A 121,896-nucleotide genomic window follows, 5' to 3' on the forward strand; every position below is an offset into this window, starting at 1 on the left:
CAGGTTCCAGACCGGGCAGTTCTGTAACAGAGTGACGTCTGTTGTAAAAGCGTCCACACACTCTTTTAGCCTTTCCCTCCAACCTGGCCACTCCCTCCATGTCTGCCCACTTTGGAGATAGGTTCTTTTCCAAAGTTGGAAAGGTAGTTCTGAGTTGTGTTCCCACAGCGAGCTATGCTGGGCTATAGCCAGTACCTGCTATTGGTGTTGATCTGTAACTCAGAGGAGCAAGGGATGGATCTTCCTGCTGTAGGATTTTCTTGGCTGTGTGGACAGCTCTCTGAGCCTCTCCATTCGCTTGTGAGTAATGTGGGCTGTTAGTAATATGATCACAATCATATTTTGTTCAGAGGGACTTAAATTCTGCTGCAGTGAATTGTGGTCCGTTGTCTGTCGCTGTTTGTTCTGGAATGCTGAAGTGAGCAAAAGTGCACTTGAGTTTCTTGATAACACTGCAACAGGTCATGTCTTTCAAGTATATTATTTCTATATATCTGGAAAAATAGTCCATGACAACCAGGTAATGGCTGTAACAATGCTGCCTTTGGCAGGATATTTCTGAGAGTATCAATTCAGGACAAATTGCTTAGAGCAGGGCAGTTACAGCCCAAGGCTGGGGTTCCTTTACTTTTAAGGCACACCAAACCAGCCAAACAGAGAGGACTTGGGTCTCACCCCACAGGCTAACCACAAGTCACAGAAGCAATTCCCTCAGACACTCCAGTTTCCCAGTATCACCACCAGGGCCACTCGTTATGGGGATGAATGGTTATGAAAATCAATACCCCAGTAGAAGAAAAAGGTTCTCTCGATCCCAAAGCCCCAGACCCAGGTTAAAATACAAATCAGATCTTACCCACAAATCACGCTGTTGCCAGTCCTTTCGAATCTAAAATCTAAAGGTTTCTTCATAAAAGGAAAAAGATACAGACGAGAGCTAGAATCGGTGAAATGGAATCAATGACATACAGTCATGGCCAAGTTCTTGGTTCAGGCTTGTAGCAGTGATGGAATAAACGGCAGGTTCAAATCCAGTCTCTGGAGAACATCCCCAGCTGGGAGGGGTCATTCAGTCCTTGGTTCAGAGCTTCAGTTTGTAGCCAGGTTCCTCCAGAGATCAGAAGCAGGACTGAAGACAAAATGGAGGGGTTTCCAGGGCCTTTCCTATCCTCTGCCATGTGGAAGGATACCCCTTTGTTCTTACTGTGGAAATCATAGCAGCAAGATGGAGCCTGGAGTCACATGGGCAAGTCACATGTCTGTGCATGACTCAGTTCTTTACAGACCGACACCAGTGTTTACATGTTAGTTTGAATGTTTCCAGGAAAGCTCAGATGTGGATTGGCGTCTCCCAAAGTCCATTGTCAGTTAAGTGTTTCTTGACTGGGCACTTACTGAGAATTGTCCTTTCTCAAGAAGCTGACCAAATGCTTCACTGAGGCTACTTAGAATCAAACACATTGAGATACAAGTACCTAGCCAAGATTCCTAACTTCAACTACAAAGATGATACACACATACAGACAGCATAATCATAACCAGCAAATCATAACCTTTCCATAGACACCTTACTGGATCTCCTTTGTACAAGATTTGGTGCAACTGTAGGACCTTGGTTGCAACAATGGTCTATATGGTCACAGTTCATGGCAATAACATCACAATGGCATTCTCTGAATTTGCATAAATCTGCAGCTAGTCTCTTTCAAGTTCTGTCAGGTAGAGGTGTCATTATTGAAGGTTCTTTGTGCTGTGTTAGTCTGTTAGTTCTGCAATGTTCATGTGTAGATATTTTATTCTTTATGTCCATGCTGATGCCCAGCCAGCACTCTGATTGGCTGGGCCTGTAACGCTGGCAGACCAGGTGCCAGCTCATGCCAACACCCCTAGATCTCAACTGAACACTGAGAAATACAGAGCTGGAACCAATCTGGCTCGCCTGTGTGTTAGTGCTCTTCTAATCGGTATTAGAGTTATAAAAATGTGATTAGACTTTATGAAATGCTTGTAAGTTGTACTGTACTTTAATCTCACTTATAATACTTGGATCCCTTGTTATAAGGGAATATTTGAGTGTTTGCTCTGTAACTGTAAATCACCAGACAGGAGAGGAGCATTACCGAGGGTGAAATACTCCCCCCAACGCAACTGCTGAATTTTCAACTTGAAGCAGAAGGGGGAAAGTTATAAAAAGCCCTAAACAGGAGACACTGTGCCCTGGTCTACACTACAGCATGACTTCAGTTTAACTACATCTCTCAGGGGTGTTAATCTACTGTGACGAAGTGGGACTGTTCTTAAATGTTTCCTCTGAATAGTGTGGGGGTGCCTCAGTTTCCCCTAGGCAGTTCTTAAGTATCTAGGTGGTGGGATAAGGGTGTATGATCATTGCAGAGCCCTAGAGGGCAGGTGTGTGCAGGGGTCTGGGCACAGAGAATGGCCAACACCCTGTTTCCTGGCAACTGGTGGCCTGGGCCCTTCCCCTCTGCAAGGTGAGAGCTGAAGGGTTGGAGAACACAGGAATCAGGTGACCTCCTGGCCCCGGAAAGGGACAAAGCCCAGGGGAGGAGGGGCTGGGGGAGTTTCAGTTTGGGGCTGGCCGGGACATGGAGTGAAGTGCAGACGTGGTTGTCTAGCTCACTGCCCCCAAAATGGACCCAGCTGAGGGGTCCTGTTCTCTGCACCTGCAAGCTCTGTGTTAGACCATGTTCCCGTCATCTAATAAACCTCTGTTTTACTGGCTGGCTGAGAGTCCTGTCTGACTGCGAAGTTGGGGGGCAGGACCCTCTGGCTTCCCCAGGAGCCCCGCCTGAGCGGACTCGCTGGAGGAAGCGCACGGAGGGGCAGAGGATGCTGAATGCTCCGAGGTCAGACCCAGGAAGGTGGAAGCTGGGTGAGCTGTGTGTCCTGCAGACAGGCTGCTCCCAGAAAGGAGACTTCCCCAGAGTCCTGACTGGCTTCATGGGGAGCAGTTCCAGAGCATCGCCCAGGGACTCTGTGACATCTACACCCTTGAGCAATGTCGTTATGCCAGCCTAAGCGCTGGTGTAGACAGTGCTATGTCGGCAGGAGAGTGTCTCTCACCGACGTACCTACCGCCTCTCACAGAGGTGGAGTTGTTAAGCTGATGGGAGAGCTCTCTCCTGTTGGCTTAGAGTGTCTGCACCAGAAGCGCTATGGTGCTGATGCAAGTTTCTAGTGTAGACAAGTCCTGTATCTTTTATGCTGCTTGTACTCCGAGAGTCAAGGATTAGTAAGCATCAGCAAAGATCCCCAGTACTTGGCCTGCGGTAGCCCTAAAGGACACCGAGAGCTTGCTTATGTAACTCTTCTGCCAGTCACAGTTGGCAGCAACCAGGGCCGGGTTCAGTACCTAGGGGTTCCTTTTCAACAATACAACACAGAACCGGCTCGAGCCCCCACCCTGTGACCTGGGACAATTACACACCACCCCTGGGTGCCCCTAAGAGGCCATACGTCCCCTCTCACACGCACAGAGTCTGAGTGTAGCAAAACACTTTTAATAAAAAGAGGGAAGTAACTCAGCATTAATTTGGGAAAACACCTTGTCACGGAGTCCCCGGGCGATGCTCTGGAACTGCTCCCCATGAAGCCAAGCAGGACTCTGGGGAAGTCTCCTTTCTGGGAGCAGCCTGTCTGCAGGACACACAGCTCCCCCGGCTTCCACCTCCCTGGGTCTGACCTCGGAGCATTCAGCGTCCTCTGCCCCTCCGTGTGCTTCCCACAGCGAGTCCACCCAGGTGGGGTCCTGGGGAAGCCAGAGGGTCCTGCCCCCCAACTTCGCAGTCAGACGGGACTCTCAGCCAGCCAGTAAAACAGAAGGTTTATTAGACGACAGGAACATGGTCTAACATAGAGCTTGTAGGTACAGAGAACAGGACCCCTCAGCTGGGTCCATTTTGGGGGACAGTGAGCTAGACAACCACGTCTGCACTTCACTCCATGTCCCCAGGCAGGCCCAAACTGAAACTCCCTCCAGCCCCTCCTCCTCTGGGCTTTGTCCCTTTCCGGGGCCAGGAGGTCACCTGATTCCTTTGTTCTCCAACCCTTTAGCTCTCACCTGGCAGGGGGGAAGGGCCCAGGCCATCAGTGGCCAGGAAACAGGGTGTTGGCCATTCTCTGTGTCCAGACCCCTGCACACCCCTGCCCTCTAGGGCTCTGCAATGATCATACACCCTTACCCCACCCCCTAGATACTTAAGACCTGCCTAGGGGAAACTGAGGCACCCCCACACTATTGAGAGGAAACATTAAGAACAGTCCCGCTTCGTCACACACCTAGGGTTCATAAACACAAACCATGAGCAAAAGACCCACCCCCAAGTAAGATAGGCAGTGTCCTTTTCCCCTCTGGGTCTTAAGTCCAGCAAACCAAAAGTCCCTTTAATGTGCCTGCCCCTTCTGTGCACCCCACTCACAGTTGCTGTGCCCTGGACCCTTTAAATCACTGCCAGAGCCCCGTGGCAGCTTCCCCTTTTCATAGAATCATAGACTATCAGGGTGGGAAGAGACCTCAGGAGGTCATCTAGTCCCACCCCCTGCTCAAAGCAGGACCAACCCCAACTAAACCATCCCAGCCAGGGCTTTGTCAAGCCTGACCTTAAAAACCTCTAAGGAAGGAGATTCCACCACCTCCCTAGGTAACGCATTCCAGTGTTTCACCACCCTCCTAGTGAAATAGTGTTTCCCAATATCCAATCTAGACCTCCTCCACTGCAAATTGAGACCTTTACTCCTTGTTCTGTCATCTGCCACCACTGAGAACAGCTGAGCTCAATGGAACCCCACCTCAGGTAGTTGAAAGCAGCTATCAAATCCCCCCTCATTCTTCTCTTCTGCAGACTAAACAATCCCACTTCCCTCAGCCTCTCCTCATAAGTCATGTGTTCCAGCCCCCTAATCATTTTTGTTGCCCTCCCCTGGATGCTTTCCAAGTTTTCCACATCCTTCTTGTAGTGTGGGGCCCAAAACTGGACACAATACTCCAGATAAGGCCTCACCAATGTCGAATAGAGGGGAACGATCACGTCCCTCGATCTGCTGGCAATGCCCCTACTTATACAGCCCAAAATGCCATTGACCTTCTTAGCAACAAGGGCACACTGCTGACTCATATCCAGCTTCTTGTCCACTGTAACCCCTAGGTCCTTTTCTGCAGAACTGCTGCCGAGCCACTTGTCCCTAGTCTGTAGCGGTGCATGGGATTCTTCCGTCCTAAGTGCAGGACTCTGCACTTGTCTTTGTTGAACCTCATCAGGTTTCTTTTGGCCCAGCCCTCAAATTTGTCTAGGGCCCTCTGTATCCTATCCCTACCCTCCAGCGTATCTACCTCTCCTCCCAGTTTAGTGTCATCTGCAAACTTGCTGAGGGTGCAATCCACACCATCCTCCAGATCATTAATGAAGATATTGAACAAAACCGGCCCCAGAACCGACCCTTGGGGCACTCCACTTGATACCAGCTGCCAACTAGACATGGAGCCATTGATTACTACCCGCTGAGCCGGACGATCTAGCCAGCTTTCTATCCACCTTAGAGTCCATTCATCCAGCCCAAACTTCTTTAACTTGCTGGCAAGAATACTGTGGGAGACCGTGTCAAAAGCTTTGCTAAAGTCAAGGAATAACACGTCCACCGCTTTCCCCTCATCCACAGAGCCAGTTATCTCATCATAGAAGGCAATGAGATTAGTCAGGCATGACTTGCCCTTGGTGAATCCATGCTGACTGTTCCTGATCTCTTTCCCCTCCTCTAAGTGCTTCAGAATTGATTCCTTGAGGACCTGCTCCATGATTTTTCCAGGAACTGAGGTGAGGCTGACTGGCCTGTAGTTCCCAGGATCCTCCTTCTTCCCTTTTTTAAAGATGGGCACTACATTAGCCTTTTTCCAGTCGTCCGGGACCTCCCCCGATCACCATGAGTTTTCAAAGATAATGGCCAATGGCTCTGCAATCACATCCGCCAGCTCCTTTAGCACTCTCGGACGCCATGCATCTGGCCCCATGGACTTGTGCTCGTCCAGCTTTTCTAAATAGTCCCGAACCACTTCGTTCTCCACAGAGGGCTGATCACCTCCTCCCCATGCTGTCCTGCCCAGTGCAGTAGTCTGGGAGCTGACCTTGTTGGTGAAGACAGAGGCAAAAAAAGCATTGAGTACATTAGCTTTTTCCACATCCTCTGTCACTAGGTTGCCTCCCTCATTCAGTAAGGGGCCCACACTTTCCTTGACTTTCTTCTTGTTGCTAACATACCTGAAGAAACCCTTCTTGTTACTCTTAACATCTGTTGCTAGTTGCAACTCCAAGTGTGATTTGGCCTTCCTGATTTCACTCTGGCATGCCTTTTGCCCTGCCCCCCATCAGTGGCCCTGCCGGTAGGCGGGCTGTGTACCGGTGGTCATTTTCTTACCAGGACACCATACTGAACCGAGCCCTCTGCTCTGGGTTCCCAGTCTCTAAAACCTACCTCACTCCTTGAGGGAGGGAGTGTCTCTTTAACTGGTCTTGGATCCCTTCTCTGCACAGGGACTGTGTCCTTCCTGGGGAAACTGGTCTGGTAGGGCTGAGATAGGGCCTCAAAGTGAATGGTGTGTGCATTGTCCCTGGCAGTGTCGGCTGAGAAGTGTGTATCGGGTTCCACCTCCCCTTTCCTGCTATTGAATAACTTAATCCCTGCACACAGTGATCGGGAACAGTGTTCACGAACCATGATGGGCAGCTCCGGAATTGTCACATGCTCATTGCTCACGTAACCCCTCACATCCGCGGGGCAGTCTGTTCTGGCACACGCGGTCAGAGCAGTGTGGGCAGGAGACAGGCCCCTGGGATAGAGGGGTCACTGCTCTGCTCTGGATGGCAAATCTGACTTTCCCGTCTGAAGTCCAGGCAGTTCCAGGGGTGAGGGCTTCACGGCCCAAGAGGCACCAATTCAGGCAGCACTGAAGGTGTTTTCTGTGAGAAAGAAGAACCACCACCAGCCGCAGCGGGGCGTCCAGAGGCCCCAGGGGTCTGAGGACCAAAACCTGATGTGGAGGAGGAGAGAGGTGACCAAATGAGAGCATGGCGCCTGTCCAGGCAGCATGGGAGAGCCAAAGCCAGCAAGGCAGCGGAATGAGCTGCTCTGTACAACTCCTGGGCCAGATCCCCGGCCGGTGTCAGGCAGTGACACGCCACTGCAGTAAACCTGCAGAGCTCCCCGGCCACCAGCTGAGGACCTGGCCACTGAGCTGCCCATCCTCTCCTCTGAGCCGCTGCGGCACACACTAGCCTGGACAATACGCCATCGTGTTACAGTGCGACAGGAAGGGCTGCTCCCCCCCGAAACCAAGAACACAGGTGCATCCACCCCGAATGCACATCACCCCCTCCAGCCTCCCCCCACCCCTCCCTAAAGCCAGGGAATGGGCAGTCAGCTTTCAGCCTGGAAACGGTGAACAGCGGGTGAGCCCCTCACTCTGTGCCAGGGCTGGCCAGGAACGAAGGGAAGGCAATAGCCTCTTCCACCGTCCAACTTGCATCCGAGTATCTCTGCAGTGCTGAAATTAGCATCTTCTCTAAAATCCACAAGCCTAGTCAGAATGGCTTGAAATTTGGTAGGCCAGGTCAGGGCCTGGTGTGGACTCACGGCTCAGTCACGTGGGTAGCCGCTTGGGAGTATGTCAATTCTATGGGCTTGGCTGTCCCACCTGGAAGCACTGCCCTAGCAACTCGCCCACACTCCCTTCCCAGAGCCGGGTGTGAAACCAGGAGTCCTGGCTCCCAGCATCCTACTGCTCGCGAGCTAACAGCGGGATGGCTGGCACAAGTGGCAGGGGGCTGTGATGCGGAGCTGAGGGTCCCTCATCCAGACCCTGCTCTGTGAGGGTACCTACGGTTCCACACAACCTCTGTCCTGTCAGGGGTGGCACTAGGAACTGGGAGCTTCCCATCACGCATCCCACGGGGCCCGCAGCGCGGCCCCTGCAGATCATCCATCCAGGGACAGAGCACGCCGGGCACTGCGAGTGGCCCTCTCACAGATCCAAGCAGACACCCCTTGCTGGCCACCCATGAGGAAGCTGTGAGGGGAAGCCAGGCCCCCGTGCTCAGCACCCCCCCAGCTGTGTTACGCTCCTGGAGCTTCAGCAGGCTGCAGCACAAACTCCTCCCTTGGTCTCTGGCACACTCCTGGGCACCAACTCTCCACCTGTTGCCCCGTCTCAGAAACGGGGCTTTTCAGCCATGCCCACACTTGGCCCGGTCAGACACCTTTGTGATCTTTTACACTTAATCAAGTAAAGCACAGAAGAGTACAGAGCATCCCAAACAAGTGAAGTGTACATCCTTGCCTCTGGCTCCTCACCACTCAGGGCAGGGGCCCGACTCCCCTAGGTTGTCCAGAGCCCTTGGAGTGATCTGGGCTCAGGAAAGCAAGCAGCTCCCTCTTCCCCTGGAAGCTGCTACATACTGGGTGACCTGTCCCTCCTGGAGCCCCTCATCTTGCTTCGGTGTCCTTGCCATCTCCTGCCCATGCTTCCGTCCTCTTTCTGTCCAGCCCCTTTTCTTGTGGGTTTAAACCAGCACAAACCCCAGACTGGCAGTGAGTTCTGTCATAGAGTTCGCCAAGTGTGAACTCCTCAGGCACTTTAACAGCCTTAACACACACTCACCGACAGTCCCTGTGGGTACTCCGATCCGTCATGCCACCCAGGGGAGCCTGCCTTGTGATAGATGGTCCCTCACACCAAAACTCACAGCAATATTCATGTTGCTCCCAGTCCCAAAGGACCAGTCCTTTACTCCAGGTCAATTGCACTTTAGACCTCACACCGAAGACAAGGCTTGTAGCCAATCCTATAATAAACTATCCACTGATTTATGAATCGGAAAAGGGAACAAGAGAGCTAGTCAGAAGATTAAAGCAGGTGAGCCAGGCTGACTACAACCATGTATTTGTCAGTGTTCAATTGATGCATGGGGACTTTGGCGTGAGCTGGCACCTGGCCTGCCAGCATCACCCCTACCCACTCCCGAGCACGTGGCCTCTTTTGTTCTCCTCCAGGTAACGTTCCACTGCTCCTACCTGCCCTGCCCTCCAGCGCAATCAGCTGAACGGGGTTTTCTAAGGCTGCAACTGCTTGTTATAGCCTAGCCTTTTGTGAGCTTTAAGCACCATTATTAATCTTAAGCATTTCCCTGTGCGCCTGTGCGAGGTGTACGTGCTACCGGCCCTGTCGATTCACATACACGGTGGAACTCAGGATACAGCCGTCTTTCATAATACCACTTCCCAAGAGCAATCGGAATGCATGTGTTATTCAGAGGTAGCCCCACTTCATCACAGCCCCCTCTAGCCCTTGCCCCCATTTGCAGACACACAATCCCAGTTATGGAGGCTAACAATGCATTAGGGAATTTCTTACGATTACTTTCCCTTGGACCTGCCTCTGGCCTTGCAGGCATTTGTAAATGTTCACACAGCCTCCCTGAGAGGGCTGGAGGGATGCCAGCTCTGGCTCTGGGGAGTACACGGCATAATCCCAGCAAGCAGCTGACATGGGTGACTGGGAAAGAATTTCTAACAGCATGGAAAGAGCAAATATTTGTGCAGAAAGAGAGTGAAGAGCCCTTGGGGCAGCAGGATATCTGGGACAGGAACCTTCATCCTGGTGGCCCTTAGGGACCAGCCATGCTCTGAGCTGCTTGTGACCCATGGGCGACCAAAAGGGTCGAGCTAAACTACCTCCACCTGGACAGGCCCAGGCCCCGGCGAATTGGGCTCCCTGGCTCCAGTGTGATGGGCAGGGGCACACTTGGCTGGAGACCCCTCAGATACAGGCTCGTGGGAGTCCACAGGCCTCCTGATGGCGCCCCATCTCAGGGGCATAGAGCACCTGTTAGCAGAGACCCCGTGCTCCAGCTCACAATGTGCAATGCAAGTCAGCCATGACAAGTGTGTTTCTGCTCGCTGTGGGAGGGAGACAGGCGGGGAGCAGCTCCCCGGTGAGTAGGCGCCGGAGGAGGGGGCGGCTCCCTGGCAGAGACTGGCCCTTTGTTCGCTCAGCACCTCCAGCTGGCACTGGTGCAGCGGCCGTGCGGAGCGGGCGGGGAGGCGGAGCAGCCTAACTAGCTGCGTTGAAGGACGGTTGCTCCTGGATCAGGCCGAGGGCAGGGTTGGTCTGGGAGTAGCCAGGGGATGCAGCCGGCCCCGTTACATCTAGACTCCCTGCCCAGCTGACCGAGCGCGGCCCAGCTGCTCCCAGAGGTCGCCAAGGCTCAGTGCTGTGCGCACCCTGAGGGCCCTCGGGGCAGGCTGGTCACGTCCCAGGCGGCTCCGCACACACAGTGCCCCCCCCGAGCCTGGCGACGGAGGGCGCAGAGCTAATCTCCTGCCAGCGTCAGACCGTCTCCTCCTGTGGGCTGGGGCGCGGCTGCGGGAGGGTGTCACACCAGCCTGGGAGCACCAGCCCTCACCTGGGTGGGAGCACAGGCTGCCACTGAGTGAGGGGATTAGCCGGGCCTCTGCTAACTCCTTCTGAGGGGACCCGGAAGGGGGCATGTTGATTTGCCTCTTGCAGCTGCACAATGTCACGTAGCGAGGCTGCCGCTGGCCTCACCCGCCCTGCGGAGTCACAAGTGCGAAGCTCTGCTGAGCTCTGCTCTGCCGCCCTGGAGGGGCCGTGGGCTGCCCTGGGATCCCTTTGGCTCTGGGTCTCACTCCCGCCCGGCCGGTGGTGGCGTGTCGCCTGGTCGAGACTGGGGCCTAGTTTATACCGGAGAAGGTTTGCCGGGGTGACGGTACAGGCGCAGACGAACCTGCAAACCCCCTAGTGTAGCTGCAGCCGCAGCTTAGACCAGCAAAATGTTCGTCTCCTGATATAGTTTATACCGATTCCTGGACGGAAATACAGGCTACCAGCTCCCTGCTCTGCTGGAATAACTGTGTCCGCACTGGGGCTTTGGCTGGAGTTAAAGTGCCATAAAAACCACCCTGACCACTGTTGCTAATGGCAAAAGTTTTAAGTGTAGATTTGGCCTCAGGCGGTGCCAGGTTTGACCCGTCCAGGTGAGGGCTCCCACCCTTCCCGTGGGGGATGGTGCCTCAGCCCCACAGATCCTCCTGATTGTCAGCCTCGGTTCCCTTTGCCCTCAATCCCCCCGTGGCTCCCCATGTCCGTCCCTGCACCCCACAATTATTGTCCCCCCCTGCGGCCTACGCAGCCCCTCAAAGGCCCTGCCCAGAGGCACCTGGCTGCAGCAGCCTCTTGTGTCCGGGTGCAGCATGGGCTCCCCCCAGTACAGGGCAGTGCTGGCGGCCAGGGAGCAGTGGGGAGCTAAGCCAAGACCAGACCCCTTGATGCATGAGACTTGCCTGGTGCCTGCTCCCCCTGGGCCCCAGGGCTGGGACTGCCCGACCCACCAGCAGAGTGTGGGGAGCAGCCGAGGGTGATAACGCCTCTCCAGCTGCCCCCTCCCCTCAGCCCTGCACCTCCCCCTTTTCCCCCCCAGCGGAGCAGATGGATGGGGAAATGTCCTTAATCTCTGTTTTTGCTGGGCTTGGATTACCTGGTTTGGCAGGTAGTTCAGTTTCCCTGTTCAGCCCCCTCCCTGCCCCCTTCCTCCTCCTGGGCTATAAACCCATCGAGACCAGCGCCCAGCACAGGCTGAATTCCAGTTCCCAGCTCTACGGGCCAGCTGCCCAGACAGACAGACAGAAGGACAGGTGAATCCCTGCCTCTCCCGTCCCTTCTCCCTGGGTGCTGGGCACTGGGTGGCAGCCAAGCCCTGTGACGGGGCCTCATGGCCGGACTTGCCCTGTGTGAGTCCCTGGGGCCGTCTCTGCCCCACCCCTTCCCCCACAGCGCGGCCCCCACACCCTGTCCCCTGGGTCGTGCTGAGCATCCTCTCCCTGGGGCTCCGCTCCCACGCCCCTGCCATGCCCTGCCCTGCTGGAGAGGAGGGGCAGGGGGAGCCACAGGCCGCTGGACCCATGGGAACCAGCCCAGGGAGACGGGCCCCACACAGCTCCCTGCCCCATGGGGGGCTGTGAGCCTGGATCCCTGGGGCTGGGATCCCTCAGGACCCTTCCAGCCCGGCCAGGCCTCTTAGCAAACAGCCCAGCTCTGAAGCACCTCCCCCCAGGAAATGCCCCATAGTGGGGTGGGGTCACTCCCAGGGTGTCTCAGGCTCTCGTGGCCCCATCTCCCTGGTGTGTTTTCCCCCCAGGAGAAGCGAGAAGATGGGGCCAGTCACCTACTTCAGCCTCTGCCTCCTCAGCTGCCTGATCTTTAGCCCCTCGCTGGCAGGTGAGTCCCTGCCCGGCCCCTGGTGCTGGAAGCCCTGGGGGCTGGTTGCCGTGGTGGGAAGTGAATTTACATCACTGCCCTGCCCCCAGAGCCCCTTCCCCACTGAGTCCATAAACCAGGAGCCCAGCCAGTGGCTCAGCACCCACCCTGGGAGACACGCTGCCTCCTGCTACCCTGGAGCTGGGTGAGAACTGAGATGCTCGTTCCTCGCTGGGATTGCCTCTGTCCAAGGGATGCAGCAGGGTGGGGGACCCTGGGGTCTGGGGTCTGTATCTCCCCCTCAGCTGGGAATCCAGGAGCTCTTTCGGGCAGGTGCAGGGAGGGGTTCTCAATCCCCCCTCCCCACCCCACCAATGCACTGGCTCCTTCCCTGCCCCAGTGAGCCAGGGGGAAAGGAGCCCATGCCCCATTCAAACCCAGAGGCCCTGCCCTGCTGGGATCCCTGCTCAGGGCTGGGTTCCACGGGCCCCGTTCTGCCGATGTGGGGTCTGGGCAAACCCAGCTTCTTCCTGCAGCCCCAGAGCCAGGAGGGTCCTGCCCGCCAGACACAGCCCCAAACGGGCTCCCGATGTTATTCATGCTTATGGGAAAGCCACAGCTGTGCCTCTGAAACAGCCTCTAATCGCGGTGTCCTGTCCGCACCACTGCCCTCCCCTGCCCCCCCGGGCCCTCTCTCAGCAGGGGCACGAGCTCCATCCTGTCCCAGGGGCTGGCTGCACTTCCAAGACAACTGCTATGGATACTTCCCCAAGGAGGCAACCTGGAGAAGGGCTGAGGTGAGGGTCTGGGGACCCAGCTGGGGTGCAGGAGGGCTCAGCGTTAGGGCCCTAGGTCTTAGGGCTGCTCAGTGCTAGAGCACACCACGCCCTGGGGCTCCAGTCCTGTGCCCGGTGTGCCACGACTCAGAGGCTAGCACTGAAGGCATGTCAGCTCTAGGCCTGTAGCGGGATCCCCGGTGGGGCCCGACACAGGCCCAGGACAGGGCAGGTCCTGGGGCTGGCAGGAACGGGAAGGTGGCAGATACCCCCTAGCTACAGAGGCTTAATCACTTACAGTTCAAAGTGGGCAACCGCGGTTCTTGTTTGGCCTCTGGGCCAGGCCAGTCGCGAGTCAGGGCTCTGCAGGCCAGTGCCGGGGAGAGGGGAGCAGCGGGAGGAAGCGCTCCAGTCCAGTCTCTAGCCCAGCAAAGAGGCTGGTTTCCAGGACAGGATCAATTAGTGTCTCTCCCTGGGGCCCTGCCCAGCTGCTGCTGCTTCCCCATATGCCCCACACATCCCTGCCCCTGGCTGCAGTGTCCAACAGTCACAGCCGGTCCCACACGTGGCTCTGTCCACGACTCCTGGGCGCTCTGCTTTGAATCCAGCTTCCCTGCAGCTCCTGGATCCCCAGGCCATGGCTGCTTTCCCCATCACTCGTGGGAAGGGGGCTGCTGGGGAACGTAGCCCCTGCTTTCCTCTGGCCACCACACGCTTGGCATACGCTGTGTCTAACAGGGATACCCAGGATGACCTGGGCGCGGGTGGGGTCATGTCTCCCTCTAGCAGGCGGCTCAGGACGGGCCTGCTCCTTACTCGGTGTTACCAGAGCAGCTCCCTCAGCTCCGTCGGCGGGGCTGTGCTAAGGTCTCCGGTTCGATCCCCATTGCTGGCTGGTTTCGGGGCAGGTGGCCAGGGAGTCGTTCCCCAGGAGGTGTTTGAAAGGCAGCCGCCTTCCCCGTGGCGGGGAGATAGAGTCTGCAGAGCATACCGCTGTCGCTGGGCTAGTGTCAGAGAGAAAGGCAAACTGACCCGGGCTGGGGAAGCTCAGACAGGAATGGAGCTAAGCAGCAGCTCTGCGGGTGTTTATACTCCAGAAAGGGTCTAGAAGGGGCTTTTCTGGGCCCCACGGGTATCGTCTCTGGCCGGTTTCCAGACCAAATGTGCTTGCAGCTCTGGTGACGTGATGGCTTTCTACTTGCCAGACGCAGACACAGCCTGGCAGCTGAGAGTCACGCTGGGCTCTGCCTGGTGACTTCAGCCTGGCCATAACGGCGGTGCAGGGTGCTTTGTGGTGTGTGGGGGCAGTCGGGGTTGATGGGCAGCTGGGTGCTCTGTGTCCTTGCTCTGTGGTCTGGGGGGGTGATGGGGGCTGGGTGCTCTGTGTCTCTGCTCTGTGGTCTGGGGGGACTGTGGGGGGCAATGGGGGGGCTGGGTGCTCTGTGTCTCTGCTCTGTGGTGTGTGTGTGGGGCAGTGGGGGGCGATGGGGGACTGGGTGCTCTATGTCTCTGCTCTGTGGTGGGGGGGCAATGGGGGGGGGCTGGGTGCTCTGTGTCTCTGATCTATGGTGTGAGGGCCATAGGCTGGGGGTGCGGGCTCTGGTGGGGCCGGGGATGAGGGGTTTGAGATGTTGGAGGGGGTTCAGGGCTGGGGCAGAGGGTTGGGGTGCGGGAGGGGTGCAGGGTGTGGACTCTGGGAGGGAGTTTGGGTGCGGGAGGAGGTTCCAACCTGGGGCAGGGGGTTGGGGTGTGGGAGGGGGTTCAGGGTGTGGGCTGTGGGCGGAGTTTACCTCAGGCGGCTCCCAGAAGCAGCAACATGTCCTCTGGCTCCTAGGCACAGGGGTGGCCAGGGAGGCTCCGTACGCTGCCCTCGCCTGCAGTGCCAGCCCCACAGCTCCCATTGGCTGTGGTTCTGGGCCAATGGGAGCTGTGGGGGCGGTGCTCGGGATGGGGACAGCACGAGGAGCCTCCCTGGCTGCCCCTGCGCTTAGGGATGCAGGGACATGCCGGCTGCTTCCAGGAGCCGCACAGAGCCAGGGCATGCAGGGAGCCTGCCTTAGCCCCGGTGCACCACTGACCGGACTTTTAATGACCTGGTCAGCACACGCCAGGGTCCCTCTTCGACCGGGCGTTCCCGTTGAAAACCGGACGCCTGGCCACCCTACCACAGCCGTTGGGCAGGGGCACTGATCAGCTGTTTGGCGGATGGCTGGAGGCGCTCGGGGGAGGCTGGAGAGCAGAAAGCAGCGAGCAGCGGGCAGGCAGGGAGGCTGGGGAGAGGGGGCGGAGCGGGGGTGGGAAGAGGTGGAGGGAGGGCGGGGCCTTGGGGGAGGGGGTGGAGAGGGGGCGGGGCCTTGTGGCACAGCCGGGGCTGAGCCGCGACCGGGAAAAATAGAAGTCAGCACCCGTGTCTCGTTGGGATTCTTTTCCTTCTGTGGTTTTCAGTCAGTACGTTCCCAGCCCAGGGCATGGGTCGCACAGAGCATTTTCCACGGTGCCAAGCAGGCGGAGGTCTCTGGGGACAGATCCCCGGACCATGTGTAGCACTGATTCATGTTGGACAGTGACTGGGTCATGTGAAAACCTTTATCCCATATATTCCACCTGAATTACTACAGCAGGCCCCCTCTGAGGGCAGGGCGTGGTGCTCAGCATCTGGGCAGCTGGGGTCAGGAAGGGTTTGGCTCTGGGGTATTTCTGCAGAGTGGGGTGCAAGGAGGGATGTGCACAGGAGCAGGCCATGGCTAGGGGCTGGGGAGAGGCACTGGGGGCTCTCTCCCCTCACAGCCCTTCTGCTCGGGATGCTGCCTGGGGGAGGCAGGGCCACAGGTTCCTGCCAGGCGCTCTCCAGCTGCCGTCAGCAGTGGGAGCAATGGAGGGCACTGGCCTCGTCCTTGTCACAGGCTTGGTGTCAGATCTATGTCAGCGGGGCCCATCTCGCCTCCATTCACAGCGAGGAGGAGCACAACGCAGTCGCTGGTTTCGTTGCCCGCTCTCAGCACCATGACGACGATGACGGTGACAATGTCTGGATCGGACTCTCTACCTACGGCAGGGTGAGTGCCTGGTGCCTGCCCTGGCAGTGACTCCCCTGTATCTCTGCGGATTGTTTCCTTGCTGTGCAGTTAGCAGGGTAGTTATCACAGTTAGTAAATGTCGGCTCTATCGGAGTCTCTGGTGCCCGTGACCCTCTGCCAGCCTCTGCCTTGACCACTTCCCATGGCCCTGCCATGCCTGGCCCTGGCTCTTCTCTAACTAATCTTAGTTTCCACTCACAAAGGAATCCTACAAAAAGTGGGAACATGGACAAATAGCTAAAGATGAATACAAAAGAATAGCAGAAGCACGTAGGGACAAAATCAGAGAGTTTAGGTAAAAATGAGTTACACCTTGCAAGGGACAGAAAAGGCAGTAAGAAGAGGGTCTATAAATACATTAAGAGCAAGAGCAAGACAAAGGAAGGTGTAGGTCCATTACATAGCAGGGAAGGAGAGCTAACAACCGACAGCACCAAGAGGGCTGAGGTGTTTCATGCCTCTTTTGCTTCAGTCTTCTTTGAAAAGGTTAATTTTGAACAGCTGCTTACCCCAATTAATATAAACAATAAGGGGAAAGAACACGAGCCAGAACAGAGCATGAACAGATTAGAAAATATTTAGATAAATTAGATGTATTCAGGTCAGCAGGGCATGGTGAAATTCACCCTAGGGTACTTAAGGAACTAGCTGAAGCAATCTCGGAACCATTAAGATTTATCTCCAGGAACTCGTGGAACATGGGTGAGATCTCAGAGACCTGGAGAAAAGCAAACATAGCACCTGCCTTTAGAAAGGGGAACAGAGGACCTGGGGAATTAGAGGCTACTCAGTATAACTTCAATACCTAGGAAGCTGCTGGAACAAATAATTAAACCCTCAATTTGTAAGCACCTAGGTTATGTCTACTGAGCACTGTGAACCTAGGGTTAGTGGGACTGGAGTCAGCTGACCTGCGTTAGGGAACCCTGGGCTTGAGTGTCTATGTTGCACCTTGCTCACTTTGCCAGCCACCCACTTCTCTCTACCAGGATGTCTCCAAGTCCCACCACCTAACCCAGCTCTCAGTAATTTCAGCTGTTAGTGGGGGAAGCCTCCCTGCTAATGCACACCAGGCATTCTCTTGCATTAAAGACACTAGCATAAAACAGGTCCGATACTTAGCCTTAGGTAGTAGTGAATTAATCTCACTGGTGTGTAACACAACTTTCACTTGAGTCTTAATCAGCTTTGTTATTACATAGCAGAGAGAGAGGGAAAAAACCAAACAGCATCTAGGACTATTAGGCAGGAGAGAGACAGACACCCACACTCTTCCTGTTACAAGTATCTTTCCCCTCCCCATCCTTCCTCAGAACTCATTGAGCTTTGGCACCCCTGTCCCCTGGCTAGTGAGTGCCATTTAGTTGTGGGTGAGTCCCTCAATCAGGGTTTGCCAAGTACAGTTCTGCTGCCCTTGATTCACACAACGAGGATTACAACACTTTATTACTCCTGCCCCAATAACAAAGAGACTGGGGATCCAACACCAGCCCCAAGTGACCATTTGGGCAAGCAGTCCCATCCTGCTGAGCACCTAGGCAGAGTGGGTGTCCATGCAAACAAGATCAGCTCCTGAAGTCCTCTTCCCCAGCTTGTCACTAGATGTCAGGGGAAAGCTCATTCAGCCCTGCTTACACTTATAATATTTGTAGATGACACCAAGCTGGGTGGGGTTGCAAGCTTTTTGGAGGACAGGATTAAAATTCAAAATGACTTTGCCAATTTGGAGAATTGGTCTGAAATCAACAAGATGAAAGTCAATAAAGATAAGTGTGAAGTATTTCACTTAGGAAGGAAAAATCTAATGCACTATGAACTGGGGAATAACCAGCTAGGCAGCAGTGCTTCTGAAAAGGATCTGGGGGTTCCAGTGGATCACAAATGGAATATGAACCAACAATGTGAAGTAGCTGTGAAAAAGGCTAATATCATTCTGGGGTGTGTTAACAGGAGTGTCGTATGTCAGACATGGGAGCTAATTGCCCTGTTCTGCTCAGCACCGGTGAGACCTCAGCTGGAGTATAGTGTCCAGTTCTGGGTGCCGCATTTTGGGCAAGATGTGGACAAATTGGAGAGAGTCCAGAAGAGAGCAACAAAACTGATCAAAGGTTTAGAAATCCTGACCTGTGAGGAAAGGTTAAAAACCTGAGCAAATTCAGTCTTGAGAAAAGAAGACTGCAGGGGGCACCTGATAACAGCCTTCAGATATGTCAAGGGCTGTTCTAAGGAGGATGGTGATCAGTTGTTCTCCATGTCCACTGAAGGTAGGACAAGAAGCAAAGGGCTTAATCTGTAGCAGGGGTGGTTTGATAGTAGGAGAAACTTTCTAACTTCCAGGGCAGTGAAGCTCTGGAACAGGTTCTCAAGGGAGGTTGTGGATTCCCCGTCACTGGAGGGTTTTAAGAACTGTCTGGACAAACCCCTGTCAGGGATGGTCTAGGGTTACATGGCCCTGCCTCTGTGCAGGGGACTGGACTAGACAACCTCTCAAGATCCCTGCTGGCCAGACGCTCGGCTGGTTCTGTGATCGAGAAGGTGCGTCACTGTGGTCTCCTCTCACCCATGTGACTGCAGAGGCGAAGATGGTCATGGACAGATGACTCAGAAGTGGACTTCGATGCTTGGGATAGCCACAGAAGCTACTCTTTCCCTTCCCTGAAGGCCGAGCGCTGTCTGGCACTGGAGGAAGGCACAGGTAAGGAAGAGGATCAGAGCCAGGTGTGTCAGTGAGGGAGCCCAGGTAGCTGTCTGGCCACACGGCCTCTGAGATGCTGACCGGGTGCTGGTCCCAGTCCCCAGTGTGTGGGTGTGGCACGTACACAGGCTCTGGCCCCTGCTGAGGGACTCTGCTGATGTGTTTAGGGCAATGGCCAGGAGCAGCTATTGTGTCCCTACTCCACCAAGTGGTGCTCCTGGGGGATGGTGGGGGGGGGGGGGTGTTGCTCACGAGTGCTCGCTGTGTCGCTCCTGGGGGGGTGTTGCTCCTGGGGGGCTGCGTCGCGCCCGGGGAGGGGGCAGGTCACTCATGCATTGACACAGACGCAGGCTGCTCAGGAAAATGCCCCGAAGTCTCAGCGTGGTCAGGAATTGAGCATGAATGAGGGCTCCCATGAAACTCACAAGGGGCTCGTCCCAGTCGCTTGCTTAACGTCTCCGTCACCCAGCCAGGGAGCAGAGACCGGGCGTGTGATGCTGGTGAGCGGCCATGCCCCGAGCCTGCCGTCGGAGTTCAGAACCCACGAGCGATCTGAACCGGGAGAGCGGTTGGCCCAGCTGCCTGGTGAAGCTGAATGAATAATGGGGCGTGTGGCATGGGAGCCCTGGCCGATCAAGGGGGCACAATGTGTCTGGGTGTATCCCAGAGCTCAGTGCCCCCAGGCCACATCCCCAGACCAGGACCTGAGAGGCCTTGCTCTGCAGCTTGTGCACAAGTAGCAGTTCCAGGAGGCCTGGCCCGTCAGACCAGGTGCTGGCAGATGGGCGCAGCCAGGGCTGCCGTCACTGGACGGGGATTGGGAATGGGCGACAGGGGACGGATCACTTCGTTCCCTGCTCTATTCATTCCCCCTGGGGCACCCAGCACTGGCCACTGTCGGCAGACAGGAGACTGGGTTAGATGGGCCTTTGATCTGACCCAGTCTGGCCGCTCTTCTGTTCTTATAGAGTCAAACAGCAGCAGAAACCCACACCCAAGGGAACAGGGCCCTGAGAGTGGCCTGTTCCCCCCGCGGAGCTCCCTGCTGGGCCTGGGGTGCTGCTGAGGGGCTGAGCCCACCCAGCCCAACCCCAGGACTGTCCTCCCCTAAAAAAAGGAGGACTTGTGGCACCTTAGAGACTAACACATTTATTTGAGCATGAGCTTTTGTGAGCTACAGCTCACCTCATCGGATGCATTGTGTGGAAAATACAGTGGGGAGATTTATATACCCAGAGAATATGAAACAAGGGCTGTTACCATACACACTGTAAGGAGAGCGATCAGGTAAGGTGAGCTATTACCCGCAGGAGAGGGGGTGTGGGGTGTGGGGGGGGAGAAACTTTTGTGGTGATAATCAAGGTGGGCCATTTCCAGCAGTTGACAAGAATGTCTGAGGAACAGCGAGAGGGGGGTGGGGGGGATAAACATGGGGAAATGGTAACACCCCTTGTTTCATGTTCTCTGTGTATATAAATCTCCCCACTGTATTTTCCACTGGATGCATCTGATGCAGTGAACTGTAGCCCACGGAAGCTTATGCTCAAATAAATGGGTTAGTCTCTAAGGTGCCACAAGTCCTCCTGTTCTTTTTGCGGATACAGACTAACACGGCCGTTACTCTGAAACCTGTCCTCCCCTAGGCGCTCTCTGGCCCGACTCAGCAGGAATACGACTGCCAGGGCAGCAGTGAGCGGGGTGGACTGACCCGGGGATGGCGTCTAGTTCTGCTGGGACTGTCTGCACGGGGGATGGGAGAGCAGGGGGTGACTCCACTGGGGTGAGGAGACCTGAGCCTGTCACCTGAGCCAGGAGGGGGTTGGACCCAGGTGACACCTTTGCCTGGGAATCTGGACAAAGGCTGGAGGAGGAGCAGGAGGAGGAAGAGTGAGACGGGGGAAGGGGGTGTCACGGAGACCCCCGGACAATGCTCTGGAACTGCTCCCTACGAAGCCAGTCGGGACTTGGGTGAAGTCTCCTCTCTGTGAGCAGCCTGTCTGCGGGACACACAGCTCACACAGCTTCCACCTTCCTGGGTCTGACCTCGGAGCATTCAGCATCCTCTGCCCTGCCGTGCACTTCCCACAGCGAGTCCGCTCAGGCAGGGCTCCTGGGGAAGCCAGAGGGTCCTGCCCCCCAACTTCACAGTCAGACGTGACTCTCAGCCAGCCAGTAAAACAGAAAGTTTATTAGACGACAGGGACATGGTCTAACACAGAGCTCGTAGGTGCAGAGAACAGGACCCCTCAGCTGGGTCCATTTTTGGGGGCAGTGAGCCAGACAACCACGTCTGCCCTTCACTCCGTGTCTCCAGCCAGCCCCAAACTGAAACTCCCTCCAGACCCCCCTCCTCTGGGCTTTGTCCCTTTCCCGGGCCAGGAGGTCACCGGATTCCTGTGTTCTCCAACCCTTTTGCTCTCACCTTGCAGGGGGTAAGGGCCCAGGCCATCAGTGGCCAGGAAACCGGGTGTCAGCCATTCTCTGTGTCCAGACCCCTGCACACACCTGCCCTCTAGGGCTCTGCAACAATCATTGTCATGGAGTGTGGGGGAGTCCAGGCCCTGCACCCCTCTTCCTGGGATTCGCCGTGACTCTCAGCCAGCCAGTAAAATGGGAGGTTTATTGGACAACAGGAACACAGTCTAAAACAGAGCTTGTGGGTACAACCAGGACCCCTCAGTCAAGTCCTTCTGGGGGAGCAGGGAGCTTAGACCCCAGCCCTGGGGTTCCCTGCGTTCCTCCACCCAGCACCAAACTGAAACCAACCCCCCCCAGCAGGCTCCCTCCTGCAGCCTGTCTTCACATTCCCTGGCAGAGGTATGCATCCGATGAAGTGAGCAGTAGCTCACGAAAGCTTATGCTCAAATAAATTGGTTAGTCTCTAAGGTGCCACAAGTCCTCCTTTTCTTTTTGCAAAGACAGACTAACACGGCTGTTACTCTGAAACCTGGCAGAGGTGTTACCTCCCCCTCCCCCTCCTGGCTCGGGTGACAGGCTCTCAGGTCTCCCATCCCCAGTGAAACTCCCCTGCCACATTCCCAGGTCAACACTCTCCTCTCCCTGCTGCGTCACATCGTCACAATCATACACCCTTATCCCACCACCTAGATACTTAAGAACTGCATAGGGGAAACTGAGGCACCCCCACAATATTCAGAAGAAACATTAAGAACAGTCCCGCTTCGTCACGGGGGTTTTGGTTTCAGTTTTGGGCTGGGTGGAGGAACACAGGGAACCCCAGGGCTGGGGTCTAAGCTCCCTGCTCCCCCAGAAGGACTTGACTGAGGGGTCCTGGGTGCACCCACAGGCTCTGTTTTGGACTGTGTTCCTATTGTCCAATAAACCTTCCATTTTACTGGCTGGCGGAGAGTCTCAGTGAATCCCAGGAAGAGGGGTGCAGGGCCCGGACTCCCCCACACTCCGTGATAGCCAGGGCAGGGCACAGACACGCCCAGAGCAGAGGGGTCACGGTGTCTGAGGGGGGAACGTGCTGCTCTGCGCACAGCAGCCGGGAACACTGGGCAGGGACACATCCCCTCTGCATGGTGGCTGAGCCCTGCCTGGGACAGATGTTCCCATGGGTGTAGCCAGACCCAGGCGGGCAGGGCAGGGAGGGGGCCTGGCTGTGGGGCAGCTCGCTCAGCAGGGAGGAGGCAGCAGCCCGGTTCCTGAGTTGGTGCCCCCAGTCCCGGGGCAGGGCTCTCGCTCTCTCCTCTGCCCTTTGCTGGGGTGGGGGGCACGTGGGGTGGGGGAGGTAGGAGGAGTAGCACATGGACCAGGTGTCTCCCCTTTCACGCTGAGCCTCGGCATCTCTTTGTGGGATGGGGCTGCCCCAATCTGGGGTGCTCAGGGCTCCATCCCACCTTCCTCTTCCTCAGGCCATGCACAGCAGCTGGGATCTTCTCCAAGGGGCACGGAATGGGCAGGATTGGGGTCACTGTACAAGCAGGAACAGCCCAGCCTGCCCCACCCCACGGGTCATTTCTGTTTTTCTTTCTAGGTTTCATGACCTGGGTCAGCGAATTCTGTAAAAATAGAAACACATTTGTCTGCAAGTACAGGCCTTAGGGGAGGCAGCTCGCCTGCACCTGGGGGCTCCCAGCACCTGGGCTGTGAGTGAATTGGGTCCCTCCGTCTCCCCGGGGACACCAGATCCCGTGTCCCTGGCTGCAAAGTCCCTTCGGCAAAGCATCGCTGTGTTACTCTGTGTCACTCCCGCTCTGCTCTGCCCCCTTTTTGGGGGAGGAGGGCGTCGACTGGGTAGTTTTACCCTGGGCTCCCCCTCTTGTCTTTGCCCAAACCCTGCTACCACCCACACCCCGAGCCCTCCCGCATGTCCTGCATTGCACTCTGAACCCCTGCTGGCTCGCAGGGCTGCGACGGCGGGGTGAAGCCCAAGTGGTGCCTCAGCTTGGGCTCCCACCCGCACCCTTTGCAGTGAAGGCGCAGGCCGGGTGCTGACCATCCCGCAGTGCCCTTCCCACAGCTCCCCCTGACTGACACAAATGGCTGGGAATGAACCCTGGAGCATCTCAGCCCAACCCCCTGGGACATGCCCCAAGGCACACGAGGGCAGGAACAAGGAGCACACGGTCGAGCTTTGCAGTGGGGATGCTCAGACCTGTGCTAGGCTAGCCCGAGCACTCAGAGCCGGGTGCCGTCCCCCCCGAAGTAACTGAACCATGGCTGTCCCGCTGGCTCTCTCGTCTCCACCTCTTCAACACAGCGAAGCAAGAATAAACGTTCCCTTCAGCATTCAGTCCTGTGTGCGTCTCCTGGTCTCTGGAATGGACAGTTCCATGTGCCCCCGCCTCCCTCCTGAGCACCCCAGAGCCAGCCCCCGGGGGCGGACAGGGGATGAACAGGAGGGAGCATGGCCCTGGCCTTTTCGCTACAGCGCAGGACACTGGCATCCTCCTCTGCGTGCATTAGCCCCTGAGTCACAGCCCCTCCATCCCACCCCCTCTGCCCCTCCCTGGGCACTCAGCCCTCCTGGCCTCATCTCAGCGCTCTCCGGGGAGGGGCCTGTCTAGCCTGCCTTCAATGCACCACGCACATCTTACAGAGCAGGGATGACTGACTGAGCCAGGACTCCCGTGTTCCCTTCCCTGTGTGACCTGGAGAACAGCCCTTCCCCTCTCTGATATCACAGTCGTTGGTAGTCACATGTCTCAGGCTGGTGGGTTTGGCACCAGCCTCACTGGGCACCATGTGCCCGACCAGATTCCAGGCCGTGGCCCTGGCTGGCGTCTCTTGGCGCCCTGTAAACGAGCCCTGCAGCAAAAGCACAAGCTGACCCTGCGGCGCACAGGCAGAAACTTCTGGGGGTCAGAGGAAGAGGCCTTGAGTTGTGTTGACGTTGCAGCCCAAAGAAGGGGTCACAGGCAAGCAAGGGGGCTGGTTGGGGCGTTACACGTGTTGATGACGGGGCTCAATGAGTCTGGAGCATTTTTGTAAACTTGTAAAATGTTATCCATAAGTAAATAACGGGAGGCTTTTGTTTTGAGGAACTAACAATAGTTGGAAGATTCCTTATCAACAGTGTTGCCAACTCTTGTGAACTGATTGTGAGTCCCTGGCTTTTGGCACCTGCAGGAGTGACACGAGATGCTCCTCTGACCCCGTGGTTTTCAGGGCCGGGCAGGGCTCTGTGTGAGAGCCTCAAGCCTGAGGCCACTGGCTTGCTATTGTGCCCCTGCTCCACAAAGTGGTGCTCCAGGGTGGGGGGGCATCTTGCCGCATCTTTCCCTCGCTTGCCCCGCTCCCTCCTCATCCTTCAGCCTCTTCCTCTCTGGCTGCCCTGGCACCCAGCTGACCCCTCCAGTTCTCCCAGAGCTCAGCTGCTCAGATCCTCAGCCTCACCCGAGGGCCTGACTGCATCCACTGGCTCCTGTTTCCCACCACAAACAATAGTTTGAATAGTTCAGAACCAGCCCGTTCCACACAGCGCAGTTCATGTCACGTTATCGGGGTCCCCCCCGGTTTGTCACACTCGCTCCTCGTATCTAGTGTGGAAGGAGATTTGGGCTCGTCCACACTCCGCACATCGCCCGGGGCTCAGCACGGCTGGTGGAGGGGGTGTCATGTCGGCGTAATGGGGCACTGGCGCTGGTGGGAGATCAATGTAAGTGTAGACACTAGGCTGATACAAGGCAGTTTCCATCAGTATCACTTTGGAGTGCAGACCAGGCCGCGAAAGCTAATGTGGATGAAGACAGGGTGTGGATTTAAGGCATAGTAGATATTCCTGCACAGGCGCACCTGTCCGAGGTGACTCTGAATCCTCTCACAGGTACCCTGGTTCTCCCACAAGCCGTGGGGAAGGGGCTCCTTGGTGTGTGAGGGCTCCCTGGGGAAGCCCACCCTGCAGAATGCTCTCAAAAGGGTACCAGCCACTCGGGCTGCCAGCCCCAGGAGAGACAGCCACTGCCAGGGGTGGGCAGGCAGTGGGGTCTGGCTGTCTGTCCTGCCCAGGTCGTTCTGCTGAGGGGTCCCACGATATCCGTAGCCACCCTCAGTGGTGGTGGCATCACGGTGGCTGCTCATGTCTCTCCAGCTCCCCCCACAACATTTTTCCAGTCGTTTTTAACGTGTCCAAATCATCCTCATGCATCCTCTCCATGGGTGGGTGTTTGTGCCCCCTGAAATCCTCCCCTTCCCCCCACTTCAGATAGATCCGTGCTCTGGGTACCGGTAACGGGGATTTCCCTAACTGGGGGCCAAATTGTATCTGGGTCTGCTACATCGGTCCGAGCAAGAGTCACCTGAGCACCCAGAACCTGCCAGAACCTGCCAGCCTGGACCAGCGCTGGACCCCGTCAGGGTCTGACCTCACCTCGGTAACCTGCTGTACCGGGCTGGCAGCATCTGGGGCTGTGTATACGCCAGGCATTATTGTCCCTGCCTCCCTCTGGGATTTCACTGTCCTTGGGATCTCGCAGCCCGCTGATCTGTTGTGGCCTCTGCCGGCCCCGCAGCTGAGCTGGGTCCTGCTCCTGAGTCCTCCCCAGGCTCTGGATGATGCTGTCTTGTCTTTTTTTTTCAATTATTTTTATTTATTTGCAGTTCCAATAAACCATTAGAGAAACATTCTCCCAGCACTAACTGGCCAGTCCCCCCAAGAACAGGCTGGTCACCTGCACGGTCCACGACAGAAACTTGTCTTCAGCCTCTGCGAAGTGAGGCCAGTGGGCAGCAAGCCAGGGAGCAATGTCGCGCTTTCACCCACCCTTGGTACAAGTCCTCAGGCTTGGTGGGGGGATGAGTCTGGCCAGCAAATTCCACCAGGCTGTTGGGTAAGAATCATTTTCCTTGTTCCCTGTAGAACTCTGTCCGGATGGGGCAGCTTGTCGAATGCTAGGATTGCTCATGTGTTTAGGAACTAGGCATTAGATACAGAGGAAGCCCCTTTCTTCCACCACCTTGACTTCTCTAGCAGAGGGTTAATTGGCTTCTGGTGGCTTTTATACAGTGCAGAATATTTGGGGAAATTCAGCACCCTCCCCCCGGGGGATTACCTGGCAGTAAAGTCCTAATCTTTGGACAGGTCCACCATGTGTGACGAAATCCACCCATCTTCAGCATTTACCTGCCCAGCACCATAGAAGTATTTAAAGTGAAGGGAGGTTCGGTACTGTTGGGTGAGTGGCCCTTTAAGAGAGACATGGCCAGTGCATCTGTGAATATCAGCTGCATCCTAGCTGGGCTTAGGAGAAGGCACCTGGGCCATAGAAAGAGGCAGGAGAGGTGGGTGGGAGCTGATGAGGAGGAAAGAGGAGCCCTGGAGAGAGCAAGCAGCAGGGGAGAGCTGCTGGAGACAGGAGCAGTGGAGAGCTGGGAAGGGTTCGGGGACAGAGCTCCAGGACAGAGCTAATGGTGACCAGAGCCGGAGCTGGTGGAAGCTGGCCACAGCCAGGGGAGTCCTGCCAAGCTCCAGGAGAGCTTGTGCAGAGGCCTCTGGGCAAAGACCCAGCCTTGTCCGGGGAAGCCGAGCTTGGGAACAAGAGATGCTGGAGGGGGGGATCTCTGGGCAGGGCTCACAAGCAGGGAGGGCTGGGGAGTGGAACCCCACAGGGACCCCTCTCGGGGGAGCAGGGGACCTGGCTTGAGAGCTATGGTAGCAGAGTCATGGGAGAGGAGCGACTTGGGTAACTCCACTGCCTGGGTGGGAGTGTGGGGCCCTGAAACAGGAGCTAAGAAACTGTGTCCAGAGGGGAGCCTGGCTCTCGGCTGGCTGCCCCCGAAATGCCATCCCTGCAGGGAGGCTGGAGAAGGGCTGGATGGCTTCGGTTGTACTTTGCGGGTGGAGGAGCAGATTTATCACAAGCCCTCTCGTACATGGACAGGAATAACTGTGCCCAGAAGTGAACTGGGCTTGGAGGGACTATCTTCCTTTTGTGCCCAAACAAAGGGGACACAGAGTCAGGTATGGGTTGTGCCCCGGGCCTGGCGCCGGGGAGGGGCTTGAGGAGGTGCTGCCGTCTTACACCCTGGTAAAGGATTTCAGTGGCGTTTCTTTTATGAGCGGGCACGTGGGGGCCACAACTCCAGATCCTGTCTCACCCTTTGGACTTGATTTAATTCCCAGGCCTGCCTTCCCCCGCCTCATGACCGTGCTTTTCCCCTTGACATAACAATTTAAACTGACGCTAGGGAAGGCGGCAAGCAGCCCCTCGTGGGGCGCCGCGTTTTTCTGGCGGTTTTCTGCTCAGCTTTGCCTTTCTGTGCTGGTGGAGATGAACATTTCTCAGCCGCAGGTGTCGGGACGGTGGGTGGAGCTTTAGTAGCTTTTTCAAGCTGTTGAATCTTTTCAAGCAATCTGAACACAGCTGTGCTGACGCGGCAATGGGTTTTGTAATATTTTTATGAGTCCCATTTGTGCCTCAGTTTCCCCGACATGCTGCATTGTTCCCCTGTGGGTGGAAAGGGGATTGTTTTCTCTCCAGGCAGGCTCATACCCACAGGTGTGGGTAGCACCTGGCTGTCTGGGCCTTAGTCCCCATATCAATGGAGCATCTGAGAAGACAACGGCAAATCCAGTCACCAAGACATTGACGCCTAGCAACCAACGGAGGTGGACTTCCCCACTTCACTAGCCAAGGCGGCCAACTGCGTGTGGGGGCCCCGGAGGGAGAGGGGAGCGATGTGTTAAAGGGCCATTTGTTCAGCAGATGTTCCTCTCATTCATCTCTAGCAATCCCTGAACAGAAACAAGAACTCTCAGCTGGGTCCAACCTACTCTGTCTTTACACACAGGAGAAGGGGAATCAAATGCTGTCTAGGGCTCTGTATGCAGAGTCCACACCCCACGGTGGGAACACCTCTCCCCACCCCTCTCCTCTTCACTAGGATTTGGCTTCGCAAGCCAGCTTCAGTTTCTAAGGTGAACCCCCCCATCCGGGCTAACTATCATTCTGCTGCCCTGGATGCATCCAATAAGGATAAAAAAGTTTCATCACGCTGGCATTAAAAGTGGTTTGTAGCCCAACACCAGCCAAATCTGATCGCTTTGGTAATTCAGCGCCATCTGCTGAACACCTCGGCAGAGGGTGTGTGTCTGTTTCTGAAGTCTTCTCCCAGCTTGGCTTTAGCTGCCAGGAGAGAGCTCCTTCAGAGCATGCTTACAACCCTATTCTCCGCAAAGTTTGCCATCTCACTCTTCACCCCCTTTTCCACATCATTTTGAGTATGTTGAAAAAGCACTGGTCCCTGCTACAGACCCTTGGAGGACACTGCTATTTAGCTCTCTCCATTTTGAAAACTAACCATTTGTTTCCTTTTGACCAGTTACTGATCCAGGAGAGGACCTTCCCTCTTATCCCATGAGCGCTTACTTTGCTTAAGAGCCTTTGGTGAGGGACCCTGTCAAATGCTTGCTGAAAATCCAGGTACACTATATCCACTGAAGCACCCTTGTGTGCATGTTTTTTTGACCCCTGTAATAGATTGGTGAGGCATGATTTCCCTTTACAAAAGCTGGGTTGATTCTTCCCCAACATATTGTGCCCATCTGTGTCTGCTAATTGTGTTCTTTACTAGAGTTTCAACCAGTTTGCCCAATAAAGAAGTTAGGCTTACCGGCCTGTCATTCCAGAGGTGATCCCGGCAATCAATTTTAATCAATTGGTGTCTCTTTAGCTATCTCCCAGTCATCTGGTGCAGAGGCTGATTTAAATGATAAGTTTCATACCACAGTTAGTAGTTCTGCAATTTCACATTTGAGTTTGTTACGAATTATACCTGGTAGGACACACAAATGCTGCGAATTATACCTGATTGCCTAGATTCGAACTGTGCATGTCCTGAGGCACATAAACAAAGTCCACAACTGCAGAGTTCCCAAAAGACACTAAATTTATTACGCTCGAGCGTGGTGCCCCCCTGCTAGCCAGGAGTGGACCCCAAATACAGATTATACAAAGGTTATATACTTTTTAGCAAAGCATGTTGCCCTCGTGCATCGGAAACCTTAGCCAGTAAACAAACCCTTTTCTTATCTACCACCTATCCCTGCTTGGTGTATTCCTCGTGCTAAACTAGCATGTTAATTACACAGCATGGTCCTAAAGCCATGCATCAATAACTTTTATCATCAGGATGGGAGGCCCCACATCAAAGGCCAGGAGATAGGGAGTTTAGGGACTGACAAAGAACAGATACTGGGAGTCAAGGCAGGCTGGAGACAAGGAGGAGGATTTTCACAGGAATGCAGTAGCTAAGGAACACGCCTCCTGGTGCATGATGTGCTTGCTTTTAGACAATCATGGGCCCCAAACCAAAATGGAGTCACATGTGCTAACTTTTCCTTAACAAGTTCCTTCAGAACTCTTTGGGGAATACCATCTGGTTCTGGTGACTTATTGCTGTTTAGTTTATCAATTTGTTTCAAAACCTCCTCTCTCAGCCCCTCAGTTTGGGACAGTTCTTCAAATCGATCAGCTAAAAAGAATGGCTCAGACGTGGGAATCTCCCTCACATCCTCTGCCGTGAAGATGGATGGATGCAAAAGAAGATGGATGCAAAGAATTCATTTAGCTTCTCCGCAACAGCCTTGTCTTCCTCGAGTGGTCCATTAGCACTTCAATCATCCAGCAGCCCCACGGGTGGTCTGTCAGACTTCCTGCTTCTGACATAATTAAAAAAAGTCGTGGTTAGTTTGAGTCTTTTGCTAATTGCTTTTCAACTTCTTTTTTGGCCTGCCTAATTATGTTTTTATATTTGCTCCTTTCTATTTTCCCTCAGTAGGATTTGACTTCCAGTTTTTAAAGGATGCCTTTTTGCCTTGAACCTCCTCTTTTACCCTGTTTAGCCATGGTGCCACTTTTTTGATCCTCTTACCCCCAAATTAAAAACAAAATAGTATACATTTAATTCCAGCCTCTATTAGGGTGTTTTTAAAAAAGCTTCCATGCAGTTTGCAGGCATTTCACCCTTCGGACTGGTCCTTTTATTTTCCATTTAACTAACTTCCCCATTTTTGTGTACTTCCCTTTTCTGAAGTAAAATGCTGCTGTGGTGGGTTTCTTTGGTATCCTGTGGTGACGGGCAAGAATGTTAAATTTAATTATATTAGGGTTGCTATTACCGAGGAATGCAGCTATATTCGCCTCTTGGACCAGATCCTGGGCTTCACTAAATCAAGAACCGCCTCTCCCCCTTGTGGGTTCCAGGATTAGCTGCTCCAAGCATCAGTCAACAGTGTGTCCTAGGCCCCATCCAGTGCCCCCAGGGTGTATTCCAGACCCATTTAGTGCTCTATAGATTTCATGAATATCCACATCAAAAGTGGGGGGAGGTATTGCAGAAATTATTTTAAAGAAGTTGAAAAAAAGATGGTCACACATGGCTGATTACAGGGGACAAAGCTACGGCCCCGCAGTAACATGGCTGCGGCATAAAGTGGTGTTACAAGTCAGATTCAGCCTGTTCCCGTGCAGCCTCAGGAAGGAATTAGGGGGGTTCTAAGGATGAAGCTAAGGGGGGGCCGACCCACCCTAATGCGGAGAAACAACTGGGGAAGGTGAGGGAAACGCCTCATGTCCCCTGAAGAGCCCTGCTTCCCTCCTGACTTGGGCTGGGGGCTCTGGCCCCACAGGGGGACAGAGACACAAGGAGGATCAGACCTCTTGGTTCAATCCCTGAGCTCAGAACCTTCCCCCTTGCTGAGGAGGAACAGGCTTCTCCTGCTCGGAGTGAGGGGGGCATTCCAGGCCCAGGTGACGGATGAATATTTACCCTGAAATGCCTGACTCATGCCAGGTAATTCCTAAGAAAGCCGTGCCTGCCAGGAGGAAGGGCCAGAGGCATGAACATTGCTGAGAAGGAGCTCACGCCTGGGGACGGGGAAGTGAAATGTAGTTGACTTCGGTAACAGGAACTCTGCTCCCCTTAGCTTCAGCATTTGCATGTCGCCCCAACAACCATGAGAAACTCAATCCTTCCTTGTGTGCCAATGCAAAAAGTGCTGTTTAACCCTGCCACACCTGACGAAAATGGCCAGTTATTTCCCCTCAGCTCACGCCTGTGTTACAAACACTAAAGCACGTGCACTGGGCTGCTCCCCAGCCAGCGTGAGCAGGCGAGTGCTCTGGGCTGATGGTGGGTTTACACCTGCTGAGGATCTGGCCCTCTACACTAGTTTTCAGATTTAAGTGTGGGCCATTCAGTTTGCCCAGGAGGGGTATGCAGGGGTGCACCAGGCCTCTGCTGCCCCTGTTGGAGGCCCTGTTGCCCAAAGAAGATGTTCTTTCCAGGGCAAACAGTGAGTTCAGACATCCAAGAATGGCCTAGAGCGCTGGGGCACCATTTCAGATTTTGCTGGGGGCCGGGGGTGGGGGGAGGGAGGGGGAGAAAGAAGACTTTAACCGTGATTGCAGGGGCTACTTAGGCACCTGAAAACTCTAGGGTTTTCCCCCCCCCCTCCCGATAATAACTTAGAAATTAGCTGACAGGAGCACTGTATCTAATTCAGGAGTGGACAAACTTTTTGGCCCGAGGGCCACATCTGGGTGGGGAAATTGCATGCAGGGCCATGATTGTAGGGCTGGGGCATGGGAGGGGGTGTGGTGTGCAGGAAGGGGCTCAGGGCAAGGGGTTGGGGTGCAGGAGGTGTGTGGGGTGTGGCAGGGGTGCACGGTGCAGGAGGGGCTCAGGGTGCACAGTGCAGGAGGGGCTCTGGAGTGGCAGCGGTGTGCAACGGGGCTAAGGCAGGCTCTCTGCCTGCCCTAGCCCCACTCTGCTCCCAGAAGTGGCTGCCACCACATCCCTGCGGCCCCTGAGGGGATGGCGGGGGAGAAGGCTTTACACGCTGCCGTAGCCTGCAGGTACCTCCCCTGAAGCTCCCATTGGCCGCAGTTCCCGGTTCTTGGCCAATGGGAGCTGTGGGGGGCAGTGCCTGCAGGCGATGGCAGTGCGCAGAGCCCTCCGTCCCCTCCTCCCCACAGGGGCCGCAGTGCGGGCTGCTTCCAGTAGCGGTCCGGGGCTGGCAATCCCGTGGGCCGGATCCAAACCACTGATGGGTTGGATCCGGCCCATGGGCCGTAGTTTGCCCACCCCTGATCTAATTCCTATTTAAAAAGAGAAATAAATATTAGACCCACTCCCTTCGAATACTAACATGTTCTCACATCTTGTGAGAAGTCACTTAATGGACACTGGTTAGGTTTAAAATTTTAATGTATATTCTTACTTTGTTACTAACTCTTGAATACAACAATTGGAGCAATTGTAGAAAAGTCTGGAGGACTCTGTCACTTTTTTGCAGTTGACCAAGCATGGACTAGATCATTTAACTTTGGAAACATCCTACTAGGGCAAGGCCCCGTGAGTTTATACTGCACCTGCCTGGGGCTCTAGAGGTGTTATCTCACTACAAATAACAGACTAGAAACTGACCCTGAACAGGAGGGAAACTGACCCTTTCAGGTCACTTCCACAGTGTTGCCAACCCCAAAATGTTCAAAAATCATGAATTAGGGTCCCCAAAAATCATGAGATTGGCTTTAAAATCATGAGATCATGTAAAAAACAACAGATTTAAGGTTCTTTCTATTTGCCTTCTGCTTTTTGAGCCTTTTGGGTGCCCTGGGGTCACATTTCAAAGCTTTCTCCACAGCCACAAGGCCGAGAAACTTTATTTTTCTTTAAGAAGGAAGGCTGAAATCATCACATATCACTTGATACCAGGAGCTGGGGCTTTAAGGAAAAACAATCATCATCATGAGACTCATGACAAAACCATGAGAGTTGGCAACATGCTTTCCCTTCTGTTTAAAGGCTAGTTACTCTCCCGAAGGCTCCGAAACACAACACTCCAGTGACTGAGCTGCAGTTCTCACAGCAGAACACTTAAAACCAAACACCAAGAAGATGCCACGTTTTAAAGTTGAGAAAAAAAGTTAAGCTGCCCGTGGTATCTGAGGGCTGCGGCAGGCAAGAGAGGGAAACGAACAGGCAGAGGAGCTCCGGGCAGCTCTTCCTCTTGAAAGAAAGTTGGAGGGTCAAATCTTCAAGTCCTTAATCCAGTAAAACGTCTGTTGCCATCAGTGCCTCCGCTCATGGATATTAATATGTGCTTAATAACGACACACTTCATACTTAAATATTTGTGCCGTCTTATCCAGGGCTCCACAGGTTAGACACATGGACTTAAGGCCTGGTCTACACTGCGGGGGAGAAATCGACCTAAGAGAACAGCGTGGCTGAAGTCGACATACCTTAGGTAGACTTACCTGGCGTCCTCATGGCGCGGGGTCGACGGCCACCGCTCCCCCGTCGACTCCGCTTCCGCCTTGCGCTGCGGTGGAGTTCAGGAGTCGACGGCAGAGCGATCGATTTATCACGTCTACACTAGATGCGATAAATCGATCCCCAATCGATCACTACCGCCGATCCAGCTGGTAGGGTAGACGTACCCTAGGGGACTGCATTTACTGGCATATTCTGAACAGTGCTCAGCACAGACGATGTCTAGTGAATAATAGAGATCTGGACAATAATCATTGACTTTATGGACTCTGTGGATGCAGTTCCTATTCTTTGTTTGGGAATTGGCCTGGATACAACCAAAACCCTAAGAATTTGAGGCTTAAACACTTCTGATACTTATACAACACTTTCTCGTTCCTTCCTTTCTTCAAGCTCAGAGCAAAAAATGACCAAACACAATAGTTTTCAGTTGAAATGTAAAAATGCTCAGCCGCCATTGCTGTACAACCCAGCCTGGGGCCGAACCTGCCACCCCTTGGGAGTTAAGTGATCTCCTCTCATCTCACCTGCTCCATCCTTCCTGACCTCTGTGCTGCTTTTCATGCTGTCAGCCAGGACCTCCATCCCAGCTTCCTGGGATTGTTTGCTGGAGTCTCAGAACTGGCCACCTTGGTTTTGCTCCCAGCTATCAGAGTCCTCTTTTCACAGCAGGCAGCAGAGAGATAGGTAGGGAGCTAATCCTGAAAGACCCGAGTTTTACTCCTTGCATGGCCTTCTTGTAAGACATCAGGCCAGTGCCTTAAGGATAGAGTTTCAAAACATTTTAGGCACCCAAAGATGCAGCTAGGCATCTAATGGGGTTTACAAAACACCTGACCTTCTAGGCACTTTTGAAGATCCCACTCAGTGACTAAATACCTTTGAAAATCTGGCCTTTAGTCTGTGTGTGCCTCAGTGCCCCACCTGTACAATGGGGATAACAGCACTGCTCTACCTCACCGAGGGGCTGAGAGGAGAAGTCGGTTAGACCTTGTGAGGCGCTCAGATACTATGGTGATGGGGCCACATAAATGCCACAGGTAGAGTGGGAACCTCCGTACCACTGTTGGCCCCTCCCTTGCTTTTGGCCCCTTCTTTTCACCCACACCTCCAAATCTCCCCCTTTTCTGAATGGAACCTTGGCTGCGAGGGCTTGGCTGCATTTATCCTGAGTCCCCTGTGTTCTCTCTAAAACAAACCCTCCCCCCCAGGGATTTCAGTTTTACAGGCTAGACTTCTAGATCATTAATTTAATCACCAGCCCTTTCATATGGTAATCATCCTGCTTCTGTTTGTAAAAGAAACACTGGCTCCCTGCCCCAGGGGCACTGCTCCTCTGCAGAGCCTCCATTCCCATTAACGCTGTGCTGTGGTTAAGAGTCCCACCTGGGAGCTCATCCCCTCCTGTATGACACTCGGAGGGGGGAAACCCCCTTAAATTGCACCCCTGCTAGAGCAGCCACCCAGGATCAGATGTTGAGGGAACCAATGAGGTCTGGTCCTCCAGTGGCTAGAAGGGCTAGGGCCAGGCAGAAGCCAATCAGGGCCCAAAAGGCAAGATAAAAGGGCTTGCTGCTCATTCCAACGCCAGTTCTGGGTGAAGCTGGGGCGGGGGGCTCTTCTCATCTCAACTCAAGAGCCTGGTTGGAAGCTCTTGGGTTGAGTCAGAAAAAGACCATTTCATGTTTTAGAATGTAAAAATCAGGTGGCCTATTGAGTTAAATATTGACTTATTGCTGGGAAATCAGGGCGAGCTTGCTGCAGGAGATGCCCCCGGCTCAGCTGAGCCCAGGGCAACATCACCGAGGGCAAGAACTTAGTAAGATACCAAAAGGGATCGGACTCTGCTGTGAATAGCGAGACTCTCCAGAGTTAGAACAGCCACGGATGGCCTTCAGTGCTGATCTAGCCAGGCTCACTTCAACAGAGACACAGAATTTCACTGAATAGACACCAGACAGCTGCACCTACTCGAACTAATCCCAAAAGGACACCCAGCCCATCCAGACCTCCCAGCGCTACAACCCCGCCCCAGGGGAAGGAGGGAGATGGAGAAGGCACCAGCCTCCCTCTAGTACCTTGGACCCTGAGGTCCCTCAGGCAAACTCCCCTCCCCTTTTCCAGGTGAGGGTGCTCAGAGGTGGAGATAGTGATTTCCAGAGGGGTTGCCGTGGTTTCTAGGGAGTGGAGCTGGTTGGCCAGTCTGGTCTCTCCTTCGCTCAGGTTCGCTGTTCCTGGGTGTGTGGTTTAAGTGTCCAGGGTTCCCAGGATTTGCTGTAGGAGGAGATGCCTTTGGGGCAGGCAGGACAAGGAGAGTGGAGAGCTGCCCACTGCAAGGAGTGGCTCCCGTGGGAGGACAGCGATGCCGCCTGCTTGGGGGTGGTTCCGGGAGGGTTCAGTGCACAGCTTTCCCTTCCGAGAGAAAATACAATGTGACCTTCCCTCTCCCCTTGTCCGGCCTTTACTTCCCATCTCACAGCTCCCGCCTCCTTCTCCCCAGTCAGACGTAGCATGTCTCATCTGCTTTAGACCCCGCTTACCCCAGTGACCCTGATCTCCCTCACACCCACTCTCAGCCCCCCTTACTCTTTTCCTTTCCGTCTCGCTAAGCTCGATGAATGCGCTGTCTACAGTTGCTCTCCGGAGTTCCTCTCCTCCATTTCCGGCCGAGCCCCTCTCCAGTCCAGCCTCTGCCTCTTGCACCCCACCGACACCACTGGCCTGGCACCAGAGTCTCTAGTGACCTCTGCCTAGCTAGAGCTCAGAGCCAGTCCTCCACCCTCCGTGCCCGGTCAGTCACTTTCCACACAGTCAACCATGCCCTTCTTGAAACCTTGGCTTCCCTAACTCCAGCCTCTCCTGGTTCTCCTCCTGCCTTTCTAATGGCTCCTTCCATGTGTCCTTTGAGGGATCCTCCTCATCCGCCCTCCAGCTTTCCATGGGGATTCCACAGGCTCTGTCCTTCGTCCCCTTCTCTTCTCCCTCTGCACCCTATCTCTGGGTAAACTCATCCACAAACCCCAACCCAACCGCCATCTCTGCCAACACCTCACGGATCTACCTTTGTGCCCAGACCGGTCATCTTCTGCTCAAAGGGGAATCTCAGCCTGTCCCGCTGACAGCTCCCCATGAATTCTAGCCATCAGCTCAAGCCCCACTTGACTACACAGATCTCCTACTCTTCCCCCTCCCACCCCGCCCCACTTTCCCCACTACCTCCTTCCTTAACCCCCGGGGCCTCACCCCACCATGCCAGTCATGCTGAGCCATAACCTAAGAGCCATCTTTGACTCAGCCTAGCTGTGAGATCCTAGATGTACCTAGAACCACCCGCAACAATGTTTTTGCCCCATCAGGCACTGGGATTTCTACCCAGAATTCAGGGTGCTGGCAGACGCGGTACTGCATTGCTACACAGCAGCAGCTCATTGCCTTTTGGCAGCGGACAGTGCAGTCTGACTGGTAGCCGTCGTCGACGTAGTCCTGGGTGCTCTTTTAACTGACCTCGGTGAGGTCAGGGGCGCCTGGACAAACATGGGAGTGACTCAGCCAGGTCATTTCCCTTTTAAGTGTCGTCTCATGGCGATTCAGTCCTACCGGCAGTCTACTGCACTGTCTTCTAATGAGCAGCCAGGAGATGACGATGGCCAGCAGTCATACTGCACCATCTTCTGCTGAGCACCCAGGAGATGAGGATGGCTAGCGGTCGTACTGCACAGTCTGCTGCCAGCAAGATGTATAAAGATAGATGAAGTGGATCAAAACAAGAAATAGACCAGATTTGTTTTGTATTCATTTTCTCCTCCCTCCCTCCGTGAAATCAACGGCCTGCTAAACCCAGGGTTTTGAGTTCTATCCTTGAGGGGGCCATTCTGTTTCTCCTTAATGCAAAGCCACCCCCTTTGTTGATTTTAATTCCCTGTAAGCCAACCCTATAAACCATGTTGTCAGTTGCCCCTCCCTCCGTCAGAGCAACGGCAGACAATCGTTTCGCGCCTTTTTTCAGCACAGACGCCATAGGACTGGGAACATGGAGCCCGCTCAGATCACCGCGGCAATTAGAAGCCTATAAACACCGTGCGTGTTATCCAGCAGGATACGCAGAACCATAACCTGCAAGAAAAGCGAAACCAGGTGAGGAGGAGGCGACATCAGCGCGGTGACGAGAGTGATGAGGACATGGATATAGACTTCTCACAAAGTACGGTCCCCTGCAATGTGCACATCATTGTGTCAATTGGGCAAGTCCATGCTGTGGAACACCAATTCTGGACCCAGGAAACAAGCACAGACTGGTGGGACCGCATAGTGTTGCGGGTCTGGGATGATTCCCAGTGGCTGCAAAACTTTCACATGCGTAAGGGCACTTTCATGGAACTTTGTGACTTGCTTTCCCCTGCCCTGAAGAGCAAGAATACCAAGATGAGAGCAGTCCTCACAGTTGAGAAGCGAGTGGCAATAGCCCTGTGGAAGCTTGCAATGCCAGACAGCTACCAGTCAGTTGGGAATCAATTTGGAGTGGGCAAATCTACTGTGGGGGCTGCTGTGATGCAAGTAGCCAATGCTATCACTGAGCTGCTGATATCAAGGGTAGTGACTCTGGGAAATGTGCAGGTCACAGTGGATGGCTTTGCTGCAATGGGATTCCCTAACTGTGGTGGGGTGATAGATGGAACGCATATCCCTATCTTGGCACCGGAGCACCAAGGCAGCGCGTACATAAACCGCAAGGGGTACTTTTCAATGGTGCTGCAAGCACTGGTGGATCACAAGGGACGTTTCACCAACATCAACGTGGGATGGCCGGGAAAGGTGCATGACGCTTGTGTCTTCAGGAACACTGGTCTGTTTTGAAAGCTGCAGCAAAGGACTTACTGTCCAGACCAGAAAATAACCGTTGGGGATGTTGAAGTGCCTATAGTTATCCTTGGGGACCCAGCCTACCCCTTAATGCCATGGCTCATGAAGCCGTACACAGGCAGCCTGGACAGTAGTCAGGAGCTGTTCATCTACAGGCTGAGCAAGTGCAGAATGGTGGTAGAATGTGCATTTGGGCTTTTAAAAGCACGCTGGCGCAGTTTACTGACTCAGTTAGATCTCAGTGAAACCAATATTCCCATTGTAATTACTGCTTGCTGTGTGCTCCACAATATCTGTGAGAGTAAGGGGGAGACGTTTATGGAGGGGTGAGAAGTTGAGGCAAATCACCTGGCTGCTGATTACATGCCCAGAGAACTATAACACAAACTGCCTTTGAGCTACGCAGTGACTAACCCTCTTGCAGTAAACTAACAGGGGAGGTGTGACATTCTATACCTTGGATGAATGTACTGTCACCCCCATATTCCTCATTTTCATATCATCGTGATCTTATATATAAAGCATGCCTTGTAAGGTACCAGGGGAAAGGTTATGTACCAGGCTTGTTATCCCAAGGGGAGTCTCTGACATGCTTCAAACCAAATGCACTGCTTCAGGTAGAATAAAAAAAACAAATTTATTAACTACAAAGATTTTAAGTGAATATAAGTGATGGGGGAAAAAGTCAAAGTGGTTTCCAAAATAAAATATAAGCCCACAGTCTAAACTCTCAACCCTATTAGACTGGGCAACATCTAGATTAAGCAGTTTTTCTCACCGCACTGGATATTGCAGTCCATAGTATACAAGTCTGTTCCTTAAATCTGGGCCAATCTCCTTTGTTGGAGTCTTGTCTTCTTCTGAGTGTCCTGGTTGCTTGCGGCAAAGGTGGGGGCAGGAGAAGGGCCCAGTATGTGTCCACTCTGCCTGTTTTATACCCTCAGTCCATGTGCTTGGGGAGCACAAGTCCAGTCATGTCTGGGGCCATTGCCGAGTCTCTCCAGGCAAGGTTGAGCAATTCGCCTGGCGTGGCCTCATGCAGGTGAGTCATTGCATTGTTACTCCCTGGCTGGACAATGGCTGTTGGTGGTTGTTTCACACCCTGCCCAGGAGTTGGTTACTTTTCTTGCTGTTGCCTCTGGGGAGCTAATATCTGGCTGATTCCCCAACTTACAGCATGTTTTAGTGACCACCGTACAACACAGTTCTCATAACTTCATCTGCATTAATGATAGACATCTGTGGACAGAGATATGACTTTCAGCAGGTCATAACCTTTCCCCTGATATATATAAGGCATGCCTTGTAGGTAAGATCATGATTATATGAAAATGAGGAATATGCGGGTTACAGTACGCTCCCCCAAGATATAGAATGTCACAATTTCTAAGGCATATTTCAATGTCTATACATCTTATACCTCTGAAATCTTCTTCCCCATGTAGGTACTGTTAATGGGGAATCGCTATGTCCTAGTAAAGAGGAGAGGATAGAAGTTCATAAAGTACTGGTAGGAGGTGAAGAGAAACAGTCAAATAAAAAAAAGAGAGAGTCCCATTCAATTACATCACATAATGGCAGACAGCCAAAAAGTGACAAATTTTAGAAGTGCTTGTATACAAATGCTGGAGATCAAAATATTGAGATGTCTGAACTCATGTGCCTCACATTAAATGAGGATACTGTTATACCAGGCATTATAGAAACTTGGTGGAACAAAAATAATCAATGGGACATGATAATACCAGGGTACAAATATATAGGAATGGCAGAGTAGGTCGTGCTGGTGGGGGAGGGGCACTGTATGTGAAAGAAAGCGTAGAGTCAAATGAAGTAAAAATCTTAAATGAACCAAACTGAACCATAGAATCTCTATGGATAGAAATTCCATGCTTCAATAATAAGAATACAGCAGTAGGATTATATATTACTGACCATGATGGTGACCGTGAAATGCTCCAGGAGATTAGAGAGGCTACAAAAATACAGGTTTCAGGGGGGTAGCCATGTTAGTCTGTATCAGCAAAAACAACAAGGAGTCCTTGTGGCACCTTAGAGACTAACAAATTTATTTGGGCACAAGTTTTTGTGGGCTAGAACCCACTTCATCAGATGCATGGAGTGAAAAATACAGTAAGTAGAATATATATAGTATAGCATATGAAAAGATGGGTGTTGCCTTACCAAGTGTGTGTGTGTGTGGGGGGGGTCAGTGCTAAGGAGCCAATTCAATTAAGGTGGAAGTGGCCTATTCTCAACAATTGACAAGAAGGGGTGAATACCAAGGGAGGGAAAATTACCTTTATAGTGCTAACGAGGTCAAGGTAATCAAGGTGGTGTGGCAAATTGCCAGCACTACCGTAATGGGTCTTGCACTTTCTCTTCTGTGCAGGGGGGGGGGGTTCTGGGCACCATTTCTTGCCCCTGAACTGGGGTATTAACTGCCACACTAGTGTCCTAGAGGAGGGGAGTGGAGAGGGAGGGACCCGGGCCCGCCCTCTACTCCAGGTCCCAGCCCAGGGGCCCTAGGGATAGCAGTAAACCACTTGAACTAGCGGTTCCTTCCCCTGGGCTACTTCCCTCTCCTGCCCTTCACCTTGTGGGGCTTCCTGCCCTCCCTCTGCACAAACCAGGTGTCCCTTTACCTAGGGTCTTGGTCTTCTTAGCCCACCACAGCACTTCTCCAAACTCTCCTCTGCTTCCCTCCCCAAACTGCTCTCTGCTCCAGCACCAATCCACTCTGCTTCAACTCCTTCCCCTGGCTGATTGAAACAGGGACTTTTTAACAGGTAGCTGGCTTCAGGTGCTTTAATTGGATTCAGGTGCTTTAATTAATTTATAGCAAACTTTCTTCCCTCTACAGGGAATAAGGGGATTCCCTTCTGACTCTCTCCTGCTGCCCTCTGGCCATGCTGTATCACAGTGGCCCATTTCTAACAGTTGACAAGAAGGTGTGAATATCAGCAGAGGGAAAATTACTTTTTGTAGTGACCCAGCCACTCCCAGTCTTTATTCAGGCTTAATTTGATGGTGTCCAGTTTGCAAATTAATTCCAGTTTTGCAGTTTCTCGTTGGAGTCTGTTTTTTAATTGTTTTTTGTTGAAGAATTGCCACTTTTCAGTCTGTTATTAAGCATCCAGGGAGACTGAAGTGCTCTCCGTCTGGTTTTTGAGTGTTACAATTCTCAATGTCTGATTTGTGTCCATTTATTCTTTTGTGTAGAGACTGTCCGGTTTGGCCAATGTACGTGGCAGAGGGGCATTGCTAGGGTTTTCAACTATCCCCATATTGACTGGGCACATGTCACCTCAGGATGGGATGCAGAGATACATTTTCTAGACACCATAAATGACGGCTTCTTGGAGCTGCTACTCCTGGAACCCACAACAGGAGAGGAAGTTCTTGATTTAGTACTAAGTGGAGCACAAAATCTGGTCCAAGAGGTGAATCAGATGAACACTCTGTAATAGTAACCATAATGTAATTAAATTTAATATCCCAGTTGGGGGGGTGGGAAATATCAAAGAAGCCCACCACAGTTGCATTTAACTTCAAAAATGGGAATTACACAAAAATAGGGAAGCTAGTTAAATGGAAATTAAAAGGTACAGTCACAAAAGTGAAATGCCTGCAAGCTGCATTTAAACTTTCTTAAAAACACGATAGAGGCTCAAATTAAATGTATACCCCAAATAAAATGATCTGGAAAAAGGGGTAACCAGTGAGGTGGCAAAATTTGCAGCTGCAAAGCTACAGGATAGTTAAGTCCCAGGCAGACTGCAAAGAGCTCCAAAAGGATCTCTCAAAACTGGGTAACTGGGCAACAAAATGGCAGGTGAAATTTAATGTTGATAAATGTGAAGTAATGCACGTTGGAAAGCATAATCCCAACTATACATATACAATGATGGGGTCTGAATTAGCTGTTACCACTCAAGAAAGAGATCGTGGTGTCATTGTGGATAGTTCTCTGAAAACATCCACTCAATGTGTAACAGCAGCCAAAAAAGCAAACAGAATGTTGGGGATCATTAAGAAAGGGATAGATAATAAGACAGACAGAAAATATCATGTTGCCTCTGTGACGAAGTGGGACTGTTCTTAATGTTTCCTCTGAATAGTGTGGGGGTGCCTCAGTTTCCCAAGGCAGTTCTTAAGTATCTAGGTGGTGGGGTAAGGGTGTATGATCATGGCAGAGCCCTAGAGGGCAGGTGTGTGCAGGACACAGAGAATGGCCGACACCCTGTTTCCTGGCACCTGGTGGCCTGGGCCCTTCCCCACTGCAAGGTGAGAGCTAAAGGGTTGGAGAACAAAGGAATCCGGTGACCTCCTGGCCCGGGAAAGGGACAAAACCCAGGGGAGGAGGGGCTGGAGAGAGTTTCAGTTTGGGGCTGGCTGGGACATGGAGTGAAGTGCAGACGGGGATGTCTGGCTCACTGCCCCCCAAAATGGACCCAGCGGAGGGGTCCCGTTCTCTGCACCTGCAAGCTCTGTTTTAGGCCATGTTCCTGTCGTCTAATTAACCTCTGTTTTACTGGCTGGCTGAAAGTCATGTCTGACTGCGGAGTTGGGTCACGAGGAGCCCCGCCTGAGCAGACTCGCTGTGGGAAGCGCACAGAGGGGCAGAGGAGGCTGAATGCTCCGAGGTCAGACCCAGGAAGGTGGAAGCTGTGTGAGCTGTGTGTCCTGAAGACAGGCTGCTCCCTGAGAGGAGACTTCCCCAGAGTCCTGCCTGGCTTCATGGGGAGCAGTTTCAGAGCATCGCCCAGGGACTCCGTGACAGCCTCTATATAAATCCATGGGATGCCCACACCTTGAATAGTGCATGCAGATGGTCATCCCATTTCAAAAAAGATACATTGGAACTGGAAAAGGTTCAGAAAAGGGAAACACAAATGATTAGGGGTATGGAATGGCTGCCGTATGAGGACAGATTAATAAGACTGGGACTGTTCAGCTTGGAAAAGAGACTCAGGGAGGATAGGATTGCGGTCTATAAGATCACGACTGGGGTGGAGAAAGTAAGTGTTATTTACTCCTTATAACACAAGAACTAGGGGCCACCCAATTAAATTCATAGGCAGCAGATTTAAAACAAACAAAGGAAGTATTTCTTCACACAACACACTGGGAGCCTGGGGAACTCATTGCCAGGGGATGCTGTGAAAGACAAAACTATAATGGGGTTAAAAAAAGAACTAGATAAATTCATGGAGGACTGGTCCGTCAATAGCTATGAGTAGGGCCCTACCAAATTTATGGCCATGAAAAATGCATCATGGACCATGAAATCTGGTGTCTCCCCATGAAATCCGGTCTTGTGTGTGCTTTTACTCTATACTGTACAGTTTTAACGGGGGAAACCAGTGTTTCTCAAACTGTGGATCCTGACACAAAAGGAGGGTGTGTGTGTGTGTGGGGGGGTGTCGCAAGATAATTTTAGGGGGGTCACAGTATTGCCTCCCTTACTTGTGCACTGCATTCAGAGCTGGGCAGATGTAGCGTGGCCGCGGTTGGCTCTGAAGGCAGCATACCACCAGCAGCAGCGCAGAAGGAAGGGCGGCGATACCAGACCAGGCCAGCCTTCCTTCTGCCTGCAGCTGGCAGCGGCTCTGCTTTCAGAGCTGGGCTCCTGGCCAGCAGCCGCCGCTCTCCGGCTGCCCAGCACTGATGGCCGTGCCGCTGCCAACAGCCGCGCAGAAGGAAGGGCAGGAGTAACACAACCCCACGACAATCACCTTGTGACCCTCCCCTCAACTCCTTTTTGGGTCAGGACCCCGACAATTCCAACACCCGGAAATTTCAGATTTAAATAGCTGAAATCATGAAATTTATGATTTTTAAAATCCTGTGACCATGAAATTGACCAAAATGGACCATGAATTTGGTAGGGCCCTAGCTATTAGCCAGGATGGGCAGGGATGCAAAACCATGCTCTGAAGTGTCCTTAGCCTCTGTTTGCCATAAGCTGGGAGTGGACGACAGGCGATGGATCACTTGATAATTGGCCTGTTCTTTTTATTCCCTCTGAAGCATCTGGCACTGGCCATTGTTGGAAGACAGGACACTGGGCTAGATGGTCTTGCTGCCCTGGATTTGAGCAGTGTGTGTACCCCAAAATGTGAGTAAGCTAATTGCAACTATATCATGTGTACTCAGCCACCATGAATTAATAAAATAGAACACCACATAGCAGAGTGTTCATTTGAAAGCAAACTTTTAGAGGCAAGGTCAAAACTAGCTGGCAATTTCTGCTAATCAGTATGGGAGGAGGGGAAAGAAAAGTCAGCAATTGAGAGTGAAAACCTTGGTGGATGAGAACATTGAATCTGGGTGCCCTTGATATAGAAGTATTATAATTAAGATTGTTAGGAATGTTTGTTGATAAGTAGTTCATTGAAAGTTAGGAAAAGTGATGAGCCAATAGGGGTCATTATGATTGATGTGTCTTGAAGAAATTAGTTATAACAGACTAGCTAATACAATGTACTTTGGAGCAGTCCTCCGAAGCCATCTTGGGAGAGGATTTTCCTGAGACCTTTTCTCCCTGGTGGGTGAGAAACTGGACATTATGTACCCACTGTTAATTACTCAATATTGTGGCAGATTTTAGGTAGATATCTGGGATGTTCTAAACCTATAGCTTATGTCTGTGTGTGCTTAAATCTAAGAAACTGCAGTTTTAGATAGAGCACGCTTACTTTCTTTAATCTTTTATGAGACAGAATTGCTGTGTTCCCATTGATTTATTCTTGACATCGCCTGGAGTGAAACAGTTAAGTAGCCACTACTGTGGGTTCTGAAAACCCTGGGTAACAGGCTGACCCAGTGTGGCCATTCTTATGTACTTACAGACCATAATCATATCATCTCTTAGAATCATAGAATATCAGGGTTGGAAGGGACCTCAGGAGGTCATCTAGTCCAACCCCCTGCTCAAAGCAGGACCAATCCCCAACTAAATCATCCCAGCCAGGGCTTTGTCAAGCCTGACCTTAAAACTTCTATGGAAGGAGATTCCACTACCTCCCTAGGTAACACATTCCAGTGTTTCACCACCCTCTGAGTGAAAAAGTTTTATCCTAATATCCAACCTAGACCTCCCCCACTGCAATTTGAAACCATTACTCCTCGTTCTGTCATCTGCCACCACTGAGAACAGTCTAGAGCCATCCTCTTTGGAACCCCCTTTCGGGTAGTTGAAAGCAGCTATCAAATCCACCCTCATTCTTCTCTTCCGCAGACTAAACAATCCCACTTCCCTCAGCCTCTCCTCATAAGTCATGTGTCCCAGTCCCCTAATAATTTGTTGCCCTCCGCTGGACTCCTTCCAATTTTTCCACATCCTTCTTGTAGTGTGGGGCCCAAAACTGGACACCGTACTCCAGATGAGGCCTCACCAATGTCGACTAGAGGGTAACGATCACGTCCCTCAATCTGCTGGCAATGCCCCTACTTATACATCCCAAAATGCCGTTAGCCTTCTTGGCAACAAGGGCACACTGTTGACTCATATCCAGCTTCTCATCCACTGTAACCCCTAGGTCCTTTTCTGCAGAACTGCTGCCTAGCCATTCGGTCCCTAGTCTGTAGCGGTGCATGGGATTCTTCCGTCCTAAGTGCAGGACTCTGCACTTGTCCTTGTTGAACCTCATCAGATTTCTTTTGGCCCAGTCCTCCGATTTGTCTAGGTCCCTCTGTATCCTATCCCTACCCTCCAGCGTATCTACCTCTCCTCCCAGTTTAGTGTCATCTGCAAACTTGCTGAGGGTGCAATCCACACCATCCTCCAGATCATTTATGCAGATATTGAACAAAACCGGCCCCAGGACAAAACAAAACCCTTGGAGCACTCCACTTGATACCGGCTGCCAACTAGACATGGAGCCATTGATCTCTACCCGTTGAGCCCAATGATCTAGCCAGCTTTCTATCTACCTTATCATCCATTCATCCAGCCCATATTTCTTTAACTTGCTGGCAAGAATACTGTGGGAGACCGTGTCAAAAGCTTTGCTAAAGTCAAGGAACAACACGTCCACTGCTTTCCCCTCATCCACAGAGCCAGTTATCTCATCATAGAAGGCAATTAGATTAGTCAGGCATGACTTGCCCTTGGTGAATCCATGCTGACTGTTCCTGATCTCTTTCCCCTCCTCTAAGTGCTTCAGAATTGATTCCTTGAGGACCTGCTCCATGATTTTTCCAGGAACTGAGGTGAGGCTGACTGGCCTGTAGTTCCCCGGATCCTCCTTCTTCCCTTTTTTAAAGATGGGCACTACATTAGCCTTTTTCCAGTCATCTGGGACTTCCCCCGATCGCCATGAGTTTTCAAAGCTAATGGCCAATGGCTCTGCCATCACACCCGCCAACTCCTTTAGCACCCTCGGATGCAACGCATCCGGCCCCATGGACTTGTGCTCGTCCAGCTTTTCTAAATAGTCCCAAACCTCTTCTTTCTCCACAGAGGGCTGGTCACCTCCTCCCCATGCTGTGCTGCCCAGTGCAGCCGTCTGGGAGCTGACCTTGAAGGGGAAAGGAGTCCAGGAGAGCTGGCTGTATTTCAAGGAATCCCTGTTGAGGTTACAGGGACAAACCATCCCGATGAGTCGAAAGAATAGTAAATGTGGCAGGCGACCAACTTGGCTTAATGGTGAAATCCTAGCGGATCTTAAACATAAAAAAGAAGCTTACAAGAAGTGGAAGGTTGGACATATGACCAGGGAAGAGTATAAAAATATTGCTCGGGCATGTAGGAATGTTATCAGGAGGGCCAAATCGCACCTGGAGCTGCAGCTAGCCAGAGATGTCAAGAGTAACAAGAAGGGTTTCTTCAGGTATGTTGGCAACAAGAAGAAAGCCAAGGAATGTGTGGGCCCCTTACTGAATGAGGGAGGCAACCTAGTGACAGAGGATGTGGAAAAAGCTAATGTACTCAATGCTTTTTTTGCCTCTGTTTTCACTAACAAGGTCAGCTCCCAGACTGCTGCGCTGGGCATCACAAAATGGGGAAGAGATGGCCAGCCCTCTGTGGAGATAGAGGCGGTTAGGGACTATTTAGAAAAGCTGGACGTGCACAAGTCCATGGGGCCGGACGAGTTGCATCCGAGAGTGCTGAAGGAATTGGCGGCTGTGATTGCAGAGCCACTGGCCATTATCTTTGAAAACTCGTGGCGAACCGGGGAAGTCCCGGATGACTGGAAAAAGGCTAATGTAGTGCCAATCTTTAAAAAAGGGAAGAAGGAAGATCCTGGGAACTACAGGCCAGTCAGCCTCACCTCAGTCCCTGGAAAAATCATGGAGCAGGTCCTCAAAGAATCAATCCTGAAGCACTTGCATGAGAGGAAAGTGATCAGGAACAGCCAGCATGGATTCACCAAGGGAAGGTCATGCCTGACTAATCTAATCGCCTTTTATGATGAGATTACTGGTTCTGTGGATGAAGGGAAAGCAGTGGATGTATTGTTTCTTGACTTTAGCAAAGCTTTTGACACGGTCTCCCATAGTATTCTTGTCAGCAAGTTAAGGAAGTATGGGCTGGATGAATGCACTATAAGGTGGGTAGAAAGCTGGCTAAATTGTCGGGCTCAACGGGTAGTGATCAATGGCTCCATGTCTAGTTGGCAGCCGGTATCAAGTGGAGTGCCCCAAGGGTCGGTCCTGGGGCCGGTTTTATTCAATATCTTCATAAATGATCTGGAGGATGGTGTGGATTGCACTCTCAGCAAATTTGCGGATGATACTAAACTGGGAGGAGTGGTAGATACGCTGGAGGGGAGGGATAGGATACAGAAGGACCTAGACCAATTGGAAGATTGGGCCAAAAGGAATCTGATGAGGTTCAATAAGGATAAGTGCAGGGTCCTGCACTTAGGACGGAAGAACCCAATGCACAGCTACAGACTAGGGACCGAATGGCTAGGCAGCAGTTCTGCAGAAAAGGACCTAGGGGTGACAGTGGACGAGAAGCTGGATATGAGTCACCAGTGTGCCCTTGTTGCCAAGAAGGCCAATGGCATTTTGGGATGTATAAGTAGGGGCATAGCGAGCAGATCGAGGGACGTGATCGTTCCCCTCTATTCGACATTGGTGAGGCCTCATCTGGAGTACGGTGTCCAGTTTTGGGCCCCACACTTCAAGAAGGATGTGGATAAATTGGAGAGAGTCCAGCGAAGGGCAACAAAAATGATTAGGGGACTGGAACACATGACTTATGAGGAGAGGCTGAGGGAGCTGGGATTGTTTAGCCTGCAGAAGAGAAGAATGAGGGGGGATTTGATAGCTGCTTTTAACTACCTGAAAGGGGGTTCTAAAGAGGATGGCTCTAGACTGTTCTCAATGGTAGCAGATGACAGAACGAGGAGTAATGGTCTCAAGTTGCAGTGGGGGAGGTTTAGATTGGATATTAGGAAAAACTTTTTCACTAAGAGGGTGGTGAAACACTGGAATGCGTTACCTAGGGAGGTGGTAGAATCTCCTTCCTTAGAGGTTTTTAAGGTCAGGCTTGACAAAGCCCTGGCTGGGATGATTTAACTGGGAATTGGTCCTGCTTTGAGCAGGGGGTTGGACTAGATGACCTTCTGGGGTCCCTTCCAACCCTGATATTCTATGATTCTATGATGATTCTTGTTAGTGAAGACAGAGGCAAAAAAAAGCATTGAGTACATTAGCTTTTTCCACATCCTCTGTCACTAGGTTGTCTCCCTCATTCAGTAAGGGGCCCACACTTTCCTTGACTTTCTTCTTGTTGCTAAGATACCTGAAGAAACCCTTCTTGTTACTCTTAACATCTCTTGCTAGCTGCAACTCCAGGTGTTATTTGGCCTTCTTGATTTCACTCCTGCATGCCCGAGCAATATTTTTATACTCTTCCCTGGTCATTTGTCCAATCTTCCACTTCTTGTAAGCTTCTTTTTTGTGTTTAAGATCAGCAAGGATTTCACTGTTAAGCCAAGCTGGTCGCCTGCCATATTTACTATTCTTTCTACACATCGGGATGGTTTGTCCCTGTAACCTCACTAAGGATTCTTTAAAATACAGCCAACTCTCCTGGTCTCCTTTCCCCCTCATGTTATTCTCCCAGGGGATCCTGCCCATCAGTTCCCTGAGGGAGTCAAAGTCTGCTTTTCTGAAGTCCAGGGACCGTGTTCTGCTGCTCTCCTTTCTTCCCTATGTCAGGATCCTGAACTCGACCGTCTCATGGTCACTGCCTCCCAGGTTCCCATCCGCTTTTGCTTCCCCTACTAATTCTTCCCGGTTTGTGAGCAGCAGGTCAAGAAGAGCTCTGCCCCTAGTCAGTTCCTCCAGCACTTGCACCAGGACATTGTCCCCTACGCTTTCCAAAAACTTCCTGGATTGTCTGTGCACCGCTGTATTGCTCTCCCAGCAGATATCAGGGCGATTGAAGTCTCCCATAAGAACCAGGGCCTGTGATCTAGTAACTTCCATGAGTTGCCCGAAGAAAGCCTCGTCCACCTCATCCCCCTGGTCCGGTGATCTATAGCAGACTCCCACCACGACATCACCCTTGTTGCTCAAGCTTCTAAACTTAATCCAGAGACTCTCAGGTTTTTCTGCAGTTTCATACCGGAGCTCTGAGCAGTCATACTGCTCCCTTACATACAGTGCAACTCCCCCACCTTTTCTGCCCTGCCTGTCCTTCCTGAACAGTTTATATCCATCCATGACAGTACTCCAGTCATGTGAGTTATCCCACCAAGTCTCTGTTATTCCAATCACATCCTAATTCCTTGACTGTGCCAGGACTTCCAGTTCTCCCTGCTTGTTTCCCAGGCTTCTTGCATTTGTGTATAGGCACTTGAGATAACTCGCTGATCGTCCTGCTTTTTCAGTATGAGGCAGGAGCCCATCCCTCTTGCGCTCTCCTGCTGGCGCTTCCTCCTGGTATCCCACTCCTTCTAATACCTCAGGATGGGATGCAGAGATAAAGTTTCTTGACACCCTAAGAGACTGCTTCTTGGAGCAGCTAGTCTTGGAAGCCCAAGAGGAGAGGCAATTCTTGATTTAGTCCTAAGTGGAGCTCAGGATCAGGTCCAAGAAGTGTAATATAGCAGTACGGCTTGGTAATAGTGACCATAATATATTAAATTTAACATCCCTGTGGTGGGGAAAACACCACAGCAGCCCAACATGGTAGCATTTAATTTCAGAAAGGGGAACTACATCAAAATGAGGAGGTTAGTGACACAGAAATTAAAAGGTACAGTCACAAAAGTGAAATCCCTGCAAGCTATGTAGAAACTTTTTAAAAGATACCATAATAGAGGCTCAAACGAAAAAACTTTATAAGAGAACCAAAAAAGTGCCATCACGGCTAAACAACAAAGTAAAAGAAGCAGTGAGAGGCAAAAAGGCATCCTTGAAAAAGTGGAAGTTAAATCCTAGTGAGGAAAATAGGAAGGAGCATAAACACTGGCAAGTGAAATGTAAAAATATAATTAGGAAAACCTAAAATGAATGTGAAGAGCAGCTGACCAAAGATTCCAAAAGTAATAACAACATTTTTGTAAGTAAATCAGAAGCAGGAAGCTGCTAAACAACAAGTGGGGCCCCTGGACGATCGAGATGCTAAAGGAGCACTCAAGGCCTTTGCGGAGAAACTAAATGAATTCTTCGCATCTGTCTTCGTGGCTGAGGATGTGAGGGAGATTCCCAAACCTGAGTCATTCTTTTTAGATGACAAATCTGAGGAACTGTCCCAGATTGAGGTGTCATTAGAGGAGGTTTTGGAACAAATTGATAAATTAAACAGAATAAGTTATTAGGACCAGGTGGGATTCACCCAAGAGTTTTGAAGGAATTTAAATGAGAAATTGCAGAACTGCTAACTGTGTGGTCTGTGACCTATTGCTTAAATCACCCTCTGTACCAGATGACTGGAGGACAGCTAATGTGACGCCAATTTTAAAAAGAAGCTCCAGAGGCGATCCTTACAATTAGAGGCCAGTGAGTCTATATTCAGCACTGGGAAATCTGGTTGAAACTATAGTAAAGAACAAAATTGTCAGACACAGAGATGAACATAATTTGTTGGGAAAGAGTCAACATGGTTTTTATAAAGGGAAATCGTGGCTCATCGATCGACTAGAATTCTTTGAGGGGGGCAACAAGCATGTGGACAAGGGGGATCCAGTGGATATAGTGTACTTAGATTTTCAGAAAGCCTTTGACAAGGTCCCTCACCAAAGGCTCTTAAGCAAAGTAAGCTGTCATGGGATAAGAGGGAACGTCCTTTCATGGATCAGTAACTGGTTAAAAGTTAGGAAACAAAGGGTAAGAATAAATGGTCAGTTTTCAGAATGAAGAGAGTTAAATAGTGGTGTCCCCCAGGGGTCTGAACTGGGACCAGTCCTATTCACATATTCATAAATGATCTGGAAAAAGGGGTAAACAGTGAGGTGGCAAAGTTTTCAGATGATAAAGAACTACTCAAAATAGTTAAGTCCAAAGCAGACTGTGAAGAGCTACAAAGGGATCTCACAAAAATTGTGGAACTGGGCAACAAAATGTCAGATGAAATTCAATATGGATGAATGAAAAGTAATGCACATTGGAAAACATAATCCAAACTATACGTATAAAATGATGGGGTCTAAATTATCTATTACCACTCAAGAGAGAGATCTTGAAGTCATTGTGGATAGTTCTCTGAAAACATCCACTCAATGTGCAGCGCCAGTCAAAAAAGTGAACAGAATCCTGGGAATAATTAAGAAAGGATAGATAATAGGACGGAAAATATCATATTGGCTCTATATAAATCCATGGTACACCCACATCTTGAATACTGTGTGCAGATGTGGTCACCCCATCTAAAAAAAGATATATTGGAATTGGAAAAACTTCAGAAAAGGGCAACAAAAATGATTAGAGGTCTGGAACAGCTTCCGTATGAGGAGAGATTAAAAAGACTGGGACTTTTCAGCTTGGAAAAGAGACACTTAAGGGGGGATATGATAGAGGTCTATAAAATCAAGACTGGTGTGGAGAAAGTGAATAAGGAAGTGTTATTTACTCCTTCTCATAACACAAGAACCAGGGGTCACCCAATGAAATAAATAGGCAGGAGGTTTAAAAGAAACAAAAGGAAGTATTTCTTCACACAACGCAAAATCAACCTGTGGAACTCTTTGCTAGAGGATGTTGTGAAGGCCAAGTCTATAACAGGGTTCAAAAAAGAAATAGATAAAATTCATGGAGGATAGGACCACCAATGGCTATTAGGCTGGATGGGGAGGGATGGTGTATGACATTCTGTACCTCAGGGGAACATCCAGCACCCCCATGTTCATCCTTATAATATGATTGTGTGGTATCTAATGCAAAGTTTGTCATGTTGGATGTCTTCAGAAGGCTCGTGATGTACGGAGCATTGTTGTTATGGTAATATTATAGTAATCGTAGTTATAGTAATGTTACAGGTTGTAATTTCATGTATATAGTTATGAGGCTGAAAATGTGTCCTTATGGCTTAAAACAAGACCAGGCAAAACTCTCCAGGAACAGAGGGGCAGTTCACACCTCATCGGGACATGTATGGGACAAACCCAGCCCAGCCTCACAGGAACAAAAGATGCTGGCCTAGGCAACAACAAAGGATTTGTTGGAGTCTGAGTGCATCACACCCCATTCCTTTGGTCAGTATGGGACTGCAATGAGGTAATGCTCACCTGACTGTGAAGGGGGTGGGGGCAAAGCCAAGAGGGAAGAAAGGACATGATAAACAGGAGAGATGTTTACCATGCTCTTCCTCTCTCTCCATCCACAGACATCACCACCACCAAGCGACTGAAGCGCTGATCAAAAGGGAAAGCCTGGCTGAAGGGCAACCAGCCAGCCTGTGGTAAGAAGCATCTAAGTTTGTAAGGGCACTGAAGGTGTTAAGATCAGCTTAGAATGCATTTTGCTTTTATTTCATTTGACCAAATCCAACTTCTTATGCTTTGACTTATAATCACTTAAATCTATCTTTCATAGTTAATAAATTTGTTTGTTTATTCTACCTGAAGCAGTGCATTTGGTTTGAAGCGTGTCAGAGACCCCCCTTGGGATAACAAGCCTGGTACATATCAATTTCTTTGTTAAATTGACAAACTCATATACGCTTGCAGCATCCAGTGGGCATAACTGGACACTACAAGATGGAGGTTCCTGGGATTGTGTCTGGGACTGGAGATATTGGCTAGTGTCATTCGGTTGCGCAATCCAAGGAGCAGCTGACATGACAGAGGCCGTGCGTGACCAGCTCAGGAGTGGGGGTTCTCACAGCAGAGCAGGGTAAGGCTGCCTCCCAGAGTCAAGGATTGGAGTCACCTAGCAGATCACCGGTCCAGATAACACCAGAGGGGAACGTCACAGGGTGCCCCGGGTCTCAGGGCTGTGCGGCTCAGGGCTCTCATTCCTTAATGTGACCCTTGATAGCAGGGCACTGTGGCCCATTGGCCAAAAGCAATACTCCAGCCCCCACTGTCAGGGCAGTGCGGCCCAATGGCCAGAGTCAATACTGTAGCCCTGCTGTCAGAGCAGTGCGGCCCAATGGCCAATGTCCATACTACTGGCGAGCTGGGCCACCACCCTGGGGTGGGTGGTGGCCAGGATAGGGGGATCCGGGCCCTCCCTCTCCATGGGTCCTGACCCAGGAGCCTGTCGGTGGCAGGGTTGCCCACCACCAGCTCAGCGGGGTCCGACCAAAACATGCCGAGCCTTGGTCAGGTTCTATCCCATTTCCCCACAGAACCCCACTGGGTCACTTCCTACCCGAGCCCCTGGAGTCCTCCATCTCTGGGGATCTCCAGTCTCGCCCTTCTCTATGACATCCCGTGCCGGTGTGTTGGGGTCCATCTCCGACTGGCTGGCCTTCGTGTCTTTGAGTGCAGGCGGTCCTCCCTCGGGAGCCGGCGACACACCTCCTTCCCCACCAGTGGTCAGCCCAGACCAAGCTGCTCTGCCGGCTTTTATATCCTGCTTCCAGCTGGAGCACGCCCAGCAGACCTGGGGTGTGTGTGGCCTCCTCAGCTAAAAGAGAAGGGTTAACCCCTGCTGTACCAGTGCGGGGCTGATACAGCCCATCACAGGTCTCTCGGAATAAACATTTTAAAATCAGCAAGGCCAGATAATTTGTTCTAAAACAGTTGGCCGAGGAGATCTCTGGCTTGTTGATGTTAATGTTTACTACATCTTGGAATACCATGGAAGTTCCAGAAGACTGGATGCTAATGTTGTGCCAATATTTGAAAAGGGCAAGCAAGATGACCTGGGTAACTACAGGCCAATTAATCTGACAGGAGTCCCAGGTGAAATTATGGAAAAGCTGATACGGGATTCAACTGATAAAGAATTATAGGATGGGAATATAATCAACACCAGTCAACATGGTTTTATACGTAACCCCCTGCTTGCTTGGAATAGTGCGGTGTCCCCCTGTAGTGGTGGCTAGGCCAGCTAGAGATTGATGAGCCTGCTACAGCCTTGGCTAACAGAGATGTGTCTTTTAGTTAATGAAGGAGCAGCTTATGCCTTTAGTTCCAGAAGTCCCAGGTTTGACCCTGCTGCTGATGCCCCGTGTGGGTCGGCGTTGCAAGTTGGAAATTTCTCTCTTACATTCAGAATTAACTGTGATGTGAGATTCATTTCACTTTGCTTTCTGGATATTTTACAGAACTAGTATCCTACCTGGGACTACCTCTGGAGCTAGAGAGTGATGTTCTTGGCTAATGGAAATGTGTCTTTTATCTCAGGCAGTAGCCAGCTCATCAATCTCTGTGTCCAGGTGGGCAGAGCCAGATCTGCCTTGCTCCTCCCACCAGAAGTGGAAAGGCAGGACAGGAAGTATAAAAGGTGGAGCCTACAGCTCAGTTGGGGCCAAGACAGTAACATCCTGCTCACTCCAGGCTGCTGACTTCGCTGCCAAGCCAAGAGACACCCTGCTCCTGGAGGAACCTACATCTGCAGGGGAGCTTCTGGGACTGCCACTGCCCACCTACCCTGGGGAGACAGAGGCCACCCACTGATCCAGCTACACCCCAAGGGGAGGGCCCAGGGACAGCCGGCTCCAGGCTGGCTGCATTGCTGCCTGAACCCAGGTGAGTGTGTTGTGGCTGGATTCCCCGCTGACCCAGTGGCGGGACACTCTGCCATTGTTAGGGCCCTGGGCTGGGATCTGGTGGAGTTGGGTGGGTAGAGATCCCCCTACCCCCTGCTACCCCACCCTAGGTGGCAGTCTCCCCACTGTAGCCCAGGAGGCTGGGGTTAGCCTACCATCTGCCGAAGCTAGGACAGTAGCTCATTCACTGGTCTGCCCTGCCTTAGGACTGGAGCCCTAGGCTGTTTGGTGCCCTGCCCTGCCTAAGTGACTAAACCATCCACTGCTCTGCCCCTGCCTGAGGGCCAGAGCCTAAAGACTGTTTGGGGTTTGGCACGTTAGGGCAGTTGGGACACTAGTACCAGGGTTGATAATTCTCCTGAGACTAGGCAGTGACCCCAACAGCATAGTGAGACAGTGTGGCCCTCCTCCGACCCAGAATGGGAGGGATGACCACAAGACCACTACATACCACTACAGGGGGACACAGCACCACTCTGAGAAAGCAGGATGTTACATATAAGAAATAGGTCCTGTCAATAAAACTGATTTCAAATACAGGTTTGGTAGATCCAAGTAACTGTTTCTAGATATAATATACTTAGAGAGACTTGACACGGCTACAGCAACCCTGCATATAATATACTAAGACCTTTGTGAGGCCTTTGACTTAATACCATATGAAATTCTGATTTAAAAATTAGCACTATACAGTATCAATAGAGTTCCTGTTAAGTGGATTAGAACTGGCTAACTGTCAGATCTCAGAAAGCAGTTGTCAATGCAGAACCATCACTGAATGGGGTTCCAGAGTGGTAGCCATGTTAGTCTGTATCAGCAAAAACAACGAGGCATCCTTTTGGCACCTTAGAGACTAACAAATTTATTTGGGCATAAGCTTTCGTGGGCTAAAACCGACTTCATCAGATGCATGGAGTGGAAAACACAGTAGCAGGTATATGTACACAGTACATGAAAAGATGGGAGTTGCGTTACCAAGTGGGGGGGTCAGTGCTAACGAGACAATTCAATTAACAGTAGAATACCAATGGAGGAAAAATCACTTTTGTAGTGGTAATGAGGGTGACCCATTTCAAACAGTTGACAAGAAGGTGTGAGTAACAGTAGGGGGGGAATTATTATGGGGAAATTACTTTTTGTAATGACTCATCCACTCCCAATCTTTATTCAGGCCTAATTTGATGGTGTCCAGTTTACAAATTAATTCCAGTTCTGCAGTTTCTGAATGGGGTGTTTCTATAAGAGTCTGCAGGGATCGGTACTAGGCACAATGCTGTTCAGCGTTTTCACCAATGATCTGGGAGTGAAACATGAAATCACTGCTGATAAAACTTGTGAATGACACGGAGATTGTCCGTGTGGTGAATATTGATGAGGACATGGTAGTCATACAAAATGATCTGGATTGTTTGGTAAGCTGGGCCCATTCAAACAAAATGGGTCAAATACAAATTCATATATCTAGGTACAAGAACTGCCAGCCACACCTAAAGCATGGGGGCCTGTGTCCTGGAAAGCAGAGACTCTAAAGGGATTTAGGGGCCATAGCAGACAAGCAACTCAACTCAAGCTCCCAGGGTGCTGCTGTGGCAAAAGGGGCTAAGGCAACCCTTAGGTGTATAAACAGGGGAGTAGTGGGTAGAAGCAAGGAGAGTGTTTTACTGGTGAGGCTGATATTGCAACTAGTCCTGTGTTCCGTATGTTTAAAAGGATGTTGAAAAATTGGAGAGGGTGAAGAAAAGTCATGGGCCCCACAGGCACACCCCCCTCTTACCCTCAGTGGCCCCTCTCTGCAGCTCCCAGCTGTTTCCTGCTGCCTCTCCCCATAGTCACAACTCCCAGCTTGTCAGCCCAGCCACACCATGTGACCAAGAGGGGACAGCAAACCCTGGCAAAAATCTGGGGGGAATGTGACCCCATGCGTCACCTCTGACTGGCTGCTTTATGGAAGATGTTTTAGCCAAACACAAGTTGTTGGGTTCAGTCTGGGGGTAGCTACATTAAGTCACCTGGTGTGTGATATACAAGAGTTCAGACTAGATGATTAGGTGATTATCTGGCCTCATATGCTATGAGTCTCTTGACCTTAGTAAGGTAGCTAAGCATCATTTGTGACAGGTTGTCATCCTTGGGATGCAGTCTGGGAGCTGTTGGAACCACTGTGCCCCCTAACAATGCAGCTGGGCTAGCCTTTCTTATGCTGCTCCGCTGATGATACACAGCCAGCCTCTCCAGGGACTGTTATCACCCAACAGACAGCAGGTGGCGCCACACCCCCAACTGAGTTACCTGAGTGCTTTACCTGAGCCACTTATGGACAAACAGGAGACACCAGCCAATTTCCCAGCTCCCCAGCCCTGCACCCCTACTGGAGTATAGACCCAGAATTATACCGTCTTGCACTGCACAGGGATCGATTCGGTGGAAGCTTATTAATATAGTTTGCTCCCCCCTCGATGTGGGGAAGATATGCAGCAAGTCTATGTTAACCAAGCTGAGATTTTCCCATACACTTCACTCAAAACACATTGGTTAAGATAAAACATAAAACAAGTAGATAGATTAGATTTTAAGTGATTATAAGTGATACAAACAGATCAAAGCAGATTACCTAGCAAATAAACAAAAACGCAAGCTACTCCTAATATACTAGATAGATGGGGTTTGAATTAGCAATAGTTCACCCTGACTGATGATACAAGCAAGCTTGCGTATTCTTAAGGCACAAGCTGCATCAGCCTTGCAGCTTGGGTTCCCCTCCTCCATTTCAAGTCCTTTGTCTTCCAGAGCTTCTTTCAGGTGTTGAGTCATGGGGGAATGAAAACAAATCATGATGTCACTCCCCACCTTATATACTGTCTCCATATGGCAGGAACCCTTTGTTTCAGCAAGCCAGGTTCCCAGCCCAGTTTATGGAAAAATACAGGTACCAAAATGGAGTTCAGTGTCATGTGGTCTGGTTACATGCCCTGGCATGTCTTGCTGAGTCATAGCAGCCGTTATCCACAGGCTGTCTGAAGCATTCCCAGGAAGGCTACGTTTTTCCATGGTCCATTGTTGATGGTCCATCAGCACTGTCTAGCTCAGGGGTGGGCAAACTTGTTGGCCCCAGGGCCACGTGGGGGTTGTGAAATGGTACAAAAGGCCAGGTCAGGAAGGCTGTGCCTCCCAAAACAGCCTGGTCCCTGCTCCCTCCCACTTCCCACACCCTGACTGCCCCCCTCAGAGCCCTCAACCCATCCAACCCCCCCTGCTCTTTGTCCCCTGACTGCCCCCTCCTGGGACCCCCCCACCCTGACTGCCCCCCGGGACCCCGCCTCCAATCCAACTCCCCCCCTGCTCCCTGTCCCCTGACTGCCCCGACCCCTATCCACACCCCTGCCCCCTGACAGGCCCCCCAGGACCCCCACATCCAACCCCCCATTCCCCATCCCCTGACCGCCCCCCCAAAACTCCACCTCATCCAACCGCTCCCTGTCCCCTGACTGCCCCCCAGGATTCCCTGCCCCCTTACCAGGCCGCTCAGAGCAGCAGGACAGGCTTATTGGAAAGCCTGGGAGGTGGGCAGGCACAAGCCATGCTGCCCGGCAGGAGCGCCAGAGTGCTCCCTGCACGGTGGCATGGCTGCAGGGGAGAGGCGGGGGCTAGCCTCCCCGGCTGGGAGCTCAGGGGCCGGGCAGGATGGTTCCACAGGCCGGATGTGGCCCTTGGGCCATAGTTTGCCCATCTCTGGTCTAGCTTCTTCATTGTTGAACCTGAAAGGCTCATTGTGGCTGTTATGCAGAGTAAGCTCATTTGAAATACAGACACATAGTCAATATTCATAACTTCAGATACAAAAATGATACATGTATGCAAATAGGATAATCATATATAGCAAATCATCACTTTTCCATAAACACCTCACAGGGCACATTTTGTACAAGATGCATCATAACTTTGTAATAATCAGATCATAATGATACCAGTATGATGAATATGGGGTATAGTGTCACATCATTATCCCCATTTTACAGCTGGTTTGGGAAAGCACAGAGCCTGGCACAGCTGGATGAAGGGCCCCGTGGTCTGGTGGCTGAAACATGGGTCTGCCATGTCGGAGATCAGGGTCCTGTTCCCAGGTCCACCCCGACCTTCCTGAACAATGTTTAGCGAGCTCTCTGGCTCCGTGCCTCCGCTACTGACAGTGTCTGTACAGGGCTGGGTAGGAGGAGCTTGCGGGGGGAGAGGCAATTTCACCCCAGAATTTCCTTTGCGAAGTAGTCCTGGCCAGTTTAGAAGTTGACAATGAAAATCTTCTGCAGATTCTTAGCTCCATAAGTGTCCCGGAAAGATAATTGTGTCAGGGGTTCAGATAATATCAGTTCCTTAAGTGGTTTACTGGTTCTGCCCTTTAAAACTTCCTCTTACATAAATCAATGTCAGAAATGGACCCGTTTCAAAGTACCTGGTGTAATGGGACCTGAGGGCAGCTGGAAGGGTGAAAGGGAAACATTAGCCACTTTGCAAACATTCCGAGGAAGCCTCCTTTAAATATCCTTTAATCTCCAAGTATTTATTGCCATGCAAACATCCAGAAGACGTGCTAGAATCGATAAGGAAGAGCCCTCAACTTTCAAAATCAGCAGGATCCCAATTTGCAAATTGTTCCAATGCTTTTCTTAGCTCCTCTTGGCTCCAACGTGACTTGGACTCCAAACCCCAAACTTGTTTGATTATCTAGACCTGGCCAGGGAGCATTTGGGTCTTTCTGGAGGTTAAACCTCAGTTTCCAAATCACTGCAGAGCCCTGCAGGGCTGAAAAGGCATAACCCCGCCTGTAATAATGTCCATGATTATCATGAAAACAAACTGATCTGTGTTTGTTATGGTTTGTGATGACTGATTATACTTCCAGTCCCACCTCCCTGGGTCAGGGCAGCCAATCCCGCTGGCTCCTGAGGGAGCTGGGGACAAAGTGGGGAGCACTTGCCTCTGGGCATGGCTGGGGCCAGCACCGGCCGAGCAGAGTCCAAGGAACCTGCTCCTGGCACTAACCCCCACCCCAGCCTGTGCCCAGCTCAGGGCCCACCGCATTCTCCCCACCCCACCCCTGTCGGGCAGGGGCTCTGTCTTTCTCCTTTCGTGCCTCCTGCCAGCACGATTGGCTGCTCTCCTTGGCAGGCAGGCCCAGGCGGGGAGTGGGACACAGCCACTTCTCGCAGGGCTGAAGCTGACGCCTGAGAGAGCCCGGCTGGAGAGGTGCCAATGGCAGACCACGGTCTCTGCTTCCCCCTCAGGCCCCGCTGCTGGGGACAGAGGTCGAGGGAGACAGAGGGCAGGTGTGGCGGGAGAATGGAGCCCCTCTCTCTCCCCCCGGCAGGCCGAGCACAAATCTCGGGCGCAATTGACCCTGCATGCCCCCGCAGATGCCTCACCTAGGTTGTGACCAGCCAGACCTGCTGTCAGTCCCAGGAGGTGACCGTGGTGCTAGGCAGCCTTTGCCCTGCTAAGCTGGTCCCTCTGCCTTTTGTCGACAGCGGTTACACGCCAGTGGTTGGACACAAAGTTGGTGGCATCCTTTGGTTAGCTTTCTGCCACCCCCTTTGGCATTCCAGTCCAACACACGGGGGAAGACACAGAAGAGAGACGACAACCAGCGCTCACACTCAGAACAGAGATTGCAGCCTGGCGAAGATACATCCAAAGCGTTCGTCACTTACTATAGAACTCATTGACGGCACAGACAGACTCCCTGGCTCCTCACCCAGGCTCCTGGCCCAGCCCTAACGAAGGTGGGTGACCTTGGGGTGAGGGCAAAGTATTGTCAGGATCAGACACTGGCTAAGGGATGGGAAACCCAGAACAGGGTTAACTGGGCAATGTTCACCATGACAGGAGATTAACAGCAGGGCCACAGGGTTCCCGACTAGGTCCTGTGTTGTTTCCTACATTTCTTAATGATCTGGAAAGGGGGGTGCGCAGCAAGGCGGGAAAATGTGCAGACAGCACAGAGTTATCGCGGTTAGTCAGGAGAAGAGACTCAATGTGCAGCTGTGGCCAAAAAAGCAAAGGCTGCTGGGATGCACGAGGGATGGGATGGAAAATACTACGGAAACATTACAGTGCTGCTCTGTAGATCAATGGCGTGGCCTCGTCTGGACGCTGTGCGCAGTCTGGGTCAGCCCCGAGGGTGGAGCAACGTCCACATGGAGAGAGATTGACAGATTACCTGACAGAGGTGACGCATGACAGGAGACATGCAAAATATACAGAATAACAACTGCTCTAGAGAAGGGAGATTGGGAATGTCTGTTCAGCCTGTCTCCTAACACAAGCACACGGGGACAGGCCAGTACTGAAAAGCACCAGAAAGGAAATACTTTTCTCACACAGCATGTAATTAGACTGTGGAACTCACTGCCACAGTATATTATTGAGGTCAATAGCTTAGCAGGGTTTAGAAAATGTCTCGATATTTACCTGGATAACAAGAACATGCAGAGTTCTAACAGTGAGGATAAAACTATCCCAGAGCTCAGGCTGACCTATAAACCCTCCTGCTTCAGGGCATGAGCTGCGTGCTGAGCATTGGGGGTCAGGCAGCGTCTTCACCAAAGCAGGTTATCTCCCATGAGGCAGCTGGTCCTGGCCATGGCCGGAGACAGGAGACTGGGCTACAGAGCTCCGGGATGATCCTACCTGAACCCCCGGGATGGGAAAGAACTGGCTGCAGCCTGGCCGAGGGAGACGGCAGCGATGTGGGGGGAGGAAGGAATCAGGTTTGTGCAGAGGCTAAGGATGGGCCCGTTACCCAAAGCCTCTGCCTTTGATCTCACCCTAACAAAGGCTTCCTGATGGTCCCAGTTCAGCTGAAGGGCGGGTCACAGCGTCTCTGTTTGCTCTGGGTTGGGATCCTTGTATTTGCCAGCTGGGCTGATTTGCATTTTCAGCATCCTGCCCCCCCCGTCTCTCCCCCACACCACACCCCCAGTATGTCTATAAATACCCCTGGGAGAGAGCACCCTGTACAGGCTGAGCTCCGATCCTCATCGCTCCAGACCAGCCACCCAGACAGACAGACAGGTGAGTCCCTGCCCCTCCCGTCCCTCCTTCCTCCTCGCTGGGTGGCAGCCAAGCCCCGTGATGGGGCCTCATGGCCGGACTTGCCCTGGGTGAGTCCCTGGGGCCGTCTCTGCCCCACCCCTTCCCCCACAGCGCAGCCCCCGCACCCTGTCCCCCTGGGTTGGTGCTGAGCATCCTCTCCCTGGGGCTCCGCTCCCCACGCCTCTGCCCTGCCCTGCCTTGTCTTGCCCTGCGTGGCTGGAGAGGAGGGGCAGGGAGAGCCGCAGGCTGATGGGCCCATGGGAACCAGCCTAGGGAGACGGGCCCCACACAGCTCCCCTGCCCCATGGGGGGCTGTGAGCCTGGATCCCTGGGGCTGAGGGCTGGGATCCCTCAGGACCCTTCCGGCCCAGCCAGTCCCCTTAGCAAACAGCCCAGCTCTGGAGCGCTTCCCCCTGGGAAATGCCCCATGGTGGGATGGGGTCACTCCCAGGGTGTCTCAGGCTCTCATGGCCCCATCTCCCTGGTGTGTTTTCCCCCCAGGGGAAGCGAGAAGATGGGGCCAGTCACCTACTTCAGCCTCTGCCTCCTCGGCTGCCTGATCTTTAGCCCCTCGCTGGCAGGTGAGTCCCTGCCCGGCCCTTTGGGAATTTAATTAATTTCCCTCGTCTCTCCCAGAGCCACTGCCTGTCTCCTGCTGCTGGGGGTCACTGCCCCAGGGGGAGCCCAGCCCTGCAGCCCCCTCCCCAGGGAGTGGGTGAAAGAAGGTGGATGAAATGCCCCCCAGGGTCGGCTCTTCCCATGAGGGTTGGGTGGGGCCAGTCCCTGGGCAACGGGTGCTTAGCCCCTGTCAGCTACAGGCTCCCACCCTGCCCTCCCGTGGTCCCCTGCCACTGGCTGGATGTGTCCCCACGGGGTCCCTTTCCAAGGGCTGGTCATGGCTCTGCTCCCGCCCCTGCTTCTCCCTCATCCGGCCTCTGATCCCAGCTGGGCTGTCTCATTCTCAGCACATCATCTGTCCATCACGTCCTTCTCCTCTAGACTGTCCCATTCCCTACTCTTGCTGGGATACAACTCTACCCCTTCCCTCTGTGACCCTGACCCTGAGAATCATAGAAATGTAGAACTGGAGGGGACCTCGAGAGATCATCTAGTCCAGTCCCCTGCACACCAGACAGGACTTAATAATAACTAGACAATCTCTGACAGGTGTTTGTTTAACCTGCTCTTAAAAATCTCCAGTGATGGAGATTCCACAACCTCCCTGGACAATTTATTCTAGTGCTTAGCCACCCTGACAGTTAGGAAGTTTCCATTGCTTCTTGTCCTGTCCTCAGAGGTTAAGAAGAACAATTTGTCTCTCCCCTCCTTGTAGTAACCTTTTATGTACTTAAAAACTGTTCTCATGTCTCCTCTTAGTCTTCTCTTCTCCAGACTAAACAAATCCAATTTTTTCAATTTTCCCTCATAGATCATGTTTTCTAAACCGTTAATCATATATGTTACTCTTCTCTAGACTTTCTCCAATTTGTCCACATCTTTCCTGAAATGTGGCCCCCAGAACTGGGCACAATGCTCCAGCTAAGACCTAATCAGCACGGAGCAGAGCGGGAGAATTACTTCTCGTGTCTTGCTTACGACACTCCTGCTAATACAGCCCAGAAGGATGTTCCCTTTTTCTGCAACAGTATTATACTGTTGACTCAGATTTAGCTTGTGGTCCACTATGACCCCCAGATCCCTTCCCGCAGTACTCCTTCCTGGGCAGTCATTTCCCACTTTGTATGTGTGCAACTGATTGTTCCTTCCTAAGTGGAGTACTTTGCATTTGTCCTTATTGAATTTCATCCTGTTTTCTTCAGACCATTTCACCAGTTTGTCCAGATCATTTTGAATTTTAATTTTATCCTCCAAAGCACTTGCAACTCCTCCCAGCTTGGTACTGTCCACAAACTTTATAAGTGTACTCTGTATGCCATTATCTAAACCACCAATGAAGATATGGAACAGAACTGGACCCAGAACTGATCCCTGTGGGACCCCACTCATTGTGCTCTTCCAGCATGACTGTGAACCACTGATAACTACTCTCTGAGAATGGCTTTCCAGCCAGCTATGCACCCACCTTAGAGTAGCTCCATTTAGATAGTATTTCCCTAGTTTGTTTATGCGAGATGGTATCAAAAGCTTTACTAAAGTCAAGATATAGCACGTCTACCACTTGCTCCCATCCACAAGGCTTGTTACCGTGTCAAAGAAAGCTCTCGGGTTGGTCTGACAGGATTTGTTCTTGACACATCCATGTTGACGAATACTTATCACCTTATTATCATCTAGGCGTTTGCAAATTGATTGCTTGATTATTTGCTCCATTATCTGTTGGGGCATTGAAGATAAATTGACTGGTCTGTAATTCCCCAGGTTGTCCTTATTTCCCTTTTTATAGATGGACACTAGATTTGCCCTCTTTCAGTCCTCTGGAATCTCTCTCGTCCTCCATGAGTTTTCAAAGATAATCGCTAATGGCTCAGATATCTCCTCAGTCAGCTCCTTGAGTATTCTAGGAAGTATTTCATTAGGCCCATGCAACTTGAAGACATGTAACTTGTCTAAGTAATTTTGTTCTTTCCCCTTTTAGCCTCAGATCCTACCTCATTTTCACCAGTGTTCACTACGTTTTTTCAACATCTTTATTAATGATCTGGATGATGGTGTGGATTGCACCCTCAGCAAGTTCACATATGACGCTAAGCTGAGGGGAGAGGTAGATACGCTGGAGGGTAGCGATAGGGTCCAGAGTGACCTAGACAAATTGGAGGATTGGGCCAAAAGAAATCTTCTGAGGTTCAACAAGGACAAGTGCAGAGTCCTGCACTTAGGGTATGTCTACATTACGAAATTAGGTTGAATTTATAGAAGTCAGTTTTTTAGACATTGTTTTTATATAGTCGATTGTGTGTGTCCCCACACAAAATGCTCTAAGTGCATTAACTCGGCGGAGCGCTTCCACAGTACCGAGGCTAGCGTCGACTTCCGGAGCGTTGCACTGTGGGTGGCTATCCCACAGTTCCCACAGTCTCTGCCGCCCATTGGAATTCTGGGTTGAGATCCCAATGCCTGATGGGGCAAAAACACTGTCGCGGGTGGTTCTGGGTACATATTGTCAGGCCCTCCTTCCCTCCCTCCCTCCGTCCGTGAAAGCAACGGCAGACAATCATTTTGCACCTTTTTTCCTGGTTTACCTGTGCAGACGCCATACCACTGCAAGCGTGGAGCCCGCTCAGCTCACCATCACCGTACGTCTCCTGGGTGCTGGCAGACGTGGTACTGCATTGCTACCCAGCAGCAGCAACCCATTGCCTTGTGGCAGGAGACGGTGCAATAGGCCTGAAAACCATCGTCATTGTGTCCGACGTGCTCCTGGCTGCCTCGGTAAGGTTGATCAGGAGCGCCTGGGCAGACATGGGCGCATTGACTGAAATAGGAGTGACTCAACCAGGTCATTCTCTTTAGTCCTGCCGGCAGTCCTTTTGCACCATCTTCTGCCGATCAGCCAGGAGATGAGGATGGCTAGCAGTCCTATTGCACCATCTGCTGCCAGCCAAAGATGCAAAAGATGGATGGAGTGGATCAAAACAAGAAATAGACCAGATTTGTTTTGTATTCGTTTGCTCCTACCTCCCTCCATGAAATCAATGGCCGACAATCGTTTCAGTGAGGTCTGTCAGGGGCATCTTGAAAAGTTTAATGGAGATTCAGTCCTGCCTGAAATACCTGGGGGAGGGATAGTTCAGTGGATTGAGCACTGGGATGAGCATTGGCCTGCTAAACCCAGGGTTTTGAGTTCAGTCCTTGAGGGGGCCATTCTGTGACAGTTGTTTTTGTTTCTCCTGGATGTAAAGCCACCCCCTTTGTTGATTTTAATTCCCTGTAAGCCAACCCTGTAAGCCATGTCGTCAGTCGCCCCTCCCTCCGTCAGAGCAACAGCAGACAATCGTTCCGCGCCTTTTTTCTGTGCAGACGCCATACCACAGCAAGCATGGAGCCCTCTCAGCTCACTTTGGCAATTAGGAGCACATTAAACACCACACGCATTATCCAGCAGTATATGCAGCACCAGAACCTGGCAAAGCGAAACCGGGTGAGTAGGTGACGTCAGTGCGGTGACGAGAGTGATGAGGACATGGACACAGACTTCTCTCAAAGCATGGGCCCTGGCAATGTGGGCATCATGGTGCTAATGGGGCAGGTCCATGCTGTGGAACGCCGATTCTGGGCCCGGGAAACAAGCACAGAGAGGTGGGACCACATAGTGTTGCAGGTCTGGGACGATTCCCAGTGGCTGCGAAACTTTCGCATGCGTAAGGGCACTTTCATGGAACTTTGTGACTTGCTTTCCCCTGCCCTGAGGCACAAGAATACCAAGATGAGAGCAGCCCTCACAGTTGAGAAGCGAGTGGCAATAGCCCTGTGGAAGCTTGCAACGCCAGACAGCTACCGGTCAGTCGGGAATCAATTTGGAGTGGGCAAGTCTACTGTGGGGGCTGCTGTGATGGAAGTAGCCAACGCAATCAAAGATCGGCCAATATCAAGGGTAGTGACCCTGGGAAATGTGCAGGTCATACTGGATGGCTTTGCTGCAATGGGATTCCCTAACTGTGGTGGGCCATAGACGGAACCCATATCCCTATCTTGGGACCAGACCACCAGGGCAGTGAGTACATAAACCGCAAGGATGTTGTTTGAACGCCAGCAAACATACACTGCAATGCTTTGTTCTGCAATGATTCCCGACTACGTGCTACTGGCCTGGCGTGGTAAAGTGTCCTACCATGGTGGATGGAATAAGGCTGCCCTCCCCAGAAACCTTTTGCAAAGGCTTTGGGAGTACATTCAGGAGAGCTTTATGGAGATGTCCGTGGGGGATTTCTGCTCCATCCCCAGACACGTTAACAGACTTTTCCAGGAGCTGTACTGGCTGTGAATGCCAGGGAAAATTAATCATTAAACACGCTTGCTTTTAAACCATGTATAGTATTTTAAAAGGTACACTCACCAGAGGTCTCTTCTCCACCTGGCGGGTCCAGGAGGCAGCCTTGGGTGGGTTCGGGGGATACTGGCTTCAGGTCCAGGGTGAGAAACAGTTCCTGGCAGTCGGGAAAACCAGCTTCTCCGCTGTCACGGAGTCCCTGGGCGATGCTCTGAAACTGCTCCCCATGAAGCCAGTCAGGACTCTGGGGCAGTCGCCTTCCTGTGAGCAGCCTGTCTGCAGGACACACAGCTCACCCAGCTTCCACCTTCCTGGGTCTGACCTTGGAGCATTCAGCATCCTCTGCCCCTCCGTGCGCTTCCCCCAGCAAGTCCGCTCAGGCGGGGTCCTGGGGAAGCCAGAGGGTCCTGCCCCTCAACTCCGCAGTCAGACATGACTCTCAGCCAGCCAGTAAAACAGAGGTTTTATTAGACAACAGGAACATGGTCTAACACAGAGCTTGTAGGTGCAGAGAACAGGACCCCTCAGCTGGGTCCATTTTGGGGGGCAGTGAGCCAGACAACCACGTCTGCCCTTCACTCCATGTCTCCAGCCAGCCCCAAACTGAAACTCTCTCCAGCCCCTTCTCCCCTGGGCTTTGTCCCTTTCCCGGGCCAGGAGGTCACCGGATTCCTTTGTTCTCCAACCCTTTAGCTCTCACCTTGCAGGGGGAAAGGGCCAGGCCATCAGTTGCCAGGAAACAGGGTGTCGGCCATTCTCTGTGTCCAGATCCCTGCACACACCTGCACTCTGGGGCTCTGCAATGATCATAGACCCTTATCCCACCACCTAGATACTTAAGAACTGCCTAGGGGAAACTGAGGCACCCCCACACTATTCAGAGGAAACATTAAGTACAGTCCCACTTCGTCACATCCGCTTGCTTGCTGTGAGCTATCTTCCTCGTCCCCAAAACCTGCTTCCATGTTGCCTCCATCTCCATTGAAGGAGTCAAACAACATGGTTGGGGTAGTGGTGGCTGAACCCCCTAAAATGGCATGCAGTTCATCATAGAAGTGGCATGTTTTGGGCTCTGACCCAGAGCAGCCATTTGCCTCTCTGGTTTTCTGGTAGGCTTGCCTCAGCTCCTTAAGTTTCACGCGGCACTGCTTCGTGTCCCTGTTATGGCCTCTGTCCTTCATGCCCTGGGAGATTTTGACAAATGTTTTGGCATTTTAAAAACTGGAACGGAGTTCTGATAGCACGGATTCCTCTCCCCATACAGTGATCAGATCCCGTACCTCCCGTTCGGTCCATGCTGGAGCTCTTTTACGATTCTGGGACTCCCCATCATGGTCACCTCTGCTGATGAGCTCTGCATGGTCACCTGCAGCTTGCCACGCTGGCCAAACAGGAAATTGAAATTCAAAAGTTCGCGGGCCTTTTCCTGTCTACCTGGCCAGTGCATCTGAGTTGAGAGTGCTGTCCGGAGAGGTCACAATGGAGCACTCTGGGATAGCTTGCGGAGGCCAATACCATCTAATTGTGTCCACAGTACCCCAAATTCGACCCAGCAAGGCCGATTTCAGCGTTAATCCCCTTGTCAGGAGTGGAGTAAGGAAATCGATTTTAAGAGCCCTGTAAGTCGAAAAAAAGGGCTTTGTCGTGTGGATGGGTGCAGGGTTAAACCGATTTAACGCTGCTAAATTCGACCTCAACTCCTAGTGTAGACCAGGGCTTAGAACTGAAGAATCCCATGTACTGCTACAGGGGACCGACTGGCTAAGCAGCAGTTCTGCAGAAAAGGACCTGGGGATTACAGTGGACAAGAAGCTGGATATGAGTCAGCAGTGTGCCCTTGTTGCCAAGAAGGCTAATGGCATATTGGGCTGCATTAGTAGGAGCGTTGCCAGCAGATGGAGGGACGTGATTATTCCCCTCTATTCGGCACTGGTGAGGCCACATCTGGAGTTCTGTGTCCAGTTTTGGGCCCCCCACTACAGAAAGGACATGGACAAATTGGAGAGAGTCCAGCGGAGGGCAACAAAAATGATCAAGGGGCTGGGGCACATGACTTACGAGGGGAGACTGAAGGAACTGGGGTTATTTAGTCTGCAGAAGAGAAGAGTGAGGGGGGATTTGATAGCAGCCTTCAACTACCTGAAGGGGGGTTCCAAAGGGGATGGAGCTCGGCTGTTCTCAGTGGTGGCAGAAGACAGAACAAGGAGTAATGGTCTCAAGTTGCAGTGAGGGAGGTCTAGGTTGTATATTAGGAAAAACTATTTCACTAGGAGGGAGGTGAAGCACTGGAATGCGTTACCTAGGGAGCTGGTGCAATCTCCATCCTTAGAGGTTTTTAAGTCCCAGCTTGACAAAGCCCTGGCTGGGATGATTTAGTTGGGGATTGGTCCTGCTTTGAGCAGGGGGATGGACTAGATGACCTCCTGAGGTCTCTTCCAACCCTAATCTTCTATGATTCTATCATTCTAAGCTAGATGTCTGATTGCTACTAAACTTTTTGGTGAAAACTGAAACAAAAGACATTAAGCCATTTCCACATTTTCTGTTCTTGTCTTTCCCCCCAACTGTGAAGAGAAATGCCTCCACAAGTGTTCCCTTCCCCTCTGCCCCAGCACCACAGATCCCTGCTATTTCTCCTTTTTATGCCCCAATTGCATCTCCGTAGGCACCTCTCTCTCCTTTCCTCCTCCTACAATCCCCCAGCTCCTTCCATCCAGTACTGGGCCCCTGCTCCCAATTTCCTCTCTGATCCCAGTCTGTGCCAACCCCTTACTCCCTCAGCTTCACCCCTTGCTCCTGGCTGTTCCCTTCATCTTCCTGCCCCTCCCCCTCCATTCCAGCTTCCCTGCCCCCACTGTCCTGCGTGGCCCAAAGGGAGAGGGGGAGAAGCTCAGGGTGGCAGGAATTCCCTCTGCCCAAGGGCTGCACCAGAATGCGGGCCACTGTGGCTGGCAGCTACATATTTCCCCCCTTCCCTTGGGCTGGGAGTCCAAGGGGCTCCCTGGGGCAGGGGCAAGGGCAGGGAAGAGCTATCAGTCACCCCATAATATGGGGGCTCCTTCCTTTCTCCAGGAAGCCCTGGGAAAGGAGCCCACCCCCCATTCTGACCCAGAGGTCCTGCCCTGCTGGGATCCCTGCTCAGGGCTGGGTTCCTGGGCCCCCGTTCTGCCAGTGTGGGGTCTGGGCAAACCCAGCTTCTTCCTGCAGCCCCAGAGCCAGGAGGGTCCTGCCCGCCAGACACAGCCCCAAATGGGCTCCTGGTGTTTTTCGTGCTAATGGGAAAGCCACGGCTGTGCCTCTGAGATAGCCTCTAACCGCGCTGTCCTGTCCCCACCACGGCCCCGCTCAATCCCCTCTCTCTGCAGGGGCACGAGATGTGACCTGTCCCGAGGGCTGGCTGCTCTTCCAAGGCAACTGCTATGGATACTTCTTCCAAGAGAAAACCTGGATAGAGGCTGAGGTGAGAGGCGGCGACGGGGGGTGGAAGCAGCGGGGCTCAGGGGCGCTGGGCTGGAGCCGGAGGCTGTGGGGATGGGGAGGGTTAGGCTCAGTATCAGAGTCAGTGAGCGGGGCTGGGCTGGGGAATCAGCTCTGGTGGGAGGCGTGGGAGCCCAGGGCTGGCACATTTCACACTGCCCCAGCCAGAGCCTCGGGAACAGGCTGTGAGGGATCAACCTGCCCTGGCCAGGCTGGGGAGCAGAATGCAATGTAAACTTAGCTCCCGGTGGGGCGTGATCTCCTCTGGACCCAACGCGCCTGTCCTGTGCTGTGTCTGCCAGGGATGGCCTGGGCCAAGTGGGGTCCCGGCTCCAGAGGGGCTGCTCCTTACTCGGTGTTACCAAAGCAGCTCCCTTGGCTCTGGGGACAGGGCTGTGCTGAAGGTCTCCGGTTCCATCCCCATTGCTGGCTGGCAAGTGGCCAGGGAGTCACTGCCCGGACCTCATGGGTGGGCTGTGGCCCCGTGTAATGCTGGGGGGGCCCTGGGTGCATGTGGATGTGACCATGGGGCTGGGAATTCCCTGTGCTCGTGCTCTGGAGGGGCTGGGGAAACTGTGGTTCCTGTCATCCACATTCACAGGAGGAGGGAGGCTTCTCCTATTGGTGCTGGGGGTGGGGAGAGGCGCTAACAGGGGGTCCTGTCCCCTCACAGCCCTTGCTGCCCGGGGGAGGCAGGGCCCCAGAACAGGGCTGGACTCGCTCCTGCTGCTCCCTGCAGTGGGGCTGGGGGGTAACTGGTTTTGTTTCTTCTTGGCCCAGGTTGAGTGCCGGCACCATGGGAACGGGGCCCATCTCGTCTCCATTCACAGTACTGGAGAAAATAATGTGTTGGCTCTTTATGTCAAGCGGTACCACAGAAGGAACAGTCCCGTCTGGATCGGACTGTTGGATCTTGAGGAGGTGAGTACCCGGTGCCCGCTGGGCCCCTGGCAGCCCCCCCGTGCCCCGGGTTCTGTTTCTCTGCTCAGTGAGGTGGTTGTTTGGGGCGGGGGTGCCGCCAAAGCAGGATTTCCATTGGAACGGGGTGAAAAGGGGCTGTAACCGTCTGGGTTTTCAGTCACCGGATAGATCCCCAGCGCCCAGGGCAGAGTATAAACTGCTGGTATTAATATTCACATTCGTTACACGAGCGCCCAGGGACCCCCACACCGGCCCGTTGTGCTCAGACCGTACACGCCTGGCACGAGAGTCAGCCCCAGCCCCACACGGACGAGACGTCTAGACGAGGGCTCGTGGAAAGGGGCAGCCACACGGGCAGGGCGAACAATGCCAGGGCAGCCGAGCCCTGGGAGTGCTGTCACTCTGGGTGTATTCGTCCTCAGGGTGGGCTTAGTGATGGGGGGGTCCCCTGGCCAGAGGCGCTTCAGCTCCAGGCCTGTAGCGGGATCCCCGGTGGGGCCCGATACCCACCCAACACAGGCCCAGGACAAGGCAGGTCCTGGGGCTGGCAGGAACGGGAAGGTGGCAGATACCCCCTAGCTACAGAGGCTTAATCGCTTACAGTTCAAAGTGGGCAACCGCGGTTCTTGTTTGGCCCCTGGGCCAGGCCAGTTGCGAGTCAGGGCTCTGCAGGCCAGTGCCGGGGGGAGGGGAGCGGGGCGGGAGGTGCTCCAGTCCAGTCTCTAGCCCAGCAAAGAGGCTGGTTTCCAGGACAGGATCAATTAGTGTCTCTCCCTGGGGCCCTGCCCAGCTGCTGCTGCTCCCCCATGGACTCGGGCAGGACGCCGGCAGGGATGCTGTGTATGGTCATGTGTGTGACGTGGGACTTGCATGAGCACAAATCTTCTATGTAATCCACACAGCCAGCTGCGGAGGCTGGACGGGCCGTTTCGGAGAGCTCTGGGCGGTGGCACGTGGTGGGTGCGGCTGGCCCTGCTGCCCGGCGGGAAGCCGGAGAGCAATGCACCAGTGGTACCGATGGGAGACGGGGGAGCTCTGCGGGCAGCACTGCTGGGCCGCACAGACGCTCCCTGCTGCAGCCGCTCCTGTCTGGACCAGGGCACGGGAGAGGCTGGTGCTTCGGGGGCAGCGTCGGAGCAGACCCCTGCACGAGGCTCCCTGCAGCCGACAGGCTGCCACTTGCTAAACACGCCCGGCTGCTCTTGGCCTCCTCACTTCTCACTGTGATCAAATGCCAGAGACAGAGACCTCCTGGCCCACCCCTCGGGGCGTTAACAGAGCCTGGGGCAATGTCAGCACGGCCTCTGCCCCTGTGCAGCTCCCCCTGCGCCCACCCACTGAGGAGCTGCCTACCGAGGGACATGGCCCCATACAAAAGCCTGGGGAATTAATAACAGGGAAAGGTCAGGGTAAGGAAGCCAGGACCAGGAGCAAGCTGAGGCGGCCAGGACTGAGCAGGAGCAAGGCTGGGAAACAAGCAGGAGCAGGACATGGAGCAGGGCTGGAGCAGGACAGGAGCACGAAGAGGAGCAGCAGGCACAGGGAGGATCGCGGCCGTGGCATGAACACACTGAGCAGCCAGAGAGCTGCTGGGCTAAGAGCCGGCCAGCTGCCCTTCCTGCCCAGGCAGGTGGTGCAGTCAGTCCGGTGGCCTGCAGCCGGCTGGCTGCGCGGGTTGGGTTGCCAGGTGACTAATTCTGCTGCAGGCCCTGATCCCTGACAGTGCGAACCCCAGCTTCATCCAGCGCCCCCGCCCCCCAGAACTAACGCCGGGATCTCTGCAGCGGGGAGCAGAGTAACTCTCCTGTGGATGGGCTTTGGGAGCGTCGTCGTGTTGGTCGGTGCACACGGGAGAGAACGGGTCAGCAGCGTGGGTCTGCGGGACAGCGCGTGGGATGACGCTGCCGTGGTTGCCTGTCGGGCTGGGCTGGAGATGGACGTGGAAGCTGAGGGCAGGTCGGGGTGCGCTCCCCTCGGCGAAGTGGGGATGGCAGGGGCAGGGGGTGCTGGAGACTCTCCCTTCACTTGCTATTTTCATGCTTCCGAGGGCTTGGGCTGGTCCTGGTGTAACTTCAGCTGCCAGTAAGTGTAGCCCTGGTTGTCAGCACTGACATTTCACAGCAATGATCAATGTCTCCAGTGTCACTGGGCAGCCTCTGCCCGTGCCCTTCCCCTGGCCCCTCGGCTCCGGGACATGTCTCTAGCTGTGTAATCTTGGGTTTTACAGGGGCTCTGCTCTCCTTTGTCTCTGCAGAATCAAAGCTGGAGATGGGCCGATAAATCCCTGGTCAGCTTCAGTGCTTGGGATAACGGGCAACCTGATAATCAGAACCTAAACGAGGCCTGTGTAGTGTTAGAAAGTCCAGGTAAGTCGGTGGATCAGACCCACATGCACTTACAAGGGGAACCCTGGCAGTTCTGTGACCACACAGGTCCTGAGATACTGATCCGAGTTGTCCGCAGCGCGCTCTGGGGTGCCGATCCCTGCTCCTCTCTCTTTCCTGCCCCATGCTGGGAGGGCAGTCAGGAGAGAACCCCTTGTCTGACCTGGTAAAACTCCTACTTACCAGATCCCCTGCGTCAGTTCACATCTCTGCTCCAGTGACAGGCAAGAGAGACGTGTGTGTACACACACACACCCTGGCCCCAGAGGGGGACTCTGCTGAGCTGTTAAAGGGGGATGGCTCTGAGTCACTGTTGCACCCCTGCTCTGCAAACACTGATCCACACAATGATGTGGGCACCGAGCTGCATTTGGCCCCCTTGCGGGGTCGTGTTACTCACAAGCATTTGCACACATGCCGGCTGCTTGTGAAAGTGCTGCACCATCTCGGAATGTCCACAGACTGAGCACGAATGAAGGTTCCCAAGGAAACTGGCACCGGGAGGGGATCGTTCGCAGAAGCTGCAGCCAGGGAGCAGACCCCGTGGCAGTAGCATACGTGACCGAGGGCTCACGGCGCCAGTGGGGAGGGGAAGAAGTTCCAAATAGCCCAGACGGCGGCAGTGACTAGCCCAGTGGTTTTCAACCTTTTTGTATTGGTGACCCCTTCTGCACAGCAAGCCTCTCAGTGTGACCCCCGTTATACGTTCACAAGGAGAGGGGTCATTTAATGTAATGGGGTTCGGGGCTGTCAGCCCCACAGAGCTGACAGCTCCCTGCCCCCATGTAACCACCTTGCAACCCCATAAGGGGTCCAGATCCCAAGTTTGAGAACCTCTGGACTGGCCAGTGTTAGTGGATAACGAGGGGTCGCTTTGCAGACAGGTTCTGAACAGGAGAGGAGCGAAATACACAATGAATCCCCTGCCTGGCCCTGATCACTGAGTGCTGTGTCCGCACGGGGCCTGCAGTGCCAGTGGGTGTGGGGAGTGAGGGGCAGGGTCGGGGCTCAGACCAATTCCATTTATCACTGGGACAGGCCTGGGCTTGCCATAAGCCGGGTGTGGTAGACAGTCACATGCTATAGTAACAAGCAGCCAATTGACCATTGGGCTCTGTAATAATTGATTAACGTTTTACTAAAACATTAATTCTTTGTTACTTTTATAAACTATTCCTAAATTGCACCCATATAAGGAACATGGAAGTCCCAAAGCCAAGGAAAGTACTAAGGCTGCCTATGTAACCTTAACGGAGCCCCTGGTACGGGCGCATCATGATACGGTCTTGAGTTACAGGCTCACTGTCTGTCAGGCCTGATGCCAGCAGATGGGCACAGCCAGGGCCGCAGTCACTGGACGGGGCTAGAGTCAAACAGCAGCAGAAACCCGCACCCACGAGGAGCAGTAGCACATGGACCAGGCGTCTCCCCTTTCACGCTGAGCCTCGGCATCTCTTTGCAGTGTTATGCAGACAAAACCACACAGGATTGTTTCAGGGGACAAGACAAGATGTCACGTTTATTATAACACAATTTGATCTATAACCACTAGCTAATAGCTAATACTTACTTACACACACACACCCCCAAATGTTCTGCAGCTGCTGAATAGCTACCAGTCCTGAATGTAGCTTGGGCTCGTGGTGGCTAACTGGCCAGGAAAGCCGGGCACAAGGGAGGGCTGGGACTCTATTGGGCATGCACCGATGCCCTTCCATGTTGGCAGCAGAATGTTACCCTCCAAAGTCTTCCATCTCCCCCATCCTTTTTGTAGGCTTTAGTTTGAATCCAGAGTCTATCGGTCTTGCTGTGTCACTCTGCCTCTGGGTCCGGTGTGACTGATCCCCTGTCAACTGCAGACATGACTTGCAGCCTAGGACCTGGCTTTGATGTTTCTTCAATTGTACCTTTGTTCTTTTCTTTTGAGGGTGGACTCCTCTTCCTTTGTCAGGGCTGTTGTCTGCATCTTCAGCCGTTGGGTGTTTACACTTTCTTTCATCAGGACAGGCTGGAGCTGGAGGTTGATTCCATCATCCGTACATACCTCATTCCCACATCTAAATTACACTAATCAGTTTACAGCAGGGTTTTGCAAAAATGGAGTGAGCATTTTAAAATGGAGTTTGGGGCAAGTTAAAGGAATGACAAACAGTGAGCAGAAGCTACAATGTTGAAGCAGTGCAAATTTCAGTGATTTAAGAAGCAATTGGCTTGAAAGTGAAATTCAATTAGCCAGTTATTGGGGTAACCAATTAGCCAGTTATTGGGGTATGAATGAATGTTGTTTAATTCATAAACTTTGCTTATGAAGTTATATGAATAAAGTGAACAATTAAAAACAATTTCATTGATCAGTTTTACAGCAGGATGGGGCTGCCCCAATCTGTGCACAGGAGCTGGGATCTTCTCCAAGGGGCATGGAATGGGGCAGGGTTGGGGTCACTGTACGAGCAGAAATGGCCCACCCTGCCCCACCCTATGGGTCATTTCTGTTTTTCTTTCTAGGTTTTCAGAAATGGCATGATTATCCCTGTGAACACAGACACTCTTTCATTTGTAAGCGCAAACCCTAGGGGAGGCAGCTTGCCTGCACCTGGGGATTCGGTCCCTCTGGCTGCCCTGGGGGACCAGGTCCTGTGTCCCTGGCTGCAAAGCCCCTTTGGCAAAGCATCGCTGTGTTATGCTGTGTCACTCCCGCTCTGCTGTGCCCCCTTCTCTCTCTGTCGCACCTCTGCTCTTCTCTTCTCAGCAATCTCAGCACAGTGACGTGATAATAAACTTTCCCTGGAGCATTCAGCTCAGTGTGTGTCTCCTTCCTCCTGTTCCTGATCCTGGCCTGGACACTTCCATGTGTCGCCTGGCTCCAGCCTCAGCACCCCAGAGCTAGGGCTTCAGGGGCAGGAAAGGGAATGAATTAAGAATGAGGAGGGCCTGGCCTTCTGGTGAAAACATCGCTACCCCTGAGACACGGCCCATGCATCCTGCTCCCCCCCCGCCCCCGGGGGCTCATCCCTTCTGTCCTGTTTTGGGGGTAAAAGAGAAGCGTTAGTGGAGATGGGCTGGAGCTGGAGTTGCTCCTGTTCAAGTTTGGTTTGATCCCAGGTGGCGTTCGGAGTTGCCAGTGGCACTTGGGATGGTGTTTTAGGCCCACTCTGGTCAGGATGTTTTCAGGATGAGGATGACGAAGACCAGGAGACGGTGCAGGCAGCAGCTCTGATGAGAAGGCTGGCGTCGGTGCCTTTGTCTGCGTCCCCGGGATTCCTGCTGAAGTGTCTTTGTGGATAGCAGAGTCACTGGTCCGTCCGCCCGGCATTTTAAAGCCTGTGGAGAGAGCAGGAATACAGAACCGAAAAGACGGAGTCAGGACTCCAGGGTTCCAGTCCCAGCTCTGCCGGAGGCCTCTGCGTGACCTGGGGAACATCCCTTCCCCTCTCCCCTGCCATATTTATCTCTGTCCCTGACTGACGGGGGCCTCCTCTGCCCCCAGCCTTCATACAGCCTCTCTCAGAGCGTCCCCTTATTGTGCTGGCCCCAGGTCTTTCCTCCAGGAAAAGGGGCTCTCCTGATTCAATCCCATTCAAATAGCAGCTAGAATAGTCACCAAACTGGCAAACCAAGTTTCTTCGATTTCAGCTTTAAAACCTAACTGGCCTCCTGGCAAAGCCACAAACATGAGGCCTGTTCGGGGTACCAGAGGTAGGGGACCCGCACAGTACAGCTCCTTTCAAGGAATCCAATGGTTTAGCACAAGCTGGACAAACTCAGCCCTGTGTATGTGAGCGGGATCTGAATGGGCTCCCCTCTGCCCTGTGGGGATGAGCTGGGGGAGCAGACCTCAGGAGCAGACCGTATCTGACACGCCTGGGCTGCCTCGGTGCTCGGCAGACAGACCTGCTTTACCACAGTGCTCAGCTGGGCTGTTCTGGGTTAGTCTGGGACGCGGGGTGTGAAATGTTGTTATCCTCATTGTACGAATCCAAGGCGGCAGGACCGTACTCACCCTGCCTGATCGACCCTCACGCGCTGGGCGGGGCGAGTGACCCCAATCCAGGACGAGCCCGAGGGGGTGGGGCCAGGTGTTCTCTCCTGCCGGGGCTGGGGACTCTGTTTAAAGACAACGTGATCAAAGACAACACAGAATGCAGCAGCAGGGGGGTCCCCCACTCCCCAGGGAACGCACTAAGCGCCGGGCTAATTGGCAGAGCCTCAGAACTCAGCGTCGCAGCTCGAGGCAGAAGCGGGAAACAGCAAATGGGGCAGAGCCAGCGACGAGCCCACGGCAAAGGGGTCGGGACAGAGACAGCAGCGACAGTGTGAGCTGCGGCAGCCGGGCCATTGCGCAGCACCCCCGGGGCGGGAGGTGAAGCCAACGAAGACACCCCTGAACTGTGGGACTTCCCTGTCGTGGGAAACCAATGGGGCGTGGAGGGGATGGGGCAGTGTGCATTCAGGGACATTTGTCCATCCAACAGCCAGACTGCAAGGTGGGAAACTGAGGCAAATGTACCCAGGGAATGGTCCCACTCTCGTGGGGAAGTTTCCTGGCTTCTGTGCTACCCTGATGGAATTGGAGAGTGAAAGGATCTGAGTCCCCACCCCGGATGCCTGCCTGCCCTCATTGTGGATAGCTCTTTGAAATCATCCACTCAATGTGCAGCGGCAGTCAAAAAAGCGAACAGAATGTTGGAAATCATCAAGAAAGGGATCGATAATAAGACGGAAAATGTCCCACTGCCTCTATAGAAACCCATGGGACGCCCACACCTTGAACACTGCGTGCAGATGTGGTCGCCCCAGCTCAAAAAAGATATACTGGACGTGGAAAAGGTTCAGAAAAGGGCAACAAAAATGATTAGGGGCATGGAACAGCTTTTGTATGAGGAGAGATTAATAAGACTGGGACTTTTCAGCTTAGAAAAGAGATGGCTAAGGGGGGATATGATAGAGGTCTATAAAATCATGAGTGATATAGAGAAAGTAAATCAGGAAGTGTTATTTACTCCTTCTCATAATACAAGAACAAGGGGCCACCAAATGAAATTAATAGGTAGCAGGTTTAAAACAAACACAAGAAAGCATTTTTTCACACAACACACTGTCAACCTCTGGAACTCCTTGCCAGAGGGTGCTGCGAAGGCCAACACTATGATGGGGTTCAAAAGGTAGCTAGATAGATTCATGGAGGACAGGTCCATCAATGACTATTAGCCAGGATGGGCAGGAATGGTGTCCCTAGCCTCTGTTTGCCCGAAGCTGGGATTGGGTGACAGGGGACGGATCACTTAGAATCATAGAATCATAGAATATCAGGGTTGGAAGGGACCCCAGAAGGTCATCTAGTCCAACCCCCTGCTCGAAGCAGGACCAATTCCCAGTTAAATCATCCCAGCCAGGGCTTTGTCAAGCCTGACCTTAAAAACCTCTAAGGAAGGAGATTCTACCACCTCCCTAGGTAACGCATTCCAGTGTTTCACCACCCTCTTAGTGAAAAAGTTTTTCCTAATATCCAATCTAAACCTCCCCCACTGCAACTTGAGACCATTACTCCTCGTTCTGTCATCTGCTACCATTGAGAACAGTCTAGAGCCATCCTCTTTGGAACCCCCTTTCAGGTAGTTGAAAGCAGCTATCAAATCCCCCCCCATTCTTCTCTTCTGCAGGCTAAACAATCCCAGCTCCCTCAGCCTCTCCTCATAACTCATGTGTTCCAGTCCCCTAATCATTTTTGTTGCCCTTCGCTGGACTCTCTCCAATTTATCCACATCCTTCTTGAAGTGTGGGGCCCAAAACTGGACACTGTACTCCAGATGAGGCCTCACCAATGTCGAATAGAGGGGAACGATCACGTCCCTCGATCTGCTCGCTATGCCCCTACTTATACATCCCAAAATGCCATTGGCCTTCTTGGCAACAAGGGCACACTGCTGGCTCATATCCAGCTTCTTGTCCACTGTCACCCCTAGGTCCTTTTCCGCAGAACTGCTGCCTAGCCATTCGGTCCCTAGTCTGTAGCGGTGCATTGGATTCTTCCATCCTAAGTGCAGGACCCTGCACTTATCCTTATTGAACCTCATCAGATTTCTTTTGGCCCAGTCCTCCAATTTGTCTAGGTCCTTCTGTATCCTATCCCTCCCCTCCAGCGTATCTACCACTCCTCCCAGTTTAGTATCATCCGCAAATTTGCTGAGAGTGCAATCCACACCATCCTCCAGATCATTTATGAAGATATTGAACAAAACCGGCCCCAGGACCGACCCTTGGGGCACTCCACTTGATACCGGCTGCCAACTAGACATGGAGCCATTGATCACTACCCGTTGAGCCCGACAATCTAGCCAGCTTTCTACCCACCTTATAGTGCATTCATCCAGCCCATACTTCCTTAACTTGCTGACAAGAATACTGTGGGAGACCGTGTCAAAAGCTTTGCTAAAGTCAAGAAACAATACATCCACTGCTTTCCCTTCATCCACAGAACCAGTAATCTCATCATAAAAGGCGATTAAATTAGTCAGGCATGACCTTCCCTTGGTGAATCCATGCTGGCTGTTCCTGATCACTTTCCTCTCATGCAAGTGCTTCAGGATTGATTCTTTGAGGACCTGCTCCATGATTTTTCCAGGGACTGAGGTGAGGCTGTCTTGATGATCACCTGTCTGTTCATTCCCTTTGGGGCACCTGGCCCTGGCCACTGTCAGAGGACAGGATAGTGGGCTGGATGGACCTTTGGTCTGACCCAGTCTGGCCGTTCTTATGTTCTTATGCCCTCGAGGACTCCACTTCCCTCTCCCATGCGGCAGAGTCCTTGTCACCCTGACAAGGCTGGGCCCAGATTCCCTGGGGTACTTGACCATGGGAGACTCAGGATGGAGCGAGCGTGTCCCCTCTGAGGGGTAATCTCTGCTCACCAGCCACTTCCCTGACCCAGCAATCGCTGCATTGAGTTTAAACCACACACAACTTATTAAACAGCAACTGCAAAAAATGAGGGGGAAATGGAAAAGGTGGAAGGATCCAGGAACCCGCCTGATGGGCCAGGGGATACCACAGACTAGGGTCTCTGGGACTCTGGGATTCACAGCCTGTTCCCTACATTTCCAGGCCCTGGCTGCGCTGCGGTGACACTGCGGGTCAGACACCTGTTCTGGCAGTGCCCAGATGCCCTCAGGCTGCAGGTGCTGGGACCCTTCTCCCCAGCATTGCCCCCCCCATCAGGTTTATCCCGCCCGCCCCCCCCCCCCGAGTCTGGCCTGCCACGGCCTCTGATCTGGTGACGTCTCCCTGTGCTGGGTCCACTGCCCAGGGCCCCTTCGCTCTGCCCAGCTGCTCACCGCACTTGGCTCCAGAGTTACTGGTGTAAGCTGAGTCTGGATGAGCTCTCCCCTGACATCGAGTGGTGAGCTGGGGAAAAGGACTTCAGGAGCTGATCTCCCTTGCATGGGCACTCCCACCCTGCCTAGGTGCTCAGCAGGATGGGATTGCTTGCCCAAATGGTCACTTTCGGCTGGTGTGCGATCCCCAAGCTCCTTGTTATTGGAGCAGGAGCAATAAAGCCTTGTTATCATTGTTGTGTGAACCAAGGGCAGCAGAACTGTACTTGGCATGTCCTGAGTGAGGGACTCACCTGCAACTAAATGGCACTCACAAGGCATGGGACACGGTTCCAACACTCCAGTGAGTTGAGTGTCATCTTCAGTTCCTGTATAACCCTGCTGCCAGGCCAAGTTGATAGCAGCAAGGGCTGGGTTCAGCACACAGGGGTTCCCTCTCAAAGCAAATGCAAAACTGGCTTGAGCCCCCACCCAGTGACCTGGGAAAATCTTACACACCCCCTGGGCGCCTCGAAGAGGCAATAGTTCCCCTCTCGCAAGCACGGCGTCTCGGTGTAGCAGAGACATGAGGTAAACGACATCAGCATTAAATTGGGGAAACACCCCAACTAGTGTTCATTAACCAAACCATGAGCAAAGACCCACCCCAGCAAATTGGGCCACGTCCTTTCCCTCGGGTTCTTGAGTCCCAGAACCCAAACGTCTCTTGAGTCCAGCAAGCCACAAATCACCCAAAGTTCAAAAAGTCCAGCCCCAGAGTTCAAAAGTTCATCTGCAGAGTGTTGCTCCCCAGTCTGGCTAAAATGTGCCTGTGTGTGGGGGGAAAGAGGTAACGGGCACCTTACGTGTCCTGAAGCTGACTGCCCCACAGGGCTCGGCTCTGCTCTGCTCTCTCACAACCGGCTCCGCTCTGCACAGCTCGCCGTCTCACGAACGCTCCGCCAGCCTAGCCACGAACAGCACCACTGCACTCCAGTTCTTCTGGCTCCCCACTGCTTGACAGAGCGCTCAGTGATTCCAGCTCATGGGAGCCTTAGTGCTGGTGCACCAGGAGGCCAAAGTGAATTCAGCACAGTACCTGTAGCAAGACTCTTAATAGACCCAAAACTAGCTCTGACATTCCACAGTGGAGAGAGACAGAGGTGCAATGGGTGTGTCAGGCCCTTACAAAGGGGCCCACACCACCAGGTACAAATACCTGCCTCAAGCCTCTCTCAGTTCACAGAGTTTTGGAACCCATGTCCCCTGCCTAGCGAGTGCTACTTAGTTGATGGCGAGTCCCTCCATCATAACAAAAGGCCACGTGCAGTTCCAAGCACAGTTCCCATAATCAGGGTAATAACGATTTATTCTTCCCGCCCCAATAACAGAGACACTGGGGATCCCACAACAGCCAAAGTGACCATTTGGGCAGCTATGGCCTCATTCTAGGCGGGGTGGGTGTGCCTATGCAAACGAGATCAGCCCCTGAAGTTCTTTTCCACAACTTGCCACACCTCACCACCAGATGTCAGGGTGGAGCTCATCCTGACTCTGCTTACATCCTCCCCCCAGCCGAGAATTTGGCGTCCCGACAAATCATACTCCTTTTATACCAACTCATTGGTTTCCTCCAAAGGGCCTCAGGAAGCCCACTTTAGCTTCCACAAGCCTGTGTGCTAAATGTATTGGCTCCTCACTAGTCACCCCAGGTGCATCATAAGTTAACCGTTTCACTGGTCTTATCACCCTGTCTCGTCTATTGAGAATCTCTGTTGCCGAGGTAGGGGGAACATCCTCTTGAGTGACGGATGGAGAGCCTTCCTTTGAGGGTCCCTTGGCTACTGGCGTAGGCCCCTGCACTCCTAGTTCTAACGCTGGAGGGTCCAAGGTGCCCAGGACATCCTCTACCTGTCTGTCCCCATTGTCCAATAACCTGTGTGTGTCATCACAGGGGGGTCTCATCAGCAGCACCGGGGTATCAGAAAGGGGCCTAAATAATTCCGCCATTGGGTTTAGGGCGGAAGAGGGAGAACTCTCATTTGGTTCAGCTGATCGAGACTGAAATCTTGTCTCCATCCCAGGATACACCAGGGTTGTGTCTTCCTCCTCAGACTCACTCTCAGATGTGCAGAATAGGGGTAAGTTAGCTGCACGGGGCCCACTGTCTCTGTTGGATGGCGGCTTTGGTCTAGCACTTCTGTTCTGCCCGGCTGCCCTGCCGTGGCCCATCTCTTAAGGGGTGCTTACCAATTCCCCCACAGGGAGCAAAAGGTTTCTATGCACCGTCTTTATTTGCCATGGACCGTCTTCAGGTTTGATCTTGTAGACCGGCAGATCTCCCAGCTTTTCCATCACCAGGTAAGGTATTGCCTTCCATCTGTCAGCTATCTTGTGTTTGCCAGCAATACCCAAATTTCGCAGCAGGACTCTGTCCCCCGGCTGGAGCTCCTGCGAACGCACTCTAGCATCATATCGATGTTTGTTGCGGTCTGCGTTCTTCTGAGCCGCAGCGGTAGCTAAGCGATAAGCATCCCGCAGCTTTTCTCTTAGTCGGGATACATATTGCTGATGAGTTTCATAGCTATCTCCATCCTCTGATACACCAAAGCACAAGTCTATGGGTAATCTTGGTTCTCGCCCAAACATCAAGAGATATGGGGTGACTCCCGTAGCATCGTTCTTTGTGGCATTGTAGGCATGCACCAGAAATGCGACATGCTGGCTCCAGGTTGCCTTCTGCTCTGGTCGCAAAGTTTCCAACATATCTAATAGGGTTCGGTTGAACCTCTCTGGCTGAGGATCACCTTGGGGGTGATAAGGCGTTGTCCTAGACTTTTTAATTCCTGCTATCTTCAGCACCTCCTTCAGAAGGTGACTCTCAAAATCCTGCCCCTGATCAGAGTGTATCCGAGCTGGGAATCCATAGACTGAGAAATATTTGTCCCACAATACTCGAGCGACGGTGGTGGCCCTCTGATCACGTGTGGGATATGCCTGTGCATACCGTGTAAAATGGTCAGTCACTACTAGAATGTTCCCAGCATTCCTCTTGTCTACCTCTACAGACAAGAAATCAATGCATACCAACTCCAAAGGTTTGTTGCTGGTGATGTTCTTGAGATATGCAGCCCTCGTGGGCAGAGTTTTCCTTTGAACACATCGAGCGCAAGTCTCACATTTCCTGCGAACATCTTCAGCCATTCGGGGCCAATAGAACCTACTACGAATAAGTTCCAGGGTCCTCTCCGTCCCTAAATGCCCAAAGTCTTCATGAGGGCCCTCATGGCCAGGGCTCTGTACTTTTTTGGCAGCACTAGTTGTGCTCGTTGTTTTTGTGAAGGGTCGGTGGTCATTCGGTGTAGCACTCCCTGAATCAGTTTTAGTTTGTTCCATTCTCTCAATAGTAGTTTACCCTCCGGGTTAGGTGGGACAACCACAGCTGGGCTTCGCCCCTCCCTTTTGGCAAGTAGTGTATCACGAATGTCAATATCTTGCTGCTGGGCTTCTTGCCAGTCAGCCGCATTGAGCATGGGCAAAGGAGATTGGTCCAATACACTATAGTTCACTGAAGCAGAAGGCATGCATTCAGGGGGCAGGCCCAAAGCTTCTGCAACACATCCCTGAAAGTCTTCACGGGCCTCTGGCTCTCGGCGACTCACACTGCAAATAGCTCTCACTCCATCTGTGGGTATCACAGCAACTTCTGGAGCCTGCGGACGCCTGGACAATGCATCTGCGTCTACATTGCTTCTCCCTGATCGGTACTGAATGCTGAACTCATAGCTAGCCAAGGTGGCCACCCATCTCTGCCCTGTAGCATCCAGCTTAGCACTTGTTAACACATACGTCAGTGGATTGTTGTCTGTCCACACCTGGAACTGAGCACCATACAAGTAGTCTCGAAATTTCTCAGTGATGGCCCATTTCAAGGTCAAGAATTCCAGCTTGTGGGTGGGATAGCGAGTTTCACTATCAGACAATCCTCGGCTGGCAAAGGCTACAGGTTTACATTTGCCTTCCACTTCCTGGTACAGGACTGCTCCCAGACCCTCCAAACTGGAATCAGTATGCAGGATAAATGGTTTGCTTGGGTCAGCAAAAACTAGGACTGGAGCATGAGTTAGGCAAGTAATGATTTCTCGAAAAGCCCTTTCACATCTCTCATCCCACTGTGGCCCAAATGGTTCAAAGGGGCCATAGTGTCTCTGCACAGGAGGCTTTGGGGACCTCCCCTTATTCTTGGTCTTAGATTTGTTCTTGCTGGACTGATGTCCCCTGGTAAGATCGTTCAGAGGCTTTACAATCGTAGCATAGTTTTTCACAAATCTGCGGTAGTAGCCACTAAATCCAAGGAAGGTCTTGAGTTCTCTGTAGTTACTTGGACGTGGCCATATAGTGAGTGCTTCTATTTTATCAGGATCAGTACTCACACCCTCTTGGGACACAATGTGACCCACATACTTCACTGAGGTTCTGCAGAACTGGCATTTGTCAATTGAGAGCTTCAGACCATAATCCTCCAACCTATCAAGCACTTTAAGAAGTCTTTCTTCATGCTCCTCTAAGGTTCTTCCAAACACAATCAGGTCATCCAAATAAACTAACACTTGCAGTAAATTCATGTCTCCCACAACTTTCTCCATGAGACGTTGAAAGGTGGCAGGTGCTCCAGAAATCCCTTGGGGCATGCGTTCGAACTGATAAAACCCTAATGGGCAAATGAAGGCTGTCTTCTCCTTATCTTCTTCTCCCAGAGGGATCTGGTAGTATCCACTTCGAAGATCCAACACAGAGAACCACTGGCTTCCCAGCAAACAGTCTAAGGCGTCTTGCACTCGAGGCATAGTGTACTGGTCGACCACAGTACGGCTGTTTAGGGTGCGGTAGTCAATACACATCCGGATTTTCCCATTCTTTTTACGGATTACCACAATGGGTGAGGCGTATGGGCTGCGGGACTCTGTAATGATGCCATTCGCAGCCAGCTCCTGAAGATGATGTCGCACATCTTCCATCTCAGAGAGAGCAATCTTCCTAGATCTCTCCCTGAAAGATCAAGAGTCATGTAGTCTGATATTGTGTTCTACTCCTTTTGCACATCCCACACCCCACTCATGCAGTGAGAACACCTTGGATCTTTCACAAAGTTTCTTCCTCAGGCGATCTTTCCACTCCTCGGACACTGGTGAATCTCCAAAGTCAAACTTTGCTGGGTCTATCGTCGGAACTTGAGTTTCACACTGGGGTGTTACAATTGACTCGGGTTCAAAGAGGTCTGCTATCTTTTGTCCTCGCCTCACAAAAATATCACGACTTGTTCCATTAGCAATCAGTATAGTCACCCCCTGGGCTTCAGCAGGTAGGGTTATGACTCCACTGGGGACTGGCCCTCCTTCAGGGAGCCCTCCCTCTGTCGGCTGATCTACCACTGCTAATGTTCTCTTACTGCCTTTCCGGCAGGTACTCATGACAATCACCTCCTTTTCTGTCATTGCAGGCACCACTAAGGGGACCGGGCCTGCATACCTCAATGCTCCCACCGGCAAATCAGGCATCACTCTTTTTGTGTCCTCAATTTTTCTGTAGGCTGCAGCACAATGTGTGTGTATCACCAAGGTATTCAGGTATTGGTCCCCTGCTCGCTGTCTGCAGTAATCTGCAAGTACCTTAAAGAGGCTGGAGTTGGTCCCTATTAGCACGGACACCTCAGAGACACCTTTAGGGTCAGGGCATATTAAAGCTGCAGTGTCCACCTCCTGTCTTACCCCAGCAATCTCTTCTGGGAATTCCAGGTGTACAATGACATACCCCTGATACGGGTGTTCATTCATGCTGAGACCACACAGGCCAAGCCCTGTCAAGGGCTGTATAGGCAGATGCGTAAGCATCTGCTGGTAGAAAGACTGGAATACGATAGTCACTTGGGATCCCGTGTCAAGCACTGCTCTACATTCTGTCCCTTCAACCTTTACAGTGACCTCTGCTCGAGGTCCTATCAATCCTGGTGGGATTCGGGTGGCATGGTTCTTCGCAGGGGAGCCTCCAAACCCTGCAGGCCTAGGCGGCTCCCTCCCCAGGCTCTGGGGCCGTTTCCCGACTTTCCCCAGGTGGTCCTCAGCTTTTGGTATACTAGCGAGGGATTCTCTGCATTCTGACCCCTGGCAGCAATGTGCCCATCCTGGCCACATCGGTAGCAGAAGAAGGATTGCCCTTTCCCGTGTTGCCGGGGTGGGGCAGAGGTTCTAAATGTAATCTTCTGGACCGTGGTAACGGGGGGTTCCTTGTACTGAAGTCTTTGCTGAATCGATGGCATTCTCTAGTTCAGCCACTTTCTGTGTCAGGACCTGCACTCGTTGGGTAAGTTCCTCTTGAGGATTCACCATCAGCGCCTTGGGCATTCGTATGGATGTTGTGGCAGTTGCCTGGGGTGGCTGAACCTCCCAAACCTCACCAGCTTCCTGCCTCTCTTCCTCCTCTCGGACCTCTTTTATCAGCCGAGAGTAACCCGGTGGATTGTCTTGGTGCTCCCTTAATCGAAGGTGGAGAAGGATTGGGTTCTGATATTGAATTCCCCTCACGATCTGAGCCAATCTAGTCCGGTCCATTTGCTCAACCACTATTGCTCCCCTCATGATGGCTCTCTGTAATCATTTCTTGGGGACAATGTATACCTTCAGATCAGCGGCACTGCTATGGGTACCCGCATGGCCCCACAGTATGCCAACATTTTTATGGCTGATTTAGAACAACGCTTCCTCAGCTCTCGTCCCCTAAAGCCCCTACTCTACTTGCGCTATATTGATGACATCTTCATCATCTGGACCCATGGAAAAGAAGCCCTTGAGGAATTCCACCATGATTTCAACAATTTCCATCCCACCACCAACCTCAGCCTGGTCCAGTCCACACAAGAGATCCACTTCCTGGACACTACAGTGCTAATAAACAATGGCCACATAAACACCACCCTATACCGTAAACCTACTGACCGCTATTCCTACCTGCATGCCTCCAGCTTTCACCCTGACCACACCACACGATCCATCGTCTACAGCCAAGCTCTGCGATACAACCGCATTTGCTCCAACCCCTCAGACAGAGACAAACACCTACAAGATCTCTGTCAAGCTTTCTTACAACTACAATACCCACCTGCAGAAGTAAAGAAACAGATTGATAGAGCCAGAAGAGTTCCCAGAAGTTACCTACTACAGGACAGGCCTAACAAAGAAAATAACAGAACGCCACTAGCCGTCACCTTCAGCCCCCAACTAAAACCCCTCCAACGCATTATTAAGGATCTACAACCTATCCTAAAGGATGACCCAACACTCTCACAAGTCTTGGGAGACAGGCCAGTCCTTGCCTACAGACAGCCCCGCAACCTGAAGCAAATACTCACCAACAACCACATACCACACAACAGAACCACTAACCCAGGAACTTATCCTTGCAACAAAGCCCGTTGCCAATTGTGCCCACATATCTATTCAGGGGACACCATCACAGGGCCTAATAACATCAGCCACACTATCAGAGGCTCGTTCACCTGCACATCCACCAATGTGATCTATGTCATCATGTGCCAGCAATGCCCCTCTGCCATGTACATTGGTCAAACTGGACAGTCTCTACGTAAAAGAATAAATGGACACAAATCAGATGTCAAGAATTATAACATTCATAAACCAGTCGGAGAACACTTCAATCTCTCTGGTCACGCAATCACAGACATGAAGGTCGCTATCTTAAAACAAAAAAACTTCAAATCCAGACTCCAGCGAGAAACTGCTGAATTGGAATTCATTTGCAAATTGGATACTATTAATTTAGGCTTAAATAGAGACTGGGAGTGGCTAAGTCATTATGCAAGGTAGCCTGTTTCCTCTTGTTTTTTCCTACCCCCCCCCCCCCCCCAGATGTTCTGGTTTAACTTGGATTTAAACCTGGAGAATGGTCAGTTTAGATGAGCTATTACCAGCAGGAGAGTGAGTTTGTGTGTGTATGGGGGTGGGGGGGATGTGAGAAAACCTTGATCTATGCAGGAAATAGCCCGACTTGATTATGTAAAGAGTTGTCACTTTGGATGGGCTAGCACCAGCAGGAGAGTGAATTTGTGTGGGGGGGTGGAGGGTGAGAAAACCTGGATTTGTGCTGGAAATGGCCCACCTGTTGATCACTTTAGATAAGCTATTACCAGCAGGACAGTGGGGTGGGAGGAGGTATTGTTTCATGATTTCTGTGTGTATATAAAGTCTGCTGCAGTTTCCACGGTAAACATCTGATGAAGTGAGCTGTAGCTCACGAAAGCTCATTCAAATAAATTGGTTAGTCTCTAAGGTGCCACAAGTCCTCCTTTTCTTTTTGCGAATACAGACTAACACGGCTGTTCCTCTGAAACCTGTATATAGGCAGAAACTTTCTCTCCCTTTTGTTGCCTGGCATTGAGGAACTTGCAATAAACATCCTCTGAGCCCTCGGTTCTCCCAAAGGCGTGATCAAGGGCCTCTAGGCAGTCCTTTACCTTGACTCCAGGGTTACTGAGCTTCAGGGTGCGAATCACATCTAGGGCTGGCCCCCTGAGGTACTCTACTAGTTGCCTTCTCTTTTCAGCATCAGGTGCTGCCCACTCCTGCAGCATTTCAGTGGTGTGTTCCAGCCAGGGTTCAAATGCTTCCTCCCCAGGCATTGGGGTGGGACCCCCAGAAAACAACCTCAGTTTACGATAGGGGCCTGACTCAGGGTGGGGTGGCACAACCTTCTCTAATGCTCGCCCCAAAGCCTTCACCCACTCATCAGGTGATGGAGCAGCCTCCCGGGGTGGGACTCCTGGGTCAAGGTCCAACAGACCCGGCATATCAGCCAAGGTCTTCCCCTCTTTCCCCAAAAAGGCCGACATTTTCTTTAAAAACTCCACTTCAGAGGCAGAGGCTGGTGAGGGCTGGCTCCCAGTAGTTATTACCTTCCACTACCATCTTCCACTGCTATCTTGCCTGGAACCTGTAGAGGGTCCACAGCCGTCGACGGCTCACACAGTACAGCAAAATTTCCGTCCTCCCTCACAAACATGCGCCCACGCATTTTACACTTACTCAGGTACTCAGTGGATGCCCTTAAGGCAGGCTCTATTGAGCCTTCATCAAATGCCTCCGGCACTCCGGTCACCAGGACACAGTTCCTAGGGTTAATATTCATCCCCTTGCACCAATCCTCTAGCAAGTGTAGGGCCATTATACAAACTGTAATTTCCTGGCTCCTGGGTCCCACACCACTGTGGTGCCTGGTAGCTCCAAGATCCCTTTGCTCATGGGGCTGGGCTGCTGTAGAGTCCCCTCACCCCCCGGGCAGCTGGTAGTTGCAGGGAGTCCCTGCTTCCCATTGTGGGCGGGAAGCTGCGGGGGTCCCTCACTCTTTGTGGCGGCTGGATAACTGCAGAGTCTGCCAGTCTCCCTGCCATGGCTAGGCAGATGCAGGGTCCACCAGCAGGCTTCTGACTAGGGAAATACAGTATATTCCAGAGGTGCAAGTCTGGTGGCTTGTGATATTTGCTGGTGCCCTTCTCTGTGTGATTTGTGAGTGGCTCAGGGAGCATTCACGCAATCTTGCTGTGTGTGGGACTCCACCTGCTGCTGTGTTAAGTGATAACTTGACCTGGAGGGGTTTGTTGTTTGTCACTATCAAAGCATTGTGAGAAGCAGCTCAGACTGGGGTCACAGTGGTACCCCAGTTCCAGGTTGTACCCCGGGGATCCCATCACAATGGATTCTTCATCAGTGTGTTGGGTTGGTCGGGAGTAGGGGTGGAGCACTGCCTGTTTCCAGAAGAAACCAGCAGCTAGTGTCATCCCTGTGACACAGCCATATCCTCCACCGCTGCTGGCCTGACAGTCATTGGATCACGTTCATCTGCGCTCTGCTAACTGATGAGCCCATTATTAGACATTTGTTCCCTATATAGATATTTAGAGACTGTAATCAAGTCACCCATTAACTTTGTCTTTGTTAAGTGAAATAGATTGAACTCCCAGAGGTCTATCACTCTATTGCAGCTTTTCTAATCCTTTCATCTTTTTAGTGGCTCTTCTCTGAACCCTCTCCAATTTATCAGCATCCTCCTTGTATTGCGAACATCAGAACTGGACACAGGATGGCAGCAGGAGTCACACCAGGGCCAAATACAGAGATAAAATAACCTCTCTACTCCTGCTTCAGATCTCCCTGTTTATACACCCCAGGATTAGAATAGCCCTTTTGGCCACAGGGTCACACTGGAAGCTCATGTTTGGCTAATTATCACCCATGACCCCAAAATCTCTTTTAGAGTCACTGCTTCCCAGGATAGAGTCCCCCATCCTGTAATTATGGCTGACATTCTTTGTTCCTTTTCCCTAGAGATCACGATGGCTGGAGATGGGGCAATGACTGTGGGTGGCCAGCGCTCCGGGGTGATTCTGAAAATTCTCTTTCTCAGGTCTTGTCTACACTGCAATGTTCTGCCAGCAAAAGTTTTGTTATTGATCAAAAGGCAGCATAAGAAAATCAGTATTGGATGTTCACAATACACTCCCTCTGTGGGCAGAGACCATCCACACTTAGCCAGGAATAGGGCACCTGGCTCAGAACCAGAAAAGGTTCAGAAAAGAGCAACAAAAATGATTTAAGGCATGGAACAGCTTTTGTGTGAGAAGAATTAATAAGATTGGGACTTTTCCGCTTGGAAAAGAAACGACTAAGGAGGATATGATTGAGGTCTATAAAATCATAACTGGTGTGGAAAAAGTAAATAAGGAAGTGTTATTTACTCCTTCTAATTGTAAGCAGAGTCAGGATGAGCTCCACCCTGACACCTGGTGGTGAAGTGTGGCAAGTTGTGGAAAAGAACTTCAGGGGCCGATCTCATTTGCATAGGCACACCCACCCCGCCGAGAATGAGGCCATAGCTGCCCAAATGATCACTTTGGCTGCTGTGGGATCCCCAGTGTCTCTGTTATTGGGGCAGGAAGAATAAATTGTTATTACCCTGATTATGGGAACTGTGCTTGGAACTGTACTTGGCCTTTTGTTATGATGGAGGGACTCGCCACCAACTAAGTAGCACTCACTAGGCAAGGGTCATGGGTTCCAAAACTCTGTGAATGAAGAGAGGTTTGGGGACGGGTATTAATACTTAGTGGCATGGGTCCCTGGAGGAGGGCCTTACGTGCTAATTGCACTTCCTTCTCTCCACTGTGGAATATCAGAGCTAATTTTGATTCCATTAGGAGTCTAGTTACAGGCTGCTGAGCTGAGCTCACTTTGGACTAATGGTGCACCATCACTGAGGCTCCTCTCCTACAAGCTGAGTTTACAAAAGAGCTGATCTGACCAAGAGATGAAATCACTGAGCATTGTGTTAAGTAGTGGGGGAGCCTGAAGAGATATTGTGGAGCAATTTGTGGGACGGCTGGAGCACCATGTGGACTGGCTGATGGAGTAGTTCATGGGACGGCAGGAACTGCTTGGGGGACGTGGAGCGGAGCGGAGCAGTTTGTGGGATGGCGGGAGCTGCTTGTGGGCCGCAGAGCAGAGCCGAGCGAAGCAGTTCATGGGGTGGCTGGTGAAGCGGAGCGGAGAGAAGCCCTACAGAGCTGCGGAGCGGTCAGCTTCAGATCATGTAAGGTGCCCCTTACTTCTCTCTCTCCCCCCCACCTCCACCCAGGTTAGGAGGTGAAACACTGCATATAAACTTTCAAATTCTGGGGCTGACCTGACCAGGGACAGAGACTTTTGGGTCATTGGACTTTTGGGACTTTGGGTGATTTGGGGTTGCTGGGATTTAGTCAGTGAGGATTTAGGGATTCCTAAAGAAGGGCAATGGCATTTTGGGCTGTATAAGTAGGGGTATTGCCAGCAGATGGAGGGATGTGATCGTTCCCCTCTATTCGACATTGGTGAGGCCTCATCTGGAGTACTGTGTCCAGTTTTGGGCCCCACACTACAAGAAGGATGTGGAAAAATTGTAAAGAGTCCAGCGGAGGGCAACAAAAATGATTAGGGGACTGGAATACATGAGTTATGAGGAGAGGCTGAGGGAACTGGGGATGTTTAGTCTATGGAAGAGAAGAATGAGGGGGGATTTGGTAGCTGCTTTCAACTACCTGAAAGGGGGTTCAAAAGAGGATGGATCTAGACTGTTCTCAGTGGTAGCAGATGACAGAACAAGGAGTAATGGTCTCAAGTTGCAGTGGGGGAGGTTTAGGTTGGATATTAGGAAAAAAATTTTCACTATGAGGGTGCGAACTAACTGGAATGCGTTACCTAGGGAGGTGGTGGAATCTCCTTCCTTAGAAGTTTTTAAGGTCAGGCTTGACAAAGCTCCGGCTGGGATGATTTAGTTGGGGATTGGTCCGGCTTTGAGCAGGGGGTCCCTTCCAACCCTGATCTTCTATGATTCTATGATTCTATGAAGGACAAATGATACGGCTAGATTTTCGCTGGAACGTTTCAAGGGAGACTATGCCAGGCTGGGGAAGACGCTTAAGGAAATCGAGGCTCAGGTGATCTTTAGTGGGATTCTGCCTGTTCATAGAGAAAGGCAACAAAGATGTGACAAGATTATGACTATCAACAAATGGCTCAGGCACTGGTGCTATAAGGAGGGCTTTGGGATGTATGGCCACTGGGAGGCATTCATGGACAGAGGACTGTTCTCTTGGGATGGACTTCATCTGAGTAGGGACGGAAATAGACTTCTAGGATGGAGGCTGGCACAATTGATTAAGAGAGCTTTAAACTAGGAATTTGGGGGAGATGGTAGGGAGATGTCCAGGTAATCTCCATGCCGGATTTTAGCATTGAGAGGAAAGAAAACGAAGTAGGAGAGGATACAGCCATGGGTAGGAGAATGGACATCAGGAGGAAGGGTAGTGTACCTACCAGTCTAATAGGTCATTTTGGCTGCAGAATGTCTGTGCTAATCAGGCACAGAACGTGAGCGAGGCCAAACAGCAAAAATGAAGATGTTTGTACCCTAATGCGAGGAGCCTGGGTAACAAAATGGAGGAACTAGAGCTACCGGTGCAGGAAGGGAAACCAGATATTCTCGGGAGAACAGGAACAGGGTGGAATAGTCGTCACGACTGGAGTACGGGTATTGCGGGGTATGTGCGGTTTAGGAAAGACCGAAATGAAGGTAGAGGTGGTGGAGTAGCATTGTCTATCAATGAGGAGGTCGACTGTAAAGAAATAAGAAGTGATGGAATGGATAAGACAGAGTCCGTCTGGGCAAAAATCACATAGGGGAAGAAAACTACTAGAGTCTCCCTTGGGATAGAGCTTGGGGTGTGCTATAGACCGCCGGGATCCGATGTGGATATGGATAAAGAACTCTTTAATGTTTTTAATGAAGTAAATACTAATGGAAACTGTGTGATCATGGGAGACTTTAACCTCCCAGATAGAGACTGGAGGACGAGTGCTTGTAATAATAATAGGGCTCAGATTTTCCTAGATGCGATAGCTGATGGATTCCTTCAGCAAGTAGTTCCTGAACCAACAAGAGGGGATGCCATTTTAGATTTGGTTTTGATGAGTAGTGAAGACCTCATAGAAGTAATGGTTGTAGGGGACAGCCTTAGTTCAAGTGATCATGAGCTAACTCAGTTCAAACTAAATGGAAGGATAAACAAAAATAGATCTGTGACTAGGGTTTTTGATTTCAAAAGAGCTAACTTTAAAAAATTAAGGAAATTAGTTAGGGAAGTGGATTGGACTGAAGAACTTGTGGATCTAAAGGAGGAGGTGGCCTGGAATTACTTCAAGTCAAAGCTGCAGAAGCTATCGGAAGCCTGCATCCCAAGGAAGGGGGGAAAATTCATAGGCAGGAGTTATAGACCAAGCTGGATGAGCAAGCATCACAGAGAGGTGATTAAGAAAAAGCAGAAAGCCTACAGGGAGTGGAAGAAGTGAGGGATCAGCAAGGAAAGCTACCTTATTGAGGACAGAACGTGTAGTGATAAAGTGAGAAAGGCCAAAAGCCATGTAGAGTTGGACCTTGCAAAGGGCATTAAAACCAATAGTAAAAGGTTCTATAGCCATATAAATAAGAAGAAAACAAAGAAAGAAGAAGTGGGACCGCTAAACACTGAGGGTGGAGTGGAGGTTAAGGATAATCTAGGCATGGTCCAGTATCTAAACAAAATACTTTGCCTCAGTCTTTAATGAGGCTAATGAGGATCTTAGGGATAATGGTAGAATGACAAATGGGAAGGAGGATATAGAGGTAGATATTACCATATCCGAGGTAGAAGCGAAACTCGAACAGCTTAATGGGACTAAATCAGGGGGCCCAGATAATCTTCATCCAAGAATATTAAAGGAATTGGGACATGAAATTGCAAGCCCATTAGCAAGGATGTTTAATGAATCTGTAAACTCAGGGGTTGTATCATATGACTGGAGAATTGCTAACATAGTCCCTGATTTTAAGAAAGGAAAAAAAGTGATCCGGGTGTAACGATGCTGGTTCTGGCGGGACCCAACTGAGAGTGCCAATTCAGGACAAATTGCTCAGAGTAGGGCAGTTACAACCCAAGGCTGGGGTTTTTCCACCTCTAAGGAAACCAAACCAGCCAAACAGAGAGGACTTTGGTCTCACCCCACTGGCTAACCACAAGTCACACAAGCAATTCCCTTAGACACCCCAGTTTCCCAGTATCACCACCAGGGCCACTCGTTATGGGGACGAATGGTTATGAAAACCAATACCCCAGTAAAAGAACAAAGGTTCCCTCGATCCCAAAGGCCCAAGCCCCCAACCCAGGTCAATATACAAATCAGATCTTACCCACAAATCATGCTGTTGCCAATCCTTTAGCATCTAAAATCTAAAGGTTTATGCATAAAAGGAAAAAGAGAGAGATGAGAGCAAGAATGGGTTAAATGGAATCAATGACAGACAGTGATGGCAAAGTTCTTGGTTCAGGCTTGTAGCAGTGATGGAATAAACGGCAGGTTCAAACCAAGTCTCTGGAGAACATCCCCAGCTGGGAGGGGTCATTCAGTCCTTGGTTCAAAGCTTCAGTGTAGCCAAGTCCCTCCAGAGGTAGGAAGCAGGTTTGAAGACAAGATGGAGGAGCTGCAGCAGCTTTTTATAGTCTCTTGCTGTGTGGTCTCTGCTTTCTTTGTCCCAAAGACAAGCTGCCCATCACACGGCCTGGAAATACCGCAGAGTTCTGTCCATAGGCAGGTCCCCGCACACCTTGCTGAGTCCCAAGGCGTGTCTGTCTTCTCTCAGCGGGTCAATTAGAATCGTAGAATATCAGGGTTGGAAGGGACCTCAGGAGGTCATCTAATCCCATTCCCCTGCTCAAAGCAGGACCAACCCCCAACTAAATCATCCCAGCCAGGGCTATGTCAAGCCTGACCTTACAAACTTCGAAGGAAGGAGATTCCACCACTTCCCTAGGTAACGCATTCCAGTGCTTCACCACCCTCCTAGTGAAATAGTGTTTCCTAACTTGCAACCTAAACCTCCCCCACTGCAGCTTGAGACCATTGCTCCTTGTTCTGTCATCTGCTACCACTGAGAACAGTCTAGATCCATCCTCTTTGGAACCCCCTTACAGGTAGTTGAAAGCAGCTATCAAATCCCGCCTCATTCTTCTCTTCTGCAGACTAAATATCCCCAGTTCCCTCAGCCTCTCCTCATAACTCATGTGTTCCAGTCCCCTAATCATTTTTGTTGCCCTCCTCTGGACGCTTTCCAATTTTTCCACATCCTTCTTGTAGTGTGGGGCCCCAAACTGGACACAGTACTCCAGATGAGGCCTCACCAATGTCAAATAGAGGGGAACGATCACGTCCCTCCATCTGCTGGCAATGCCCCTACTTATACAGCACAAAATGCTGTTAGCCTTCTTGGCAACAAGGGCATGCTGTTGACTCATATCCAGCTTCTCATCCACTGTAACCCCTAGGTCCTTTTCTGCAGAACTGCTGCCGAGCCATTCGGTCCCCAGTCTGTAGCGGTGCATTGGATTCTTCCGTCCTAAGTGCAGGACCCTGCACTTGTCCTTGTTGAACCTCAACAGATTTCTTTTGGCCCAATCCTCCAATTTGTCTAGGTCCCTCTGTATCCTATCCCTGCCGTCCAGCGTATCTACCTCTCCTCCCAGTTTAGTATCATCCGCAAATTTGCTGAGAGTGCAATCCACACCATCCTCCAGATCATTTATGAAGATATTGAACAAAACCGGCTCCAGGACCGACCCTTGGGGCACTCCACTTGAGACCGGCTGCCAACTAGACGTGGAGCCATTGATCACTACCCGTTGAGCCCGACAATCTAGCCAGCTTTCTATCCACCTTACAGTCCATTCATCCAGCCCATACTTCTTTAACTTGCTGACAAGAATACTGTGGGAGACCGTGTCAAAAGCTTTGCTAAAGTCAAGAAACAACACGTCCACTGCTTTCCCCTCATCCACAGAGCCAGTTATCTCGTCATAGAGGGCAATTAGATGAGTCAGGCATGACTTGCCCCTGGTGAATCCATGCTGACTGTTCCTGATCACTTTCCTCTCCTCTAAGTGCTTCAGAATTGATTCCTTGAGGACCTGCTCCCCGATTTTTCCAGGGACTGAGGTGAGGCTGACCAGTCTGTAGTTCCCCGGGTTCTCTGTCTTCCCTTTTTTAACGATGGGCACTGCATTAGCCTTTTTCCAATTGTCCGGGACCTCCCCTGATTGCCATGAATTTTCAAAGCTAAACCCAGCCCCACCCTTACTTCCCTCCTGCTTCTGGCTTCAGATCTGGCCCCCATTATCCAGGTGCCCAGCACTGAAGGCGGTACCCCCCCGTGCAGCAGCGTGGACACAAAGAGAGCGATACGTCCCGTGCCACTCCTCTGTCCGTGCCGCTGGCTACAGCGCTGCCTTCAGAGGTGGGTGGACAGCCAGTGGCCACTGCCGCCTGGCCGCCCATCTCTGAGGGCCGCGCCACGTCGAGAAGCAGTGCAGAAGAAATAGCAGCCGTACCTCCCTCCCTGCCTTCCGCGCTGCCGTGGGCAGGGGCACCGAAGGAAGTGCGGTCTCGCCGTACAACGCCACCCTTACTTTTGAGCTCCTGCTGGCCGCGGTGCTGCTTTCCGAGCTGGTGGCCAGCCGGCAGCCACTGCTCTCCAGCCACCCAGCTCTGGGCGCAGAAGTCAGGGTGCGATATAATACCTCGCCACCTGGACGTCCGAGCTGTTGCTAATGGCGGCGCTGCCTTCAGAGCTGGGCAGACATCCAGCGGCCGCCACGCTCCAGCCGTCCAGCTCCGAAGGAGCCCACAAATAAGGCTGGCGTGGCCGACCCGTGCTTCTGCGCAGCTGATGATGGCGGCGCTGCCTTCAGAGCACGGCGGACGGAGAGCAGTGGCTGCTTGCCAGGGCGTTCACGTTGTTTGCGGTGTGGGAGAACTATTCTTTTAATCCCATTCCCGTCCCATGGGGTGGAATGGCAGGATTAAAAAAAGGTCCCACTCAGGACTCTAGTCAGGGGTTCCAATATGGTTGCTCATCCCGGGTGCTAAAATTCCTAGTTATGGCACTGTTTGTGGGCACCCTGTCTGCGGGAGCTGGCAAAAGCCCCGTATCGTGGCCTTGATGCCATGGCCATGCCTGACTATTGCCGTCTCAGTCACCTTAGCCAAAACCCGAGAGTGCTTTCGCTGGGAGAAAACCACACGGAGATCCTGATCTTGAGCACTGGCCCAGACGCTTTAGAAATGTTGTCGGCTTTGACTCCAGCCAGGACCGTGGTCTGGGTGGCCGGTGGCTGAGAAGACTGTGCTGGGGTAGTTCACACAGCTCCTCCTGGCTGTGGGGCAGGAGTGGTTAGTGCGGCCTGTCCCCAAGGTACTGGCTGATGTGGCGAGCCTGGGGGAGAATTATAAGGCAGCTGCTGAATCTCTGAGGCCTGAAGCCATGGTAGGGAATTCTGGGACATGTCCTGGAAGCCGCCAAAGCCAGCATAAGTCACGTAGTGTCCAGAATGACACTGTGTTGACTCTCTATGTCAACCTAAGCGCCACGCCCTCTGCGGAGGTGGAGTTATTAAGTCGGCGTAGTGGGTGAGTGACATCGCTGGGAGAAACGTTTTAGTGTAGATGCTTACAGGGTTAGGTTGACCTAAGCAGCCTTGCGTCGACCTAACTTGGCCGTGTAGACCATGCCTTACGCCATCACGGTTAACATAACCTGAGACCACGGGGTTCCGGTGTTCTCGGTAAGATTAATTCATGCAGCGTCCTACAAGCATTTCATAAAGTCTGAACACGACACACGTTCTTGTAGCTATAACACCTTGTGTAACAACACGAACCCCCGGATGCGCCGGACTGGTTGCCAGCTATGCATTAGTCAGTGTTCAGTGGGGCCCGGAGCCGTGGCCTGAGTTGGCATCCGCTCTGCCTGCGTCACAAAGCCTTGTAGAAAAGGTGCCTTTCCCAAACTCTTGGTGTTTTGAACAACTATTTAAAGCCACCACTAAACACAAAGCAGAAGCCAGCAGTGGCCTTGCACTGCACAGCAGCAGCTGGCCAAGGCTAACGCAAAGGCCAAGCCATACTGAGCTGTATTGGACCGCAGGGAGAGTCAGGGGAAGCTGGCTATCCCAGAGAGCAGCGAGATCCTCCCCCCTGCCAGGGCAAGGAGCCAGCACTTTCTTATCTCAGCTCATTGTCCTCTCGGTCTGTTGCTCACTCAGGGTCGGTCCTAACTGGTCACGACGGTTGCATGACTAAGGGAATTGCAATTGTGGCAGCAACTGTCACCTCTTAATGGGGCAATAAAATGGCACCTCCCATAACGGTCTGTGCAGGGGAGCTCTGGGCCTGACTCCTCGGCCCGTATCCCTAGCAGCGTGGGGTGGGTGCTGATCAGGACGGGGAGAGGCTGGCTCCCTGTCGGATGTTCTAGAAGAGATGTGGGGCACTGGGAGGGCAGGATCTGGTGCCCATCACAGGCCTGTGGTGCTGCCTGAGAGGGATGGCGGAAGCCACCTCAGTGCAATGCCCCTGCTCCATCTGGGAGGTGGGACAGCAGGACCCTCTGGTCAGTCGTACCTGGTGCTGGGGAGTAACTTGAGTATGGCTGGCCCTGGAGCCTGGGCAGGAAGAGATCGGCCCTCAGAGCTCCCAGAGCCAGGTGGTGGGGCCCTGGCCTGTCTGCATAATTGAATCAGCTCCCGAACTCTGGGGACCTTGGGCTGTTCCCACCACTAACCAGGACACCCTGGTCTCCTCAGCGACTCCCAGAGGGGCTGTTCCAGGAATCAGTCCCTTATGGCTATGAGCGATGAGGGTGGGTGACATTTGCCCTGTAACACAACGTGGGTGTCAAACAGCCAGGAAATGAATGACAGCTCCATGCAGAGGCAGAGCTTGAGCAAGTTTTTGGGGAGGAAAAGGTTTTCAGCAGAAACCCTGGGGCAGCAGGATATTACAGCACCTGACCCCTGGGACGGGAACTTTCCCATGTCCCCTTAGTTAGCCATAGGAACCACATTGATGTCATGAAACAGCCTGCTAGATGGAATTGTCTCAGCCAATAAGAGCCCAGATATACTCATCTCTTACATTGCTATAGAAATACCTGCTCTTCCATGATAGAATGTTAATTAGCAGCTGTTAAAGAGAATCATTTTTAATTCAGCAGCACTGGATAATTGGCACCCAAGGGTATTAAAAGACATGGCCAAGGAGCTGTCTGAAGCACTAATGTTGATTTTTAAGAAATGTTGAAACACTGAGGAACTTTTTGGAGGACTGGAGGAAAGCGAATCTTGTGCCAATATTTAAGAAGGGAAATGGGATGCCCTGGGTAACTATATGTCAGTTAGCCTGACACTGATTGGGGGCAAAATAATGGAAAGACTGTTCTAGGGTGCTGTCATAAATATAAAGGGAAGGGTAAACCCCTTTGAAATCCCTCCTGGCCAGGGGAAAGCTCCTCTCACCTGTAAAGGGTTAAGAAGCTAAAGGTAACCTCGCTGGCACCTGACCAAAATGACCAATGAGGAGACAAGATACTTTCAAAAGGTGGGAGGAGGGAGAGAAACAAAGGGTCTGTGTCTGTCTATATGCCGGTCTTTACCGGGGATAGACCAGGAATGGAGTCTTAGAACTTTTAGTAAGTAATCTAGCTAGGTATGTGTTAGATTATGATTTCTTTAAATGGCTGAGAAAAGAATTGTGCTGAATAGAATAACTATTTCTGTCTATGTATCTTTTTTGTAACTTAAGGTTTTGCCTAGAGGGGTTCTCTATGTTTTTGAATCTAATTACCCTGTAAGATATCTACCATCCTGATTTTACAGGGGGGATTTCTTTATTTCTATTTACTTCTATTTTTTATTAAAAGTCTTCTTGTAAAAAACTGAATGCTTTTTCATTGTTCTCAGATCCAAGGGTTTGGGTCTGTGGTCACCTATGCAAATTGGTGAGGCTTTTTATCCAACATTTCCCAGAAAAGGGGGGGTGCAAGTGTTGGGAGGATTGTTCATTGTTCTTAAGATCGAAGGGTCTGGGTCTGTAGTCACCTAGGCAAATTGGTGAGGCTTTTTACCAAACCTTGTCCAGGAAGTGGGGTGCAAGGTTTTGGGAAGTATTTTGGGGGGAAGGACGCGTCCAAATAGCTCTTCCCCAGTAACCAGTATTAGTTTGGTGGTGGTAGCGGCCAGTCCAAGGACAACGGGTGGAATATTTTGTACCTTGGGGAAGTTTTGACCTAAGCTGGTAAAGATAAGCTTAGGAGGTTTTTCATGCAGGTCCCCACATCTGTACCCTAGAGTTCAGAGTGGGGGAGGAACCTTGACAGGTGCAAACAATAAAGAATCAAGGCATGGCAGCATAATTACTGGCAATTAGCATGGGATTTTGTTAAGATTACAAATATGGTTGATAAAGGTAACTGTGTTGACATGAAAGACTTCGACTGTGTAAGGTATTTGGCTTAGTCCCAATGGACATTCTGATTAAAAACCTACTACAATATAAAACCGTCAATGTCACTCATACTAAATATGGTAAGAACTGGCTAACTAATAGATCCCAGAAGGTAACTGTCAATGGGGAATCACCATCCACCAGGGGTGTATGTAGCAGGGTCTTGCAGGGATCAGTTCTCAACCCTATGACAATCAATATCTTCTGCAATGATCTGGAAGATAATCTAAAATCACTGCTGGTGATATTAGCAGGTGAGAGAAGAATTGGTGGAGCGGTAAATAATGGTGGGGACGGGTCAGTTCTACAGATCTGCTCTAGTGAAACCAGACGCTCTGGGCCGGACACAGAACTCACTGGTGGGGTCTCTGGCCCATGTGACGCAGGAGATCAGACGAGATGATCACAATGGTCCCTTCTGGCTGTAACATCTGTGAAAACCAAGGCTCCCAGCCTGCCCCAGGCCCCTCGCAGGCCTTTGGGTCAGCGACTCTGAGCCTGTGTCCAAGTCCCTGGATAACAGACCCTGAGTCAACAGCCTCTTCCCCAGCACGGTCTGTAACAGGCAGCCCCGGCTCCTCATTCCACTGGCGCCATCGCTGTACGGTTTGGGTTATCGCCCCTCCCCCCATTCCCCACCTCCCGTCGTCGTTAGCAAACACAAGTGAACTGTGGGGGGAGAGACCCGGAAGGAGAGGCTGAGGGAGCTGGGATTGTTTAGCCTGCAGAAGAGAAGAATGGGGGGGGATTTGATAGCTGCTTTCAACTACCTGAAAGGGGGTTCTAAAGAGGATGTATCTAGACTGTTCTCAATGGTAGCAGATGACAGAACGAGGAGTAATGGTCTCAAGTTGCAGTGGGGGAGGTCTAGGTTGGATATTAGGAAAAACTTTTTCACTAAGAGGGTGGTGAAACACTGGAATGCGTTACCTAGGGAGGTGGTAGAATCTCCTTCCTTAGAAGTTTTTAAGGTCAGGCTTGACAAAGCCCTGGCTGGGATGATTTAACTGGGAATTGGTCCTGCTTTGAGCAAGGGGTTGGACTAGATGACCTTCTGGGGTCCCTTCCAACCCTGATATTCTATGATTCTATGATTTACAGCACTTGGGGTGAGTCTGATTCCTGTCACAGGAGTCACTCAGGGCTTGGGGGCTCAGGGCAGGTGTATATGGTGGTGGCAGGTGCCTTGTGAGGGGTGCTCAGGGACACGAGTGGGTGGATGGGGGGGCTGTGAGACAGCTGTGCGGGGGTGGATTGCTCACCGCTGGGTGCTCAGGGACAGGTGTGGGTGGTTGCTGGGTGCTCACCTCTGGGTGCTTGGGAACGGGGGCGGGGGGCGGTGGGTCACTCAGGCAGGAAGTTACAGGAAGTTAAACCATTGCTGTGTCCCCCACCCCATGCTCTCTCTGCAGGAATCCTGCCCCATGTGCCCCTCTGGGCCGTCCGTCTGCCTCAGCCCCTGCCCCAGGGCCCCCTCCCCAGCGCCAGGCAGTGACTCAGCAGAGATAACGCTGGCCCCACAAGCCACTCCAGGGCACCGCAGGGGGCAGCAGGAAGCTGAGCAGAAGCAGGGGGCAGATTGCCATCTCTTATCTGTGTCTTCACTCGGTTTGAACTGTCACATCTGGTCCCATTTCCAAATTCACCCTCCCCCCGCCGGGCTATAAACTCCCCGAGGACCCAGCACCTGGCACAGTACCCCAGTGCTCTGGACCAGCTGCCTAGACCGACCGACAGACAGACAGACAGGTGAGTCCCTGCCCCCTCCTTCCTTCTCCCCTCCACGCTGGGTGCTGGGCACTCGGTGGCAGCCAATCGCTGGGATGAGGTCTGGCGGCCAGACTTGCCCTGTGTGAGCTGCCTGGGCCCTGGGACAGGGTCCACCCGGCTCTCCACCCCCCACAGCCCTGCCCCACACCCGACATGGACCGGAGCTGAGCATCCTGTCCCAGAGAGCGGTGCCAAGGGCCCCATGCTCCCCGGCTGGCACTGAACCGGGTGTCTCCCCCTTTGTGAGTCCTGGCACATCACCCCCTGCAGGGTGGCACCTGGCCCTCATCCCCCTTTGGCCCTCCCCCACCCCAGGGATGTTTCATAAGCCCTCCCAGCCCCCACTCCGATGGAGCAGGGAGGGTGCGGGAAACCCCCATAGCAGATCAGGGAGGGCAGGAAGGGTGGGAGAAGCCCCCACAGCTGAGGAGGCCTGCATGGCAGGGAGCTGACAAACAGTCTAATCTCCAGCTAAGCTCACCCTTGCTGCGGCCGTGCGGTAACACAGAGGCCCTAAATGCCGACATCTAGGAACACACAACACAGGCCAGACTTACAGGATGGGGGCCTCTGTCTTGGGAACCAGGAACTCTGTAAAAGATTTGGGGGTGGGGCTGGATAACCAGCTGAACATGAGCTCCCATTGCAATGCTGTGGCCGAAAGGACTAATGCAAACCTGGGATACAAAACCAGGGGAATCGGAAGTGGGAGCAAAGAGGTTATTCTACGTCTGTTTTTGGCACTGGTGCGACTGCTGGTGGGATCCTGTGCCCAGTTCTGGTGTCCATGGTTCAAGAAGGATGTTGATAATTTGGAGAGGGGTCAGAGAAGAGCCAAGGGAAGGATTAAAGGATTAGAGAACCTGCCTTATCTGTTTAGCTGAACAAAAAGAAGGTTAAGGGGGGACTTAATTCCAGTCTATAAATACCTACATGGGGAACAGATATTTAGCAACGGGCTCACCAGTCTTGCAGACAAAGGTGGAACATGATCCAATGGCTGGGAGCTGAAGCTAGACAAATTCAGACTGGAAAGGAGGCAGAAATTGTTACCAGTGAGAGTAACTGGAACAACTTCCTCAGGGTCGTGGTGGATTCTCCATCATGGGCAATTTAAAAATCAACATTGGAAGTTTTTCTAAAAGCTCTGCTCTAGGCATTATTGTGGGGCAGGTCTCTGGCCTGTGTTTTACAGGGGGGTCAGCCCAGGTGATCACAATGGTCCTTCCTGGCCTTGCAATCTATGCATAAAATTCACATTAGGAGTCAGCTGGTGCTTGGAAATGAGATGAGTGAAGTTGCCAGGTGTCATGCTTCAAAGGGTCGGTGCTATGCCCGGCCTATAAACAGTCTCAGTCGCCCCAGATACAAGCAGCCAAGCAACAGAAATGTGAGAACAGAATCACTTCGGGTGCAAGTCTTACGCGGCTTTCATTTGGCCATGGTCAGCACCTACATACCCTGGTAATGGGCTCCCTTGAAATGCAGCAGAGAGACAGACACGAGGGAGCGTGGGCAGCCCAGAACAGGGCCAATACCTTGGACGCCGGCAGCGGCCTCAAGTTATAACCCAATTCTCACGGGCCTGATTGTCCCTGGCACCACACGTCACCATTTACACCAGCGCCCGGTACGTGTAAATCATCACCCAGGGAGGATGGTGCATTCCAGAGTCTCTTTGCACAGGTGTAAATGACAACACCCAATGCAGGGCATTGATGAGCCAAGCACAGGGTGCGTGATGGGCCAAGTGCTTCCTTGGGCTTGAGGGCCAGGAATTAGAAGTTGCCATTTTACCCTGCACTGATGAGGGCTTGATCCCGAGCTAGTGTGACTCCCATGGAGCTGCGGCTAGTTTACACTCGGTGCGGTTCTAGCCCCGGTGATTCTAACAAATCTGAGCAACGCCCACCCGCTGGGGGTCTGACCCCAGTGGACAGGACAAGGAGTAATGGTCTCAAGTTGCAGTGGGGGAGGTTTAGGTTGGATCTTTGGAAAAACTTTTTCACTAGGAGGGTGGTGAAACACTGGAATGCGGTGCCTAGGGAGGTGGTGGAATCTCCTTCCTTAGAAGTTTTTAAGGTCAGGCTTGACAAAGCCCTGGCTGGGATGATTTAATTGGGGATTGGTTCTGCTTTTGAGCAGGGGGTTGGACTAGATGACCTCCTGAGGTCCCTTCCAACCCTGATATTCTATGATTCTATGATTCAATCACCCTACACCAGACCGTACCCACTAGGGATCCCGCCCACCGACTTCAGGGGGACTCCAGCTGATTTACACTCTCTGGGGATCTGCCCGGAACTTTTCAGTCAGGGCCAGGGCACGAGGGCTCCCTGCAGCCACATTGATCTCAGTCCTGACAGATGGGGTGAGGGGGCTGGGGGCGGGGGGGGAGGAAATAGCTTTCATTTTATCTGTTATCTCAGCCCTGACAAACGCTTTCTCCTGGTCACAGGGACTGTCTCAGGTTCTTGTGGCCCATCTCCCTGGTGTGTTTTCCCCCCAGGGGAAGCGAGAAGATGCGGCCAGTCGCCTACTTCAGCCTCTGTCTCCTCGGCTGCCTGATCTTTAGCCCCTTGCTGGAAGGTGAGTCCCTGCCCGGCCCCCAGTGCTGGAGCCCCCAGGTGCTGTTTGCCCTCAATAGGAAGTGAATTCATTTCACTCAGGGGGCCCCAGCCCCACCATGTTGGAGAAGCCACCACAGCTGTGTCCCCAGAGCCCCTTCCCCACCAAGCCCATTAATCCAGACCCCACCCAGCAGCTCAGCACCTGCCTGAGGAGAGAGGCTGCTTCCTGCTGCCCCTGGCTTGAGTGCAGAGGGAATCCCTGAGACCTCCTGGGGCTGAGTGTGAGAGACAGGCTGGGAGCTAAACCTGCCCCCATCTCCTGCTGCTGCCTAGGGAATGACTTTCCTCACCGGGTGGGGGGTCGCGTCCTACCCAGGGAACAGAATGTGGGGAAAATGTCCCAAATGAGTCACTTCTCTTTTCACTGGGCTCAGAATGGTGCCTCTTCGTCAACTTGATCCCTCTGCTTTTGATAACCCAAAACCTTCCCTCTTTCTCCCCTCCAAAGAAAAATCTGGGGATCACAGACTATTTCTCTCCCCCTGAACCCCTTCCTTACATAGCCCCACAAATCTCTGCAGTTACTCCACATACTGCTAATCCCTCCCACACCCATCTGTTAGTAGCTCTCTGCCTTCCCTTCCCTCTATGGGTCCTCAGCTATCAGAGAATCATAGAAATGTGGGGCTGGAAGGGGCCTCCAGAGGTCACCTAGTCCAGGCCCACCCCCCATACTGAGGCAGGACCAAGCAAATCTACATCATCCCTGACAGGTGTCTGTCCAACCTGGTCTTAAAAACCTTCAGTGACAAGGAATCCACAACCTCCCTTGGGAGCCTGTTCCAGAGCTTCCCTGCCCTGCGAGTTAGAGAGTTTCTCCTAATATCTGACCTAACTCTCCCTTGCTGCAGATTAAGTCCACTGCTGCTTGTCCTGCCTTCACTGGACATGGAGGCAATTGATCACCGTCCTCTTTATGACACCCCTGAACATACATGAAGACTGTTCTCAGGTCGCCCTTAGTCTCTTTTCTCAAGGCTAAACATGCCCAGTTTGTTTGACCTTTCCCCATAGCTCAGATTCTCTCAACCTTTCATCATTTCTGTTGCTCTCCTCTGGACTCTCTCCATCTTATCCACGTCTTTCTGAAAGTGCGGTGCCCAGACCTGGACACAGAACTCCGGCTGAGACCTCGCCAGTGCCGAGCCAAGCAGGACAATGACCTCCTGCGTCTTACACACAACACTCCTGTTAACACACCTGTGACAGTCCTCGCTCGGGGGTTAGTCGGTAGGGGAACGTTCCCTAGTGGTCAGGGCTTAGGCACGTGACGTGCAGGGGGTTTGTTGGCAGGGGGGCCCAGGCCCTCCCACTACACCGGGCTCCAACCCAGGGCCCTTTGGGGGCTCTCAGTTATCTGACAACCAGGGCAGCTTAAGGCTGCCCTCCCTGGGCCAATTCCTACCACCCCCTCCCCGTGATTGTCCCCAGGACACTGTCTGGGTTTGGATGGTGTGAACAGTGTCCGTTCACCACCGAGCACCTTCTGGTGGCTGCGTGCAGGCGGTAGCTCTCTTCCTCTCTCACGTTGGCATCTGCCTCCTCCTGCAATATGGCCCCCTCCTGGGCCCGATCAGCCCTAGGGTCTTCCCCTTCTAGGGCCGTCCAAGCCAAGTGCAGGGGAATTAGCAAAACTCAGAGTCCATGGGAGAGGGGAATACTCCGCTCCCAGGCTGCTTCTGTAATAGGTCCTCCCTTCCCTCAGTGAGGATATGGACAGTTGTCGAGGGGAGAGATTCTGCCTTTCCCTTAGCTCAGCTCCCCTCTGCTGGAGCGGCAGGTCACAGGTCTGCTCTCTTCCCTGGGCTACCACCAACTGAGCTGCTCCCCTTCCCTTTAACTCCTCCTCCAGTTGGAGCATTTCCTACAGGTGTGGTGGAGCCGCAAGTTCCCTAACCTCTGTTTGCGCACGGTGGGGTTTGTATACCCCGTCACAGCACCCCAGGGTGATATCAGCCGCCTTCTCAACTGCATCACACTGTTGACTCATACTCAGTTTGTGACCCACTCGAACCTCGAGATCCTTCTCAGCAGCGCTATCGCCTAGCCAGTTAGTCCCCATTCTGTGCTTGTGCATTTGATTCTTCCTTCCGAAGGGAAGAACTTCGCACTTGTCTTTATTGAATTTCATCTTGTCGATTTCAGACCAATTCTCCAACTTGTCAAGGTCATTTTTAATTCTAATCCTGTCCTCCGAAGTGCTAGCAACCCCTCCCAGCTTGGAGTCATCCATTGTGAAGTCCATTGTGATTATTGTGCTGCTGTAATTTCTACTCTTCCTTAGAATCATGAAATCTTTCATTTCATGGTCACTTTCACCCAATTATCTTCACTTCAGATTCTCAACCAATTCCTCCCCGTTAGTCAGAATTAAGTCTAACATGGCTTTTCTTCTTTTTACTTTCTGCGCTTTGGGAAATAGATGTTATCTCCAATACATTCTAAGAATGTTTTTTAAAATTTTATGTTTTGCCATATTGCTTTTCCAACAGATATCTAGGAAGCTGAAGTCCCCCCATTAGTACCAGGGGTCTTGTCTTTTGGATATTTCTGTTATTTGTTCTAGAAATACCCCATCCACCTCCTTCTCCCCCTGATTTGGTGATCTAGAGTAGATCCCTACCATGACATCACCCCTCTTTTTTCCCCCTTTTATCTTTACCCGGAGACTTTCAGTTGGTCTGTCTCTCACCTTCTGGACCTCAGAACAAGTATATACATTCTTGATGTCTAATACATAATCTCCTCCCTTTTTTCTCTGACTGTCTTTCTTGAACAAGCCATACCTCTCTATGCCAGTATTCCAGTCATGAGATCTATCCCACCAAGTCCCTGTGAGGCCAGCTAAGTCATGATTTAGCTTATATGCTCATACTTCCTGTTCTTCTGTTTATTCCCCATACTCCTTGCGTTTGTGTATAGACACCTGAGATGCAGAGCAGATTCCCACCCTGTTATCCCTCTTGTTGCTCCTATGACCCCATTGTAATTTTCCATTTCCCCTCCCCCAACATTTAATCTTCTGTTAAGGTCACCTGTGGGATTTTGTCACTGCCCCTTTTCAGCCCAGTTTAAAGCCCTCCTCAGTAGGTTGGCAAATCAGTGTGTGGCGTCCCTTCATCCTCTAATATACTACAATGCCCCCAACCTCCCCTCTGCTCCCAGTCCCACCAGTGTCCCCATGACACCCAGTGCTGCCCACCTCACCCCATAACCCCCTGTATACTTTGACTCAACCCCCTTGCTACCCCGCCCCATCAGGTTCCCCAGTGCCCCTGCACAGAAGATAGGAGGCGACCATCTTCCTTGAGGGCAGCCCAGCTCCTGTCCCCCCGGGAAGGGAGACAGTGGTAATGTTCACTAGGGCAGCCTCACTGCCACAGACAGAGGGGGCAAGGGGGGGGCAGCCGGTTTCACTGAGTGGCTTCAGCTCCATGGAAAGTAGCAGGAGACAGTGGCCATTTTGAGAGAAGGCAAACGTTCCGAGGATTGTTGAGATCTGCAGGAGCTGGAATGATGGCAACTGACAGCTCCGATCCCATTCTCTTCTCCGAAACAGCCTCTCCCCGCCATTTCCTCTCTCCCCATCCCGCCTCCTCTCTCGGATCAGGAGCCGAGGCCAGGTCCTGTCCCAGTGGCTGGCTGTACTACCATCACCATTGCTACGGGTTCTTCCCCGGAAAAACGACCTGGGCAGAGGCTGAGGTACCAGGCTCCTCTCAGGGGCCCTGGGGACGTGTGGGTTAGTTGGGGGGGGGGGGCTGGAGGGGTTGGTGACGTCACCACTGGTCCCTGGGCCCAGGTGCTGGAACTAGGGCTACGGGCGGTGCAGCCGCACCCCCGGCTTGAAGTGGTTTCCATCACACCCAGGGTTCGCGGCTTGGTTCGGTGGCTCTCAGCACCCCCACTGTGCAGCTGTTCCAGCTGTCCCTGTCCGGGGGTGTCTCTCTGCAGCGGTGGGGTGGGGAGGCTGCAGAGGTGACGTGGCTGGTGCCAGGCCCTGGGGCTCGGGAACAGGCACCGAGAGGGGGCTCTCTCCTCACAGCCGTCCCTGCTCCTGCTGCAGCCTTGTGGGGCAGGACCCCACACCAGTGCCAAACAGCGCCCCCTGCAGGGGGGTAACAGGCCTCACCGATGTCCCTGCCACAGGTGGAGTGTCAGCATCAACGCAAGGGGGCCCACCTCGCCTCCATTCTCAATGAGGCAGAAGGGAACGTGGTGGCCAGATACATCAAGAAGACACGCTCCAAGGATTCTGTGTGGATCGGACTCCACAACCCCCAGCATGTGAGTGCCCAGAGCCGGCTTTGGCCTCTGGCAGCTGCTTCTCCTATTGGAGGTTTCCCAGGCACTCTGCAGAGACCATGCTCCATGGACCCTTCATAGGAGCTGCCAGGATCTCCCTCCCCCATTCCTTCTCCCCTTCTCCCTGTCATGGGCACCAGCATCTCCCACTGCACTCCACCTTTAACCCCTGCCCTCCTGCACCCTTTCCATCTCCATCCTACGTTGAGGTCTAACTCCCCTTTGGCTTTTCCCTTCTAAATACAACCAGGCCCTGGTCTCCCTGGTCATCAAATGAACCTTTGACCTGAACCTACCTCTCCAGCTACTGCCCGATTTCCCTTCCCCTCTCCCACTTCATGCAATGTGCAGTGCCCTCCCCCCACATCCCATCTCCACTCCACCCTCACCAAGTTTTTTAGCGACTTTTTCCTGCCCAAAACTTGAGTCTCTGCTCCCCAGTGACCTCTGGATTGCCCCTGACACTGCTGGTTGCTCCCTCAGCTTGGGGATCGTGTCATCACCTGCTTCCCCTTAGGAGAGCCCCCAGCTCGTTAGGGCAGGGAGATGAAGGGGGAGCAGTCACAGGCTGGGAAGGAGGCCCCAGATGGGGACGTAGCAGTTGCAAGTGTAACGCTTCTGCCAGGTGGAGTTGACAGCAACCAGGCCTGGGTTCAATATGTAGGGGTTCCTCTTAACAATATAACACAGAACTGGCTCGAGCCCCCACCTGGTAACCTGGGACAATTACACACCACCCCTGGGCACCTCTAAGAGGCCATACTTCTCCTCTCATACCCACCAAGTGTGGGTGTAGAAAATAATTTTTTAATAGAAGGAGGGAAGGAACCCAGCATTAATTTGGGAAAACGCCACAAGCAGGATTCCTAAACATAAAACCATGAACAAACCCCCCACCCCATAGTGTGCTGGGTAGCGCCCTTCTGTTTCAGGGTTGAGTCCAAAACCCTTTCATTTACCTGTGATGGGTTCCCCTCTAGGATGCCACCTGGAATTGGGGTACCACTGAGCACCCTGACTCACTAGCCTGGGCTTCTTCTCACACTGTACTGCTGTGACAAGCTGCAAAGCCCTCCAGTCTGCACTTTCACCAGCATTCACACAGGTAGGGACACACCCTGCTGCAGTTACACACAGGCTCTCTGACAACCAGCTTCCCAGCCTAGGACCCCAGAGCAGCACCGTCCTGCCCTGGTCAAATCTGGCCAGTGTAAAGGTTTATTACCCGGTCCGACGCTCCCTCAATGTGAAGAGGAAAACGCACACTTGTGGTAACCAAGCAGAGGCTTCCCCCAAGCACTGCAGTCAAAGCTCACTGGTTTAGAGTGAAACAAAAACAAGTTTATTAACTACAAAAGATAGATTTTACGTGATTATAAGTGATAGCAAACAGATCAAAGCAAATTACCTAGCAAATAAAGCAAACTAAGCTTAATATACTAAATAGATTGGATATGAATTAGCAGATTCTCACCCTTACTCATGGCACAGGCAGACTTTAGAGTCTCAAGGCACAAACTATGCTTGCTTTACAGCTTGGAATTCCTAGGTGTTTCATACAGAGGCTAGAAATCCCGTTAGCCTGGGTCCAGCACTTCCCCCAGTTCAGTCTTTTTTCCTCAGATGTTTCCAGGAGTCTCCTTGTGTGGGGAGTGAAGAACCACAGATGATGTCACTCTCTGCCTTTAGCATAGGGTGGGAACCCTTTGTTTCAAAGCTTGGTTCCCAGAGCGGATTGTGGAAAAATACTGATATCCCAAGATGGAGTCCAGCATCATGTGGCCTGGTCACATGTCCTTGTAGAGTCATAGCAGCCATCACTCACAGGCTGTCTCTAGCATTCTCAGGAAGGCTCATCAGGTGGGGGATAAGCTTCTCTTAAGGCCTATTGTTCTTTCTAATGGCCCATAACCCTGAATAAGCCCTTTACAACCAGCTATTTAGACTGAAAGCATGCTGTCTAGTGGACGATACCCAGGTGTAACTACATTTGAAGTACAGATACATTGTCAGTATTTATAACTTCAGATAGAAAAACTATATATGTATACAAAGAGGATAATCATATTCAGCAAATCATAACTTTTCCAGTCACACCTCACATGACTTATCTTGCATAAAATCCATCACAATTATGCTATAATCCTATCACTATGAAGAATATGGGGTGCAGTGTCACAGTACCCCTCCCTTCTCTGTCTACCGCACCCCACTCACATTTGTTATCCTTAGTCAGTGAACACCCCAAGTTCAGAGGTGCACCTGCGTGTTCACCTCACAGCCTCGTGGGATAGGGAGGAGAAGGCATCTTGTTCACTCCACCATCCGGGCCCTTGCTCTAGCATCATCTGCCCTGCGGCCACCTCTCTGCTCCACTGTTTGCTGAGGCCCACCCGCTGTTTCCTGTGCCGCTTGTCACTGACGCACACCGCCACTTTCTCTTGCCACCTGCCTCTCTTCTGTGATCTCTGCAGCTTGGTCTGCTGAGGTTCCACCCGGCGCTCAGTCACTTTCGGCTCTCCGTGGAGAACCTCATTGCTGAAGCAGGCTTGGCAGAAACGCTGTCCCACAGCAGACGTTTTCAGCTGTAGTGATCGCTTAACAAAAAAAAAAGACCCCTAATGGAGCCTTAATTAGCTCTGTCTTTGAACAGTAGGAGGGGCATTTTAAACCATGCCTAAGACTCTTAGGCAGAGCCCCTACCTCCAGGGAAGACACCTATCCCCGCCCCCTCTCACCCTTCACAGGGTCTGGCATCTGAGCCGCCTGGTTAGCGAGTTCAGTTCAGCTGAGGGTGACCTCCTCAGTCAGGGCAGGCTAAGCACCGTTCTGCTGCCCTTTCCTGATACAGTAAGGATAACAACATTTCATTAGCCTACGTTCAGTACTAAAGCGATTTGTAACCCAACACCAGCCAGAGTTGATCACTTTGCCAGCCCAGCTCTGTCTGCTCATACCTAGCCAGACTGGGTTTGTTCATTTAATTACGGTCCGGTCCCGAAGCCCAGCTCTTCACTAGTTGTCAGGGCAGAGCTCATTCAAGCCTTGCTTACATGAACATAGGACTGAAAAGAACCTGCAGGCTCACCGAGTCCAGCCCCCGCTATGGCAGGCAACCCTGTTATATCATCCCCTTTGTAAACTTGTCAAGCTCCATCTGAAGCTTTGTCTCCATCAGTTTCCTTTCCATCCAAACTTTTCATGGGGGCGCTGGGGTCAGGAGGCCCCCTGAACAGCACACACAGACACAGGCTATGGATCCCATTAAGAACGGCCATACAGTGTGTCAAGGTTCCTTCCCCACTCTGAACTCTAGGGTACAGATGTGGGGACCTGCATGAAAGACCCCCTAAGCTTATTCTTACTAGCTTAGGTTAAAAACTTCCCCAAGGTACAAACTTTGCCTTGTCCTTGAACCCTATGCTGCCACCGCCGAGCGTTTTAAACAAAGAACAGGGAAAGAGCCCACTTGGAGACGTCTTCCCCCAAATATCCCCCCAAGCCCTATGCCCCCTTTCCTGGGGAAGGCTTGATAATAATCCTCACCAACTGGTACAGGTGAACACGGACCCAGACCCTTGGACCTTAAGAACAATGAAAAATCAATCAGGTTCTTGAAAGAAGAATTTTAATTAAAGAAAAGGTAAAAGAATCACCTCTGTAAAATCAGGATGGGAAATACCTTACAGGGTAATCAGATTCAAAACATAGAGAATCCCTCTAGGCAAAACCTTAAGTTACAAAAAGACACAAAAAACAGGAATATACACTTCATCCAGCACAGCTTATTTTACCAGCCATTAAACAAAAGGAAATCTAATGCATGTTCCAGCTAGATTACTTACTAACTTAACAGGAGTTGTAAGGCTGCATTCCTGATCTGTTCCCGGCAAAAGCATCACACAGGAAGACGAACCCTTTGTCCCCCTCCCCTCCAGATTTGAAAGTATCTTGTCCCCTCATTGGCCATTTTGGGTCAGGTGCCAGCGAGGTTCTCTTAGCTTCTTAACCCTTTACAGGTGAAAGGGTTTTGCCTCTGGCCAGGAGGGATTTTATTGCACTGTATACAGAAAGGTGGTTATCCTTCCCTTTATATTTATGACACAGGGTCAGACCAAAGGTCCATCCAGCCCAGTATCCTGTCTACTGACAGTGGCCAATGCCAGGTGCCTCAGAGGGAGTGAACCTAACAGGTGATGATCAAGTGATCTCTCTCCTGCCATCCCTCTCCACCCTCGGACAAACAGAGGCTAGGGACACCATTCCTTACCCATCCTGGCTAATAGCCATTAATGGACTTAACCTCCATGAATTTATCCATGATCAAACAGGTAATGATTCCTCAGACCTGAGGCTGGATTGAACCCAGAGCCGGAAACGTGTGAGGCTCTGTATCCCATTTTCTAGTCTCCTCATCCATCTAGCTCCCCCTGGCCTGGAAAGAGATTGGATCTAGTACTCTGACTCCCAAAGCCAGAGCCAGCACCCCTAGAGGTGAAAGGCCCCATGTCCCCTTCTCTGATTCTACTGAGCTAGCCAGTCCTGATAACTTGGGGCCAGACTGGTGCTCAGCCCACTACAGGAGAAAAGGCCCTGTATCCCATTCCCTGACCCAACCAGCATCTCCATCTCAGGTGCACTTTTCTTTTGCTTAAACAAGATGAGATCACCCAGCTTAAAACCACCAGTGCCCGACGGCAGGCTGTGCCCATGGGGTTTAGGGACTAGAACATACTCTAGAGCGACTCTGTTCCATTACGAGGAGTTTTGTTAATTCAGGCAAAGAGCTTGGAAGGCAGAAGGTAAAGTTTATGTGCTAAGTGTTACTATTGGATCAGGGTCTCCAGGGCCTCTTCCCCTGAGCTGGCCTCTCCCCACCCACTGCCCCACGGACCTTCCCCGACTCCCTCCCACTGCCTGAGTAGGGCACATCTTTGTTGGGTTCAGGTGTTTCTATGGTGCCTTATCACCAAGGTCTCTTCTCCCCGGGACCCAACAACCTTTCTTCCCTGTCTCTGCAGAACAATTGCTGGAAGTGGACAGATGGGTCGCTGTATCATTACAGTGCTTGGAACCCTGGGGAACCAAACAATGTGCATAACGCTGAGTACTGTATCGAGCTGCTGAACTACAGGGGTAAGCAGACAGCTCAAACACACATTCACCCACAAAGGAGCCAAGACAGGACCTGGCAGAGATGGCCTCCTGTCCAGGCACCCTGCCTCTCTCTCTCTGCTCACACTGCTGCGCTCCAGAGATAATCCCCTCATCTCACCTGGGAACTCCTCCCCCACGCGTCCCAGGTTGAGGCTCGGCTCAGCTCCAGTCCGAGGCAGGCCAGGCTGTACATTTGGCCCCAGATGCTCAGTTAAAGGGAAAGACCAGAGCAGAGGAATTGCCCACTAGGGGCCACATAGGTGGGGCATGGGTTCTTCAGTTGGTGCCTTGGTGGCTTTTGCCACCCTGATTCCGGAGGCAACCAGGGGGCTCTTTGGGCCCCAGGGCAATTTAGAGCAACCTCAGGGCTGCTCTGACTGTGGCAGTAACAACCTGGATTGCCAGAGCTCAGTGGCTTCCGCCACACCCTGCCTGTCCCTTATGCTGCGGGGGCCAGGACTGGGCAGGGCAGCTGTCTCTGCTGGGTTTCCCTACGCACAAGGAATCCCCAGCTGGCCGTTTAAGCCAGCTTCCAGCTATCCGTGTTGCTGGAGTGGCCTGGGGGGCGGAGAGGGGCTGAGGGTCTCATCCCATTCGCTGGCAATAGGACAGAGAGCTGGGTGAACAGGGAAAGCTCACTCCCTAATTCATGAGTGACTCATTGTTCATGAAAACAACCAGGAGTTCGGTGGCACCTTAAAGACTAACAGATTTATTTGGGCAGAAGCTTTCGTGGGTAAAACCCCACTTCTTCAGATGCATGGAGTGAAAATTACAGATGCAGACATAAATATACTGGCACATGAAGAGAAGGGAGTTACCTCATAAGTGGAGAACCAGTGTTGACAGGGCCAATTCGATCAGGGTGGATGTAGTCCACTCCCAACAATAGATGAGGAGGTGTCAATTCCAGGAGAGGCAAAGCTGCTTCTGTCATAAGCCAGCCACTCCCAGGCCCTATTCAAGCCCAAACTAATGGTGTTAAATTTGCAAATGAATTTTAGTTCTGCTGTTTCTCTTTGAAGTCTGTTTCTGAAGTTTTTTTGTCCAAGTACAGCTACTTTCAAATCTGTTACTGAGTGTCCAGGAAGATTGAAGTGTTCTCCCACTGGCTTGTGTGTGTTACCGTTCCTGATGTCCAATTTGTGTCCATTTATTCTTTACGTAGGGACTGTCCGGTTTGGCCAACGTACATGGCAGAGGGGCATTGCTGGCAGAGGATGGCATAGATCACATTAGTAGACATGCAGGTGAATGAGCCCCTGATGGTGTGGCTGATGTGGTTGGGTCCTCTGATGGTGTCACATGAGTAGATATGGGGACAGAGTGGGCAACGAGGTTTGCTACAGGGATAGGTTCCTGGGTTAGTGGTTCTGTGGTGTGGTGTGTAGTTGCTGGTGAGTATTTGCTTCAGGTTCGGGGGCTGTCTGTAAGCGAGGACCCAGAAATCACCTACTACAGGACAGGCGCCACAAGGAAAATAACAGAACGCCACTGACCATCACATACAGCCCCCAGCTAAAACCTCTCCAATGCATCATCAACGATCTACAACCTATCCTGGAAAACGATCCCTCACTCTCACAGACCTTGGGAGACAGGCCAGTCCTTGCTTACAGACAGCCCCCCAACCTGAAGCAAATACTCACCAGCAACCACACACCACACAACAGAACCACTAACCCAGGAACCTATCCCTGCAACAAAGCCCGTTGCCAACTGTGTCCACATATCTATTCAGGGGACACCATCACAAGGCCTAATAACATCAGCCACACTATCAGAGGCTCGTTCACCTGCACATCCACCAATGTGATCTATGCCATCATGTGCCAGCAATGCCCCTCTGCCATGTACATTGGTCAAACTGGACAGTCTCTACGTTAAAGAATAAAGGGACACAAATCAGATGTCAAGAATTATAACATTCATAAACCAGTAGGAGAACATTTCAATCTTCCTGGACACTCAATAACAGATTTGAAAGTAGCTGTACATGAACAAAAAAACTTCGGAAACAGACTTCAAAGAGAAACAGCAGAACTAAAATTCATTTGCAAATTAAACACCATTAATTTGGGCTTGAATAGGGACTGGGAGTGTCTGGCTCATTACAAAAGCAGCTTTGCCTCTCCTGGAATTGACACCTCCTCATCTATTGTTGGGAGTGGACTACATCCACCCTGATCGAATTGGCCCTGTCAACACTGGTTCTCCGCATGTGAGGTAACTCCCTTCTCTTCATGTGCCAGTATATTTATGTCTGCATCTGTAACTTTCACTCCATGCATCTGAAGAAGTGGGGTTTTACCCACGAAAGCTTCTGCCCAAATAAATCTGTTAGTCTTTAAGGTGCCACCGGACTCCTGGTTGTTTTTGTGGATACGGACGGATACGGCTCTCCCCCGATCATTGTTCATGGGCCATGCTAGTCACGTGACTCGCCCAGCCGCAGATGCTCCTGAGTCTGAGTGTTCAGGAGCGTTGGCACGAATGCTCCTTCCCTCAACCTCACACTGGGCAGGATTTGCTTTTCCATTATCTCCTACTGAAAAAGAGTCATTCATCCAATCATGGAGCGGGAGCAATGCCATGTGACCTGCATGACCAATCAAACACTCAGCAAATCGTTAAAGTGAAAAATTTGCAAAGCCAGTGTGGGTACCATTTCTGAATAACGCGCCCAGGGCTCTGTGGCACTGCAAACGGGAGAAAGGGTGAAGTTCACAGCAATTCATAGATTCAGAGATACTAAGGTCAGAAGGGACCATTATGATCATCTAGTCCGACCTCCTGCACAACGCAGGCCACAGAATCTCACCCACCCACTCCTGCGAAAAACCTCTCACCTATGTCTGAGCTATTGAAGTCCTCAAATCGTGGTTTAAAGACTTCCAGGAGCAGAGAATCCTCCAGCAAGTGACCCGTGCCCCATGCTACAGAGGAAGGCAAAAAACCTCCAGGGCCTCTTCCAATCTGCCCTGGAGGAAAATTCCTTCCCGACCCCAAATATGGCCATCAGCTAAACCCTGAGCATATGGGCAAGATTCACCAGCCAGAATCCTTTGTGCTGTCCCTTGGGGAGAGATGCTGCCCCGGGCCACACACAAACCCAGATGTGCAGGAGATGGAGGTAGGGCCGGCTCATTCAGCACAGAGCGAGCTGGTGTCACACTTCCTGAGCTTGTCTCCCTGCTGGCACCTAGCCAGGGCTCTCACGCTCTCCTTTCTGGCCTTTTGAGGGGTGTTGGGGGGGGTGGGTGGTAACAGCAGTCGCAGATCGAGAGGCAGCGTGGTCTAGTGGACAGGTACGGGACTCTGACTCCAGAGACCTGGCTTCTATTCCCAGCCCTTCCACTGAGCTTCTGGGTGACCTCGGGCAAGTCACTTCTCCACTCTGGGCCTCAGTTTCCCTTCCCACCTCTTGTCTATTTAGACTGTGCGCTCTCTGGGCAGGGATTGTCTGTCAGTGTGTGTATGGACACAGCACCTAGCACCAAGAGGCCCCGTTGTGCTCTCATCAGACACATTCCAACACAATAGAAGAGGGTCTTCCACTGTCACGCTGACTCAGCGTCCCTCAGAGAGCGATGGAACCTGTCCCTGTCTGAGGCACATGGGCCTTCACCTTCAGCCTCCTCATCCTCACAGCCTCCTGCACAGGAGCTGTGGGGTCTTCTCTCAGCAGGATGCAATGAGGGGGGGGGTCACTGTAAGGGCAGGAATGGCCCCACTTGCCCTTCCCCTGCCCCAGTGTTTTCTGTTTTGCCTTCTAGATTTTAAGAAATGGAACGATATTACCTGTAACAAGCAAAACACCTACATTTGCAAGTATGGACTCTAGCGAGGGGAGTCGCTCGCCTGCGCCTGAAGGGGGAGCTCAGCACCTGGGATGCAAAAGACCTGGGCTCCTTGGGCATGATCAGGCAACGTCCCAGACATTCGGATGCTTTTGCTACTTCAAGGACCAGTCCCCTCCCTCCCTGAGAGACCAGATCTCACTTCCCCAGCTGCAAACTCTCTTCCCCCAAGTGTCTCTGTTCGAGTTACACTCCTGCCCCTTCCCTCCCTTCCCCTCAATGTCTGCATCCCACTACAATAATAAACTCTCCTGAGCATGCAGTTCTGTGTGTCTCCTCTGTCCCATTCCTGGCCCCCATGTAGACGAGTCCATCCTGCCCCCTCTGACTGTGTCCTGAACTGCCCAGATCCCACTGGAGGAGAGGAAGGGAACCCCCAGAGGGAGGCAGGATGGGCCTGGCCTTTTGGATAAGGGACAGGATTTGGTCTCCCTCCAGAGATCTGCAATAAGCAGAGTTTCCTCTTTTCTGGCCCACCCTCCCTGTGTCATCTCCTCCTGGTCTCATCTCCACTCAGGCACTAAGTGCCTCAAAGCAGGGACGTGTCTGTCTGTTCTGTAAACATCAGAGCCCCGCAGAGCTGGAATCGTGACTCAGGCTGCGAGTTTGTGACGGAGGTCACGGATTCTGTGACTTTCCGGGACCTCCGGGACTTTTGCAGCAGCCGGTGAGCTTGGCTCGGGGGCAGCTCAGGCAGTCCCTGCACCAGGAGCACCAGCCACTGCTGGGGCAGTCCCAGGCCACCATGCCCACCCCCCCCCCCAGCGCTTACCTGGGGGGCTCCCCAGAAGCGGTGACATCCCCTCGCTCAGCTGCTATTCAGAGATGTGGCCAGGCAGCTCTGTGCACCTGCTTCCACCCAGGGCACCATCCCCGCAGCTCACATTGTCTGGGAGGCGGCCAACGGGAGCGGTGCTTCCAGGCAGAGGCAGCGCACAGAGCTGGGCTGGCCACGCCTCCCCCTAGCAGCTGAGTGAGGGGGATGTCGCTGCTTCCGGGGAGCCCCCCAGGTAAGCACTGCCAAGAGCCCACCTCACCCTATCCCTTGCCCCAATCCCCTGCTCCTCCCACACCCAAACTCTGCTGCTGGGGAGGGGGAAGGCGTGGAGCCGGGTAGGGAGCCTGCCAGCCCCACCAACTCCCAGCACCACCAGGGTCCCAGGCCATGCGCTGCTGCCCGCCCTCTCTCCATCACCAGCAGGGGTCCCGGGTCACCCCCCCCCCACCTGCCCACCCCAGCACAGGGCCACCCTCCCCCAGCACCCACAGGGCCTCTGGGCAGCCCCCGCCCCCCAGTTTTAGTCACCAGTATTTTTAGGAAAAGTCATGGACAGGTCACAGGCCATGAATATTTGTTTACAGCCCGTGACCCATCTGTGTCTTTTACTAAAAATACCCATGACTAAAACGTTGCCTTAATTATGACCCTCCACAGCCGGCACTAGAGGACTAAGAGCTAGTAGCTGAGAGCTGTAGCAGACTCCTAGGATCAGGCACTGCGAGGGACACGTAGCACACACA

The 121,896-nt window shown here is 52.1% G+C and overlaps 1 protein-coding gene across 6 annotated transcripts; it reads left to right on the forward strand.

Moving 5' to 3' along the window:
• The first annotated feature begins 63,158 nt into the window (after positions 1-63,158).
• On the forward strand, positions 63,159-120,606 carry LOC140907130 (C-type lectin BpLec-like). 6 transcript variants are annotated; one of them, XM_073332385.1, is made up of 7 exons: positions 74,293-74,356; positions 104,066-104,402; positions 106,882-107,012; positions 110,613-110,758; positions 111,203-111,340; positions 116,380-116,494; positions 120,292-120,606. In XM_073332385.1, exons 3-7 carry the CDS (start codon positions 106,946-106,948, stop codon positions 120,357-120,359), a joined length of 534 nt encoding a protein of 177 aa, XP_073188486.1. In that variant the 5' UTR covers positions 74,293-74,356; positions 104,066-104,402; positions 106,882-106,945; the 3' UTR covers positions 120,360-120,606. The 6 variants fall into 6 exon arrangements, with proteins under 6 accessions (XP_073188524.1, XP_073188486.1, XP_073188495.1 ...); XM_073332394.1 differs by having other exon boundaries at positions 106,933-107,012; XM_073332403.1 differs by lacking the exon at positions 74,293-74,356 and adding an exon at positions 103,689-103,762.
• Positions 120,607-121,896: the final 1,290 nt, after the last annotated feature.

Source organism: Lepidochelys kempii, chromosome 1 (assembly GCF_965140265.1).
Source record: "Lepidochelys kempii isolate rLepKem1 chromosome 1, rLepKem1.hap2, whole genome shotgun sequence".
Classification (NCBI taxonomy): Eukaryota; Metazoa; Chordata; order Testudines; family Cheloniidae; genus Lepidochelys; species Lepidochelys kempii.

What these genes read in the sequence shown, in the direction of transcription:
- LOC140907130 (XM_073332376.1), top strand. An exon ending in CGACCTGGGCAGAGGCTGAG is followed by an intron (nt 110,759 to 111,202) that starts GTACCAGGCTCC and finishes TCCCTGCCACAG; the next exon opens with GTGGAGTGTCAGCATCAACG. An exon ending in GACTCCACAACCCCCAGCAT is followed by an intron (nt 111,341 to 116,379) that starts GTGAGTGCCCAG and finishes CTGTCTCTGCAG; the next exon opens with AACAATTGCTGGAAGTGGAC.